This window comes from Rhipicephalus microplus, chromosome 2, assembly GCF_043290135.1.
Source record: "Rhipicephalus microplus isolate Deutch F79 chromosome 2, USDA_Rmic, whole genome shotgun sequence".
In the NCBI taxonomy this organism is placed as follows: Eukaryota; Metazoa; Arthropoda; class Arachnida; order Ixodida; family Ixodidae; genus Rhipicephalus; species Rhipicephalus microplus.
Genome location: NC_134701.1, coordinates 214,837,080 through 214,981,258, shown reverse-complemented (window position 1 = coordinate 214,981,258; position 144,179 = coordinate 214,837,080).

Genomic DNA, 144,179 nt, shown 5'->3' with positions numbered 1-144,179 from the left:
AAAGAAGGATGCTAGGTTAAAATACAGGGATGTGCTTTGTGGACTGGACCAAACCTCAGTAATAGCCTATTGGGTTATCGTTTCTGCGCTCATGTAAATTTTTCATCATTAATTCTGTTTGATTTTTCTGGGAACAGCTGCTTTCGTTTGACTGAGCTGATCAGTCCTAGCACCCGTCTATTAGATAAAAAAAAGAGTCAAATCGAGTTTGACGGATAATTTGGCAGACCTGCTTCATTTGTGTTCGCTGGTTTGAAAATGGAGAGAGCAACCAGTGACGGTGTCGTTCCGGATCGCGAGCTCAGGCAAATGATTTCCCGTGTGGCATCTGCACTGACACAGCTTACACAGAGTAGATCACGAGAGGTGACGCCATCCCACGTAAAAAATCAGCTAACCGTTGTATTTCATTGTTTCCGGACACGCAGTGTGGCCTTCGACTATTGCTAACCGATACGTTTAAAGTTCAGAATTGCATCGAAACGAGAATATCAGCGGCATTTTTTCTACTTCCATGGTGTTCTATCTAGTCTCGTCGGTTTAGCTTTCCTCTTAGTATTGAACTGTGTTTCACAACACTCTTTTATTATGGTGGTGAAATCAAATGATATATAGTAATAGAGTTTGAGGTTTTACGTGTAAAACTAAAGCATGATTATGACGAGGCACGCCGTTGTGTAGGGCTCGGGGAATTCGAATTATCGGGTGTTCATCGGCAAGGACTGAATTTGCACGGTCTTCTAGCATTACTACTGCTGCCTTGAAAGGCGACCACCATGGCTAGGATCAAAGTCACGATTTTGAAGTAAACAGCCGAGAACAGTAAGCACTGTACTACCGAAGTGGTTGAATGTCATGTTATTGAATAGATTATGATTGATATAGTTTTTTTCATTCAGCCTTTCAGAAAATGATTTCTAATGTCAAAATATTTCATTACGACTGAATACTCGATGAGAAATTTTCTAAATGAAGACAATTCTGACAAAAAACATTTATTCAATGCGAACTGGAATCACTACATATTGAGTGCAACAACATAGTATTGAGACAGAGATGCTGTGCTTCGTACTCATACAAAAAGTCAATTTGCTAAGATAGAGTGTCTTCTTAAAACGGTCAAAAAAGCGTGCTTTGAGCAAGTGAGACAATTTAAATAAGTTAAAAAGTAGTTTTAAATACATGCATCTGAAAAAAAACTTTAAGAATCAGAACCTTATTTGAATATATTTGATGTTAATGTCTATTTCAACGTCAATGTGAACCGTTCTCTTATAAAAACTATGTCTTTCAATCAACAATAGCACACTAGATTAGTCTACCACCACCTGCAGTGAACTGTGAAACAATAAAATCTGTCGCTCAAGAAATGAGCAATATTGTTTGTTCTAGGTAGTCCATTACATATTTGTATTATGCTTGCATGTGATATAAGCACTGTATCTATGAAACTGTTAACGACCATTCAAAATTGAACTGTTTTATTGTTTTTTATTGTTTTTGTCACTTTCGACGGAATAAATAAATAAATAAATATATATATATATATATATATATATATATATATATATATATATATATATATATATATATATATATATATATATATATATATATATATACCACTCCTGCTTGGACCGAGATCTGCAGTATATTGAAATAAGATAAAAAAATAAATGTGACGATGTTTTATCGTAGTAACTCTTGATCAAATACGAAGGGTTCTTCATGACATAGTTGTGTTCTGCGTGTTGGTTGTTTGTTCTACACCACATTAAATCTAAATTGTTATTTCTTAATTTCATCCATGTTTGTCTTTCTTTATCATCGTTTAAATGCGCACCCCGTTATCCCAACCCTCACACATTTGTAAGCTGTCGATTAAACTATCATTTGAGCGCAGCTTCTAGCGCATGTAAGAATACAAGAAATATTTGATTGATTGATTTGTTGGGTTTAACGTCCCGAAACCACCATATGATTATGAGAGACGCCGTAGTGGAGGGCTCCGGAAATTTCGACCACCTGGGGTTTAACGTGCGCCCAAATGTGAGCACACGGGCCTACACTATTTCCGCCTCCATCGGAAATGCAGCCGCCGCAGCCGGAATTCGATCCCGTGACCTGCGTCTCAGCAGCCGAGCACCTTTTCCACTAGACCACCGCTGCGGGGCAACAAGAATAGTTTGCATGATGGGCTTTCCTGCAGTTCCAGTGGAAATGTTAGGATAGTTTGAAACGGTGAATGTGGCGCGTAGAGGTTTTTTTTATTGATATGATATATAAGAAGATGTTGGCGCACAAGTATGGCGCCGGCTACTTCTTTGCCCTTGAGTGAAAGTTTAACACGAATCCTAAAGGAAAACATACGAAGCAGTGCATGAAAAATAGAACACTCGAGCACAATTATGCAAGAACACATACGCACATATCACAGCACATTGATAAGGAAATGTTCAAAAGTCAACGAATGAAGTCTCTGATGATGTCCCTCGCTAGTATTCGATCCAATCAGCACAAAACAGCAGAGTACACTCCTGCAGAGCACATGTATGGTCCTTATGAATATGTATTCGCTCGTATGTACAAAGCAGTCGACACGTCATTCACTTTAGTGCACACATATGATGGATGTCATATGATACTGCACAGAATAGGTACATGTGGTACACAAATGAAAGTTCCTTTTTTCTGAGTACTTGTCAGCAATTCCGCTGTCTTGTAAGAAACGTGTTAACGGTTTTAAAGCGTGCGTCTATAAAATTTCTGTTTGCCGCGGGCCCACAAGTTTCTTCATGCTAAACGGTCTGTGGTCTAATGCCCACAGTTTCAATTCGAGACGGTGTCTCGGCGTGTCATGGTGTGGACAGTCTATGAGTAGGTGACATACGTCTTCATCTATAAATCCACATTCGCATTCGGAAGTTTCAGCTCTGCCAAATCTGTGAAAAAATTTTGTTTATGCGGTACCTTGCCTCTACCGGTGAATGCGAGTTTCCATACTTTATCTAAAGCTAGCGTAATTTGAAGAAAAATGAATGAATCAATGTGATATAAAGCACAGGTCTTTTTACTTTGGTCAAATCAAGCAGTTTTTCTCATTCTGAAAGGTGTTGCCTTCATAATACTACGCAATTTATTTTTCGAGATTGGTAAACAAACAGTAACATGGGCCGCTTCATCAGCAGCTGTGTTTTCAGGAATGCTGGGATGACCAGCTATCCAAGGGAATTTAATCTCATGTTGCGCCTTGCTTGCTTTGGTGAGCTCTTTCAGCGTTTCGTATATCATGCTATCACTAATTACAGTCGCATTTTTACTGGAGAGTGATCTTAATGCAGCCTGTGAATCGCTGGAAAGTACTCATTTTCTCGCGTCGGCTGCCAAGTTTATGAACTTTAGAGCATACAGAATAGCCAAAAGCTCAGCTGTAGTACATGACGTTGTGCGGCATACTATAAATGATTCCTAAATATTCAGCTGTGGTTTAATAAATGATAGGATACTGGGCTGGCACCCAGAGGACGCGTACGGTAAATCGTTTTCTTGCAGAATTGTTAGATACACATCGAGTACTGATACCAGGCTAGCAATTCAGAAGGTGATGAACAAGAAGTCCAATAACTGTATTGCGTTCTACTTTTTGAGATCTTCTTTCGAACGCAAAGCTCAAGCTTCCTACACGTTTTCGTTTTCAAGGTAACGAGCCAGACTGAAATGCAGGTGTGAAATAATTTTGAGTGGATGAAAGTTGACAACATCGCGCTCTTATTCATTTGTGATTTCACTGTCCACATCTCCAGACCAGTCAAGAAGTGGTTTACGCATTTTGCCTTGGAGCAATTTGGTTCCATGTGATACAAATCACACAAGCCCATGACTCACCACCAGTCATGGGTATGTTTGACTACTTCTAAGAACGTGTCCAAAGGTGTACCCGAGTGGATAGATGTTCATTATAGAAGCCCCCATACCACCAATAAAGCAAGAAAAATGACTTGTGACGAACACAACAAAAAATTTTAACTGACAAGACGTGCAAACACAGACACAAGAAGAAAGTCAAGACATTACGAACGCCTGCTAAGCAGTGTAGGTGCGCACAGCATCGGAAAACAAAGAAAACACGAAAGCCGACCATACCCACGCAATATATGAGCCGATCATTCTGGTATACATGGTGGTTTAAGCGAAAGGTTACTGTTTTGAATTTAATTTTTAGGCAAGTATAGATGGTTGGCTCATGCATCCGCAAATACTATTATCTTCTCTCGGCACATTAAGATGATTTGAAGGGCTGCTTTGCCAATTGATACCTTTTGAAACTTGCAACACGCTTCGGGCGAAGCCGTTGCGACTGTTACCGACGAAGAACTTGAACTTATTGTTAATGCGATGCCCAGTTCCTCCGTAGTGGTTGCATCATCGGCGTATGTGGAAGCGACAGCGAGCTCTGTACCTTTTTCGTCCACCACGCAGGCTATATAATTGTTTGTTCCTCGGTATTTAGCGGCATCTGTGTATCGTATGCTATATCATTGTTGCTATAGCTTGCTAGCCTCTGCTGTAACAACTCTGCTCATGCATGTCTTATTCCTCCTTAAGTGTGACTTCAAAGACGCAGGTATCCTCTGGACACCGGGGCACGAATCCCTAGCGGAAAACCGAGCGGCACATGCCGCAGCCCGAGAGCATACACACCGGCTTCTCTGCGGCGACACTAGGTTTCCGAAAATGCAGAGGAGCCCATACCGAAAAAATACTCCGACATGCTTGCGCAGTGCCGGCAGCAACGACGCCACTATGTACCTGCTAACAAAAGATTGAATAGAGAGCAAGCGGTGATTTGGAGAAGGCTACAGGCAGGCACCTGTCCACACGGTACACCACTTCACGCCATATATCCCGGCAACTACAGTAGGAATTGTCACTATCCTGCAAACACCTTGTACCACATGTTATGGGGCTGTCGAAACAACCCGAGTGTCCCGCCCATGGACGAACACAGTGCATGACTAAATCCAGAAGACCAGTGGGAGGTGTTGCTGACGTCGGTAAATCCTGAGAACCAGCTCCGGCTAGTGAGAAGGGCTCGGGCGTCAGTGGCTAGCCATGGCTACAAGGAATGAGGAAGTCACCCACCTCTGGGCGAAGATAGCGCGTGCCTGGTCGCAAATAAAGTTTATTTCTCTATCCCCCTGTATGCAATAATACACAACTAGCTGAGCTCTCAGTTCTTTTAAGCAGCAGAGAAGCTCATACCTTTGTGCGAAATAACCTCCCTGTCCTTACTGCGTCCTTCATCCTCCTGTGTTTGTGTATTCCGTAGAATTCCGTGATATTATCGCATATTGAATGAAAATGGGCAGTTTTCGCGTTTTATGGCCTCAGTGACTGCCTGACTCACTGTACTTCTTTCAGTGCTTTCCTTTTATGTTTGTCTTTTTCTCTTTTTAGTTACGATTTTCTTATGCCCAGTGTAGAGTGGCAAACCGAACGCCGGTCTCGTTAATTTCCCTGCTTTTCTTCTTCTTGCTTTCTTAATCTCTGGTCACCTCCGTTGTCCACCGGTCACATGGCCTAGTAGACTAACTCATAATTACTCAATTTTTTTCTGCCATTCATTCGCTCTTCCCAAATATAAAACATGTGGTTCAAATTGTGGCTCTTCACAGACAAGGGTGTGTCGTGTTCTGTAAGGCGCTAACTTGGTAATTTCGTCTCAGATTCTTCTTTTTTGTTCTTTGACAGCTCCTTGCCGCGCGTCAGGTACAGCGTCGCATGCCGGAGACTTCTCGTTAAGTTTACTGTCTTTCCTTCATCTATATTGCTTTTTTTTTCTTTATGTAAATAACTAGGCTGCCTGATATATATTTTGTTGTTTTTCTGCCTGTTTTCTTTAGGCTCTGTATGCGGACATTGCTGTTGCGTTTATGATGCAGGTTTATACACAAAAGTTTTCCTGAGTAGCCCGAGAGGCAGCATGCTAAAGCAATCGTGCATAATAATATTTTACTACAATGTTTTCAGTTTTTTCAGACATGACCATTTTAAATATAATACAATATGTTTTCGGGTATCGACGTTTATATTAACGCAAATAAAGTACCAAAGTAAAACACAATATATTTTTCATTCCACGCACTTAGGTCTTCCGTTGCCGAGAAGTTCAAACAAAATTACGTACAAGAGTTTAGCCAGAGTGGTCTGCTCTTGCTATCCAGAATTTAATGTATACAGTACCGTAGTCTGACAGCTGCAAAGCAATCGTCTTGGGTGGTAGACGGCACTGATCAAAACGAGTTGCAGGCAGTGAACTAACGTATCTATGGTCGGAGCTCCCCTTCATTGGTAATATCATTTAAGCGTCAACTCACAGTTGTAGAGGACCACTTGACTTAACGTGCCCGGTGGCAAAGCAAGTAGCAGTGCGAGAGAAAAGAGAAAAAAAAATGAAAAGACTGGCGGTAGTTCCCGCGTGCCTGCAACTTGTGTAGTGAGAAGTTCGAAACAGGACACGGTCATGAAACCCATGAGGCAATCTGTAGGCTGATGGCTACCATGAAGCCGCTGCTCGTTTCACAATATCTGGTAATGAGTTTTAAAATTGTGGAGCTGTCAGTGAGAAAAAAAAATACAAGCCTGTATGCAGGATTCAATATAATAAGGGCGTAAAAACAACGTTCTATGTGAAGAAGGCCTACTGGACAAATGTCGGAGGTGAAATTAAGATATATATCAGGCAAAGTTTCAATGCTTTTGGGTTTAGGTAATTGTTTTTAGGCAATTGTTCAGGTAATCGCTTATGTTTTAGGAAAGAAGCATCGCAGGCATGCCCACGCTAAGCTTCGCTTAGCACCATCCCCCCGCCTGGGGAAGGCTCTTAAATTCGTTCTTCGAGATTGATAACGCAAGAGGCTTGTGGGGTACCACGCTGACTTGGCACGTGGTTGTCGGGATGGTGCCCGTTCCGATGACATTTCCCACAGGCCAATGACGCCTTAGGTTGCATATATATGTCAACGATAAGCCAAACTGTACTGACATTTCTCTCCCATTTTCCTGCAAATCACCCCTCCAACATGTTCCGAGTGTTATATCTTTTGTAATACCATTTCACCGACACTACGAGCACGCTGTGGCCTGATAAATAAACGACCATGTGCCTCCAGGTAATTATCATGAACCCCCCGACCCCCCCCCCCCTCTTCCAACGATCGACATTTACAACGATTTTCAGCTCTGCAAGGAAGGAGAATGTGTCATTCAGCACCTTTAGGACTGTTTGAATATTGAAGGTCATGCGTCTGGAAATTGAAGTGGTGTACATGCTATAAAGAAATTGTGCTTGCAGATGAGTTTCGAACGCAGGACTATTCAGAAATATAAGCGATTCTTGAAAAAAATTTGCGTGCCACGGTCCTCACCGCTCAATTTCTCTTCAGTATTATAAAGAGAAAATAGCTTTAACACCAGGAAGAAACTTCCCGAAAATGAGAACGAATGCAAAAGCAACGGAGCCATAAAAGAGCACTGTACACCGTTTCTTTTTTACAATTGCACGATGTACATCATGGAAAAGGTACTTAAAACTTTTTTTCCCATCTAAAAAAAACATAAGGTCTTGGAGTATCCTTCCAATACAAGGGTCACCCCGTAAAACAGCGCCGTCAAGAAAAACCTTCGTTGCAAAACAGGTGACCATTAGGAGCAGCGAAGGAATCGTAAAACCGCGCTCTGGCGATATCTGTGTTGAACCTACAATCCACCAGAACGAGGAAAATAGTTTTAGGACTAGGAAACACAAACATGGAAAAAGCAATCTTCTTGTGACGGTTGCTCTGTATAGTAACGTAAATCAACCTGCTCTTGTGTGTCACTCAAAACTACTGTTTTTTGTGTAGTTTTTTGTTGTTGGGTTTACTTTGTGTATTTAGTTGCTCACACGTGCCTTATTCTCTCAATGACTGGTACATACTCGTGGTAAGAACTGACCCCGCCTTATTTAGTAAATATTATACGTGTCCTGTCTGTTCATGGCTTTGCCTTTTGGTTGGTTCATGCGGTCAAACCTCATAAAGTGATCCTCTGCAGGCTATGAGAGACAATGTAGTGAAAAGAGCCAGATAATTTCGATAACCTGTTTTTTTAATGCCTTCCAGTATGGCACAGAACACGCACTTCTAGCATTCTGTGTCAATATAGATGATATAACCTCGTCCGGGATAAAACCCGTGTTCATCAGATCTATTGTCTTGCACAGTGAACACAAAGCAGCTTCGGAGGCCACACGCCTTCCTGCGACTAGCTTTTTGTCTATACCACCTAAATTACATCTGCAAAGAAAGCTGTAAAAATACTTATAAAATCTTTGTCAAGATTTTATCTGACAAAGATTTTGAGTGGTACGCATAAAAAGTAAAATTTCGTTCAGTGCGTTGTATGCGCTTTCCTTCTGTCGGTTAATTCTGCCGCAGGCTATACCTTGCGCAATGTGAAACTGCATGCACGCGCCTACAAGGACCTGTGCTGCTCGATACGAGCAATCGGGCTTTGTGGCACGATCCATTCTTTGTTTCGAGCTTTCTCATTTCTGGAGTGCCCGGATATTTCCGGCTCGCTGGTAACGTCTTCTCGCTATACCTGGCGCGTGTATCCCCGCGGCGGGTAAAGTGCCCCGTGTCGACATCTTTTTGCTTTTTTGCATTCTCGTATTTGTATTCTCTGTCATATCAAGGCCTTCCAAGAAAAAGGCGGGGCGTGGAAACCGTTCCTAACCCTAAGGGGGCACATCATATGAACAATTTCTCGAGCTTGACTTAGTTTTAGAGGCGAAGCTCCTTAAGGCGTGGGTCTGTACATTCTCCGATGTTGTAGATAGCCACCGGTGGCACATACCAGCTCTAGAGCGGTTATGAGCGGGTATGTGCCACAGGGTTTGCGAGATTGGAGATGATGGTTCTTGGAGTTTTCACTAGATGGACGCATGGACAGACGTATGGACGGACGGAAAGACAGACTAGCAGAAAGACGGGTGGATAGATGGACGCGCGGAGTGGGTATGTACCACAGAAGATGCGAGATGCGAGATGGTGGTACTTCGAGTGTTTACTAAATGGACGCACGGACGGACGGGCAGACAGAAAGACTAGTAGGACCAAGTACGGCCAATGCCACTTATAGGCGGCGTTGGTAGGCTCCGTAGCAACAGCGTCTGTTCGAATGATGTCATTGAGGCACCCAAGGACTGGAACTGCGAAACTCGAATCTGGCAACATAGCCACATTAGCCCATGCCTTGTGCACAAAGGAAAGTTTATGCATTGACATTTACTTGTAAAGAGTAAAGAGTAAGAAAAAAACTAATATTCACCATTGTCAACTATTTGTTGCATTTTACGCCACTCTACCCTACATGACGAAAGGAAAGGCGCGGACAGCTTTTATAAAGAGAGGAATGCATGACACGTGCGGTTAATTAAACTGACGTTAAAAACTACTGTTAGACTGCTTCCTCGATGGAAGTTTAATGCTGAATTTTGTTTTTTCACAGACGAATCGTAATAGAGGGCGCCATCCTATACAGTCATGCCTACCGAAATTGGCGAAAAACAGTGCGAGAGAATTAGAACGCGTGGTGCAGCACGAGGGAAGAGTTCGCACGGCACAAATTACTTGTGTACTCGCACTTCACTCGTTCCCTCAGGACGCTTTGCGAATGCTCTCAGAAAAGGCCGACCCCTAATTGTGTGGCGCCCACAAAACCTCCAGGGCAATGCATAAAACGAGCGTGGCTGTGCGAGTCGGTAAATCTCAAACGTCGTTTGACTAAAATCGTACCCTTGAGTATGCGGTTTAGCGAACTTCATTCACTGGGTAATTTTTCGCCGTCATGGTCGTCTCGAAATCGTCAGCTTTACTGATCAGCGTTTGCACTATTGTCAATTTGTATAATGAATGGAAATGCCCAATTTAAGCATATTTTGTCAATAGATTCGTTGTAGTTGTTCCTTACGTCATTGCTCTGCATTCCAGTTTGATTCACTTCATTCCTTAGTGAATCATTCCGACCTATTGAATTGTGCAGTGCAAAATCCGAATGTGCTTCAAAGGTTCTACGTCCGCAATCCACAACCACAATTTTGGAGCTGTTGGGCCATACTCAACAGTAACTCACTGTAACATAGGTTTTCTATAAATTTTGTTTGATTTGTTCCTTATGACCTTGGTGTTCTTCACCACTGCACACATTTTTCGCTCGCAGCAAACAAGCAAAAAAATTCTGCAGGTCCCACGTACTTCGGAATCTACGTTAATGCGAAGCGTGCAGAGGGAAGGTGACCGTGTCGCAACTTGTTTATTGAGTGACACGTTTCGAGATGACGCTAAATATATGTACAAATGGTTGCACGCACAGACATATGTTGAAGAGTTGAAGATATTTATATAATCAGTTGTTTGCACCTACGCAACGATGCCAACTGGAACATGCGTATTAGAAATACCAGAAGCTGATATGTAGCGCTGATGCATGCAAGGATGCTGGCCCTGCACACTGATACATAAACCAACATCAGCGCATAACAACTAACCACAATTGACGTTAGCCAGACAAGACGGCTGGATCAATTGAGTACATATGTATTGTTTATAAAAATGGGTAGGCAGCACTGCAACCGCTATTGATGCTTCACGAACATTAGCGTCTATTTGAAAAGTAGTTCCTATTTACCACAAAGCCACCTGGCGTGGCTTTGTGGTAAAATGCTTCATTGCGACGCAGAATGCTTGGGTTCGATTCCAGCTGGGACCCTGACATTTATTCTTTGCATTCGTCGGGTCGACGCTACCGATGGCGGGTATGAACGCTCGCGTGTTAAAATTGCCCATGTGTTTTCTCGTCGTTCCTGGGTAGACAATAAGTGTCACCTGCGGCACACGCCCGCATACCAGCAGCACGTACCCGCATACCAGCGGCATATACCGGCCCATGGGTATGTGCCACTGTCTGGCAGGAAGTGTTTGACGACGTACGCGACGGAATTGTGACAATATTCATGTCTTGAGCAGCACGTCATATGCGTGCTGCTCAAGATAGATAGATAGATAGATAGATAGATAGATAGATAGATAGATAGATAGATAGATAGATAGATAGATAGATAGATAGATAGATAGATAGATAGATAGATAGATAGATACGCTAAAGTTCGGGGAAGTTCCCTAAAAAATGCTTGGCATTTAAAAAAAACACGACACGTTCTTTTCAAAGCTGTTTAAACTGGTGGTAGACTATACGACTAGTAATGCCATAATGCTGGCTCTTGGTGTGAAATAGAAGATCCTCCAAGCCAGGTCGCATTCCCAAAATACCTTCACTGGACGTAAGGTCTTGAAATGTGTTGTTAATTGAAGCATACGTTCGATGATTGGTATGCAGCCCACATACAATTTCAAAGCATTGGTAGCGATAGCATATTGAAAACAATTTCTTAATCATGATCAAAAGAGCCGCAATAATGAGGACACATCCTTCATTAGGCAAAATTGAAGGTGTTTTTGAGAAGCAGTTTAAAGAAATAAGAAAGTGATTTGACGTGACAAAGAAAATAAAGCGAATATTATGGGATATAAACTATATATTTTCCTTGTTGCTATTGTTGTTCTTAAAGTATGATGATAAAAAATATGATGATTATTAGGAATATAATATTGTGGTACCGGCAATAAATAAACATGTATATTGAAAAAAAGTGTTCAGAAGCGAGCCCCGGTTCCACTTGAGATGGGAGGTTTACTCATCCCATGAACCCTCTGGCCTTCGCTGCCAGGTTTTATTTGTATTTGAGCCATCATTGCGGCTTCAGGTTTTCGGAGAAGAGCTTAGTCTTTCACATGTTGATGATATAGGTAGTGGCAACACTGATTGATGTATGGATTTCCAACGCTATGTTCTATGCTCCGAGGACTTTCCTTTATGACTGCGCGATTCGTATTTAATTCACAACTGCATAGCATTATCAGCCCTTTTGAGGTTCTAGCTGTATCAGTATTAATTGAACAACTAGAATTGTCAGTGGTGACGTGTTCTCTGCAGCTATTTTGATAGTCAAAACTGGCTCTGCATGATAAATAACCAGCAGTAACTGTAATATATATATATATATATATATATATATATATATATATACATATATATATATATATATATATATATATATATATATATATATATATATATATATATATATATATATATATATTCCTGCTCACAGTTAGTAATTTTTTCATCCACTTTTCTTTCTTCTTTCTTCTTTCTTCTTATTTACATTCCATTGGTTCTAATAACTTCCCCTGTACATTCCTTGGCATTACTGTCTGTTACATCTCATTATTCTTGTGTTAAAACACGGAAAAACGAGCCCTTAGGTATACACTTCTTTCCCTTATTTTATATATATATATATATATATATATATATATATATATATATATATATATATATATATATATATGGTCGCACGCATCATGCTTTACGTCTCTATCATTCTCTCATCACTTCTCTATGGCTGTTCTAAAAAAGAGAGATACAAAAACAGAGATAGCGTTGATGTACCATGTTCTGAACCTGGGGTGCCGCAAAGGGTAGCGGGATCAAACGAGAGCGGCCACCATGCCCCATGCCCCCCTCCCCCCCCCAAATTCCGACCAGCATTCTTTTCATCCCCCCGCTTTTACTTTCTCAAACTAAAACAGTCGAAGCAACAAAAGTTTTTCAAATTTTCCCGCCCTTCCCCATCGCTATATAGAGACTTGACTGCAAAGGGTACGTGCCCCTTTCTCACCTATCCAGAACAAATATCTTCGCGCTGGCCTTGCGTTTAGCAAGCTGTTCGCTAAGCTGGTATCGCTCTCGTGTCAAATATTCAGGATCGCACCAGCGGTTCTCGACCTGCGAGTCGCCTTTCCACGAAGTCCAATACGTACTCGTCACTTCTCACAGGAGCGTTTAAGCAGCCCGCAAGAAGAGGACGGGCGCATCCTCGACAGGCAGTGTGTTAGCGACCACCTTACACAGCTACTTGTTAAAGAATAACAGCAGTACAGCACGAGGTTGATGTTTCTGGGGCCGTTACTGCAAAGCGCATGTGTACAGTGACGCTAGTTTAGCGAGACAGGCGCGAGCTTTTGTACTGCGCGCTTGGTTTCACGATGTGACATCTTTCATGGTTACGATTTTGCTACAGTGCCATTGCAATCGTTGCAGCTGTCATATCACATAAAAAAAGACTGCATGTCGCGCACCGAAAGGAATGAAGACAAACAGGGCGCTGCAGGCCAGGCGTACCCCGTATGCCTCACTCTAGCCACGTTAAGCGTGCGAATATAAAGAAAAATAGCGTCGTGATGAAGAGCATGGTGCACCTGTTTGCTCTCAGCTAAAGATAAATACTAAGTTTACTAAAGCAGTAAAGCTCTTGTTTGGGCTAGTCAGTGATTTTTGTACACATGTAGCAGATATGCATGAGAAATCAGCATCCGTATTTTTTTTCTTGCAGCCCTGCTGTATGCGTTCAAGACTTGCGAAACTTCGAAGGGTACTACAATTCCACATGCTATCGGTCCTTGGTCTACATGAAACTTAAGTTAATATAACTTTTTGACGTCAGTTCACCTCCTGGTGGAAAAAGCAGTGTAGTCCAGAGATGAGAATTCAATTTTTTTTATTTGTGTGCGTACTGTTAAGCTAGTTCTTTCAACAGCTTTATTTTCTCTTTTTTAATTGATTCGAAATCAGGAGGTGTGGCCACACTTTTATCTTGAAGTAAGGGAACATAAAACACGCTTTCATAACTGAATACATACACACATACATACATACATACATACATACATACATACATACATACATACATACATACATACATACATACATACATACATACATACATACATACATACATACATACATACATACATACATACATACATACATGATGTGATGGGTGCACCGGGCAAAATATTGAAAGCGTGGCAATGGGCGAAGGACACAGATGAGGCAGAGGGCTGTAACTGGTTTTTGCGATTTCTACTTATAAAAGAAGACTACTCTAAAGAAACTTGGCCCGAAAAATGTATAAACTTAAGCCTTTCACTTTGGGAGAAGTGAGGGTTGAAAGAAAACAGAAATTTTTGGAAAATTCTGCTCGCACATGTTTTTTTATCACCTATCCGGAATCAATGAAAATGGTAGAAGTCGATGTGTAGTTTTCAGTGCAGGGAAAGTTGGGCGTTAAAGCAAACGCGCAATAGTTTGCACGATTGCATCCGCGGCCTCACTTTTGCTCTTAGAACATTTTGCAACACTCAGCGCTATTTTCGCAAGTGAATATCAGCATGCACTCACGACTGCAGCTGGTGGAGTGGCCGCGATCTATCCATCCTTACGCCCACGTCAGGGGCTGCTTTCGTGGTCGTCACCTCAGCTTGGAATGTACCGAGAATATTATAGGATGTGAGATCATATGACGTTTGCAACCAAAAACTTATGATCAGGCCACATGTCTGACCTCTATAATGACATAATGAGATATGTATAAAGTTTTTGGTTTGTAACGAGCACAATAGTTTTCGTTGCAAACAAAATTGGCTAAGTTTTTGTAAAAGTTATAAAGAATTCTGATAACTTTAAGTGTGTGCAGGGCTCCTTTCAAAGGGGGCGCAGTTTTTTTTTTGGTGCACCTCGCTCTCTATTAGGTCAATGTAAAGCGGTGTCATGGTTAAATAGACGCTTGTTTTCCTTTTTCCCTCCAGTCAGGACCTTCTCACCGTCTTTTCTCTTCCCATTTCCTTCATTCCCCACACCCTATGAGTGTAATTATTGAGGTGTGCTATCAGAGCCTTCTCTTCTCTTCCTCCTGCAGCTATACTAAAAATTACTTAGCCCCTGCCCCTCCCCCCCCCCCTTATACGCACTGTTATGCTTGCCAAAGCCTCTTGAAGTGCTACAGTGGTAACGAGGAAGAAGGCCCGAAAATGCCCTGTAAAACCAGCACGAGACGTTTGATTAAGAGACCTTGGCACAATAATTAGCATTCCAGCATTTGTACCAATGCCCGACACGACAGATACAGCGGCATAAGACCAAGCGCCTCCTTAAGTTCTCGCTTTTGCTGTTTCTGTCATGAGCAACGTACTTAGCCTCCAGGTATGCAAGAGCAAAACCAAGACTACCATTGTGATGAGTTTCTAGCAACTGTGTTTAGAAAATCAGGAGTGCTGTGCAGAAGAAATGAAAATAGTCAGGCTGAAAACGTTCTTGCAAGTGACTGGAATACAATGTACCGTAGCTGCTTTTAGAGGAGAAACGATGAGATGGTAAATGTTTGTGGAATTTTCTTTGTTAGTGCTGTGTTCACTAAGGTACGCTGTTAAGCTGTGAAGTGGCGATAGCAACCAATGCCACTCAAGAATTGCTTTATAAACTTCGTATAACTAGACCCACCTCAGACGGTTCTTGGATTCCCACCCATTGACCTCTCTCTGTTCGGCTTGAGCAGCCTCGATGAAGAAGTTTAAACAAAGAAGGATGTCTGAGCTGCGCTGATGGCTGATATCTCATGCTGCTAGAGCCTTTCTTGAGCCCTAAAACGGAATATAATGCTTTCAAGATAAACATAGGTTCTTTTTTATCGATCAAAGGTATAATAATACGTTCGTTTTGACTCAATGATTTTTCGACTGTTATTAAAGAAATTGTTGTGTCTACTTGACGAACGAAGATGTAGTCTTCGCATTCCGAAAATGCAAGAAGCATGAACGTCATTTGCATAGTATATTGTACAGAGACGAGTCAAGAGTTATATATATATATATATATATATATATATATATATATATATATATATATATATAGAGAGAGAGAGAGAGAGAGAGAGAGAGAGAGAGAATAATGAAAAGAACAGAAGAAAAAAGTTCACGAAGTCATCAGCATTTCATTCGAACAATACATTGAAGTTGCATATTCGATAAGTTATTCTTCTTCACATTTAGTGTTTATTTTTGAAAACCAAGTAAGGTTGGAAAACAAATGTCACTTTTTAACATATAGGAGAAATTTTCTGACATTCACAAACATTTTCTCCTCGTCCATGTTGATCTCTGCGTGAGGAAACACTGCAGACATGATAACGCTCGGGAAGACAACTTGGTTTGGTTTCGTAAACGAGGCAAGACAACGCTAGACAACGAATACACCAGAGAACTGAAGACATGGCATGCGCAGTACTCCTAGCTGAAGTTTTTCGTTGAACACAATTTTTACATAGAGGCTGTATCAGTTATGTGTTAGAGGCTGTATGTATGTTTTCTTTAAAAAAAACTTCAATTCAGAGTTTGCAGCCCATATACTGTCTGCTTCTCGTTACTTGTGCATTCATTAAGTACTTATTTTATATGTATTGTTTACTCTAGCCGCAAATATTTATTGCCACATTTCTTTTTTCCTTTCTTCCAGAGGCTCAGAGTTGCACAGAGCGACTGTAATAAAAAAATTGTCCCGAAGGGAGTAAACAACGTTGAACACGCTGTATACGCGAAGCACAATGATGAGAACATGAACACTCATGAAACATGAGTGTTCATGTTCCACGTAGCTAACGTTCCTTCCCAAGATTATGAAGTATAGGCTACATGCAGTCGCGGGTCCGGAAGCGTATAGCTGTTACCGGGCAACGGCTATACAGTGTGAGCAAGGGTACAGGTGCAGCAACGACTCGGAGTGCCTGCCTGTCTTATGAGCACTTTGGTCTAAGACGGCAGTTCCGTACATATTCTTTCTTTGCAGGAACATTCGTCAAGAATTATCAACGTGCCTCACAGGAAAGATCAGGGTGGGCCAATAAAGTGTAGGCCGGACGTGGTAAACATAGTCGATTGAACTTGGGAAAATGATGGCGCAGTCAATTCTGCGTCTGCCAAGGAATTCGGTGCTACAAATGTAAAAACAAAACCCTGAAAAAAAAAACGTATCATAACGCAGCTTGCTACCCTCAAGCTGGAGTCAGACTGCTCTTCGCATATAGGCATAGTTTATCAAATATATAAACCTAAAAAAATCAAGCATTGAACATTGCCAGAAATTTTTCAGTGAACGGTGTGGAATAAAGACGCTCATATGCACAGTTTTTAACAAGTGTGTGCACGAACATATACACACAAGCATGCACATGTGTGCACAAGCACACGCACACACACGTAGACATATACTGATGTGCACACATTTCACACACATCTATGCGTAATTACACAGACAAAACGCACACACATGTTATCGAAAATTAACGCGCAGGCACTACACATGTGCGATGAATGGAATGCGATTCAATATATTAACCTAGTGCTTGAACATTTGGGGTGATCTTTGGACCACTTTGTTGTCCTTGCCGTGTGCTCCTTTACAGCGAAAGCTGTTATGAGATCCCAACTTGGGTCTCGCGCATGCAGTGTCGCATACGTAGTTGTCAACCACCGCCGCCATCGGTGCTCGTATCCACATCGCGCGAAATTAGAAAAAAAATTAGTACCAATGACACAGTGGAGCTCGAGCTTGGGTCCGCTGGGTGCGAGCCCAATATTCTACTACTGAGCCACGCCGGGGCTTGAGACTCGTTGGCAAACTTGCCTTAGGCAGACTTGATTTTGAGATAGCAATCGCTTTATTGCGATTTAGAAAGCGTTTTGAAGAATCGAAAAAACAAGCTGTCGTCGCAATATATAGTTAGCGTAACGAGTTGGTCGTCCAATGCTCAAACCCAATGCAAAAGGTGGTCTTTGTACAGTTATTAAATGTGGGGCATACCCACTTCAAACATAATTCCTGATCGCTGTCAGCCACTGCATGAACAATTGGCACAAAATTCTTCGCAATAGTTTAGCGGATAGCACGTTTTTGAGAAAAATGATGAAAAATAGCGTAGCGAATGTCAGCGTGCTACCCTAAAATCTTTATCAATAATGTCATAGTGGGCATCATGCAAGTGTGCTTGCAGAAAAAATACTCAGTGAGTGTTCGGAAAAGGCTCTGAGAGGCCACTCGTCTATAGTTTTCGCTGTGACTGTGCTGCGCCTTCCGCGCAAGCCTGCGGTGTTTTTTTTTTTTTTTTTGCGAACGCCTTCGTACTCGCTTCAGACTGTATTGCGTAATACATTTCCTGGGATGACAGAAAAAGAAGTACGGTACCATCATGCAGGAACTCGCTCCGCAAGCAGAGAGTTCTCGACGTTGATGGATCGCGGCACGTTCTTCCAGTTACGCCCCCGCTTGCACCTGTCGCACCCTTTTGTCATCTGTCGAACCAACACAACGACCACCTGCTTCCTGTTGGCGAGCGTGAAAAGGCAGGAAGGTTCCCACCCACCACTGGTACGCCTGCACGACCGTGTACCACCGAAGCTCTCCAGAAAAAGAAACGACTTGCTTCCACAATAATGGCTGCAGTGCCCCTTGTCCAGCAGCACGCCTGTCTTTTTTTTTTTTCGCACTATTTGCTCTGTCGCTGCTTTGACAAGGTTCTCCTCAGAGGAAGTTTTTTCTTTCTCTTTATTTCGCAGTTCTTTTTGTCAGCTGCAGCCACTTTTGCTAATTTTCGCTAGCTACACTTTTTTCCGGCGAACTGTTTCCTGGTTCCGTGTTTATGTGTGTTTCTTCTTTACTGTTTATTGCCGTGTTCTCAGAAATACAGAAAGTAACATCGTGCATGCTCGCATACAAAACTGCCAAGTGTGCATTAAAATGTTGCGAACATTGTTGGGCTTAAGGAGTGCGCTCCGAATTCAACATGGCGGCAAGTCTAATACTTGACTTGGGTGCGTGGTAGGAGCCCTCGCTCAACGGCGTTCGTCTACAGGTATATATTCTTTCGTGTTTAGAACGCACCAGAAGCGGATCTCAGAGTCCTCGTAGAAAAATGGGCGTGGTTGAAATAAACTCCACCACGTGCCGCAAGTACATCTCAGCTTCTCAAAAAAAGCGAGTGCTCTTGCAACAAATTTTTTCAATAATTGTCATTTATTTTTTTGAGTCTAATTGGTCCTTATGTTAGGTAAATTCACACATCGATTTTAAATATATCCAATTTAACTTTTACCTTGAACAGAACTATCAATTTCGTACCAAATAATCATTTAAATCAAGTTTTCTCCGCAATTGAATAACCACAAGTCAGAAGTAGCAACATATTGCTACGTTTTTCTCTGAATAAAAGACAAGTTTACCGCTCATGTCGTCGTACCTCCTTTGGCCGTTATCTTTGTTTGTGCGGTCAAGGTGTCAAACAGTAAGCACCAACTAGGCCAAGCTCAAGGTCGCCTAAACCACAAGTACGTCCTCGACTAAAAGTGGTGGAAAAAGTAACAAGCGACTCACGCAGCTTGTGCAAATAAAAAAAAACCACGGAATCCCCTTGCAGCCATTGATGTGCCACTAGAAAAGTCGCACACAATGTTTTTAGGGACTTGTATAAGCATTAGAGTTTATTGTATATGCCAGCGTTTGCCTATCTTATTTTTAGAGAACGCTGCTTTCAGGTGAAATCAACGTGGCGTATTTCATCATTTCAAAGTTTAGCAGCATCTATAGAACGCCCTCACAAAAGGCGCAGCCATGACCACCAAAACTTGCGTTTAGCAATAAAATATTGCTAAGTGAAAATTTTGTTGATGTGCACTATTACTCAATCCAGCTTTTAATCTTGTCCTAGACAGGACTTTTATTCCACATGGGGTTCAGTGAAGTCTTCAGATAGAGGGTGTTCTCCTTTTAAATATTTCTGACGCGGGTACAACGCTGGTATAACTTGTTCATATGAAATTAGCAAATTATATATTGACCTTTTCCAAGCGTGGTTGGGTAGCCTAGTGCTCACTACCCACTTTCGAATTGTGTTGGCCTGGGGTAAAACACAGAAGCTGTATAAGAATATAACTTTGCTGCAATGATTTGTTTTTTCATTACAGAAGGAAGGACGGATGGACACATGGTTGGTTCTCTCATTGAGTCGCCTTTATTATTCTTACAAATTGAAAGATAGGATAAAACTCTGCGTGGCTCTAACAACTACTTCGCAAGAACCCAAAGAAGTGTTCAAAGATGGTGCTGTTGCCCATGTCATGTTTACGCGACTAAAACATTGGCGCACAAAAACAGCTCCATTATTATCTACAACTAATGAAAATCAAGTTATAAGTTTCAGTTCGAATTGTTTAGTCTTCAATAAATGGATGATAAAGTGGAGTAAATGCTGGTAGGCGACATATCTTTACTGCTCTGCGGGGTCTGAATTGACAACAAAAATGCGCTGTGCCTAAGGTGCCAGTCCTTTGTGATTAGCGAAGCTTATCTGTCAATAATAAAGAAATTTTACCAAGGAAAACATTTATGAACTCCGCCCATGTCATACGTTTCCTTCAGACAGTTCAACGCTTCGTTATTCACGCATATTTAACATGTATGCACGACTGCCGTGAGGTTCCTCATTTTATTTTATGTGAATGCAATTTATTTCAGAGTTGTAGTTGGACAAAGATGCGTTGTGTCAATGCTTAAGTTTGCAGACGACGCTACATAATAATGAAATAAGGCAAAAACATAAGTTTCGAGAAGAAATCAGCGATTTTCCTTTCCTAACTATTGTAAAGAACTCCACAAGGTTTTTCGAGGGTGTAGTGATAATTACAACGGAGCCGGAGCACAAAGAAAGGCAGTGCGCTCGAGTGAAATGTAAGTGCATTGCTACTGTCTGTGAAGTCAGCTTGCAGCTCGCGGTGGGAACTTTCGCAACCCCTGGGAGCGGTTGCTGTCAGAACACATTAGTTCTTTCCCGCTTGAAAGATTCTGCAGCCTGTAAAAAAAAGAACTTTTGTCCTTCATCCATCACGCGGGTTGACACCATTCCTTTTTTTTTATTAAGCTGATTCGTCATAAACGATGTCTTTGCAGAGGTTACAGCCAAAATTAGAGCACTGAAGGGGAAAACGACAAACTCCTGATCAGTGATTTGGCCAGCCGTCTTCGCCTGTCACACAAACGAGATTAGTTTCCCGATGTCTACATAGAGCGAAACAAGAGAAGAATTTCGTCGTATACATCAAGTGTAGTTGATTACCTACATGCACTTCACATAATTTGATCCACGGATTAGACGGCTTTCATAGCGAACACATCAAGTTCATTGTCACGTAAATGGTTTGGCTTAACTTCGACCGAGACTGAGCAAGCAAGACGGCACAAGCGCTAACTCTGGCTTATTCCGTCCTTGTTCAAATGTCTGCTAATACACCTGAATTAGGTGCGAGCAAGCCAAAGCTCTTCTCTTTCACCTTTTAGCATTACGTCACAATATCAGCCTACTTTATTGCCCTTTCATCGCGACTCTAACTTTTAGACGAAGTCCTTGTAAAATAAATGTCTAATTTTTCTCAAGAAAAAAAGATCAGTCGTAGAGCTGTCTGCAAAGCTCGGGAGGTCAAAGTTTTTTCTCCACACAGCTTGACAGCAGCCGCCAAACTCACTTCTCACGATGCGATAAATAAGGAACTTCTATTGCACTGGCTTCAGTAACACAAATCGTCTGATGTACATGGTCAAGAAGCTGTGACTCATTCGCATAGTTGTCTTGGGCAGCGGCACAGTGATCGTGTCACATTTATTTTTGATGGAGAGCTGTTCAGTAACCCTCCTCTCGAAAACTGCTCTTTTGTATAGATTCTACATTTCGCGCTAAATATAAACAATTGCTAATTAACTAATTGCAAATTTCCGTGATTCTTTGAAAGCGTGAATTCTTTAGTCTGACTGTGCCCTTTGAAAATAGTAAACTGTAGAAAGGGCAACTCATTTTTCCGCCTCTGCAGTGATCATACAATTTTTTTAGCTGCCACTCACTTAGAGATTTATTTTAAATATAGCTGGTAATTTCTACAGTTGATATCACAAAAAAATTAAACTGGCGTAACGTAGACATTTTTTGCGGTTGATTGATCAAGCATTAACAAATGAAAGGATCTAATGAAGATATTTTTCATGAAATAATGTTCTTATCCGTGCGATCTACTTCCGCTTTCTACGAAAGAAAGATTGTACTTTCTAACGACCTAAAAACTGAGCTTTGACAAATGAACTTTGACACAGGTTTGATGGATAAATACCCACGTTCTGCGTAGAATACTTTGTCATTGAGACAGGTGAAGTAATTTCCATTCAGATTCCTGCATTAAACATACAAGTGACTAACAGAGGCTTACCTTCGTTGTTGGTGGTGTAATAAAGGCTTTCGGGAATATTTCGGGAACATAATGCAGAGTACGTTTTTTATTGTCTTGCGTCTTGACAACGCCAACTTTCTGGAACACAATTTTCTATCGCAACTTCGTTAGCCTTCTCAAGTAAATTCCCAGAAACATAGACTTGATTGGGAGATCCAATCTGCTTCCCTCGATGATTTTCCGCAGTGAGTTACTGCAAGCATGTTGGACATGCCTCATAATAAAATCGTAGGTATGAACAGACTGAAAAAGGAATGGCATCGGCAACGTACGTTTTTAGCTCCGCAAAAACGGCCATGCCAATACCTTGTTCATTAAGTTTCCCTTTGAGCTCTATACTTTGCCACCAGCGTTTATCTCTCGACGTTTACGGCGAGCTCAAAGAAACTTATCCAAGCACCGCTGAAAAAAAAACAGCCTTACGTATTGAGTCGTGTATTTGTAGTTCTACAGTGCGAGAGGACTGTAGAATGAAAAAATCGAGGCATGCCCCGGCATCTGTATTGACGCAAGCTGTGCCAGATATATATATATATATATATATATATATATATATATATATATATATATATATATATATATATATATATATATATATGCATTTTGTTACGCCCAACTTGTACACCACAAAAGAAGCTGTGAAAATTTACTTTGGCATGACCAACACTTGTCTTCTTAAGAAATGTGATTAGCAAATGGAGCTTCGTGGTACCTCTAGAAGAGTACGCGCAGCTTGTCCAATTTTAAGGATAATTAATCCTCTGCAAAAGAGTGAACTAGCATCTCGATGGCTATAGGCACACTTACAACCAAGTTTACTACAACCAGGTTTACTATGCAGTATGAGCTGCCCCCTCAGCAGAAAATGAATGATTAAGTAAACAGCCGTCATAAGAAAAAAGTGAGTACTACCAATGGTAATAAATTCGGCCACAATACATGTACTGTACCCTTCAATCTCTCCGCAGTAAGCTGCTTTTAGGAGAAAAGCACCAAGAAAAGTCAATTAACGTAGTCATAACAGGAACCAAAACTTCTACTTACAATATGCACAAACAAACAATCAGTACTATAGCTCGTTGTTGCCATTTACCTACGCTTATGTATACACAGAGCACCACTATAGCTCGGGAAAGTATAGCCAAAGAGAACTTGAGATGAAAGAATAAGGACATTGCATCAGGTAGTAATTCTAGATTCTTAACCCACGTGGCCTGAATAAAAGAGACAGACAAAAAACGTTATTAATGAAAGTAAAAGTTTTTTTTGGTCAGAGATTTTCTGTGCAACCTTGCCTGGACACTGCTCGCGTTTAGTGACCTGGGATTCCTCACGTTGCAAGGCATCGTTTGACACCAGACTCATCGCAGTGAGTGTACTTTTTTACTAGATATTGAACTCTAAACATATTGTGCCTGCTCGCTGGGACGCGCCAAGGAATTCAGAGGACGCGCTGCACGCGAACGCCGCTGTGGCGACGGGCCTGCGAAACGAGCTGGACGCCAGCGTCTCGTAGGTGCACGAGCACGCTGCTCGCGCAACACAGAGACGCAGCGTCTGAGGTAAAGAGCTCTCATGGAAACGCAGACGTCTAACCCACGTCAAGAAAACCCGAGTACGATGCAACTGGACAACACGGAGGGTAACTGAAGAACGGCATCACAATGGACGTTTGATGAAAATAGTAGCAAAACGACAGGCAAAGCCCACATTGAGTGGCTTCAAGCTGGCCGTAAAGGCAGGTCAGCCAAAGAAGAAAAGTCAGCCGAAGAACGAGCTACGCAACCTGTGAAGCCGGACGCCGAATCTCAACCGCAGCGTCAACGCAGCCCTAGGATGCGGCCATTCCCTACTGATGACTTTAAAATTGTATTCCGCCCGCAACAAGGACTAGATCTTTCAAAACGAACACTCCTCGAGGTTACACACGCCATCGGAAGATCCAGTGGCTTGGCCCAGCAGGACTTCTATGACCATGTGCGAGTGCAGGTGCAAAAAGTAGAGAATGTGATCATCGCAAGCACAGCAAGTACTGAACGAGCTTCCAAACTGTAAAGTATAAATGCTATACAGCTCGGTGGAGTAATATATCAAGTGAATCTGCACATTCGACACCCCGATGATGTGTGCCGCGGAGTGATCTACGGCCTCGAACCAGGAACAAGCCCCACAGAGATATTTGCAGGACTTCGCGTAGACCCAAGATACCACGTCCTTGGCGCGCGCATGCTGGGATCTTCCACAGCTGCAGTTATCACTTTCGACGGGCAGCACGTTCCTTTTTACGTGATGTACCTCAGTGGAGACTACCGATGCAAGCCATACCGGAAGTCTATCCAATATGGCCGAACCTGTGGCGCCCTAGGTCACCGACAAGACATCTGCCCTCAGCCGAAAGCGAACTTCTGCTACAAATTCGGCCACGACAAGGACACAGAACCACATGACTGCCAACCGATGTGCAAGATCTGCGGAGAAGACCATGAGACTGCTGGAAAGGAATGCAAGAAGAAACTCCGCAGCAATCCCCCTCCTTATCAAGTAAGAAGCCACCAGCTCGATAACGCCCGCGCCCGTGAGAATCACTGGAGTGCTTGCACCAATGATTTACCCGGGTCAGTTATCACACCAGAAATTTCACGAGCCCCCTATTTTCCTCCGAAATTTGACCGAAGTCGCTCTCGCTCTAAGAAAAAAGGTCGCTCTGGATCCCGCACGCCATCACGGTCTCGCTCCGTTAGGGGAATCAGTTACGCCGCCGCGGTAACCGGTAGTGACGGGCCCAGTTCTCTAAATACTACAAGTGCCTCGACCATCTCGCCTGCTCAGACAGCGACCATCCGGGCTCTAGAAAATAAAGTCCAAGATCTACAACGGAGGATACAACAACGCCCACCAGCCGAGTGTAGCACACTAGAACTTGACGACAGCATACTAAAACAGACGGAAGCCAGAATAATGAAGCGGGTAGACGAAAGGCTGCAAGCACATGAAGCGAAGATGCTCGACCTCGTCGAACGATGCCTTGAAGCTTTCGAGAAAGCCCTCACTGCGAAACTCCTCGCATCCATAGACACAACCATAGAGAAAGTGGTTACTAAAATTATGGAAAAGGTAGACCCACTGACCCGTACTGTAAGCACGCTCGACGCCAAGCTTGACGGCTTCATGGCACAACAGCATAACTTCATAACATATGCATACAAAAATTTCGTTATCCATGAGCAGCTGGTAGAGCAATCAGGGACCAAGCGGAAAGAGCGAAAAACTTTAGGTGATGAAACTGCATCGGAAATTCGATCTACAGCACCAAACGACCGGCACCAGGCGGGAATCAACTGCCAGAATGGCCGCTCCCACACATAGACAGTCTGAGCCACTCCCCACTCTTCGAATTTGGCACTGGAATTGCACATCCTACAGACCTCGTTCTGCAAACTTGCAAGAATATGTTAAAACAAATAATACAGATATGATCGCGTTGCAGGAAACCCACACAGAAAAAATCAAGCTCCCTGGCTACAGCACTCTCACATGCACACCCCGCACCGCAATTCTAGTCAAGAAGACTCTAACCGCACAAGCTCATGAAATTGAAGACATTGGCATCGAACACACCATCGTGGAGATAATCCTCACTCGGACGACTCAACAAAGCTTATACCTGGCCAACATTTACAGTCCTCCGCAGGAGCAGTTACACCAATACGACCACTTCGTCCACGAGCTCCGTCAAATGGTTAACGGCAACCGACTCATCATGGTTGGGGACTTCAATGCTCCACACGTGGCCTGCGGCTATCACAGCACCACCAAGAAGGGGGCGCGTGTTCACGACGCGGCGCAGCAACACGGTCTGACGCTGTGGAATGACTTGCTCCATTCAACCCGAGTTGGCAACAGCGTCTCGAGGGATACTAATCCTGATCTCACGTTCACTATAGACGTGCACAACGCAACGTGGACAAGGCTACCAGACACTCTAGGGAGTGACCATCACATAATTCAAATAGAGGTCGAACAGGCTCACCGCTCGCTCAAGACAGGAAAAGCTCGGCTCACGAACTGGACCGCCTGCAGGAATGAGCTTGATGATGATTCGACTATCGAAGACATTGAAGCCTAGTTAAACAGTATTGTAAGTGTTGCTGACGGACATACCAAAACGATACCCTTGAACGAGGACAATACGGCAGTCGATAATCATCTCCTTCACCTATGGGAAGCTCGAAGATCGCTTATTAAACGATGGCAACGGCAAAAGCTCAACCGCAAGCTGAAGCGCCGCATCGCCGTACTCACTAGACAGGCACAGGAGTACGCCCAAAACCTTGCGAGCCAGAACTGGCGGTCCTTCTGCGACAAACTTCAAGGGACATTGAGCACAAAGAAGACTTGGCGCATTCTTCGAGCCCTGATTGACGACACCCACACCAAAACTAACCAAAGAAATACAATTAAGCGGCTCATACACTACTATGAGGGCGCAGAGCACCAGTTACTCCAAGAACTTCAAGCAAAACTTTGTGGCTCGGTTAACCAGCAAGCTACCTCCATCAACAACTCGACGCCCAGGGAGTACCGAGGAGCACCGAACGAAGCACTAGACCAGCCTTTCACGCTGGCAGAGCTACACGCGGCCCTTGCTAAGCTTACGCGCAACACAAGCCCGGGAAAAGACGGAGTGACTAATAAGCACCTACGACAGCTACCGCCCCGGGCGTTGACGGCGCTCCTTCGGCACTATAACGACTGCTGGAGGAAGGGCGAGCTACCACAAGCCTGGAAGCACTCAGAGGTGACCATGGTACCCAAGCCAAACAAGCCAATCTCGATTGCGAATCTTCGTCCCATTTTCCTTACATCTTGCGCTGGGAAACTCTTTGAGCACATGGTAAACGAGCGGCTCACCACACATCTCGAAGACAATGGTCACTATCCGAACACCATGTTCGGCTTCCGCCAAATGCTCAGCACACAAGACGTCCTCTTGCAGATAAAGTAAGATATTCTTCTCCGCTTGAGCAAGCACAGTAAGTCATCTGTTCTAGCTTTGGACGTAAAGGGCGCATTTGACAATGTGAGCCACGAAGCCATTCTGCGTAGCCTGGAAGATGTAGGCTGCGGTGCCAAGACATACGCCTATATGCTGGCTTTCCTCACCAACCGCACTGCCACTGTAGGGATTGCCAATATCAGGAGCGAGCTTTTTCAACTCCCTAACAAAGGCATGCCGCAGGGCTCAGTGATATCACCAGTGCTTTTCAACTTGGCCCTCCTTAAGCTCCCACGTCTCTTGGACGCTGTCCCTGGGATACATCACGCGTTATACGCCGATGATATCACTATGTGGACAAGAGGTTCAAGCACGGGTGAACAGGACGACCGACTTCAAGAGGCGATTAACATCACTGAAGGATATCTCAAGACCTGCGGCCTCCAATGTGCTCCGGAAAAGTCGGAACTGTTAGTACTTGCGGCACGCACCCGGGGTAGACCACCAAGCTACGACACTCCTGACCCACAAGTCTTTCTACAGGGTGTCCAAATACCGCAAGTTGACACGCTTCGAGTCCTTGGACTACACATACATAAAGATGGGTCTGGCTCCGCTGCCCTACCCCGGCTGCAGAACACTGTGACACAGCTCACCCACCTAATCCGAAGGGTGGCTAATCGCCGCAGTGGCTTCAAAGAGCACGACACCCTAAAAATGGTACAAGCTCTCCTTTACAGCCGCATATCATACGGAACTCCCTACCTCAACCTGGAGGCAGCGGAGAAACAAAAACTTAATCTGCTGATACGAAAGGCTACAAAGCTTGCCCTAGGACTGCCGCCAGCCGCCTCCACTGACCGACTGCTTCGCGTGGGAGTTCATAATACGTGGGAAGAACTCACCGAAGCACACCTCATCAACCAGGTCGAGAGACTCAAGCTGTCACTCACAGGGCAAGCCGTGCTTCGACGCACAGGATACCAGACCACTCTAGAACCCAACGAAGAACGCAAAGGCAAAATACCGCCACAGCTGCGAGAAAGCCTTGAAATTCAGCAGATCCCTCGGAATATGCATCCTCAACATCACCGAGAAAGGCTGCTCGCCAGGGTTAACATGATCCGGAAAAACAATGGCAAGCACCCGCAGGCGCGATACGTGGACGCAGCCAAATATCCGAGACGTAATGCCTTCGCGATTACCGTCGTAGATTGCAAGGGCGCAGTACTGGCATCGGCGACTATTCTCGCCAAACGTGCGGAAACAGCTGAAGAGGCTGCTATAGCACTCGCCACCCAGACGAGTGAGGATCCTATCGTGGTCTTTACCGACTCACAAACAGCGGCACAGAACTACCTGAAAGGCAGGGTCTCCACGGTGGCGATTAGGCTACTAAAGCGCATGGACAATCCTCCTCCCTACACATGCATCGTGTGGATTCCGGGTCATGAAGGTCTCGAGGGAAATGAAGCGGCACACACCGCAGCCCGCGAATGCGTCAACCGGGCATTCCCATACAAGATCCGAGGCACCTCCCACTCAACAACAGAATCAGAGACAAGAGAAGCCATACCACTAACGTACCATGCATTATTGCAACATTATCGGCTAGAACGCAGGTTATACCCCCCGCCACATCCAAAACTCACAAGAGACGAAGGGACTGACTATAGGCGTCTTCTAAGCAACACGTTCACACACGGCGTACTATTGCACCATATGAGGCCAACGTTGCACAGCTACATCTGCCCTCACTGCAATGCGGCAGACACTCTGGCGCACCTCCTACTGCACTGCAAAGTAAGCGTCCCAAGACTACGAGCAGCAGCACCAGATGCGGACCAAGACCTCCTCAGTGAAGCGTGGGAGGCTGCGATCTCCCAGCCGGACTTGGTCGAGCAGCGTCAACTCGTCGCTCGAGCTCGGCGGGCTGTCCAAACCAGAGGGTTCCTGGAATAAGGGACCCTCCCACCTTCACTCACAAGCTTCTTTCAATAAATGTTTTCTCTCTCTCTCTCTCTCTTGGTCAGATGAGCAACACGCACAAAACTACGTAAAAAAAATTGGCCTCGTATCTGCATGTTATTCTGCAACTCTCGTCGAAAGACGATAGTCTTGCGTCTGGAGAGAGTAAACAAAATGTTTATTTGATGTTCCGCGCAAGAACATTGGTGAATGGTATTCTGGAGGCGCTGCGTCATAGTACCTCGAGCGTGCAGCGGAGGCGAACGAGCGCATCAAGTCATGTCACATGTGAGGCTTCAGTGCTATCTCGCAGGTATCTTGGAAAACAAAGCGCGCGTGGCGTGCGCACCTGTCTCGGAGGGGATAAGGTGTAGAACGCAAGGAGACGGGTAGGTCCCTTCTAAGCAAAGCGTTGGAAACACTCGCCTTTTCGTGCAAGCGTTTCATTGTCAGTACAGCGTGATAAGCGCTATGGTCCTTAAAATTACTTATGTATGCCTTTTCTAGTAAAAAGGCACACATAGAGACTATTGACGTGTGGTTATAGTGCCTCAGATATGCGCAATAATTGTTTTTTTTTGACAATCGTACAACTATGAACGCTGAACCTTGAGCAATATTGGTGGGCGCTGCGTATAGGGTCGGCGGTTTGGGCTATTGTTAGGTGCCGTTTACACTTTAGAGTATCGTTAAAGGTGGACAAACAGACAAACGAACAGACAGACCAATATTTTCTTGTTGAAGGTCCCCAACAAAGGCAACTGTCTTTCAAATAGGCAAAAACTTGAGTAAGCCACGCCTTTTCCGTACACCGCCGACCTTGGCGCAATCGTGCTCAGCCACTGATATACATGGCTGCCTGGGAGCAACGCCGACGGCCAGAGTGCCGAGTGCTCTCTCGTTGAGTGATTGACACACCCCAGCTTGGCTTCCCACTTGGTTTACATTAACCTGCGTATCTGTAATTTCTAGCCTTTAGCACTCTCTTCGGGGACGCACCACCTTCATGCATGCCACTGGCTCGCATCAGATAAAGGCAAATTTTTAGAAAGAAACAAGGATAGCGTCAGACTGCCACAAGACCCGTTTCTTTTTTTCTAACCACAGCCAATGGGAAATCTCGGACTGAAGTAGTAGAATAACGATGACAGCCTCAAGACACGTGAGCCAATAAACACCCTCGTAAGAAGCGCTAAACAGAGCCTCGCGAAAGACGTATACAGACATGCTCGGCTGGCTTGCGTGATTTTTCCGCTTATCAATATACTTAATTTGTTTCAGTTCATTATTTCTTTGTTATGAGCTTGTACGTTTTTGTACTTTGTGACAAACTTCTTTCTTTTTCCCTACCTGTTTCACCTGACGTCCATAAGAGCCTTACTCTCCTGTTATGCCTAACTATTCGATTTTTGCTACTTTGAATGTATGCTTGCAGATTTCTTTTTCTAGTATATATTTATTGCTTCCCTCTGTGTGTTTGTCACTACTATGTTTAGGAGGTGTTTTCAGCTTTCTGACAGCGCGAATTGGGAACAATTTTATTTGCTTCAGCATAAAATACGCGCCTTTAGCAACACGAATTCTCAGTTGCTCTAAAATTTAGGTGTACCTTCTTCAGTCTTGAATTTCGCTACTTAAGCTGTCGCCATCCGCTTTATAGTTGGCGTCTTTTATAGGTGACGGAGTTTACTTGATATTTTCCTTTGTTTATTTGCTGAATTAGAGTCTGTTTTCAAATAAAATAAACAAGAAAATTATTGTGAGACCTTATCAGAACATTTTCTACGATATTCAAGTCACGCATGGATAAAGCATTGTTCAAAGAGATCTAAAAGGTCACCTGACAAAAGACTACTGTCTAGTTACTTTTCAGGATGCTTGATGCTTGAAAATGGAATTGATTAAAAATGTGCGGCCTAGTAAACCGATCTTTGGGGAAGTGTACATGCCTTATATAGAGCATACACTCGTTTCAGTAAGACCATGTCCAGATTAGGTTGTAGTCATCAGTGAAATTCGCGAATATGATGACCAGTGAGAAGAAATCATTGACACCAATGCGTAGTGAGTAATGGGGCACAGATGGTGCATTGTTGAACATGGGATGGCTGAATATGGAATGAGCCAAACTTTCGACAATGAGATTGCTTTCGTCGATGTAGCAACTGAGTTTCTGATAGAGGCGTGTGGCTATTTCGAGAAGCCCTTATAATAAATATACGAGTCATGAAGCAATCGTTTCGGAATGTGAAATATTGCTTAGCAAGCCGAGCTAACCAAAGTGCGTGGAAACTGCATGAAAAGAAGCCACAATTTGAGGGGTTTCACAAAAAAGTCCCAGAATGAAAGATGATTTACAGAAGAGAAGAGGCGAAGGATGACCTATGAAACGATTAGAGAGAAACTCCTAATAATAAGAGAGAAATGGCCATTCAAAATGTGTCTTGCATTTTGGCAAGCGCTATATAGTTTCTGTCTTCAAATGTTTTCATTTACTTTTCTTGGAGGGCGTCTTAGAGAGGCCTCGTCTTGACGGTAAATGAAATGAGAAGCAGGACTCCCGAAATATGAACCTAGCTGCTGGCCAGAAACTTCGTCAAACGTAAATAAAGTTAAAAGATGCAATCGACGAGAATATTTGTCTTCGTATTTCCCTTCGTTTTTTTATGAATAAATGATTGTTACGATTAGTTCTTGCCATGACTGATCTCGGCGTCAGCACCCTCACTGCGACTATATTTATAAAGTAAATGTGAGCGTCATCGCGTTTGTAGACATTTTTTTTTCAAGAATAGCTCTCACCCACACGACAATGTAATGTTGTTCGTGTCCGTTCTAGGAGGATGCTAGAATTAACGCGACTACGATACCGATATCCACATGAGAAAGTATAAGCTACGGGAATATAGTAGCAAAAATAAATACGCATTAATCACCATTGTGAGGAAGTTTCCCTGTTTATAGTCTATAAGAAACGCGCTAGGAGCCAATCCTGGTCATACAGGGTATTCTATATCGATACAATTTATAAATTACAAGTGGCTTATCTTCCAGCCAGATTTGGGGTACCCTAACTTCGGGTTCATTTCGAAGCACAGAATTGCGGTATTTTAATGATTATAAGTAAAAATTTTACCAAGTTTTTATTGATTCGCTAATTGATCACTAATTGGCAAAATCAGGCAGCTTTGTCAAAAACAAGTGCGGAAGGAAAATATTTCGTCAATATCTGCCTAAACTTCAACCTCACGCCGTTGGTATTAGAGCCAACCCGCGTGACAAATAGTTCAGCGAACATATTGGACTTGATATTAACAACACATCCTGAAACGCTATCTTCGCTTACATACCTGCGCGAAATCAGCGACCATAATGTTATACACTCAGTCTTCAATTTCAGTCACTTGCCAAGCCAGATTCAATCGAAGACTACCAGTCTGTATAATAAAGGGAATTACGAGGCAATCAACAACGAACTTCAAGGCTTTTTACCAGACTTTGAAGATCGTCTTTGAAGCAGAACAGTCGAAGACAACTGGACAATTTTCAAAAACAAAATAGGGAAGTTAGCAAGAAAGTTCATACCTACAACTACATTTCGCACGTCTTTCCAGAAACCATGGTTCTCGAAAACGTTGAAAAGACTAGAAAATAAGAAAAAAACGGTTATTCCGGGCTGCCAAGCTAAAACACAGTGCTCACAATTAGGAAAAATACTATGTGGCTGAAAAAGCACACTGGCTTGCCTTACGCAGCACCAAGCACTAGTTTTTTCACACAGATTTACCCAAGATACTTACTAATAACCCCAGATAATATTGGAAAATAATTAATCCGTAGGAAACGTGCAGCATTACACTGAAAAGTGAAGTGGGCAACGATATTGGTAATTTTGAGCGCTGAGCTATTCAATACTGCTTTTAGGGGCGAAGCTCCTTAGGGCGTGGGCTGTGCGTCCCCTGTAGCCTGTATGTAGCCACCTCTCGTTTAGTTCTTGCAGTGTCCACTAGATGGCGGTACCGTCTCCTGTATGTCGCCTCTTCTCGTTTAGTTCTTGCAGTGTTCACTAGATGGCGGCTCCGTCTCCTGCATGTAGCCACCTCTCGTTTAGTTCTTTCAGTGCTCACTAGATGGCGGGACTTGTAGCTGATGATGAAAAGATGCAAGATGTTATAAACTAGACGGCGGTACTTGTAGTTGATGATGAAAGATGCGAGATGTTATAAAATAGGAATGATGTCACATACGGCACGTGTCATTGGTGGAAGGCAATCGTTCAATTTAGTGCGGCGACGTACGCTAGGGGGAGCATTGTAATAAAATCGAGTAGGCAAAATGTACGGAAGATTCATGGTTTACCAGGTTTTCCTCCAGAGCTTCGCCCACTCATCATCATTCACTTCGTGGATATGGCGGCACTTTTTCATCTGTGTTTACCCACGAAACCCCTATACCATTCCCTGTGTTACCGATTTGTGTACCGTCTTCTATGTCGCGTATAACATTTATACCAGAGGGTTTGATGCCTGTCATTTAAGAATTTAAACTGTCTTCTTCAGCAGGTGTGGACGGAATTCATTCCAAAATTCTTAAAAACACTAAATGTATTTTTCAGTGATTCTGTCGCTGATATTGTCACAGTCACTTCACACCGGCCACTTACGAGCCGACTGGAGGATGGGGAAGGTCACTCCGGTCTTCAAATCAGGTAACAAAGACAGCTTTCCGAACTATCGCCCCATTTCCTTAACAAGCGTACCCTGTAAAATCATGGAACACGTCATCTTTCCCCAATTCATTCATTTTCTTGACGGCAATAACTTCTTCCACCCCGCACAGCATGGTTTTCGCAAAGGTTACTCTTGCGAAACGAAATTAGCCCTCTTTTTTCAGGATTCGCATGACAATCTTGAGATTAATCTGCAGACGGACGCAATATTTTTAGATTTCTCGAAAGCGTTCGACACGGTGCCCCATAAGCGGCTCCTAATGAAGCTTAGATCTTTAAATAGGCATCAAGACATAGTAAATTGGATTGAGGAATTTCTAACCAACCGCTCGCAGTTTGTCTCCATCGATGAAGTACACTCTAGTCCCATTCTAGTAGCGTCAGGTGTCCGCCAGGGCTCCGTTCTCGGGCCTCTTCACTTCCTGATTTACATAAACAGCCTAGTTTCATGTGTCTCCTCTTGTATCTGTGTGTTCGCCGACGACTGCGTAATATACCACCTAATTACCAACCCCACTGATCAAGCCGCTGTCCAAGATGACCTAAATCACGTGCGAAAATGGTGTGACCTGTGGCTCATGAAACTTAACTCCAACAAATGCAAGGTTGTTTTATTTCACCGCCGCCACAACCCCTTTCTGTTCCTTCATGTAATTGCTAGCGTTACCGTCGAACACGTGCAGTCATACAAGTATCTCGGTGTCACCATATGTAATGATCAAAACTGGTGCGCTCATATTACTAACTTTATATCATCAGCAAACAAATCTCTGGGTTTCCTGAAACGCCACCTCCAGCACGCACCCAAACATGTCAAGCTACAGGCATACAAGTCCCTTATACGGTCCAAATTAGAATACGCATCTGCAATCTGGAGCCCACACCAAGCATATCTGATCGACTCACTCGAGCCAGTTCAAAACCGTGCCATCAGGTTCATTCATTCTTCGTACTCATACAAGTGTAACATCGCTCAAAAAAGAATCGGATATTTTAAGCCTTGACATTCGCCGCCACATCTCTAGTCCCAGCCTTTTTCATAAGTTTTTTCACAGCACCCTTCGTAATCCCTACATCCACCCACCGGCCCGCATATCTCACCGCCCGTGTCATTCGCTTCAAGTTGCCCGGCCGAGGATTAAGACGACTACTTTTTCTATGTCCTTCTTTGTTCGGACAGCAAAAGACTGGAATGACCTTCCCCATGATGTCGTCACCACTGAATGCTCATCATAATTTTTTGATCGATGTGTCCATTTTTCGTGATAAAAACTTGTGGCAATAACAATTATATGTTAACCCACCCCTTATGTAGTACCCCCTCGAGGGGTCTTTAAGGAAAATAAAGTTATGTTATTATGAGGTCGTGACCGACTAACTATATAGTTTGATGTATTCCGTGGAATCAGCTGTAGTACAAGGTGTATATAGAAGCCGTGGTTAAAGCACAATTTTTCTCTGGAGCCTAAGACGGTCATCTTAGCAGGCTACTAAAGCCCAATGGCTAATGCATCGATATGTATACTTCTCTAGGTACAAACTCAGAAAACACCCCTACACATAAATTTAACCAACAAGCTCAGCCAAGGTGAACGCCAGCAAAAAACCTACTGTAAATTCACACGAATCGTATGCCCGTTTCTTTCAAAACTTCAAATATTTGAGAGATCCCCGATTAAAATCAGTAAAGCTAAACAGAAAAAAAAGTTTATTATGACAAAAAAGCTAGAACATTGACGTCAATCAATTTTCAGACCTCCTACTAAGCGTTAAAGAAATGGACATGGTTGTAAACAGCTGACGTTTTGTGAAATCTTTAAACTTTTATGATTCATTGAAATAATGAATGAATGAATGAATCATAGCCAGATGTGACTAAGAGAACTGAATAGTTTTTCTTGTACCGTTCGCGATCACACAATTTTTTTTTCGCTCTCAGGGTTTGTAACGCGGCAGGTGTAGTGACCTGATTGTGAAACGCGTGTATGCTCAGTTACTCTGTGCATTACACTTGTTTTCACAAATAAGTGGAACCAGACATAATTATCCTCAGGTGCGAACCGTGACAATAGCCCGACAACTTCTTGAGTTCGCGCTGCGCGCAGAATGTATCTGCTTTTTCTGGTGCAATAATTAATGACTTTTCAGTAGCGCACCACTGTTTTTGTACGCGTATAGAGAAAAATGTGTCACAATATTGAGTAGTTGGTACTCTCCTAAGGGAGACCAAAGTCGTCCAAGTAAAAAAGGTGACCCTGCATGCCCTTGTAATTATAGGCCAATTTTAATGACATCATCGTGTTGCAAACTTCTTGAGCATATCATAGCTAACTACATTCACAAATTTTTACATGACCGTAATTGGCTTTCTTCTGTTCAACATGGTTTTAGAAAAGGTTTCTCTACAGTAACGCAATTAACATCGGTTGTTCGCAGTTTTGCCACCATTTTTGACAAGTCGGGCCAAATAGATGCTATATTTCTAGATTTCTTCAAAGCTTTTGATGTTGTTTCCCATGTTCACCTTATCAATAAATTACAATCAACTGGTATTACTGCATTTATAGTTGACTGGATATCTTCGTATCTGAGTAACCGCAAGCAATTCGTTCGCTTTGATAATGACTGCTCACAATCCCGCTCCGTGTCATCTGGTGTCCCGCAAGGAAGTGTCTTAGGTCCTTTGTTATTTCTCATATATGTTAACGATATTGTGGATGTAATTACTGGCCCTGTTCAAATAAGGCTTTTTGCAGATGATTGTGTATTATTTAATGAAATAACAGGCCGCGAAGACCAATCAGTATTGAATTCCAATCTTTGTAATATATATGACTGGTGTACTAAGTGGAATATGAACCTAAATGCCGACAAATCAGTTTTTATGAAAATAACCAATAAGAAAAATTCTCTATCCTTCCCTTACAACCTTTCAGGACAACCTTTGAACGAAGTTACAGAATATAAGTACCTGGGTCTTACCATAACTAACACTTTAGGTTGGAACAAGCATATTTCAGATATTTGTGCGTCATCCTTTCGTAAACTGAGTCTTTCAAGACATAAGCTCAGACATGCTCCTGCAAGTGTTAGAATGCTAGCCTATACATCTATTGTAAGACCTAAATTAGAGTATGCATGTATAATATGGGACCCTTACACAAAAACTAACATTCATGCACTTGAGATGATTCAGCGTAAAGCGGTTCGGTTCGTTTACTCTAAATACCGTTCAAGCGATTCCCCAACCCAACTCGTGAGAGACCATTCATACCAACCTTAGAACTAAGACGTAAAATCCAAAGATTAAAATTTCTTTATCTTCTCAAGAATAACAAATTGTCAATAAGACCATAACAAGACATCCAACCACTCACCGCTCGCAGAACACGACACCAGCATGCCGACTCTCTAACGCCCTTCAATGCTAGAACTAACATTTTTAAATTCTCCTTTTTCCCGCGCACTGTAACCGAATGGAATCAATTACCAGCATTATTCATAAATAGCATAGACTCAATTGAACATATTGTATCTTGACCTGTATTGTTAAAGTGTTAAATGTTTTTTCTTATTCATTGTTTGAGTTATGTCCTTATTCTTCGCGCTTTTCATGTTCTTGATCTTCTGTTGTCCTTATTACGAGCTTTGTAAATACGTCCTTCCTGCTTGGGCCTTTCACTGGGCCTGCAGTAATATGTAAATAAATAAAAACAAAGACACAGAAGGCTTGTTATGAAAGAAATAAGAAATAATTGTCTAAGACGTCAATAACATTTCAACATAACATTTTGTTCTGAGACAGAACATAATCATGAGGACAAAGCAGACTTCGTTTACATCAAAATGGATATGAGATGACGTGTGTTTAGCAAATCGGGTAACGATTGGGAGTACTACGTACTCTACTACGGGACTGGAGAGCTTAACGCCATACAGGTGTCCTTCGGCGTGACATCCAAGAACAGGTCACTTGCTTATTAGTATAGCAGTTTCAGGTATTGGAGGTATATCACTTGGTCGTGCAGATACGTGTTAATTTCGATAGTTTTCGGTCGTAAACAGTTTACCTCTTGGCAAATTTTATCGAATATATTGACTTATTCACTCAGCTAAGCGTGACACTATAACAATATCATAATATGCGTAGTATTTGCATTATCAGCGAAAAGAAGCTTGTGGTTTAGACGAAAACCATCAATCATTGCTCTGTTGCGCAGGTGGATGATAGGTGCGCTTTTGTACTGGGGCTTGTGTGCGTATTTATTCTTAGCTTGTAACCGGGTGTAGTAAACGCTTCCTGCGTCAACGTTGCAAGGCGAAAGAGGAGGAGTATAGGAGAGGAAGGGGAAGGGGCGTGCAAATGGGGGAACGAACGCCGCGGGGAGGCATGCTTAATGTAATGGGAGGGGGAAGCGAGCGTGGACTATCTGACGACGCCTGCATAGGTGTTGCGAAGCAAGAGAAAAGAACACGTGAGAGAGGATGGGGCGCACACGCGCAATGGTGGTGTAAATGCCACGGGGAGGGACGCCTAGAAGAGAGAAAGCGTGGAGCGAGCGTAGACTAGCAGGCACTGTCTTCGTCAGCGTTGTGGGGTGAGAGAGGAGGGAGCATAGGAGAGGAGAGAGAGGGAGAATGGACACACTTGGCAAGTAAGGGTGGTCACGCCACACACCTGATTTAGATCGACCCATAAGGTGCTTCGCATGTAAAACCTGGGAGGCTTGGTTGCTTATTTTATATACGAAGCAGCGAATGGCCGAGTTCAATACAGTGTTGGTGATCACCATTACTGCGAATGCACATCAGCTGGCCCAACCACTGCCAGATCACGCTCACGTGGTAGCACGTTTGGGCCTATGTAGGGGGTCGGGTAAGACGCGCCATGAACGCACGTGCTCTCACGCAACAGTCCCAAAAACTACAGTAAAATTCTAGGTGTGCTTCACTTGCAACGACGCGTTAACATCGGGCAAGGTGTCTGTGATAAACAGGACATTAGGTCTACCCTTGCGCCGCAACTGTGCACACAATAAGTTTCAATACATTAGACAATTCCTCTCTGACCGAGTCATATATCCGACTACAAAATGAAGAACATGGTCCCTACCAATTAGGCATGAGCAGTATCCCACAGGGCACATTCCTCTTACCCCGATTGTTTATACTGGCTACGAGGAAACTATCGGCTCATCTGGAGAATGATGAAAGCAGTGGCTCAGCTGCAGAATGATGAAACTACCGGCTCAAGAGAACAGTGGGCTTCTGCGAAGAGGCGCGCACTTAGTGTTTGCGAGGGGTGGCTCGCACCAGGCCACCTCCCACCTACTGCCTGTATGTACGTAAAATAAAGCTTTTTAAAGGCGAAGCTTCTTATAGCGGCACCCGTTCGTCCCTTGTAGTCGTAGTCGTAGTCGTAGTCGTAGTGTGTAACCAGTCTTACGCTTTGACCTCCAAGGTGGTGCCGGTGGGAGATTTCTCCTGTGCGTTGTTGAACAATAAAAAATTCGTAGCGTGCGCGTTAACTAAAAGCCGAATTCTCCTGTCTCTCAATTCCCATTACCAGCCATTGGCATGTACATTGAGCACTATCTGACAAGAAAAGTTTGCTACGTTATATTCGCTGGGCGTATCCTCCTTGGTTTTAGAAAAGTTTAGCGAGCCTTGAGCCGCAGTGCCATGAATACAGTGAAGTAGTATATGCCATGAACTCAAGGTGGTTAAAGGTGGAAAGTAGGTACGAAGCGCAAGCCTTAAGAAAGTAAAAGCCTAATTCTCCTGTCCCTCATTCCCCATTAGCAGACATTGGCATGTACAATGAGAAACATCTGGCAAGAAGGGGTGTTACGTTATACTCGCCAGCCGTAACCTCCTTGGTTTTAGAAAAGTTTAGCGAGCGTTGAGCTGCAGTGCCATGAATACTGTGAAGTAGTATATGCCATGAACTCAAGGTGGTTAAAGGTGGGAAGTAGGTACGAAGCGCAAGCCGTAAGAATGTAAAAGCCTAATTCTCCTGTCCCTCATTCTCCATTAGCAGACATTGGCATGTATAATGAGAAACATCTGGCAAGAAAGGGTTGCTACGTTATACTCGCCAGCCGTAACCTCCTTCGTTTTATTAAGGTTTAGCGAGCGTTAGCCGCAGTGCCATGAATACAGTGAACTAGTATATACCATGAAGTCAAGGTGGTTGAAAGTGGGAAGTAGACACGAAACGCAAGCCGTAAGAAAGTGTGCGTGTGCCACCTCTCATTTAGTCCTTGGAATGTCCGCTGGATGGCAGTGCATATGCGGAATATATGCATGAGGGTATATTAACATGCAGGGTGGTAGGAACAGGCTGAAGTGGGAAGAGATAGAAGAACAGCTAAGGGAAGAGAAGCCGATGGTATACTGTTTTGTAGAAACACATCTCAGGGACATGGAACAACCTCCGAACAATCCGGACTACGCGTGGGAATATTGTAATAGAACAGAAGGCAGCAGAAAGGGGGGTGGTATTGGGGCATTCATTCATAAAAGTACAGACTGGCGAAGGGTCAAGCAGGAGTGCAAGGAACATTTATGGCTAAAACGTGAAGTGGCAGGTCAAATGACACTCCTTGGTTTCGTGTACTTGTGGACGGGAGCAAAGGCCAGAGAGGAAAACCAGGCAATGGTAGAGTCTATATCAAAGGACATTCAGGAGTTAGGAAGAGAGTGCGAGATAATTATACTAGGAGACATGAATGCGCACATAGAAGATATAGATGGGTATACCGACCCGACAGGCAAAATGATCATGGATAAGTGTGAAAGGCTTGATTTGATCATTTGCAACAGTACCGATAAGTGTGAAGGGCAAATAACATGGGAGGTAGGAAGGCTGCAGTCGACGACAGATTATGCACTGATGTCACACAGGATGTATGATAAGCTCTGGGGAATGCACATAGATGAAGGTGGCTCCAGAAGTCTGGGTAGTGATCACAAACCTATCAAGCTAAGTTTTGGAAGAGCAGTGAAAGTGGGAAGGAGACAAAATGAGCAACTACAGGAAAATTTTTATTCAGAAAGGCAAATTGAAATAGCCACTAAACAAATTGAGAAAGTAATCACGGAGGATAATAAGACAGTGTGGACATACACGAATCTAATTAGACTCTTTGAGCTAGAGCTTGCTAAGACACGTAACAAGTCACCCAGGAAAAGAAGACACAAACCCAAAAGTTGGTGGGATGAGGAATTTAAGAGAGCCATAGCAAAACGTCAGGAAGCCTCTAGGGAACACAGACATGCTAAGCAGCGGGGTGAACCGACAGATGATTTTGAAAGAAAATGGGAAACCTTTCTGAGCTGTAGAAGGGCCGCATAGCTTCTGATCAATGAAAAGATTAGAAGAGAGGGAGCTCAGTGGCTGGCAGAAGTACATAAAAAAGATAGAAAGGCAGCTGCGAAATTTTGGAACCATCTAAACTCCCTAAGAATTGAGACGAGCCAAGAGCAGAGTTTTATAACTACAGCCCAAGGTGCCAGGCTAGAAGGGGACGAAGCTATTGAATATGCAAGAACAAGGGTGACTGAAAAATTTCAACAAAGAAGTATTTTATGCACCACAATAGACAAGGACGAATCAAGTGGTGCAATGGCTCCATTTTCACAACGAGAGTGGGAAAGGGCTGACAAAAGGGTTCATAGTAGTACATCAACAGGCCCAGATGGCATTCCGATTAGGCTGATAAAGACATCAGGTCCGAAGTTTAAGCAGGCTTTGAGAGAGGCTGTGAGCGAAATAATAATCGATGATGAAGTTCCCGATGGATGGAAACTTAGCAGGATGAGCATGATCTATAAAGGAAACGGGGACAAAGCTGACATAAACAACTACCGTCCTATAACAGTGACTTCAGTGGTCTACAGGCTCGTGATGCAGATTATAAAGGAAAGACTGCAGGCATGGATAGAAGATAAGGGGGTGCTGGGGGAACTGCAGAATGGGTTTCGGATACACAGGAGATTGGAAGACAATCTGTTCTCACTGACGCAGTGCATCGAAATAGCAGAAAAAGAACACAGGCCCCTGTGGCTAGCATTTTTGGATATCAAGGGAGCGTACGATAGCATGGTTCAAGAGGAATTGTGGGGAATACTGGACACACTAGGCGTGGAACATGTAGTCACTAATCTTTTAAAGGGTATCTATAAAGGTAACAAGGTAGTTATAAAGTGGGAAAAACAGGTATCCAAGCCTGCAGAGGTAAAACGGGGGCTTAGGCAGGGGTGCCCCCTGTCACCCTTATTATTCATGATGTACCTACAAGGATTAAAGGCAAAATTAGAAGGAAGTGGACTGGGCTTCAACCTCTCTTTAGTCAAACAAGGAAGACTTATTGATCAGGCACTACCAGGATTAATGTACGCAGATGATATAGTACTAATGGCCAACAACAAGGAAGATTTCCAGAGATTGATGGACATCTGCGGTAATGAGGGAGATAGGTTAGATTTTAGATTCATTAAGGAAAAATCCGCAGTCATGATTTTCAATGACAACGAAGGTAGTGGGCTTAGGATACAGGAGGTCACGCTAGAGATAACATATAAATACAAATATCTGGGCGTATGTATAAGCAATGGGACCGAGTACCTGAGGGAACACGAAATATACTTGACGACTAAAGGTAACAGGAATGCAGCAGTGAGGGAAAATAGGGCACTGTGGAATTACAATAGGTACGATGTTGTGAGAGGAATATGGAAAGGGGTCATGGTTCCTGGGCTGACGTTCGGCAATGCGGTCTTGTGCATGAGATCAGAAGTTCAAGCAAGATTAGAAATTAAGCAACGTGGAAAAGGTAGGCTTGCTTTAGGAGCTCACGGGAATACACCAAATCAGGGAGTACAAGGTGATATGGGATGGACATCATTTGAGGGCAGGGAAACTAGCAGCATAATAAAATTTGAGAAGCGATTGAAAGAAATGAAGGAGGCGTTGGGCTAGGAAGGTTTTCAGCTACTTGTACATGAAGAATGTCGATACAAAGTGGAGGAAGCGAACCAGGAAGTTGACTGGTAAATACTTAGAAAACAGCAGGTGGCCAAACCAAAAAGAACTATCGGTTGAGAAGAAAGTGAAGGAAACGGAGACTGACATGTGGAAAATGGGCATGATTAAAAAATCCGCACTAGAGATCTATCGAACATTTAAGCAGGAAATTGCCAAGGAAAGGATCTATGATAATACTCGGGGTAGTTCTCTACTGTTTGAGGCAAGGACAGGAGTACGGCGAACCAAGGCATATTGGGCCAAATACGAAGGGGTAGAAACAGTATGCAGTGCGTGTGGAGAGGAAGAAGAAACTTCCGAACACTTGATAATGTTCTGCAATGGGCTTTACTCTATAGTTAAGGATGATGGCGCAGAGTTTTTCAAAGCACTGGGGTTTAGGGACCGGGAGGGCAAAGTAGACTTTAAGCAAGTAGACTTAACTAGAAGGAGGTTACCTGATCGGTGGCTAAAGTCAAGGCACGAGTGAAAATTAAACTTTTCACTGCAAAGTATGAATCCTAAAACTCACTTTTTAAGGAAGAAAAAATAAATATAGTTTTGGGTTCATTAAGTATTACGGCTTGGTGGCGCTAGCCACCGCCCGATCTAAAGGGTACAGCCATATCCATCCACCCATCCATCCATCCATTCATATGATGAAAAGATGCGAGATGATGTTCCTTGGAGTGTTGAATAGATGGACGAACGGACACACAGAAAGATGCATGGACGGACTCACGGATGGCTGCACCGACAGATGGATGCATGAACGGATGCAGGGGCGGATGCCTTGGTGAACGCAGGGACGGATGCACAGATGAACGTGCGGACGCACGAACAGACGCACACACGGCCAGGCGAATGGACGCACGGACGTTCACACAGACGGACGCATTGACGGACGGATGCTTCGCCCCAATCTCCATCATCCACTCCATGAATATGCTGCCATTTTTTTCGTTCTCTCGTTGCGCGCTACTCATGGTTCTCTTTACTAGGAGATGGTGTGATGTTTTCTTATGTCTTATTCACCGTTTATTGTTCCTACCACAGACCTATCTTACGGTCACATTGACATTGTTCATAAACATGCACACACGCACTCGTATTGAAGCAAAGAAGATATGAATAGAAGAACAGGAAAGCCATACACAAGAAAATTACTCACTCATTGGAAGAAAATTACATTTACTAAAGTACCTTGGGAAGGGGCATCGCAAGATGCGTTCAGTCAACATACATAGAAGACTATGTAAATACATGCGTTGATTAGGACTTAGTCACGCTCGCAACGGATATTATTTGAAAGTTTTGTATTGTCCGAACGCAAGGCAGTGAAAAACATTCCCCGTTGCAATCTTGTCTTCCGTGTGTGCATTAAAACCTATGTATGTCAATTTGTTTTTTTTACTTCGTTTATGGCACACATAACCTTCCATTTCTGGCTTTACCAAAGCAATAAATTTACGTAAACATTCACTTACTTCTTCCTGTGGGTAAACTGAAAGAAACACGAAACAGAAACCTGTCGGGGGAAAACCAATACAGATGCTTCCGGTGGGGCGTGCTGTCGTTATTGGTTTTTCGTGGTAAAGTGAATGCGTCTGCTTTTTTTTTTCCTGTCTTCACAACATTAGCTGGTTCGCGCCTGAGCGTTTCATTTTACGGCTGTACAGTCCGGAACGAATCGCGCCGATTTTGTCTCTGCAGACTTCCGGTGAACATTTACCAAATCGAATGCCAGCGTGCGCGCTCACCCGAAGCTACCGTCTTTCGCTATCTAAATACTTCTTCATGTTTGTTTTATTTATAAGGCTGCTAATGATTAGAGTTGAAATTTTCCAGTGGCGTTGAAATTGCGGGCCAAAAATTGCGAAATTTGCAATAATAAGGAGCGGCTCAAACATCAAATACTTTCACACCTATGTTACTATTAACATTATTATTATTATTATTATTATTATTATTATTATTATTATTATTATTATTATTATTATTATTATTATTATTATTATTATTATTATTATTATTATTATTAGCAGCAGAACCAGCAGCAGCGCGGGGAACTAACACATGTAACGTTCATTCGCAGCGTTCCCAGCTCGCCGTTGTCGCCGGACAGCAGCCTGCCGAGCGCACATGTCGGGATCTTCGACTCGTCGTTGGTGTTTCACAGTGGCTTCCCGAGCACGGAGTTCCGCATCGGCGACTCGCTTCAAGCGCGTACGTTTGGCATTACGTGCTCTTCACTCCGCAGCAGTGTCTTCTTCTCCAACCAATGATGACGTTGAAGCAACTGCAGTGATGCCAGCACCAGGGAGAGGCGTAATGCTCGAGTTGCATTGTGTCGCACTTCGTCCTAGTCGTATGTTTGCCGCGAGAGATTCGATTTCACCGATTTCCATCACTATCAAGACACCAAAGCGCACGCTGTGTGCATGGTATATATAGGTCCGAGCACCGAGAGGAGGAGCGGCCGAGCTCTATCCCCGCCGAGCGATCTCCGCGATGCGATTGCCCTCAGCGAGTACGCTTCTCCTTTTCCTTAGCCTCTGCAGCTTCACGATGCGACCGCCATCACACGCCCCCACGCTCCTCCTCTTCCTTACCTTCCACCGCTCACCACCGGCTCTGGTTGCTAGGCGCGGCACAGCTGTTGCTAAGGGGCGAGGAGGAGCGCGCGCTGAGAGATCTGTGCGCACGCCGACCAGGGATGCACGACAACCCCCGACTTAGAAATGCATTCACATAAAAAACACACACAGCTCAGTGTTCCTTTTTTTTTATTTCTATCTCATAGAAGTCATCGCAATAACAGGTACTTAAGCGAGTTGGTAGGCTGTTATCTTCAGTTTTCAGCTGCGCACATGGGGAAAGCAGCTACCAAGATAAACAAATGAGGCCTTTGATATTCGAAGAAAAAGCGACGAGTGTGTAAACGCCCCGTCTATCAATGAGTGACGTGGAAATTTCGTACCTAGCCGGCACGTGCCAAATGTACTAAGCGAGTTTATCTGCATCGCTTTGCCTAGGAGTCTTTTTCTGTGTTATGGATCGTGTATATATGCAGTTGCTCTTTCTCAATAAAGCTCAGTTGCGAGTCAGCGTCTCTTTTGTGCTCCTCTTTCTTCGTCCTTTACTCGTGCGTACTGCTTGAACCGAAGTGGAAGTCATCGTCATGCATAGGTGCTGCCCCATCAACTAGAGTAAGCTTTAACTTCAAACCATAAAAAAACTTATTTTCAGGTTAATTCAAATCTTGTGAAAAAACAAATAAATATACGGCTAATGCTTTTATTGAATTTTCTATATAAACTGCTTTTAGCTGTGCTAAACAGACTGTATATTTCTAATTGACGTTCAAACACTCACACATATCCCAGCACAAAGAGAGAGAACAATTTGGCCCCGCATCTACATGTTAATCTACAAATGTCGTCGAAAGACGATAGTCTTGCGTTTAGCGAGAGTCAACAAAACATTTATTGGATGTTCTACGCAAAACAATTGGTGGATGGTATTCTTGAGGAACTGCTTTAGAGTGCCTCGACCGTGCAGCCGAGGCGAACGAGCGCATCAAGTCCCGTCACACGTGAGACATGACCGCCATCTGGCAGTTTTCTTGGAAAGCAAAATGCGTGGCTCGGAGACGGTTGTGCGCGCCCGTCTCAGAGGTGATAAGGAGTAGAACGCAAGGTGACAGGTAGGGGTCACCACCATCTCATCTTAGCAAAACGTTGTAAACACTCACATTTTCGTGCAAGTGATGCATGGTCAGCGCAGCGTGATAAACGCTACAGTCCTTAAAATTACTTATGTATGACTTTTCTAGTAAAAGACGCACATGTAGAATATATACGTGTTGTTATAGTGCCCCAGACATGCGCCGTAATTGCCTTTTAATTGACAATTGCACAAGTATAAACGCGAAACTATGAGCAATATTGGTGGGCGCTGCGGATGGGGTAAGCTGTTTCAAGTAGCCGGTGGCGTTCAAAGTGCACAAACAGACAAAGGCACAGACGGACAGCCCAAAGTTTTTGCGTCGAAGGTCCCCAAGAAAGATTATCGTCTTTAAAAAAGGAAGGCCGGGAGGTTAACCAGATGCTGGCATCCGGTTGGCCGGGAAGTTAACCAGATGCTGGCATCCAGTTTGTTATCCAGTACTGGAGGTGGGGAGATAGGGCCAAGAAAAAGGGCGTAGAGAGAGTAAAAAAATAACTTGTCTTTCACTGCTCGTACACTTTTGCCTGACAGAAGATATTTGCGTTCTTGATTGCTGATCCCAAGTGTTTGTTGGATTGTGGATTTTTTTATTGTTTGCCAAATATTGCTGCTGAAGTTAATAAAAGAAATACCAGCTGTCAAAGGTCCCGTTAATTCGGGAGGCGATCGCCGGGCTAATTCCAAGGGCCGAGGTATCGGCCCCCCGAACCACACCACGAAAGCGTGGACAATTTAGAAGTTGTCCTTTTTGGTGCGCCAGTCGCCGGCTGTGGCCTAAAGAACAAGTCAGAGCCGAGAGTTGATAAACAAAACAAAGTTATATTCTCAATAATGGCAGATCAAAACAATACACAAGTATGCACACTCCACAATAGTTGAATACAATATGTCACCAGTCAAACAACGTACCACACAGTACAATCGGCCACACTCGAAACAACGGACACAGACAACAATACGCACTAAAATGCAGTCGCATGCATTGAACAACCAAGGCACTTAAAGACTAAAGAGATAGAAAACCTAATCAGTCCAAAGTTCTTGGAACAAAAGTCTGGATGATACTCTTCCAAGAATCACTCACTCAAAGTCCAACGTTGTTGTCGTTTTGCTGCCCACGAAGTTTCTCTTCCAGGAAACCTCGCGTCTTCACTTGGCCGCTCTCCCAACTTCAAACTTCTTCGCCGGAAACACGTCGGCTTCACACACGCAGCTGTTGCCACGCGTCTTCGCTCGATAGAGGTAGACACACACTCTTGCCTGTAGCGCGAGCCTTCACCCCTCAGGTGGAAATTCTCTTCTTCTCCTCCTTTGTCATGGAAGACAAAAGGCTTCGCCCTCAAGGCAGAACTCCCTACACATTCTGGCGCATACTTTCTTCTTCTCCTGCTTTGTCAATACGGACAAAACCTTCACCGACTACACGGCGGAATACCCTACGCGCTCTGGCGCTAACTTCCTTCTTCTGCTGATCTCTCATCTCGGCTGCTCGAATAAATACCAGAAAGTTCTCATCATTTCGTCGGCGCGATGCGCAGCGAAGGCTGGGGGAAAGGGCGAGACGATACGGGGGCCGTCCGCGACGGATGACTCAACCCGGCATCACCACGCCCCTTTCCATTGAGAAACTTCGAGGGCTTGCTCGGCCGTCGATGTGGGGTGAGGAGGTTCGTCGGCAAACCTACGCTTCCGAGGGGAGAGGGACGCGTGCGCGGGGAGTCTTTGGATGCTTGTTTTCTTTTTTTTATTGTTGACCTCATGGCGCTTCGACGCGAGAACTTGGCGGCGCGCCCTTTTTTGAGCGCTCGTTTTGTGACACCAGCGCACTTTACATGGTCAGCAAAGGTAGGAGTGATGCACCGTGTTCAAACCGATATGAGGCATTTGGTCAAAGAGCAGCAGCAGCATAACAAACGGAAAGTTCGAAGCAAGTTACAAAGATGTAAGTGCAAAAAAAATATTTAACAAATCGCCACAAGGCTGAAGAAATTAATGCTACAGTGAGAGATTGGAATTTATAAAAAGTAACTAATCTAATTCTGTTAGGATCAAACATGAATAACTACGAAACGCGAGTGTAAGGGAATACGGCCGCTTCAGGAAGAGAAGGGGTTTTCATGTTGTCCCTAGCTTCAACGCCAAGTAGTGAGACCACAGTGCGTACAGAATTAGGGTACATCTACTAACCTCAGTCGAGATAGCAACCGTAACCTTTTTGATCCAGGCTCCCACATGCTGCGCAACTGACAGCCTTCCACCACCATGCCCGGCATCCCTTTCTGCTGCTTCATCTGTAGAAGCCTACCGGCGGGTTTCATATCTTCGTGAGCCTTCCACCACCATGCCCGGCATGCCTTTCTGCTGCTTCATCTGTAGAAACCTACCGGCAGGTTTCATGTCTTCGTGAGCCTTCCACCACCATGCCCGGCATCCATTTTTGCTGCTTCATCTGTAGAAGCCTACCGGCGGGTTTCATATCTTCGTGAGCCTTCCACCGCCATCCCCGGCATCCCTTTTTGCTGCTTCATCTGTAGAAGCCTACCGGCACGTTTCATGATTTCGTGAGTAGTACTCGTGTGAAGCTTTCGCAAGCTTTCGCTCGCACATGGGATGTACGACGGACGGTGCGATGCTTTTGCATTGAATTTGATACGAATTATGAAGGTGACGACGACGACAACAAAAAGGCGTCTCGAGTGTGCATATTACTGCCACCACAAAAAATAAATAGAAACATGTTTATTAAAAAAACAAGCTGTCGGTGGTTGGAGGCGGGTGGCCAAATAGCGACGTGGGCCTGTGTTTACGACGTTACCATTTTTGAGAAACCACGGATTGAGAAAAGAAACCTTTTATTTTTCCACGTATGCATTAGAGTTCAGTCCCAGACGTGTGGTACATTACCAGCACCGAGCTTTTACTCTCAGTAGTGTTGCCCTTTCTTTTTTCTACCTCTTTTTATTTCACTCTCTCTCCATCGGGTAAAGAAACAGCCATATTATATGAACCAAATGTAACAGGCTCTAATTGCTGAGAAAAGAAAGCAACATGTGAGCGTTGACTAACTTATTCCACTGTTCAGTTCACGTTGTACGAGCATTTTGTGGTCATGTTGAACGTTCTATATAAATAAAAAGAACCTTTAGTAACCGTTACCGCAGCCATAGATTCGGCCATCTGCCAAATCAAGTGCGCTGACTCGTTTATAAGGCGTCGGTAGTACACGCTTCCGGCGGCACTGAACTTCCGGTACAATTGAATGAAAGGAACTTGTCATGTAATATTCTACCATGTGTGCCCCACGAGAAACTTAGTGCTTACCGAAAACTATGGAGCAATTTCTTCCAGCTCCTTACACCTATTATTTATTCTTTTTTTATACTACGATTTTTCTGGACGTCATTCAACAATATGCGTTGTAAAAAGAAAAATGAGCAGAAAAAAAGGTTCAGAGAATGCGATATTCTGCCTAAGAAAATAATGAGGCCGATGTTCCCGATGATTTGTGGCAGAAATGATTGCGGGCTCTCGAGCCGGCACAGCGAGAGAGCAGTCACTGGAAGATGCGCGTAAAATGAAGTGCATGTGAGTTTGACGGCGAATTCACACACGAGAAAAAAGGCATGGGAAAAAATCCTCGCAACGAGTGATGTAGGAACAAGTAATCGGTTAGACATACCGCAATAAGCAACAGCGGATAAAACCTTGCACCTTTAATGAGCGTTGTTTAAGTATCTTGGCACACCATACTGTAAGAACTAGTCGGCGTTGAACGGCTTTTTTTGTCCAGAGGCTAGCTTTTTGCTCTCGTTACGTAATCTCTCACCCTAAATTGAGCCAATCCTAATAGTGCAACGAGGCCTGACAAAAGCATTTATGAGACCACTATCACCACAAGTGGACAAGTTTTCAATCCGAACGTGTTCAAGATTCCTAAATGGCTGTAGTTCAGAAGGAATATGAGCGCAGTAAAAAACCTGAAAAAAAAGTAGCGGGAACTTGGCACCACTAGTTTACGCGTACGCATTTGTAATCTCATATAAAGATGGCTACAAAATCTTGACTAATACCTCTATAAAGCCGACGGCACCCGGCTGTAACCTTATAAAATTATCAGTGGAGTGATATGGCGCCCGCACTGTCGCAGACAACGTCAGCGTTGATGCATTATAGAGCAGCCGTTGATATAGCAACAGCTATGTAGCTTCTGTTGGGATGAGATACGGAAAACAGAATATTTATAACCTTTCATTACGCGCAGGACACTCACTCTTACACGTCATGAGTTTTTCGACAACTTCAAAGCACGCACTTTCTCAAAACTTTCCTTTTAAAAAGTCCAGTGAGCAAGTGGGTAATGACTGAGCTATTCGTCATGTGCACGGGGACAAATCAGAAGCGCACACACGGTGGCTACGCAAAGCAAACGTACACGCATCAAGAAAGGCGCCAAAACGGGAGTTAAGAGGCGTTGCGGAATGAGGGCATCGAACTCTGTTGACTGCAGAACTCAGCAGTCGCGTCGCACTATTGCGCAACCAACTGCGAGACGTGTCAAGTTGAAACGAAAACCTCCCTCTATACTTCCACTCACCTCCACTCAAAGTCAACTGCTTTACAAGTTCAAGGTTTTCAATCATGGGGTTGGGGAGGAAGGGGTAACAAAGTTTTTATCCAATATCCTTTCCTCTTCACAGCTTTTCTTGACCCTGCCGCTAAGGTACTTATGATCAGAATGCAGTTGCTAAGATGACGTACCAGGATGATAAGGGGAGCGCTAATTCCTGAGCGTACGCGCAATTTACACGGCCTTTCCCGGGCAATGCCTAGCCCTGAAATGTCAGCCATCAACTTTACTACTGAAAAGGAAGTTGAAAAACATTTGTCGGCAGTTTCTGAACAGGGGCTTTGCAAACAAGGCTGCGACTTGAAAAAGACAAGTGCATTTGCCCAAACTTCGGCTCCAGCATCCATCCTCGGTTCTTCAATTTTTCATTGTAAGCTTTCATTTTCTCCGTCCTATTCTTGTTTTTGCTTGTTCGTTTGCCGTCCGTGTGCGAGTTAAAGAAAACAAGTTTTATAATGCAGAAATATTTATAACGAAAGAGCGTAAGGTACGCAGGTAACACACATTGCCGAATTTCGATAGGAGTTTACATAGGAATTTTGATACGATTTACGACCCCTTGTGCCTCCCCGAAAACCGACACCAAAATGTTGCTTAGCACGTAGCTTCTGTAAAAATTATACGTGACCAGCTGTTATCACCGTGACAGTGTGAACAGGCCGCTGCTGCTAACCGTGTTGACTCTCTTTGACTGCAGACCGTTCTTGGAACATGCCATTTTTGAAGGCCAACACAAAGATTTGTCGCCAAACATGTCCATCAATGCTTTACTGAAGTTTTTGAGTGCCGTTGACCCTATAGACAGGCTGTAACTGCCATGTTCTTCAGCTAATTTTTACTTCGCCCTCCAGCCTTTTGTCTCACCTATTCTTTCCAGCATTCTCTTCCTCTTTAAATCTCTGCCAGCCTAGGGGAGTAGGGGGCATATAATAGTTGTTTTTTATATGGTCGAACACTCAACAGTGTCAAAAGCTAGGCTAGTTGGCACTTTGTCAGATGGTAAAGTAGTAGACCTATCAGCAAAAGAAAAGGGAGAAGAAATACCAACACCTCTTTTAAGGGAATTGTCAGCAAATGCAAATGCATTGCGTAGCATTGCTAACAGTGCTTCGCACGTGAGAACCAAGTGTTAGAAGAATAATGTTCTCTTTACTTTTCTTACAGTGCGCAGCCATTAGGACCGTTTGCCGTACGTGGCGCTTTTCTGGCGCGAAAAATGCCGTACGCCTTTCCAGCTCTAGCAGCTCGCGTACACGGTTAAAAAATACTATAAAGTGAACAAAACAAACAACGTTCTTGGCTCAGCGTTGGCGTTTAACAGCAGCGTCTCGATCACACATTTCCGCATGTTCTTGAGAGGCGCCCAGTAGTAGTAGCGCCCTGCCAGCGGGCGGTCGAGAGTGAGGCGTGACCGGACGAGAAAGTGGGGCGCAGGGAGGAGAGAGAAAGAACGGCGAGAGAAGGAGTAGTGAAGCACCGCACCTACCCTCTCCAACACCCTCTCGCATCAGATGATCCAGTTGCTAGGGGCGAAAACAAGCGCGCACACCCGCAGCTGTCGCAATAGGAGAGGGTGGTGGATCGATCCCGACGGACGCCTGACATAGCCCAACAAAGAAATGCATTCGCATTTAAAAGACGCGACGCTCATTATTGTCGCAATTCGACTCTTACCGCTAGTCTATGCTCGACTTTTTTCACATGTATCTCCCTAATCTATGTTCAGGCGAAAGCTTTAGCACACAAAACTGAAAGCGACCATCAGTGTCGACAGCAGAACTAGTGATGCAAAAAACGTTAATTTCATGGCATGGCGCTCCTATTTGACGTCATCGTGGTGCCACAATTCACCAAAGGTTAGTGACGATATGAATACATATGGGGTAAAGCCATTTGGTAAAGTCAGCACATTACATAGGTCACACCTTGTCAAAGGCGGGCCATCTCAGGGGGACTTCAGAGCTTTGCGATGTGCAGTTCATAGTGACTACGATCCCGGAGGTAATAAAAAATCGCGTTAGGCACATAATGCTTGCCAGGAGGAATCAAAAGAATTGACCTAGAAGAAAAACAAAAGCAAGGAGACTAATTTTGCTTTTCAGTCATGGTTTTGCAAATGCACAAAAGACTAGGTGGCTTTGTGGCTTTATTGTAATGTTTATTGCGCTATCAATTTAACGCAGTTTGGAAGCGAAGTGTAATGCCACTGTTAGCAAACTAGTACTGACCTGCAACAACTGATTATTCACCTTTAATTAGAACAGAGAGTTAGGGCGCTCTCCAGAAACACTTGACTGCTCTTAAAAAACGATGAAGCGAACACGCACAGTCAACGCTCCACTTAGTCAACTCGGATGGGGTATACTGAGTGAAGTCTGTGTATTCCTCTTCGCATAAGTTCCATCCTACTTTTTCCAGGACGAACGTGATTCAGATCACGTCCCAAGCACTCCGCAAACATGGTTAACCACCGAATATGAGACGGGCTGTCCCTATGTTCGTTCATGTAATCTTGATTTTTCAATGAGTTTCTCTCAATAATCTGTTCCGTAGGTCCACAAATCCTAACTGGCGTTATACCGTGAGGTGTTTCTTCCTTCATTTTTGTGGCCCCATTTACTAGCAGAATTTAACCAAATTCTTTGGCACATTCAATCTTGCTCACAGACAAATTCTTTTTGTCTAGTCAGCCACCGGTAAGTAAGAAAGCTTGCCCATGTTGTGACTCATACCCGCTAAAAGAGTACGCCTATATAGAACGGGTGAGTTTTCATTTCTCCTACTTGTATACTGCTGTACTGTAAGAGAACATTTCGCCCACATCATGTTTACTTTCACTGTAGCAGCTCTGATAATATCCTGCACTTCTCTATATGAATGCATTGAAGGTTGCGCGCACTGGATATACATCAGGGTCCCAGCTCATTGAAGTTTTTGCAGTGCGCACTTTGTCGTCAGCGCTAAAGAAGCAGCGATTGTAAAACCAACACACGCCCTTAATGAGTGGCGCACAGCCACACCAAGATTTGCTAGCTGCGTTAAAAGTGCAAAACATATACTGGTTTTCTAAATACACAAAGGACCAATTTTATCAGACAAGCGTAAAGAAGAAGAACGTAAAAAATTGGCCCCGTATCTGCATGTCCGTCTGCAAATGTCGTCGAAAGACGATGGTCTTGGGGGTGGAGAGAGTGAACAAAACATTTATTTGATGTTTTAGGCAAGAAAATCGGTGAATTGTATTCTGGAGGCGCTGCAGAGTGCCTCGAGCGTGTAGTGAAGGCGAACGAGCGCATCAAGTCACGTTACACATGAGACATGAGCTCTATCTGGCAGTTTTCTTGGAAAACGAGACGCGCGGCTCTGAGACGGGCTCAGAGGTGATAAGGTGTAGAAGGCAAGGCGACGGGTGGGTGCCACCACTGATTCGTCTTAGCAAAGCGTTGGAAACACTCGTCTTTTCGTGCAAGCGTTGTATGGTCAGCGCAGCGTGTTAAACACTACGGTCCTTAGAATTACTTGTGTATGCCTTTTCTAGTAAAAGACACACATACAAAATATATACGTGTTGTCATAGTGCCTCAGATATGCGCAAATATTGCTTTTTAATTGAGAACCGCACAACTATAAACGCTTAACCTTGAGCAACATTGGTGGACGCTGCGGATGGGGTTGGCCGTTTGGCGTATTGACTGGTGCCGTTCAAAGTACCCGGTACCGTTAAGGGTCGACAAACAGACAAACGTACAAACAGACCAAAGTTTTAGCGGTGAAGGTTTCCAAAAAAGACTATCGTCGTTAAAACTGATGGTTCACTATGCACGCAGACTGGGTAAAACAAACCGAAACATTAAGCCGTTAACAAAGGTAGGGCGTGAATGGGAGGGAACAAGAAACACGACCTGATCTCCTACCGGCATCTTGCCAGCGCTCGACAAGTGCGCTCGACAATAGGCAAAACTTTTTTCGGGGTAGGGGTCGGGAAAGGTTCAATAATATTGCCGCGCGTATGTGCCAATGGTTGAGACAACGAAGTAGCGCGAGTGTCTTTGGCCGAGGGCAAAAGACGAAGAAGTCGTTGCAGTTTTTTTCTTGCTGTCGATAAAGCGTATCTCTTTGTTGAGGCGCTTTATGTGCTCGTCGACGCCGCGTCGTCCCACTGGTGGAAGTGCTGGGTAGTCTTCATGCTTGGCACCCCTTCGCGGATCCGACAATCGAGCCCGGAATCGCTACCACCCGTCGATACACCAGTCCACCGTTTCAGTCGCCGTCTGCGAGGCTTGGCTCCCGAGCTCAATCCCTCTCCAGAAACTGCCAGCAATCGCTTGCCTCCTTCAACCACCATGGCCACTGCAGCTACATCGCACATGACACTTCAGAATCTGATGATTCCTGACTGCTTTCATGGTGAGACCTATGAAGATGCACAAGACTGGCTGGACCAGTTCGAACGCTGCGCGAAGTACAACCAGTAGGCCACCCCAGAAGACAAGCTCGCGAATGTGTACTTCTACCTGAAAGACAACGCACAGACGTCGTACATCAACAGGGAAAGAAGCATGGCTACGTGGGATGTCTTCCGCAACCAGTTGATTGACACCTTTACTAGTCTCGATAGAAATGAGAATGCGCAACGTCTATTGGAAGCTCGAATTCAAAAACCAAATGAGAGCGTTGCTATGTTTGCTGAGGACATGACCCATCTTTTCGGCAGGGCAGAACCCTGCCGAAAAGCAGGGCAGATGCCGGAAGACAGGGAGCTGTGATATCTAATGGGAGGTGTGAAGGAGCAACTCTTTGCTGGGCTTGTGCGAATATTTTATGTATGTTCGCACGTGTGTTTTTATGTGTGCGTATATACAAACGCAAGATATCTCCCCTCTTTCTCTGCTACGTCCATGATCACCAGAATCGTTTTTTTGTATAAAGATGAAGCAAATTAGTCAACCTCGGCATAGTCGACCTGGGAATAGTAGCCACTGGTGGTGGCGACTATTCTTTCATGCCACTTACCACCTACCTTGCCATTGTCAGAGTATGAAAGCGTGCGAACTCTTAATAGCTGGAACTAATGTTAAAATACTCCCGCAGGAAGCATTACATAATGAGGCATTCAGAGTACGAGCGGGTGGGGTTTGACTGCTTGTGAGAGAACTACAAACGCGAGCATTCGCTGTACACAGCCCCAAGGTTTATGAACATGTAATCTCTTCAATGACATCCCTCGAGGGCTTACATCATGGCATATAAGTGCCATGCTGTCAGCGTTAGCGTGATAATATTAAACACTGAAAAAAATGGGAGATTTGGATATGTGATTAACCTGTCCCCCCATTTTTGTTATATTTATGTATTTTTCAGTGCGCCGAAGGGGTCTTCAGTTTGTTTTCTGGTCAAAACAGGGGTAGATCTGCTGGCGCTACGTCTAAGAATAAGACACAACAGGATTACCATACAAGTGAACTCTGGGGATAGAATGCGACCACGAATGACTGGGGAAAAAGTGTGGTAGAAACTACCACTCTATAGAAATAACCCGCCGATAGAAGATCTTGCGCACAGATGTAAAATTGAAAGATATGTACAAACCCGTGCAAGAATCGAGTTTCTCGAAGATTTGATAGTTAATTTTTGCCCCACCATGGTGCTGTATAGTGGCTAAGGTACTCAGCTGCTGACCCGCAGGTTGCGGTAGTGAATCGCGGGTGCGGCGGCTACATTTTTGATGGAGGCGAAAATGCTGCATGCCCGAGTGCTCATATTTGTGGGCACGATAAAGAACTCCAGGTGGTCAAGATTTTGGGAGCCATCCACTACGTCGTCTCTCATAATGATATGATGATTTTGGGACGTTAAATCCACATATTAGTTATCTAGGTGATTTCCACCAAACTATGCGAAAATATTTTTTAGGAAAGAGCACACCAGGAAACCAGCGTACCTACTACAATAATTGGTTGATTGATATGTGGGGTTTAACATCCCAAAACCACCTTATGATTATGAGAGACGCCTTAGTGGAGAGATGAGGAAATTTTGACCACCTGGGGCTCTTTAACGTTCACCGAAATCTGAGCACACGGGCCTACAACATTTCCGCCTCCATCGGAAATGCAGCCGCTGCAAGCGGGATTCGATCCCGCGGTTTGCGGGTTAGCAGCCGAGTACCATAGCCACTAGACCACCGCGGTGGGGCTTACTACAGTTATACAATTTTAGGCTCCTAAATGAGTTGTCGAATGAATGTTGTCAACAATCCTAATTCTCGTGTAAAAGACGAAGATAATCGAATAACACAAATACTGAGAAGCCGAAAATCAGCCAATATAGTCCACCAAGAAGACACAGCAGTAAAAATGAAGATGCCACGCAGTGTCCCTCAGGCAGCTCGTAAATTCAAAAATGTCTTTTATTTTTTTTGGGGGGGGGGGTGGAGGGGGATTACTGTTCGCTTTCGCGTCTCTCATCGCATCGGTAACAGGATCCCGCCCTTTCATCGATCAGCCAGCGTTAACAATCAACAGTTTTGCGACACCTTCAAAGCACTTTCAAGATTGTGCTTTTGTCATTTTAGGTGAGATTTTACTACTTGTGGTGAATTTTCCTCTGAAACTTTCTTTATACTTCGAGATGGGTAGCAGTTAAGAATGAGAAAATAAAATCACCTTTCTTTATTATTGGAATAATACGAAGCGATGATATATTATTGGATGATGGTATGCTTTTCTTGTGTGCTAGGTGCTGATTACCTCCACTATGACTCTTAAGAGAAAGGATTTAAGATTCTCTTTTGCCTTGCCACAGTCATTAGTGACCACCTGCTTCCGGGTACCAATTAGCCACTGGTGATGCGTTTTAATTACCACGTCAGCACTGAGTTCAACATAACGGTTTTTTTCTTGATGGATGTGTTCGTTGTTTAAAGCCCGACAATAAACGCTGTTAAACATTTTGGCTCGTTTTTGTCTCGCGTTGAGATGCCTCAACAAAGATATCTCAAAGATGTCATCCGAAAACTAACAGGGAAGTTCAATCAGGGCATTTTCAACAAACGTGGCTGACTTGCGTATTCTGGTAGCGTAAATGCTCTAAGCCAGACCACATCCAGACATAAATTTAATGATAGTCATACTGATAATGTAGACTAGAAAAAACAATCAATTTTTTCAGAGTTCCAGCTGCAACAGAGAGAAATAAAATACATTCGTGTTTCCCAAAAACTTTAAGTCTGAAAAGTTTCAATACAGCCTTTCTTCATAAGCTTTGTTTAAGCTTCAGTAATCAGGCTTGATCGTTTGAGCGCCATGAAAGTGAAACTTGACACATCTCTTTTGTGACTGCTTGCTCTACATGCCACAATCACCTCAATGCTGGCATCAACGCTGGCAGTTATCAGAGTATAATGCCAAGCGTAAGTTGCATTTTTCCACTATGTCAGGCAGTGCTAACAGCCTGCTTCAGGATCTCTTCTAGATTTTCTCTTGAGCACCTAAGTGGAGAATAACCTGTAGAAAAATCACTGTGATACGTGGATATTGGACATACACATCACATCTTCCTGTTCGCCTTATCATACCACATCACTACATTCAATCGTTTCCCCTTTTCTCTGTGCAGTCGCAAGATTGATCATACTTGCTTAGGCCGACCCTTTTACCTTTGCCGACCGTGCATTAACTTGCACAGACACGAAATCAATGGCTCTAATACTTATTTTTCGCGTAGGCTGTAACGCGTGCCCCATCGACAGGTTTTCCTACTGCATGGACATGCGCAAATATGCTTTTGCGCCTTCTTTCCCACCCGCCTCTCTGTGGTTTTTATTGTTATACGGCGTTTGCACAATTTCGACTTGTTTCTTGGCTATGTTTACATGCCCTGTACTTTAAAGTGCACTATTTAGAGACGCTACTACCGATCGGCTACGCTTGCTGACCATGCTGGAAAAGTATTACTGGACCCCTTCATGTAAAAGCTACAGAAACGTTGACTCGAGAGCTGGGGTGCTATGCAGCATGAGGTGAGATTCTCGAGCTGAAGAGTTTCCTCCGAATTTGCTCTACGGCGGCCATGGCATGAAGACAGTGAGAAGTGCGTGATAGCAGTGTTGATAAAAAAAATGGTTACAAGAAGGTGCGTGGCATCGGAAATAAATGTGGGACATTCGCGGCGGTTCTCACAGAAACACCACGCTCGAACACGCCAGCGCCGTCAATCAGTTAACATTTTACCACTGCAGCGCCGTTAGCGCGATTTTCGGGATATCTTTTTTGCTTGGTCAACACGCGCCTCCCACAGGCGTGTCTGTGGGCGTTTGTAGTTTGTCCTTTTTCGAGCAGGTTCTTTCTCGCCACCTGTAGCATGGACACTTTCACTCTTGAAGGCAGCAGGGGTGCACACGCAGCCCTCTCATGCTGCTCATTTCACTTTTGCCAAATATTGTAGATAAATATAAGGAGCCTAAGGACAGGTGGTCAACAGTGGAGCATGCATCATGGCGACAACTCGGCTGTGAGTGAATACGTCGTGAGTGCGGTGAAATCGAATGGAGCCATTGTAACCGCGTGATGATAGCTTTTTCTTCTGCGTGCGTGTGTGTATAGCCTGTGTGATAAAGCTGATAGATTAATTGTGGTGTTCGGTGTGAGCAGTGCTCCTCGGCCAGAGCAAACGTGGTGAGCGTACCTCACTTTTCCCGCGGGCGTCTGTCGATCAAACTGACTGACGCGTGAGCTCGGATACAAACTCGTTTGTTCTGGCAAGGCCGCAGTTAAACTCGCAACTGCGATAGTGCTGATGTGACTGTCAAGCGTTTGATGATGTTAACGCTAAGCGGCAGCTTCTTTGCATATAAAATAATTTGGTCGGCTTGCAATATACTTGTGTAAGGCCTGAGCCATGGAGTACCTCGTGATAACCTAGCTTGTTCCAGCTTGTGAAGCCGGTCATCCACTCATGTGCTTGGTCGGCTTCGAAGTAAAGAACGCATCATCTCCGTTTTAATTTTGATTACACTAGTTGCCTAAGGCATAATGACCATTACACTGAACTGTTTTGACTTATTTGATAATGTTTCAGTTAAAAGGCAATCATCTTGGGGGCAATTAGCAAGGTCATGATCAGTGTAGAGCTATTAAACGTAATTCTGACTAGCATGATCCCAGTTATGACCATAATAGTAAGGGCTAATTATCATAGTTTTACTTAGCTTACTTCTACTAATTCCGCGTTAATTATCACTATTTAGCTAGCTAATCAACTATTATGCTTTAGTTAGCCCGGTACAAGCTCACATGGCTTCATTAAGATAGTCTTCTAAAACTGTGGCGTAGTTCAGTCGGCCTTACCACAACTCAGCGTAATTAGCTTGGTCATAGCGTGTCCTTGCCTAACTAGCCAAGTATACTGCTCAGACAAATAGCTATTAGCCGGCCGTACGTGCTCAGGCGCTGGCAGATGATGAAGACTACGAAGAGGGCATGCACGGGCCGAGCAGCGCGATAAAATGCACAGACCAATCATGATGATTCTCGGGTTTGTCTGTGGTTGCGACATTTCGAGGCACTCGGCTATCGAACTAATCTCAGAGACCATTGTGTTGATTATTTTAAAACAGACTTAGTGCAGCTATTAAAAGCTTGGAGATAAATTGAAGCACCCCGTGCCTCTAAAAATACTACCACAAAAAGTTTCAGACACTTTGATTGCACGGGTGCACTGCTGTATTCAGTGGAACGAAAAACATATAAAAAAGATGCCCGTGGTTAGGAAACGCCTCCCAACTTTGTCAAATATGCTCTACGTGACGCCGGTTTTCATCATAACCAATAAAATGCAGAGCGCTGAGGGGTAGATATAACTTTTTCATAGAGTTTGCTCATTCAAAAAGGGGTGTCACCAGAGCTCTGAATGATCCCGTACTGATCAATTATTTCGCCAAGCTCGGGCCATCCTGCATAGCACCCCTGTCAAAAGCTGATGCATAAACGCAGAGATTTATATAAAGTCCCAGCCATTCGGACGCCAACACACCTCTGCTGCGGTTCAAGGTCAATACTTCTTATTATCGCAACGCTCAATGCCTTTTACTGGCTCCTGCAAAAACGCTGAGTAGAGCGGATGAGCGAACCTTAAGGCGTCTGCAGATAGGTACTGCAACTTTAAAACAATTCGATCCGAACACGAATGGGTGGTGTCCCCAATGTGGGGAGAGCAGTGGCAGCTTCCACATGGTGTGGGAATGTGCGAAAAAGTGCCAACGGCCCTTTTCCTCTACTCTTATGGAGAAGCATTCTACTAGCTGGAGTCTTGATTGATATGTGGGGTTTAACGTCCTAAAACCACTTCATGATTATGAGAGACGCCGTAGTGGAGGGCTTCGGAAATTTCGACCACCTGGGGTTCTTTAACGTGCACCCAAATCTGAGCACACGGGCCTACAACATTTCCGCCTCCATCGAAAATGCAGCCGCCGCAGCCGGGATTCGAACCCGCGCCATACGGGTCAGCAGCCGAGTACCTTAGCCACTAGACCACCGCGGCGGGGCCACTAGCTGGAGTCTTAACAGACTCTGGTGAGCCAGGCTCTGGGGAGACACTTATGTAGCGGAAGGACGCTTTGACACCAAACTCTCTTTTTTCTTTTTAAAATAAATATTTTTGTGTCTTTCTCTCTCACCGGTCATATTGGCCCGTTAATCGAGTGGACTCTTATCATGTGCGTCCCGCGACTACCACCACGCATGCTCAGAATAAAATTTCTGCAAAATGTGAAGAACATACCTCACGCGTATTCAGCTTTTCACACACACACACACACACACACACACACACACACACACACACACACACACACACACACACACACACACATATATATATATATATATATATATATATATATATATATATATATATATATATACATATATATATATATACCCTACTGAAACGTTCCGTAAGATATGGAGACCTCAAGTACGGAATTATTGGAATATGGAAGACGTATGATGCGGACTCCGCATCTTATGGAAAGACGTATCATGCGGAAATTACTGAAATGTGTGCATGTTACGTCTGAATCTAGTGCAAAGCAATATAATGTGTAAATTGAATTGACGTCCACATCTTGAGTACATGCAATACTGTGTACAAATCACAATATTTAATAAATGTGCATGATGAGGGATTGAATCATCGGCATCTTTCTAATTGTCGTGATGCGGAAGCGAAATTAACTTTTAAATAAAATACATTACAAAACTACTAAATTAATATGCTAGCGATCATAAATGGTGGTTACATTGCAACACATTAATGCAGTGTTCTATGCAAGACTTAAAGAACTTATAAAGTTATTAATATCAATAGAGAAGCATTAATATACACATCAGCCCTGCTACAATCAATATATTTTTTTATTTGTCTGTATGCTCCAGCTGTGAATAGTGACATTGCAGTGTTGATCGTACACAAATGAGGTGACTGCACCGTAATTTCACGAGCTCCACCTAAGCCACAGGATGGTGGCACTATGTAACAGCAATTTTAGAACGAAATGTTTAAACATAAATAATTATCATAGGACTGTGAAAGTGTGGCGCTGTGTTTATCTCATGAATGCCTAGTGGAGATCGGCGAAATGCTGCTTGAGGCTACGGCACCACTGTAAATTTCGAAGGTCACTGCCATAGAACTTATGTGTCCTTCATAAGCACCTGGAAATAAAAATAATTGGCACAAATAATGTCAGAGACACATGTTAGCGTAATAGTTTACATGCACAAGAAATATAACACACAGAATGAAACTGAAAATGTAAGGCACACAATCCTTCATGTTATGCATATGTGAATAATAGAAGGAATGAGTGTATAAATTACTTCTGCCACATAAAAACAAACAGCATGCTTATCACAGTTAAAATAACTAGGCTGTCACGATTTTCAATGGTAGAGATAATTGATTATTATGTCCTTATGAAATTATGATTTAAATGCTTCCTGCACAGTAAAACTTTAGGAACTGCAAGTGAAAGCTCTCAGTGTACATTTATTAGTGTGTGCATGTACATCTGCTGCCTTTATACTATACAGTTGGTGCACAAAATTGGCATCTTGAACAATTTTGAGAGTTAAACCTATGCAACTTATGAAGGTTAAAATCACCATGAAAGCAAGCAGGACCAGGCAGGTGCCATTAAAATTCTGTGCAAGCCAGATAACTATAACCGAACTGCACACATATAGGGGAGCAAGAGTAACAGAAATTCGGCTGCTGACCCGCATGTCGCGGTATCAAACGGCTCCATTTCCGATGGAGGCAGAAATGCTGTAGGCACGTGTGCTCAGATTTCGGTGTACGTTAAATAACCCCAAGTGGTCGAAGTTTCCAGTGCCCTCCACTACGGCGTCTTTCATAATCATATAGTGAATTTCGGACATGAAACCCCCCATATTAATCAAGAATAACAGAAATAAACTGCCAACAGAAAAGTTGGGTGCATGTGCCATATGTAAGTGCTTACACCTTACTACATACAGCATGCTCATTCCATTTTAAATACCGATATTGAAAATAACTGCTCTATTAGGAATGTAAAAGGTAAGGTAGAACTGAACGACTCTACAAAAAGTGACCTTATTATGACATCACGTTTTCTTATAACAAAATTGACTAAGACTCTCAAATATCATTATGCAAGAAAAAAATCTTCAAAAAAAACAATCAAGTTTGAAGTCATAATTTTTAATATGGCTACTATGACTATAACAAAGAAATCGACCTCAACATGGCAATGTTAGTTTTTAAGGCCTATGTTCACTAGACAATGAACTGTACCACAAAAAGCACAGCGTTCAGGCAAAGCACCACACAAAAAAAGAAAGCAGTCCTTTTTGTTATTACCTACAATGCCTTTAAAATGGTATTTTTACCTCTACTTTCCGCTTTTTATCTAAGTAGCTGGTGTGAAACAAGTTAGCTGAAAATGCACTGTGCCTCCAAAACCTGTTGGTTGAATCTGAATTTTTAAAAAAATGGTGAAGCTTGCACTAAATTAGGCTCCACAAGCCTTGGAACAGCGAGACTACATGACTCTTAGGACTACTTTGGTTACTTGTGTTTTGTTTCTGGGCCTAAGCATAAAGACATGGGCTTAACTGAATTGCTGCTAACAAACAAATGCTTTCTGAATTGCCCGAGCGTCAAAGGATGCTCAACCATTTGTTGTTTTTCGCACTGGGCTATTCAACACCAAAGATACAAACCATACTGCCTGGCGACCGTCACAGGTGTATAGTTTAAAAAATGATGGCAATTTACTCTTCTGAAAATAGTTATTTGCAGAAATGTTTTGAAGAAAAAAAAAGTAGTGGTCACGTGAGTACCTTCAGAATTTTGCAGAATGTCGTGCGGGTGTTATTTGTGAGAAAAATTTCAAAGTACCGCTTTTTCTTGCCATATCAAATTTGATCTACAGATTAAGTAAAGATGCTTCTTAAAGTATTTGGAGCCAAGTAACATTAGTGCAATTTTTTCGCTACATAGGCTTTGAAGAATTCAGCCAAACTGTTTATCGTTTGCATTTCTTGTATGGCAATACTGCAATTTGTATGAATATTTGAGCCACAAATACTCACTGCACAGAAGTTATATTTCACGAAAAAAAATAATGTTAGGTCCAGATTACAAATATCACTATATAATCGTTTTTGTCCACATTGAGATGCAATTTGAGCAGAGTGTTTGTCTAATTGAAAATTACTTTTATGTGTAAGTTGAAAGCAAATAAACAGTTCTTGTTACATGGCAAGTGTTATCATTACAATTTTTGTTTAAATTAGGAAAATGATTTTTTGAAGTCTCCTATTGAGGGCCATGGGGAACTTCGGAATGAAAGCTGTCGTATACCAAATGCAGAAAACAGCCATCATAAGAAAACTTTAAAAATTCATTTCTACTTTAAGACAAAGTGTAATCATATAACTTGCCATATAAAGAGAACTGCTTCCTTGCTTTTGATGTGGCGAAAAAATTGCACTAATATTACTTAGCTTCATGCACTACGCACAATCACCTTTACTTAATACCTAGACCGAATTTGGTGTAGAAGAGGCAGTATTTTTGAAACACTTTTTACTTTTTACAAACAACACCCAAACGACATCCAGGGAAGTCCAGAAGGCACCAACGTGGCCTAATATTTTGTTCTCTGCGATATACTTTAGCATTTTGCTGTTTTCAGAAAAATACAGTAAACGAGCACAATATTTTTTTTTCAAAACACATTTAGGACGGTTGGCAAAATGGCTGGGATGTTTGATGCGTAATTGCCTCACTGCCAGCATTTATTCTTCCGAAGCTCAAGCTATCACCTCTCTGTTACTGCCTCCCTCACATACAATGCCTGCATAGGAAAGAAAAAGAAAGGCAGGTCCGACAAAGTTCACAAGGCAAGATATTTTCATTTTGGATAAATTCATTACCACAAACAGCAGCAAAATAACATTCATTTTGAGTAGTCCAAGACACAAGCTATATACCAGCATACTAAGAGCCAAGCACAAACTTTTCATTTGAACATGTGTGGTGATAGACAGGAAGCACTTATTGCAAGACTGATCAGTCTGTAATTAACTAAATGAAGTACAATGCACTGTTCAATCCAACACCACATAGGCATCATTGCTATAGCAAAGCCATGTGTCATTGATTTGTGCACTAGATGGGACAATGCAAATGTAACAAAAAAGGTGAAAAAAGAAAACAAGGGAAAAAAATAAGAAAAGGGGGATGCAAAGTAGGAGCAGTGTAGCACTACTTTTACTTTGCATTCCCCTTTTCTTTCTTCTTTTTTCTTCTTTTCTATCATTTATCTTTTTTTTGCTTCCCTTACCCCCAACCTCCGACAGGAGAACACTTTGTATCAGCGCAACCTAACTTGAAAAGAAGCAAGGGCTGCACTCTTCTGCGTTATAGGTTTATTTTTTTTCAGACAAACATTTCCAACAGGCACACACGCCTACACCAAAAGATGTCATTACTGACCCCATTTAAACTAACACGCCAAGGATGACAAGGTGACTTCTAAAAAATAGGTCCTCCTATCGCAACATCGGCCAGCCTGTCTGAAGCACTTCTACTGTTCACTCTGATTACCCCACTGGATGTTTCCATCTGTCGACTCACATCTTCATTTTCGATAACACTAAGAAGAGCTTACATTGATGAATACGCACGAAAGTTTAGTGATGTATCATGTATCAGATTAAGCAACTCTGTTAAAAAATTATTGATAGCTTGCTTCCAGGCTTTTTATACTGTAGCCTGAAACTTCGTAATGTCTTCTATGCACATGAACCAGATTGACAACGTAATGCACAACATGCTTAAGAATACTGCGAGGAACAAGACAACGACAAAACGACCAGCCACCCAAAATTTTCGCTGTACATGTTTATAAAATGTTCATGTACCCCAAACGAGGTGCTTATGATACAAGCCGAAAAAACCTACAAGTAGGGCCTTGGAGTCTTCTGGAAGTAGACCTGTTGCACTTTTTCTGTAGAGGGCTTTACACCCATAAGTGAGGAACAAAACTCCTGTATAATGAAGAATGTTGGCAGCTATCAGTTATAGAAAAACCTAATGCAGCTAATCTTCCCCGACACATCTGTACATTTAGAGAGGTGACGTAGCTTCTGTGATTGTGGCAGTGACTCCAACAGGACCAGTGCGAAAATTGGCACTACTTGGCTAGAAAAATGTCCAAACATGCCTGCCCGACTCTAGCCATCCTGGCTGAATCTGACACATGATTTCTTAACTGCTGGCTGGACAAAAACAAAACCACTGAAGCACTCACAATACACAGCGTGAAGTTCCTCTGGAGTGGTCACCTTCGTCTTCTGCGATGAAACAGCAGCACAGTGTACTGATAAGGCACTCCTTGCAATGGTTTGCAAAGCCACACAGTGGCCTTGCTGTTCCTGTCGAAGGGAGCTTCAGGAGCTTGGAGGGTGCTTGCTCTTTTCTGGGGGCTGCTGCCGCTCCTCGTTTTCTGCTCAAAGTCAACCTGCATAAAGTTGTAGACGAGGCTTTAAGAGTTGTATATAATGATATACAAATTTTCGCTGAACACACATTTCCTCGTGGCACACTGAGGAATTTCTTATAAAACTTAAGGCCTCGCATATGCAAACATTTACAATCGATCCGAAGATGCACTCGACTCTAAAGGAGCAAGTTTGTTATGTAGTGTATATAAACAAAGGTCATTCAGCACAACCACAACCACAGTTGCACACGAAAACGACATTTTACACGATCCTGTTTATTCACATGGTCCATTTTATTTTATTTACACGGTCCATTTTACACGGTCCTGTTTTACACGATCTGGTCTGCATGAACTCTTGAACCGGGCACCATATAGGTTGAAAGACACACACAGAGTTTGAGACAAACCTAGTTTCCCGTGGAGCATCCTCTTGCACTATAAAAACACATCTCAATCTAGCTAGTTGGTCAGAACGAGGTGAAAACAGCTCGCACTTGAAAAACACGGGCAGAAGGAATGACGCCTGCACCCTGTGCTTTCTGTACATTCTCGTTGAGGGTGCAGTTTTGACCTTATCCTTATGCAATTTCACATTTATAACATTGTTTGCTGCATAACCTTTGTGGCGTTAAAGTGTGTGATACCGTCATGTGTATCCCATGTAATTTATAAAAATAGAATACAAGATAGCTTGATTCAAAAATAACAAAGTGCATCCAGCGCCATGTCCTATAGCCATTCTTTAGGCAAGTGGCAGAATGATTTATTCTTCAAAACATATGTTAGTTGTAACTACTACAAGAGCTAACTCGTACACTGGCACATTCTGTTTGCCTCTTCACATTATAAGGCACCTTTTTTACACCAGAAAATCTTCAAGAAGAATAGAAGTGTTGTAATTGTGAAGAAAGAAAAGTAGAAGGAAAAAAAGATTACCTGCCCTGTACAGGGACCGAGCCTGCGAACTTCGAATAACATGTCCGATGCTCTATCAACTGAGCTACCATGGCGGCTATCCCTCTTCCATTTTGTACGGTATATATGTGCATTTATACATGGAAGAGTCAGTCAGCACTGCCTGTTACCATTATGGCGAGTGTGGGACACCTTTTTTTTGCCTACTGCCAATTACATTACGATTGCAATTACGTTACAGTTACTTCCAATATCCCTATACTTCTTTGGCAGCATTATGCATCTGTCAGTTCTCAGAAAATCTGCTAGTCACAGGAGGAGGCAATAGTTTGCCCTCCCACCCAAAATGCATGTACTTGAACACATGCACAACTGATCAAAAAAAAAACAAGTCACACACCGCTAAGATTACTGAGATTTACTGTTTCAGATTCATGAGTAAAGGAAAGAACTATAAATTGAAGGGTTTGTTGTCTTTGTTGAACACATTATAATGAGAACTAGCAGAAAATGATGCCAAAAAAAACTATAGGGGATATTATCAAAAGTAACTTTAACAAAATTGTGAAAATAAAAGTGAACAAAAACATAACTTGGCAACTTTTTTTGACAATTGAATTGACATTACTTTTTATAACATCCCTTTATTTTACTGGGTAATGTTGTCGGGTAATTCTCATTATTAGAGTGGTGAGTAGGCTGGCAAAGAAAGTATATGGCATTGATACTTCTTTTGAACACCTGAAAGTTTGAGAAACTTAAAGGAGCGGAAGCTACTTTGAGTAGACCAGAATATTTAGTTGGAGCGAGAAAAAAAAAACGTACACACATTTTTACCAGGCTTTTTAACCTATTTTGACACATAAAAGTGTATGCTGCCAGTAATGTTAAGTACCATTACTTTTTTCACACTATGCACTGTAGCAGGTGTAGTTAGAGTGCTGATAGTGAAGGATTAATCAAGCACGCCACCAACTGCGTTCACATCAATGGTCGCGTATTTCAAAAATAAACCTGCTGTATAGTAAAAAAAACTATAGAGCATTTATGATTTTATCCAAATCAAGTTAAACCGACTGGGTAAGCAAACCATTTGCATAAAATCAAAAGGCATAAAGTGATTCATGTATTATAACTATGTGAACAATTTCAGCAATGCAGGGCAAAGTGACAACAGTTCTATTGAAAACCCCTCTCATTATAACCTGCATGAAAAGCACCACACCAGAATATTTTATAGTGCGTGTTATATCGAGACTACTAGACTGTCTATTGACCTTTTAGAAGAAGGGTATCTCCTTCACATTCAAGGGGCAACCACTTAGCCTTTTCCTGAGCTTTTCTGTGAATATTTCCTGAATTTCAGATATTATTAGGATTGATTTAGAGTGAACAGATTTTTCTTACGCATTGAAACCTAGTTCTGTATGTAAATGTAATTATGCGTACCAAACCATCTCCAATTAATTTTTAACATTTAACTTATTTTTTAACTGCAGCAGCACAACTAGCTATGAGTGCCCAAAAAGAAGCTAGAAACAATACCTTTACCTCTTTGAGCCTTTTGGAAGTGTTCAGCTTCTCAGTGCTCACCTTACAACATTTTTTTAAATACGTGTTTGTGAGCCCACTGGTCTTGCTCCTTGTACAGTGAGGAGGAGCACATGGCAAGAAGAGACAAGAAAGAAGCATAGCGAAAAAAAGCGAAATAAGCGAGGACCTCTTTTGTATCGTACAATGTGTGTAACATTACTATTGCGACAACATATAGACAAATTATCACGGCTATGCATCCATTGTAGAGTCATACACAGCTGCAACACCACGACTAAATTTCAACCTTGTGTTGGTTTAGGATCCCTTTATAGTGGCAAGCTAATGATATCTGCATTTGTTTGGCACATACTAAGATGCAGTGAATGTGATATGGTAATCTCATTTATTATGCACGTTATGTGGCTTCATTGTATATGTGGCCACAAGTAACTCTGGTTGCAAAGCAATATGGCGGAGCCTAAACAGACGTCACCAACCACTCCAATCTGAACTTGCCTTTGCTACTTGCCCATTATCATCCCAGCAAAAAATGAATAATTGAATCTGCTACAGATAAGTGCTAGCTTATGCTAAGGACCAAGTATGAAGGGTGTTTTGTCATTATTGAGATCAGTTACTTGTCCAAGAACACTTGCTGTCAAACACAAATACATTGCTGTCGAAGCATCAAGACTCAAATATAAAGCAAAAAGAAGTGCCTCTTTAAAAATTACAGGCCACAAGGCAAGATAAATATTTGATATACTTGGGATGTAAGACACGCACAAGAGGTGCTGCCATATTATACTTTTCCTTGTGTTGAAGCCTGCTTGCTTTACTCACCCAACACATCTGTAAAGATGCCGTGAAAACACCAAGGAGCTGATGCAGCAAGGTTGAACACATGTTCAGGGATTCCGCCATTCCTAAGCAGCCCTACAGCCTCCACAGTCCTGCAACCATTTGTAAGATAAATATAGTTCTACCCAAAAATCTTGGTTTACAGACACACATGCAAGACGCCTAACCACTCTATAGGAAGTTTGCATGATAATGTGCTGGCTAGCAAAACGGATGCCAATATCAAGTATCCCAGCCTGTCGCTTCTTTCTTTCCGTTCTTAATTAATCCATGGTTAATAAATGTTCCCCCAATGTGAAGTGTACTGGCAGTCCGGTGAAGAATTGCAATGTATTTCGAACACAGTCCAATTCATGGCAAGTAAGCATGCAATAGCGTTTTGTCAGCTCTTCGAGAAAAGAGCATGAAGTTTAGCTAAAACCCATGTTTTTTATAAACACCATTCAATTTGATATAAAAGTTGTGAGCATTATGTAAAGGAACACGGATTCATGTTTAATCAATGATTTCTTATAATGTACTGATATGAATGCAACTAACTGAATATGAAACGATAATTTTTGCTCAAGAATTTAGAGTTATGAACACTATCGCACTAGCCAGCTGCATCTTGTCCAAAACAGCGGCAAGATAGGCTAGTTTCTGTAGGTGAGTAGTAATGAGCAGTGCAAAGTAACAACAAGAAACACCAGTAACAACAGTATGGGGCAAGCACAGACTGCCAACTGTATAATTTATTACACAAAAGTTCGCCTGAATATCAGCCAGACAACTTGTGCAAATGAAGGTCCAGTTGGGCATGAACAAGTTACGAAATCAACAATGCCTGTTTTCACTAACAGGACCCTCATTCACATAAAGTATGCAGCGATAGGCCCCTACCGAGGTACGTCACAGCATGATGTCACTGGCACATGTAAAAGGTGTGGCTGGAAAAACACTCTCGCTGGTGGCTCAGCCCGGCACAGTCGTGCGGTGTTTGGGGCAAGTTTTAATTTTTCAAAGCTTACACTTCACGTTACAATGTCGACATTTGCCGTAGTATGTGTCAGCAAACATCCAGCTGTGTGGTAAACTGTGTGGTAAAATATTTGCCACGCTGTCTGTTTATCTTGAAGAAGTGAACACACGTGGTGGCCTGTGCGAGCAACAGCGGCATATTCTTCAAAAATGTGCACTGTTGATTGCGGCATGTAGTGTTCATTGAAAGGTATTGAGAATATCGGTTCAACTGAGAATACTGTGTGTGGTGTGTGCAGTGTCAATAACAATGTGTCTTGTTTGCGAAGATGTTAGCACTCATGGCAGGGACCGGTCGATGAAAAAACTTGATTCGACATTTTAGTCAAAGTAAATATGCACTTGACGCGACCATCTGCGAGTGGGTACATCTCGGTGTTTACGCTGTGTGCAGAAAAAAATTGCAAGGTCACCGGGCTGGAAGATACCATTTGCTGAAGCTGCATGTATGAATCGCCCCAACGAGTACGCAAGCTCAATAAAGGTATAACTCGTTTTATCGAAGGCCTCATATTTCTTCATGTAATAAGCAGAAATTCTTGTTTCACTTATACTCAGTACCTTTACCGCTCGATATTCATGAAGTGACAATGCAAACAACAAGTTTGTGTGTTAGGTCCTAAGGGAGTAATGTAAATATTCAAATAAGTTGTAGGTGCCAGATGCAGCGATGTAACTGCACAAAAGATTACGTATATATTAGGCTACAGGTTTAGAATCGCATACATCTCAGTGGTCTATCAGGAACGTCACAAACAACTTCCTTGCCAACCAGCCCTTGCACAGAGGGAAGGAATGGCTGGCACGGTGCTCGAAGTGACGTCACACTATTTGCAAACATAGAGAGGTTTCTTACTTAGGCAACATTTTGCACAATATATTTTTTAGATGCAAGACTGTACTCATCCACATTGATCATACTGACGTCTTTTGTTGTTACTTTGTGCTGTGAATCACTAGGCACTTAGTCACCATGATCTTTAAAAGCTAATTTCAGTGTTCTCTCTCATATGGCTGACAACTGTGTTGTTGCATAAATTGGGCAAAAAAGCAACACAGAAAGGCTGTCACAATAAATACACCAACATGAGTATTCTTCTGCAAACAAAAGTCGGCACTGGTCCTGTCATTACCCGTCTTCCTTCTCTCTTTGCCTTGTTTGTGCTGAAACAGCCAAACACCTGATGAGTTAGATGAGAAATATTAACGCATCAAAACTATAAGTGCTTGCATCAGCAACTACACAACAGCGTGATAACCGCACCCCTGCCACACAGCAGCGAAACATATTTTGAACATGCTGGCAGTGTATTATTTTATAAAAAGCAACTCTGGCAGATAACAAAATCTCACATTGTGCACGCAAGTTTTCTTCAAAGTCAGGCGTACAATGTAGGTGCTGGCCGGCACATTATTAGTTACAAGCAAAGGCGTCTTGCAGGTACACATGCAGATTGCACGAACACCTCTCTCTCTCTACACTAGGCACACACATTATATCTTTCAACAAGCACACGCCACTGTTTAGGGGCATAATAACACTCTACCGTGAACGTATGCTAATCAACCCACTTGGCGGTTGGCTAGGTGAATCGAGCCAAGTTACAAATTGTATCGCCTGCGAACGTAAACAAAATGCTGCTTTGCATCAAATGGCACTGCAGGCTTCGTTTAATCAACAACGTAGCAAGCGCCATGTGCGTCTTCCTCACTACATTGCACATATGAAAAAATCGATCACCATACACATGCATGTTGCCGCAGTTGTCTCGAATTAGCTCCAGTAAGGCCGCGCCGATGCGCTATGGCTCTGCTGGCGTTAGCGTTGTCAAAGCGAATCGGCAACCGCACTCGCAAAGGCGCGTAAGGTTGCCGTTTCACGACGCCTCGTTCGAGTGCAGCAACACGCTTGCACTGAGTGGCATACTTGGTCTACATAAAAAAGTGTCCCCCTTACCTTTAGTTTCTTTCACACTGTCCTGAGTGAAGCGACCAAAGGGCGTCAGCCGTCACTTCGGAGTCCTTCGAGCGCCCGCCCAACCCGCCGATTCCTTGGACGACTCGCACTTGATCCGCACTCGGACAACCGCGGAAATAGGGCGCAATCTTAACACATCACACGAACGAGGAACGGCGCTTCCTTGCGTAAATTTAACATTTCGTGCTCTCGTGTGTAGCAGCGCGAACACATGAGGAGGCACCCAAACGGCATGCCCACAGAAACAAAGAATACAAACAACATGTGGCCTTAGCTGTGAATGGATTTGACTTGGATATCTGTGTGAGGAAAATAAAAAAAAAACATCTGTCGCTGCTATAAGCGGTTTCACGTTCGGTGCGTGTCGCCGACGCAAAGCTCTACAGTAGTGATATCAGAGTTATCAATTCTCAATATATCATAGGATGGCTACAAAGCAGTAACATTTTGACATAGTGCAGTACGCAATCTTTCAAGGTATGACATTTCTTTGCTCTGAAGCAAATCGAAGCAAGCCGGCCGGCGCAATCAGCTGATGTCGCCACTACGCGAGGCATGGTCGTGCGCAATAGCGTCGCGCCCCGCGCTCGATTTGTCATCAAGCGATAGAGCTACTAAGTGGAATACAGCTAGATGCAGGGATTAATGGCGTATCACTCTAATTCCCTGTGGTGGCCGACTCAATCGCAAGAGAGCCCCGGGAAACAACCTTCAACTGCTCAAGCTTGTGTGTGGGTGTAAAAATATTTGTTTTCATCCGCGGCGGGGCAGCAATCTATAGCTGAAAGACATGCGAAAAGCATGTGACGTATATACAATCCCAAAACATATGCACACAACAATAGATACGATCGCATATCGTACAAAAATATGTCAACACATAGCGTGTAAGAAGCAAATTTATATTCATAACTTAAACTCACGTGCTACCTTCAGCGCGAATAGTTTAGCAAGTTAACGCACTCAGTTCACGTACGCGAGCACAACTGAGTGGCGCAGGTTCGAGTCCCGCCAAGTTTAGTTTTTTTTTGTTTTTTTTTCAACGTTTTTATTGTACTGCTATCTTTTCTAATGCCTTAGGTTCTAAAACAAAATAAAAGCAATATTGCGTTCAAGTACGTATGTGGGACTGTGTTTTTTGCGCAACAGTTACTAGTATCTTTATTTTCATTATTAATTTTTTTTATTATTTCATATTATAACAAAATTAAGGACTAAGGTGAACATTGGGTCTGCTTGATTGTGAAGGGACTCGAGAAGTGAGAAAACTCAAACCAAAAAATTTATTTGAGAAAAAACTGAGCATTTCACAGCCGGACCAGTTTCTTAAAGGGTAGGACCTAGGTATGCGCGAGACTTGCTATATGACTCATCTCAAGCTGTGGCAGTTGAGGGAAGGCAATATCACCGAGAAGCAGTTCTAAAATATATTTTGGTTGATGTTTTTTGCTTCCTCCAAAATAAGGGCTGCACAATTGTGATCGAGCCAAACCAAGAATTGCAGGCACGAAGTCATGAGACAGAAAATGAATAATGTTGATTGTTTGAAAAATTGCCCTTAATAAAAGGAAGAGTTATGGAGTGCTACGTAGCTTAACTCGCAGTAGGAATTTTATATATACATATAGATAGTTTAAAATGGACAATGTTGCACACACAGACATCGGTTAAATATCTTTGCAGCACAGTTGAAGCATCTATGTAGAACTAAAGCATCAAAAGAAGCTCATGCATCCTCACTTTATTGCGCTTTACATAGCTTGTATGCGTCCATGCAGCCATGATATGATATATTTTAAAGCATTTGTTTAACCTATAATCTTCTTATTCATTAAAGCTGGCCCATAAGTTGTGTCTTATGTAGCACTACAATTGAAGCGTAATCTGCAAGGTGGTCTGAAACAATTCTTTTGAAAATCTCAAAACGACCCAGCTCTATACACGACCATCCGTGCATAAATGATAAGCACCATTATGTGTTTGTACATATCAGTTGTTCTCTCATACTTAATTATTTTTCTGACCACTTCCTCTGCCCCTACATCGTTTCTGTCGTGAAGCTGTGGCAAGTTGTGTATAGCTGTATTTATATTGTAAGAGCACATACTATAAATAAAAAATTATTTTTAGGCTACATGCAATTAGTTTTCATAGATTTTTATTTCTTTTATCGGTGCTCAGGAGAGCTAAGCTCATGGTCGATATTTCAAAATGACATTTCTCTTTGCCAATGTTAATGAGAACAATTTCATTAATTTCATTATTATTGTTTCTACCAAAAAACGAGCCCTTGAAGTTATGCTTTTTTGCTGTATTTGTTTTCGTGTGACAGCATGCAAGTAAAAGGACAGTTATTGTCATTCCTTGTGAATGACACATTTTCCGTGTGACAGACTTTAGCACCTGGTCATCTGCAGAAGTTGTATTCATTCTGGAAAAGGGCGAACAGCGGTGACTGACAACACAGACTAGTCTGCGTTATTCTTTTGTACTATATATGTCACTGTGCATTCATTTATAACTTTATAGAGCTCGGATTTCCTGCTGAAAATGTGACAACAACTGTAGAGTTTCCACATTTTTGCAACAATCCACATGCCTTTCATACACTATTGCACATTTTCGTAAGCACCTTACAAAATCTGTATATTTCCGTAAGACCTTACATTCTGAATTTTCCTTATGAAAGCTTCTGTACACTTCATACACTTTCCTTATCCTTCCATATCTTCCATCATGAACTCTCCGTATGCTTCATAAGTTTCCCTTTCTTTCCTTATCCTTCCATATACTCCATAAAAAGCTTTCCATATATGCCATACATTTTCCTTATCTTTCCGTATACTCCATAAAAAGCTTTCCGTATACGCCATACAATTTCCTTATCCTTCCTTATACTCCATAAGAAGCTTTCCGTAAATGCCATACAACTTCCGTATATTTCCATATGAAACGTTTCAGTAGGGTATATATATATATATATATATATATATATATATATATATATATATATATATATATATATATATATATATATATATATATATATATATATATATATATATATATATATATGACGTATGAAGCAATGATTGGTAGAAGCCGAGAAGGAAGAAGGCAGAACAGAATAAACATGGAGTATGAGCCAAGCCACGTCTCTCAGTCATCATAGCGTCACACAAGTCGACAGGATGAAGACCTGGCCACCACTCATCAACCTCACATCATTCGCGAAGCCACCTGCAATACGCCTCAACTGAATATCGACCTTATAAGAGGTGATCTCAGGCGCATTCAGTTACCGGCACCATGACAGCACCATCAGACGACCTTGACATCCCCAAGTACACCGGATCAGCGGACGACGGACCCGTACAGGACTGCTTCAACCTATTCGAGGTCCACGCCGCCGCTGCATCATGGTCGGAACGGGAGATGATCATCAACTTTACTGACTGCATCTCAGGTGAGGCATTCAAATTTTACCTCACCCACATCTTCGAGAAAGATGAGTCCTGGAAAAAGATCAAAGAAGAAATGATCATTCGTTTCAAAGAATGCGATGAAGACCTGTTCATACCTCATCAGCGGAAGGCTTTTCAGCTGACCCATCACAGTTACGCGAAGTCTTCCCGCAGTAAGCCTAGTTTCCAAACGAGCCCTCAGAGAAAATATACCACCATTGTACCATCATATGACTCTTCCGAAAAAACCTCACGCATTCGAACACCGACTGGTAACTTGCACGTCGCAACAGACAAGGTAAAGCCTCCATATACCGAAAGGAATTTAGACCATTTCGGCAAAAGACTAAACCTAAAGCCGGCTTTTCCAAGAACAATGAAATCGGCATTTTCAACGTGTTCACTGCACCACAACACTTCACATTTTACTGAACCACCCGAATTCCTTGATGCTTCGTGTCACACACAAGGCCCAGACGGTTTCGAGCGTGCGACGGAATCGACGCGTGACGAGCTGGTGAATCCTCACAATACCAGCCCCTACCCTGACGTTCCGGACCAGGGTGGTTCGACAAACATTGTCAGCCTATCTACGCTGCGAAAAGAAAAAAACATACGCCATCAGAACCACCTGAAGCCATGTCTGTTGTGCTCTCATCATCAAGTGATAACACACATGTGAGTCAAAGCACTGCAGGAATTTCGAATCCACCAACGCCGGCGCATTGTCAACTGACAGAAGCATTTACAATGAAGGATGACTCACAACCATCTTGGGAGCTTTCTCATCAGCCTGTCACGCTGCTTTCATCGCAAGACAAGCCTAGCAGTACAGTGTCGACTACCGACAATCTACTGATCCCATCACCATCTAAAGAAAAGCAGACTCATGTTTCTGAAAGAGGCCCATCTGACGAACTTTCACAAAGAGACGAGCAATGTCAACAAAGTCAACTCCACAAACTCCAAGAACTGCAACGGCTACTCGAACAAGAACAACGATCAACTGAAACCTCCTCACGAGTACACTTGTGGCTGAAAGATCATCAGAGACGACATCAATTAAAGAAGCAAAGACAAAGTCGATGCCTAAGCCATCTTCGCAGAAAGCAACGTCGACAAAGTTTTCTGCACCAGTTCTCAACGCCGTGTCTACGATTCAACAAACTGAGAAAAGACCACAGAAAGCTACGAAAGAGACATGCAGCTACCACGTGTACAATGAAGGAACAAAGGCATCATACCATCAGCTTCGGTTCTCGCACATGCAGGCTGCAAGCACTCATTCTGTCTCAGCCACGACACAGAAAGCAGCGTCTACGACGGAGAACTTCGTGCCTACGACATCCGACTCTCAAATGCTACAAGTACTTCGACCCTTGTTCATTCATGACGAGAATCGCTGTGTCATCAGTAATTTCTACGTTCAAGGCGTGCTTCAGTTGGCCAGAACGCAACAGTCAACCTCGCCCACCAGAGTTGTCATAAAATTCATTGGACTGCTCAATCGGCCTTGAAGATTTCGCGAGATTGTGGAACTCCGTCTGGACGTGAAACTGTGAATTTGGGCATTGTTTTGTTCATTCACTTGTTTAATTTGTTATAGTTTGTAACCAGTGCCATCTTTCGGGGGGAGGGGGAATCGTGTGACGTGTGAAGCAATGATTGGTAGAAGCCAAGAAGGAAGAAGGCAGAACAGAATAAACATGGAATATGAGCCAAGCCACGTCTCTCAGTCATCATAGCGTCACATATATATAAAGTGCTGTTTTTCACAATATCCTTTTGTAATATCTTCTAATATTGCACCGAAATTTTAGACGACGAATAAGCTTCCCATTTAAAGGGGAAACACGAAGGCATTTTGAGGCCCGTTTGCATGACCTTCACATTTGCTTGCCATGCTTCGTTGTCGTTGTACACCTCTAAGCTTTTTTAAAAAAAGAAACGTGTGTGTGCGTGGCATTTAACTTGTAAAGCCACCAAGGTCGCCTACTGAAAATACATTTGTGAAGAACACCGTGCCCGAATTCATCATTTTACTGAATGGGGAATTGACCACTCGCCTTTAATGGTAAACTAAATGCGACTATTAAGTCGAGGTTGATTGTTGAAATAGCGGTTTACAAACCTCGTAGTGTTACTTTTGTGCTAAAAAGGGCCTTTTTTGGTATAAAATCACGTTTTAGGGGTCTGCATCGGGTTAGCGCACTTCAAAATACCCGCCCAAAGAAGTGGACCGGCCGGACCGACACACCTCACTGTTGCCATGCACAACGTTGCCCGGATCTACTGCTCTAGTTGCAGCAGACCGAAAGCAGTGGGAGCTACAGAAGCAACAAAGGCCATTAATCAATTTCCCGCCATTGGCTTCGAGATTGCAGACGCTTTTGGTTCAACTGCGCCCCGCTAAATTGCACCACCTGTCTCGTGTAACCACGCGAAAATAGAATTTTTGAACCACTCGTGCCATTCCCTATAGTAACGTCCGGTGGTTCTTTTTTCCATGAATCAAACAGAAACGAACAAGCAGAATTTTATTATATCTAATAATGCCAGGAAGTTTCTTCATCTAGTGCAGTTAGATCGATTACTAGTACTTGATTGTAGGCGGTCCGTCTGATGTCATCGGGATAATTTTGAAAATGCCCTCCTGCGGCGCTTGTGTTCTTGTGCATTCATCTTAATTTCTCAGTAAGTGGGGCACCGTTGTTGATAATATTGTCGTTTTAGATGTTGTCACACATTGAGCTTTCACTCTGACATAAAATATTATTTGACTTTAGTGTCCCTTTAAGGCAGTACATGCACCTCGGCTGCTGTTAAATTCATTGCCGATGCTGTTGATGGTGCTGATGAATTGTGAGCCACTTCTGATGGGGGGGGGGGGGGTAGTCCATCAGCACTGGCTCAGAGAATTTCCAAAGATTTACACGTTACACTATTGACATGCTCAGACACTTGTGCAATTTTACTCTTCCGCTACGGAATATTCTGTGACGACAGCTTGGAACCCGTCCTAAATTACTTATGTTACAGCGTGTTCTTTTTTTTCATAATTGCAAAGCAGTTTCAAGCAATTCTGAGTTTTATTCTTTGCCCAGATCACAAATTTTATAACAATGCAGTACACCACCGACACCAACGCCGAGTCAACAAAGCATATTTAACGACATGGGCTTTTTATTGCTGCATTGTGTTAAAACACACAACTCAAGTATGTGGCAACTGAGGTAAGGAAGAAAAGGAGTAGGGAGAAGGCAGAAAGGTAGTAACGAGGTCATTATGCATCCATGAATCACAAACACTCCAAGTTGTATACGAATGTACAAAGATGGGGGCTGGATAAACCAGGCGCAATACTTGTGTCACTGAAATGCGATGAAGTGATCGAAAGGGGAAAACGAAGAAAAAGTGCTAGGTCCTATTTGCCTGCCTTACATGTGGGGTGGGGAAAAAGAATGAAGAGCTAGAGAAGATAGAGTAGAAGAAACTAGTTTATGGACTGTTTTCGTTCCAGATAAAATAGATAGGCACCTGCAGATATTTGACTTCGACCGTGCTTCCACCGTGCTTCTTGTATACGAAATCATGGATCCCAGTGCCTGCGAGAGTTTTGCGGTTCATTGTTAATTCCGATCCCGAAGTATTATTTACAGCCGAATGCGACGTCCGTTATCTGAATAACATTAACAGTCATGTTGTTATTCGTTATCCTATTGGTTATCCCAGTGCACACGCAAAGTGGGCATTCTGCTCTGCTGGTGTTTCCTATGTAAATTTGGTAACCACGTCTTTCTCGGAGCCCCTAGGTTGATATATTACTACTTCTTGTTAAATGTAGCATGCAATTACACTGTGCTTTGAATCAAAGAAATTGGAACATACTTTAGTTGTAGGCAACCTTGTACAGATTATGAAACATCAGAAGCTCAAAAAATGGCGTAATTACGTTTTACCGCTGTCATTCATTGTGCATAAATTAAACTTGTACTTCGTGCACACACTAAGAGAAACGTCTTTTCATCCCAGCAGCCACCGGACTGATAGCGTTCTTTTTTAGAGTTGCTTACAAAAAAATACTGATCAATTTAAAAACCATGTTCACTAGTCGCAGTCTTGTCGGAATTTAGTTGTGTTTGCAGACAACATACACAACAGTACTGAGGACCGTAGGAGCTGGCGGTAGACGTTAGCAAGATAGCATGGTAACTCACACGTTCGACACACTCTCTCTACCTCCTTTATGCACCTTAGCACCACACACCCACTCTAAACTAAAACAAAAGTAATGAGACTTCGCAATTCTTTCTATTTTATTTTGCGTTGCTTTGACGTAGTTGTCCAAGGTTAGATAGCTTACACTTCGACTTTAGGGCCATGAATATATAGGGTGCTTTGCAAACTGCTGTGGCGCTAGCGAAAGTAATTTTAGACTCTGCAAAAAATGCAGTTTGGTTTAAGAGCTCTAAGCGGTGAGACAATGAAAAGTTGTTGCATGGTTACGAGAAACGGCGCACTATCGGTCACTTCGGGAAAAATGGCCGGAGATCTGAAGCGATCAACCTGTAGCTGTTTTGCTTCCAAAATAGGAAGGACAAATTACGCTGACAGCACGAGACATGGCAACAGTGGCTGAGATAACGTGGTAAAAGAAAAAGAAATAGTATGAAGAGAAAAGAAAAAAACTCGTAGACGTGACAACAAATCGACGTGTGCGTGAACGTAGCAAGGTCAGCGCAGCGAGAATTCCGGGAACTTCTGGAGATTTTGGTAGAACAGCGGAGGTTGCCATGCACAATAGCATCGTAAGGATTTGAATTGGGAGTATCGGGATATAAGGGAGGAGCTCGCGTGAATATATCAATATAATTGCTTCGATGTTAAGAAAAGAGGACAGCTATTACCGCAAATGCTATGTGGCTGGTGCGAAAACATTTGTTATTGGCAGTTACTGCTCGTACGAGACAAGACTGGTATCAACAAAAGAATGACATTTTTTTCATCACTAGAGTTAATTTTAGTGGTTAGTTTTTCGTTTCGTGAGACGTCTAAAGCTTAAAAGGGGCCTTAGAAATACTGCATAAGCGTCCGACTTTAAATTGTTGCACACTCTGCATGGAAACTGATTTGCTTGGATGTGCATATAGTACGTGCTTTTGCGGTCATCTAGAAAGCAACGGCACGAAGCGACGAGCTGCCATTCAGCGCTCAAAAAATAAAAGAAGAATGCTCGTAGAGAAATTAGGCTACGGTAAAGCCGCCAACAGTGTAAAAGTGTTAGCGGTATACCAAACCACTGACAAAACACTTTTTGTATTGACCGCTACCTTCATCGGATCCTCTACTAATCAAGGGATGAATTAACTCGGTGCGCCCCACCTAACCTCACGAGACAGCAAGATTGACGCGAGAGCGTGAAGCTTAGCTTGATGAGATTAGTGTCCCGAGCAATGTGCTCCCCAGGGTGAAAGAATTAATCTCTGTGTAAACGAACGTAGCATCGTGGTACACAATATTAAGTAGACCTGGCCAAAGACTGCAGGGGAACATGCAGCTACGCGATTCCGCTCACCTTTCAACCCAAATAAAGAAAAGTGCACGTAATGTCGATGGTAAGCGAGAGTGCATGATATTGTCTACATCTTATGTCTTTAGGTTCGAGTGTAGGTTGATGCGTGGAAGGAAGTTTGGAGTGTCAGTTCGTGAAATATAGATTTCTCACTGAAAAAATAAACCACATAAATAGTTATCTGCTTTGCACATCTTTATCACTATATATCACGGTCTTAAATACAGCGAACCTATGTGAAGATTCAAACTCTTGTATTTTTGTTGACTCATTTACGTCGATCATAGTGACCGTCTAATCGCGCTTAAGGTAACTTTATTGCCTCGTGAGCTTGCTTGTTGCCTGTTTAGATAAATTTTAAAACAAGACAAAGTCATGCAGTTGTTAATGCACAGGTACTAGAAAAGAGCTGACGAACTCGGGTATCCAACAAATAGAGAGTATTACAGCTGCTGACACATTGCTCAAATTGCTAATGGCTGCGCATGTTTTGGTGTGTCTTTGTGGTTTTTGTTCATACCTGCACAAGGCTGTTCTTCCACCTAATCTTATTTTTTCACCTTTAATACGACTAAAAATCTTTTGGCAAAATAAATTCTAAATTATAACCTACTGTGTGGTGTTTGCTTATTTATATAGTGAGTAACATTGAACTTATCACAATAATAGGCTTGCAACTTGACCTACTCTATTAATTTACCGCGAGAACTTGGCATCTGAGGTATCGCACGGCTAAGCTTGAAAGTGCGGGTTATATTGCCAGCTATGCAGACCGGAGGCGCAGACAGAAGGTATTTTTGGGAGGGGGGCAGGGTGCGTCGCCTTAAAACGACCCTTTCTCGCTTTGTATGATATGGCAAACAAGGATGGGGATTGGGGGCATGGGCTCTGGGTGCTAAACCTTTGCTACGTCACTGATGGAGACCACGCATGCACCTAAATTTAGGGATGGTGCAATGCTTAAACTTGTGTGTACGTTACTGAACCCCACATGGTGAAAATTAATCTAAAGTTTCCCATTCCGACGTGTCTCGTAATCTTATCGAGCGAGGTCTCGGCACGTCAAACATAAAAAAAAATGCTAAGTTACTTAACTTTACATTGTTCTCAGTTCCGCTTTTATGTCTATAGATCGGTAGTGAACATGAAAGACGCGATGAAGAGAGTGTAATAGATAATTCAGGCCATCTGGAAATAGTTATTGTGGTAGTAGATATCTGATATTAAATATATAGTAACAGATATTCAGGCTAAAAAGCGTTTGCCTGCGTTCGGCTGACATCAATTATGAATTAAGCGAGCGTGCTTTAAATAGTTTTTACCGTTTATGGTCATTTTTGCGGCAAGATGGTTTCATGCCAAATGAAAGATGCGTGTCTAAGAATTAAATTGCTTCGCTTTTCTTTTCCACAGGCGCTTAGTATGTGTTGCGTAGATTTGGGTTATAGCCACAATGACGCGGGGTAGCAGTAAGAAGTTTCACAACGTTTGTTCTCCGCTGAAGTTTCGTATAGTGTAGAAATGATGATATATGAATGGTGCTCTGATGCTCAAGTTATACTGCACCTGAGCAGTGCTGTTACCATTTTATCGCTGTTTCCAGTGTGCGAGAACAAGCTAAGCCTCGACAGGTTAATCTCATGAAGCGTTAAACCTGTGTATCTGTGGAATGGTGGTAACCCATAGTCGCCGTTTCTAATAACGTGCGCCACAGGAGTCAACTTGCATGCATTTCATTAACCCTGTCTCGTCTCCACTGCTAACATAATATATTTCCAGTTTGCACAGCGTACCGCAGCATGATACAGACTTCTGCCCTTCAGGGACAGCCTAGCCTGCGAAAAAGTAATCAGAAAATAAGATGTACACGTAATACTATAGTGCCGGTGACGTCTTTCTGTTTGCTTTTTGGGTTGCGGCTAAATATTCTCTACCAGATCACGTTTGTAGTAGAGAAGTTGATGATGGTTGGGTGACTTTAGTGGGTTCCGAAGGTTACGCAAGGATGGATGAAATAATGTCAACATCCTGTGGTGATGCCCTGGCTTAGCAGAAAGTTACAGTGCTATGAATTTCTAGATACATTGGCTTGTGAAAAGTGTGAGTGGTGTTTTCTCAGAACATAAAACAACACGCGATGTATTCTCTTGCTAGGTAACCAGAAATTAGTACTGTAGCTGGCCCCACAGAAATACAAGGGCCACAGAGTAAGTGGATAAAGCCTGCATTGTCGGTTACCAGGATATGCGTCGAGGAAAATGCCGCAAAAGCTCAGGGAAATAACACACTAGGTTGATTGGACAAACATGGTCACTTTGTAGGTTGTCGGAAGGAAACGAGCGGATGCGACACCTTGGGGCAAGATGACAAAGAAACGTTACTTCACAGAGCTAGAGACACAGACCACCCTGAATTGGTCTCTGGTGTGAGTAAGTATGCAGCCCAAACAGGCGGACGCTGGTAATAAAGATATAAAAAAAACTCTATAAAATAAAGCCTGCACTGTTGCCAGCTAGGTTTTGCATCTATAGCAATACGACAACAATTAATCTTGATGCACTTATTGAGAAGGAAGCAACAAAGTTTGCATCTGGAGAGAAGAGAGACATCAGCGAAAAAAAAAAGCCGAAAGAAACGTTTTAACGTTAAAAGAGGCAAGGGCGAAAGTTAGAACAAAAGATCAGAGGACTTCACTCGCAGGAAATGCCAGGTTAGTCAATTAACAACGCGTAGCTAGCGTGACTACCCTGGTTCTGCTACGTGTTTGTAGTAGTTGATAAGTAAAATAAATAAATGTTTAATATCGCCCTTGCTTGTATCAGTGAGAGAAACCACAGTCATCGCACCAAAAAAAATTGTATTCTATTGAAACGTCAACACAGTGAAAAAATAAAACAAAAAAGTATGTATCGTGTAGAACAAAAATAACAAAAAACATGCTTCTCTTACTAAAATGTGGGAAAAACTTTCTGCGAATACAGCAGGAACCCCGAACACGACGAAGTGACGTGCCCAGTCAGCTCATTCATCTTGAAATTTTGACTTAGCCAGATTGCCTGTGCCCCCGAATTTATTTTTTAAGGGAAAATATTTTTAAGCAGAGGAACGGTGTAGAAATGTTCTGTTTTACCTTCTCCGAAAACCTCCACGCAATAAATAAACTTGACCCACATACTTGTATTTTCATGCAGTCAATCTTTATTATGGGCCCGACCATTAAAGTCTGGTGCGGATAACCACCATTCACTGTTCTGTATTTTTATAATTGTTCACATAACTGTGTTACTTATGTTGATAAAAATACGTGAAACGTTGCTTTGTTAAAGTCTCGAATATTTGTTTCAACAATATAGTAAGAATATCTGTGATTTCACGTTTCAAAAGCGTGCTCGATATATTGCCAACGGAATGCCCTAGTGGACGGCTCCGCTAACTTTGACCATCTGGAGTTTTTTCACGTACAAGGACATCGCACAGTACGCAAGCTTTTAGTATTTCGCCTCCACCGAAATGGGACATGCGCGGCTGGAATCGAAACCATGAGTTTCGTATCAGCATGCGAGCTCCATAACCCTTGATCCAGCAGAGTGGACAATGTTTTTTTTTATTGAAATGCTGTGGACGTAGTGTGTTCTATAGAAAATGATTGCCTTGCTATTTGAGAACAACACAAATAGTACTAATGTCATATTTGTATTAGCTTCAATTTCAATGCAATAAGATTTGTATTTGACTGAGACGGGAGATTCAGTATTCACACAGCCGCACAACAAGACCGCATTTTAACTAGCCACCACCTTCTATACTGGCATAACAGCACATGTTCTAATGCATACTTTTTTATTTTTAAACATGTGCGGAAATAAAAACAATCTAACACTCAAAAGGAACTCTTACCCATTCACTACCGGCAACAAACAGATATCCAGCCAAATAAACAACTGGAGATAGTTTTATAGCAGCTCGCGTCTTAGACTAGCTTGTTACCCAAGAATTTTAGCTCACTGGCCAGCTCTCTCAAAGCAAGCTGAAGACTAAATATAATGAGAACAGGTGCGTTAGCCTCTCATATAAAAGTAACATTGTCTTTTCTTGCAGCTTGCCGTCTTCCAACTTAATAGATTGTTCGCCAACCACTGTGGTACACAACAGTTGCGCAGCATTTTGTCTAACGCATAAAATATCAAACGCACGCCAGCTATCTTGGTGACCCTTAGAGCTTGTGATACATGTGTAGAAAAAAACAGCTACCGACTCGACTAGATAGATAGATAGATAGATAGATAGATAGATAGATAGATAGATAGATAGATAGATAGATAGATAGATAGATAGATAGATAGATAGATAGATAGATAGATAGATAGATAGATAGATAGATAGATAGATAGATAGATAGATAGATAGATAGATAGATAGATAGATAGATAGATAGATAGATAGATAGATAGATAGATAGATAGATAGATAGACACTAAGAGTGTCAGCCGTACGCAAAGAACATCAACGCATATTAGGACAGGGATGGAAGGGGCACACATTCGTTACTATGCCAGAAAACCAGCGCGTCAAAAAGCGTGCTTATACACGCCTATTCACATGACATGTCATCATCAGAGCCATGTCATTCATATCTGCATTTCCATTGATGCGTTCATTGCGACTCTTGATTGGATGCATCCATTGGGACTGTTTTGCCCCCGACCATTCGACCCTGCGCACGATTATGTGCGCGTACTTTTCCTTCGTGTCTATTTTGTCATCGCACTGGTTCTTGGGCTACCGGCTACCTCCGTTTGGTGTGCGCGTTCACCACGCTGTTCCATGAGCGAGCGCCGAAGTTCTTTTGAAGTAAACAAACAGGAAAGTTGCCGCATCTAATTTTTGTCTCATCATAACATTTCTGATTGCCGTCGTCATTACGCTACAAGCTCGAGCATCAGTGAGCACATTACATTTAAATGCGTTGCTATTTCTTTCGACGGAAAGTACAAATTGAGGGTCGTTCGTGGGCCCGCTAATGCCCTTCTTTGTCATAGCATCCCATTTGCAGTTGCTAACGCAAAGCCTCCCTCACAAGCTTAGCGGATAATGCATCCGGGGTGATGCGGCGGGAAGTGTTCCCTGGCCAGACATGCTATACATAATCGCGGGCCCATTTGGTTGTTAGGCGGTGTGTTTAAGTTTCATCTGGCTATCTGCACCGCTTGAATGCGAGGAAGCAACCACCTTCGGGGTTTGTTTAGGACCTTGGGAAACAAAGCACAAAACGAATAAGCAGCCGAGTTTCTCCCAAAGTACGAAGCAATGCGCAAGAAGTGACGAAGAAATCGGGGGTTAGGTGAGGGCGAGAAAGCAAGGCTGAATATATATAGTGCCCAAAATATCTTGCGGTGTGATTTAAAAAACAAAAATAAAACAAGAACATCGTTATGCGAAGCACATTTAGCGCCTTTTGTTCCAAGTCTACTGAAGTTGTTATTGCTAACTTTTCCACTGATGATGTAGGGTTATTTCGTTCTGATTACATTTCTAACTCAACAAGCACTCACCTAATCATAAAAAAAGGACAATGAGACATATGTAGGAGTGCTTAAAAGACATCTAACTGGGCTTTTTTGAGCAACGTACTAGTTAAATGTCATTTTTGACTGAGTAGTTAATTACGTGAAAATAACAACGCACGTTACTACGCTCTCACCCGCAACAGGTGGTAGCGTAGCCTTAATTGTCTTGTGACTTCATAGTGACTTTGTTTGGCGGAGCTGCGTCCTGATGCACACTGCTGTCCAGTTCCATGCCATTTTTCATACTTCCTGTGGGCTTTTTCATTAGCAAGAAAAAAAGCTACATCGATTTGAACGTTGTGGAAAATAACGCCGCTGCAAGTCATTTGAAAACGCGTACTATTGCCTTATTGATGGTTTCATAAATATAAAAGTGTTAGTCAATTTATACAATTAGGAACAATTCACGAAATGTCAATAATGACAAATTTAGTAAATACTGTAACTGCACCTTTAAGGGTTCTTTGAATATCTGCAACTGACACCCCACAATAAGGGCGTTTTGACAAACCAAAACAACCATCTCTTGGGTGTCTTGGTGTTTCAAAACACCCATCATGTGGGTGCTTTGGTTTGTGAAAACACCTTTATTGCAAAATGTTTTATAGGGTGTAAGGTGCTATACATGCGAAACACCCGTAAGGATGAAAACTCGTTTACAGTGGCTAACAGTGCATATTGTTCCTAGTGTTCTGTAGTAAGCACTAGAGTGGTTACTACAGAACTACTATTATGTCCCATATTTGCTACCAGGCGCTGGTGTAATGAATAGAGAGGAGAAAGAAGTGATTGAAAAGAAGAGATGGAAGAAAATACATAGCAAATATTCATTTATTTATTCATTAAATTTGCATACACGGACACACAAGGACACAGAGGAAAGAGGGAGCCAGCAAGCTAACTGCCACCTGGAGGGGCAAATTGCTTGCTTACTCTTTCGAGAAAGGGAAATAGAAATATGAAAGGAAGATGAAAGCAGAGAAGGGGGAAAGAAGAGAAGCAAAAAAATTAAAAATGACAAAGACTTAGATTGACATTAACACACTAAGTCTTTTAAAAAATGTGTATAAAATGGTGAACGGTTGCATGTTGTCCATGAAAGTCAGCAGCCCATGAAAGGCGCTCTCGGTATGTGCAATTTCCTGTTCTACTGTCAGTGTCTGTGTGGACGCCCTTATTTAGTTGAAAGATGAACCAATACCAAATAGCCCAATTATCCGTGCTACTGAAAAGTCAGCAGAGCTTGACGGCCCTAGACGCGTCTAGAAACACCACCTCTCTGAAGGGGGTAATCATCCTGGGTCCCACACTTAAGTCCCAGGAAATTGTATTCCTTAATCAGTAAGATGTACATAGAACCACGCATTTATGCAGTTCCAGGGGTCGCATCGCAACACAATATGGTATTGTAATGAAAATATTCTTTTTCAGGCTAATGGTTCGTCAACGCTTGTTTTGCGTGTCGTGCGAGGAGAAATGGACTTTGAGACGACGCGGCAACAACATACACGACGTTTATGACAGAGCACGAAAGATAAAAATAGAACATAGAACCAGACAAACCACGAAGGCGAATATGTAACAAAACTGTCTGATCGAATGAGAAAACTATAGAATGCTAGTTCTAGGCGGAAAGTTCCAAAACCTCACGATGAGATAGGAGGCCCGACGAACGCCGAGGTGCAGGGCAGGAGGCGGTGACAGGCGATAGGGGGGCGGGATGCGTCTCGATGTGTGATGCTAAGGTGACGGTGACGCTTGGCAGAGTGGGGGCGTGAGTACGACTACGAAGCAGTCAACCCGCATCGGAGACTCGATGCTCCATGCGTGTAAATGGCCAGCCCGTCCAGCGAACAGCTTGCGTCGAGACGCGATGCTCGGCGCAACCGTGACCATTAGCCAGACCACGTACGTCGCTGTGCCAAACGTCTGGCCACGGAAACGCCTCACCGAGATCCGCGATGCCCTCGGCAAGGAAGAGAACAGCAGGCCAGGCCGCGCCCCGAGATACAGTACTCGTGCCGGCAATGCCACCCCAGCTGATGGTTGGACGGCAGCAGCGTGGACGGCCGCGTTCCGTGGCCGGAACCTGGATGGCCTGCGTCCGACGCTTCGGCCCGCTGTCTTCCGTCTGCCGCTGCTTCGGCTCGTCCCCAGCCACAAAGCTTACCGCCACGTAATGGTCATACGTGGCCCAATCGTGGCACACCACCTCTATGGGCCACCACTGGTCATCAGCTGGTTGGCTGACCTCACGCGCACAGTTGGCTCGAAATCACGCACACCTTGCCCCGCACTTCCGTCGTTGTCGTCGTTATTCTCAAATCCTCACAGGTATATGCAAAGGCTGGACGAAAAGAAATAAAGGTCTCTGAGAGCTTGTCCGACGTTTTGATAGATATCCATATTTCTCACAGGCACCTTGTCATATACCTGCCGACTTAGTTTTAGATGGTAAAATAGTTGTTGGGCACGCTACTGCAGGGTAAGTAAGGATAGCCCACTTTGCGTAAAAGCCTCGTTTTGCCATCTGTCGATGCCGAGGTAGCGAAAAACGTCCAGTCATGAGCCCGTCAATTAGCCTCGTTGCATGCACTGCCTGCATAATGTACACTGCTTCTCTTTGGAGGTCTGTACAAAAAAAAAACGGTTCTGTAATTGCTTTGGTCACCTGCCATGGGACTGCGAAAAAATGGAGCAGACCACCTACCCCGTTACTGTTAAAAAAAAGTGGGAGCATGAGGCGCGTTCTCCGTGAAACATCGCCTTAGGCGAAGGCCCAACGTGAAGAAAAATTGCGCCACGTCAGCTATCCTACATTTCCGAGCCCACAGTCGATGCTTCAGCGTGTAACGAACACGATAATCTGTAAAGACGAGGTCTGAACATGAGCTAACGCGTCCCTTAGCTAAATGCTATTCCAGCACCAGATTAGAGATGCTGATGCCGTTCGCCATTATGACGAACTAATAACCCCTTTTGCTTCCTCTGTTGGTGCGTCCTTCTTTCATGCGGATACATTAAGCCCGAAATAAAGAAAAGGTTACTTGCAATACTTTTTAAAGTAGACACAAAACAAACATTGAGCATCATAATGGTCTTGCCGAACAAGATAGCTACTGTACGATGCGTACGAATAGATAAGTTTCTGTCCTATAAAATATTTTTATTGCAACGAAATAAGCACACATAATTACTCGCCTTCACTAAGTAAAACGTAATCTCTTCACAAAGGATCTGGTTTGAGAGATGAGGGAACACTGTCTTAAATGAATCCGGATAGCTCCAATTTTTTTAAGCAGCGACACTCAGGGGTTAAAACCAATTAACTCACAATATAATGAGTGTTATTGCTAGGTTAAAAAATAACCCGTAACTTCACATAGTGGGTGTGAAAGAACCATCGAGGCCTTTTCATCTCTCGTCGAGCATATAACAGCGGCTAAATGAATTACGTAAAAATTTTGTGCGTACGCTGTAAATGCTATTTTCTTGCATAGATAATCATTGCGCGAGGAAAGGAAAGGTTAACAGAACACGGTGGAACCAGCCTCTCATTAAACCAGCCTGTGTCCTAACAGCCTAAACAACAACAAAAAAACTTCCTGGATATTAGTGTTAAGATGAACAGGGCTGACGAACCAACGTTTTTCGTTACCATAAAACAAACAAAAAACGGATGAAAGTTTCAATTCTCAAAACTTACTTTTTTGTCACGTTGTGCTATGTGAAGTAATATCACTGATTAAAATGCTCAAGTGAAGTCTTCTCGTTCTGTTATTTCTCATTTACGTCAGGTAAGTGATTTGATTTTGGTAGCTTTTTGTGATATTTTTCCTTTTTTTAACAACCTCGAAGAAGATTGAATGAAAGTGAAGAAGAAAGGGTAGAGAAGGAAAAGCAGGGACGTAAACCAGTCCAGGAAAGCCGGTTTGCTACGCTACATGTGGGGAAGGGAAAGGGGAGATCGAACGAGAGAGAAAAAAAAGGAAAGAGAGAGCACATAACAGCACACCCACAACTATGCCAACAGTTACATGTCCATCACGCTCGCGTGGTACGAGAAATTACTGTCAGGGGCTCTCGTCTAAGCGAGTTTTTCTCAGAAACATCAGGATTTCGTTGGTGGCCTAAAGCGGCGAAGTCCTCAGTGGATGACATTCAACAATAGATTCCACAGACATTTGTCTATTGTCACCGTGCTCTAGAACAGACGCCAGTGACTTTCTCTGAACGTCCTATACCGGCCAGTCACAAGGAATGTTGCGTAACAACTGATTGTAACGACAGCCATCGCAAAAAGTGATGTCGGCCATTCCAGTGCAAAATGAATAAAATTTCATGAATGCCACACCTGACCATGAACAATAAGGCAGTGTGGCATCGCTTCGGCGCAGATCTACTTGGAATATAGACATTATTCAAATAACTCGTGTGGTGTTAACGATTTGTCTGGTTGGTCAGCCTGCTTGCTGGGCACCATATAGAGATCGTTATCTCCTGTGAAAGCCTTGAAAGACTGCTAGCAATTGAAAGTGCTATGGTATTTTCTTGTGTTCCTTCAGGGGCTGCCCGAGCCACATTATCGCGGTGCTGGTTTCCTATGACATTGAACTGAAATGGAAGCTGCTGAAACGTCACAACCTTCAACAAGTGAATAACGGAGAAAATAAAGCAAAAGTGCAGAATTTATTCATGATGACGAAGTTTTGCTTGCCCATTTAGTCATAATTGAACGTCTGGCTGAGCAAGTCTGCATTTAGTTTGATAGAACATAGAGCACAAACTTACATGTACCTGATCCTGACCTACACAACAGTCTCAATAAGCTCAACTGTGTTCTTTCAAACAAGATAGTGAGGCTTGCGAGATGGGAGCCCTCACATCTACTTCGGCTCCGTCCCGACTCGCCCTTCGCGACGACGGCTCAATATTCGCAAGATCACGAAGAACGACAGCCCGACAACTTACGGATATTCGTTGTGCGAACCGTTACAAGATCCTGGCGCTGAAAGCGATTCGTCAGGGTTTTGATTGCAAGTTCGTAATTTTGCTCCGCTAGACGAATGCCTTCGAAAGCTCGCTTAGCGCTCCCGGTCAAGTGGGTGAGGAGGTACTTAAATTTTTCGTTGTGCAGTAGCTCGGTATTCTTGTAGATGGTAGCGTCGAAATGGTCCTAAAATGACTGCCATCTACAAAGAGTACCATTAAAAGTTGGTATCTGGAGCTTGGGCAATTGAACCGCAAGCGGAGAGTGCGCTCTCACCTGCCATGCTGCTTCGCCGGAGCTCGGAAATTCTAGGTTGCTTGGCCCGGGTCCAGTGGCTCGCGACTGCATTGTGGCTTCCTTCTCACGTTCCTGTAGCCAGAACTTGGCTCTTGACACAGCGTAAAGAATCTTTGCGTTGTACTCGTCTGCTGTTTCCACTTCATGATCCAGGTTTTCTGCATCCGTTGACGCCAGAATGACCTCATCGAGCCTCGAAAGTGCTGCTTCTTTATCCTTTAGGAAGTCCATGTGGCTGGTAATCTGGGAGGCGTCTGGATCCGGTTGCTGCAGCAGGTCTGATAACATTGTTATGGCTCGGGTTAAACCAGCTCTGATCAAGCCGCGCTTCTTCCGAAGATGGTCAGCGGTCGCCATGGTCGTGACGTTCAGGGAAGTACCCGAAGGGGCGGATTCCCGGGTTTCGTGCACCAAAATGTTAGGGAAAGAACGAGCCGCCGTGCCCCATGGCGAAGCCCACCCGATTGACCTCTTCTTTATTCTGAATGCTGCTCTAATCCACGATGATGATATTGACTATCTTTGTTGTTTACACAATATTTAACACCCGCTATGCCCGCACGCCCGCAGCGTCTGCAAACGTTATTCCGAATCTCCCTAATAAATAAATGTCCGTGCGAAACTTCAGCTGTCGTCCTAGAGCCCAGCGCGTCACAACATACCAGAGCTTCCTTGAAGAATCTCGCCTACTTATAAAAACATCAATCCACCTTCCTGTCAGGGTTCTCGAATATACTTTAAAGACGCTAAAAAAAGCTTTCGCCTGATTTTTCTTCCGGCTTTTTCAGGAGACCTAAAAACCAGAGAAAAAGGCTGAAAAATCAATGCCGGGAGTTTGTATGCTAAAAAGAAGCAGATTATATAAAGAGAATTGCTTCACGACTCATATTGATGACAATAAAACAAACAAATAAATAAGCTTTACTATAAAAAGACTTTCTGCGCAACATCAATTGAGGATGACTCTGCCAATTATCGAAAAAAGTTTCGATAGGTGTAACTTTAGGAGACAAGAGGTTAGCAGAGTAGGTCTAAGAAGAAATGGGGTTAACTATATAGGAGTGAAAGTGAGAAAAATAAATGCTGATGGTCGGGCACGTAGCATGTCGGCAAGATAACCACTGGTAATTAAGGGTAACTGGCTGGATATTAAGAGAAAGTACACACGTAAGAGGGAGACAAAAAGTTGGGTAGGCAGATGAGATTAAGAAAACTGCAGGTATAGCGTGGCAGCAGAAAACACGGGACCGGTTTGATTGACGGAACAAGAGAGAGGCCTTTGCCCTGCGTGGACGTAGTCAGGCTGATGATGATAATGATGATGATGTGGTCTCTACGCTGGTAGGCAGAGAGGTATAGAGGAATATTAGATTGTGAAGAGACGCAGTTACACCCTCAAGTGCTTTTTTCATACTTCCATGCGACTTTACAAGGCAAATACACCTGGTCTCTTCACCAGCTTTATACAGTGGTGCGTGTGCAAAAATTCACTTCCTGAGGATACTTGCCACCAGTGTCTTGTAACAGGATGAGCTTATGCCAAAGCAGAAAAGCCAGACAACACAAACAAGAGCTAAATTATAATTGGTAGCTCGAAGCATACGGATATGTGTAAGACAATTTTTTTTCTTTGCTATCCTTTAAGCATGGCGAAGGTAACAATAACTAGCCATTCACATGATAATAGATCAGGGACGACGTGCTCTCATTATATCAATTAAAAAAATCTTCACTCGTTCCCTAAGCTTCATAATCTTGTAAATGAACAACTTCAAGCAGTTTAACAAGCGAAAGATGTACTAATTCTGAAATAACGATGACTTTTGTCTAGGCAAATGCGCGACCTGTTTTTGTAAATGTTGTTTTTACTCGGTATGCTTCAAGCTAACAAAAAAGTCGCGTAGAGGAGGAGGATATTTGAGCTCCACCAACACAAACATAGGAATGGTCAAATCATGTAGTGTTCGCCAGTGCTTCGCCCAATCAAATCAGTGATAATGGGCAATGAGATATAGAAGAAGGGCTTCACCGATTTATTTCACCACATTGTTTGAGGACTGTTTATTTGATGGGGTATCAGTAGCGCCAATCTTGAAATGGAGAATGTAGGGAAGGGTGTCTCAGCTCTACTAACTATGTCGGAAGACTGAGTAGGAATGCAGTTTATTCTAAGTTGCTTTTTCTTTTACATGCCCGGTGTCGGTTCCCTACAGCATTCAAGACAGGGCATTTAGGCTCCACTTACTTCGTGGGCTATTTGTTGGCAAGCTGCTGCCTTCTTCATTTTCAGTAGACCAATCGAGAACAAAGCGCAATTTCTCTGCGGAGATGCGTGTTTGAAAAAAGTACTCAACGATTTAGAGTAAATGGTACTCTATTATGGGAGAGCATAAAGCCATGCCAGTGAACGGAGCCTCGCACATTGAAAGATCAGCTGTGTGCTTAGGAAAAGATGTTAACAATTTAGAGCACTTGGTTCTCTACTACGAGAGCGCTGAAAGCCGTCCCTTAGGCTTCACTTGATGAGGCCATGTCGACAAATATTATGCCGCGAACGAGTTCACGGAGTTACTCGAACACCAACGAACAAACAACCGACCAGTGTTGACGAGTCAGAGTACTCGGTACTTTACTATGGGAGAGCTGAAAACCGTCCCTTGGGCCTCACACTTGAAGAAGACCCATCGACAAAAATTACGCCCGGGCCGAGTGGGAGGCAACTTTTTGCGACCGGCCGATTAAAGGGAACTACATACGTGGCAAGTTGTTTTGCTTAGAACAGATTACTGAACGATTGAGACGAAGGTTTGTGTCTCTGATTTTAGATAAAAGATTTGAGTATTTTCGTGCAATGTATTGAGCACTATGACGCCACTGTTAATTCAAACATAATGTTTGGAGTAGCCAGATCGAACCTTTCATTCTGAATTATTTACTCTTCACTGCTTCACCACCAATATGCTTACCCATCATCACGGTGCAGATATGTTTCAAAAATTGGTGTTTCAAACACATGACTTCATCGTAGAGATGCACGTTTGTGTCTCTAGTTTGAGATAAAAACCTTGCGCTCCAGGGAAATTTGAAGATTCTAAAGGAGATTCTCACACCACTGCCAAGACAAACATAATGTTTTCTTTTACCTCGTAATGTGCGTAGTGGGGCACACTCGTCGGTCCCAATTTTCGCCCAGCGTTCAGCCAATTTTCGTGGCACGTACTCTTTTCATAGAGGACCGCAACGTCGATATGCCACACCAACGTGCTGACGACATGACATGCCGAGAAGTCGAGATGCAAAGAAAATAGTCGTTATGCAAATGTTACTAACCCAACCTTTTGCAAAACTTGCCCTCTTCGCAGCTTCATTTCCGCTAAGTTGCCCCAGCGAAAACAAACTCAGAGCTACGTCCTGTCTTTCTTTCGCACAATGACCTAGCTTACTTCGTACTTGAAAATACTCAAAATTGCCTCGGGCCGACGGTGTCGACATATTTTCTGTGTGCGCAGGAGAGGCTGAGATAAAAAAAGGGTATAACGTAGACATCCTGTCGTTTACTAAATACAGAAGACAAAAAAAAAGCTGAATAAGCGCACATGTAACGCTGAACTGTTTGTGTCACAAAGTGTTTGCCTATTGTTTTTAACGCTATTTTGTTCTTTATGCAGCGTATCAGATTTTTTTCTACACTGAGTTGAACGTGCCCTTCTAGAAACTTGGATGGTTAGCCAAAGGCGAAAAGAGTCATCACTAGGAAAACAAAAAGTACAACTTCTGTCAGGCCTCTTAAATTCTTGTTTTAAAAATGATCAGCATATGTAGAGCGATGTGAAAGCCTCTCGGCTAACATATTATTGCAGTGCTTGACCTTTCCGCCATTTATTACACTACTCAGAAAACTGATAATGGGGCGGATTGAGGTAAAATTGTTCAACAATGCAAATAATAAAACCCGGTTTTTTGGGTAGCCATACAGATATAATGCAACGTGCCAAATCACCACTTAACCATGAATACTGTTCTGTTTTGTTCTGTTCGAACTGTTTTGCTGTGGAGAAAGAGAGGTGCATATTGCGTCGGCTACTCCATATCACGAACTTCTGCTACGAAAAAGAGAATAGTACAGAATGGTACCCAAAAATGACCAATAAAAAATATAATAGCACACTGAAACAAGTTTAAATATCATGCCAATACACAGTTTGCTTACAGCAGTTCACCGTGTCATAAACTGTTTACACGCACACCTCCATTTTCTACTGTCAGTATATGCAGTAACACAATTCATATATATCTATCCCTGGCTGTCTATCACAGGCTCTTATCCAGTCTGGTCTCCACAAAAAGTCTGTCAGGAAGATGTTCGCCTTTCTCTGAAGGTGCATCTCAGGCCATGGTCCAAGTAATTTCTCAAATGTGAGGGCCCTCTGTCCAAACTTCCTAATTTGTTCTTTAATATTTCTCTTTCATTCGCGTATTTAACGCAGTGCACAAGAATACGGCGAACATTTTCTTCTACATGGCCACAATGGCATTCCGGTGAGTTGGATTGATGTATCTTGTGCAGGAAGCTGTTTGTGTATGCTACTTACAATCGAAGTCTGTGTATTAATGTCTATAGGTTTCGTGGGAAGTCTGTCGCTATGAAAAATTTTCTGTGTGAATAAACTTCATAAAGTACTGTTTTCTTTGAGTTAGGGCTATCAAACCACTTTTCCATTGAACAAACAATGGTTAGCTCGCTGCGTTATAAAATGTGGAATACCCGCCCCATACATAATGATTGTGCAATTCCGTCCTCCGTTCAATGCTTTCTTTGGGAGGCTGTCAGCATCTTCATTTCCATTTATTCCAATGTGACTGGGTATCCATTAGAATACGATGTTGTGACTCTGCGATTAGGCACATTCCACAGTTTCTGCAATACATTGTGCTATTTCACCTTTTCGTAAAGTGATCTCGCATTTCTAATTAACTGAAGAGCACGTTTGCTATCCCGGCCTATCACCTACTTTCGTGGCTCAGAATTCTCGCAGATAGGCTTAACTGCCTATGATATAGACAGCAATTCTGCTGTGTTCGATGAAGATATGTGGGATAATTTGTACGTTCTCTTTTTTCGAATTTCGGGTATAAAGAGCGCACAGGCTGACTCTTCTTCAGTGCATGATTCATCTGTATATATCTTCGTTTTCAGGGGCGAAACAGGGAAGTTTATTGCAAACTCGTAACAACATTTCAGGTGAGTACAACTGTCTGGTGTAACAAAATCACTTCAGTAGCGTGTACAAACAAGAGAACAGTGACAAGATGTAACACACAGCACTTCCAATATTTTCATGGATCACGAATCAGTCAAGAAAACAAAGAGAAAAGAAAAGCAAAAAAGCAGTAAAATGGAACAGATTCACACATTGCCTGCAACGAGAAGCAAATTTTTTTCTTAGAGTTAAACATCAGTAAAGGAAGTTCAATATTCCCGTTCCGAACTCCAAAAAAAAACGTGTATGCCAACTACTGATAAATGCTTCTTTACCCTGAGTTTCAATCTGTTCGGTAAGGTACCGAACCATGATCAGTCTAATCTTCTGTAACGCTGGGTATGCAGCTCATTGGGGTCGTCGCAGTGCTTCGGCCATACAGCGGTGACGCCACAAGACGAACATTGTGACGTACAGTACGAGTTGTTTAAATAAGCCCCTTCTGCGCTGTTGGCTCGAAGAAATTGACACTCCGAATAAGCTCCTTATAGCGGCACCCATTCGTTCCTCGTAGTCGTAGTAGTAGTCGTAGTGTGTAACCAGTCTCACATTTTGACCTCCAAGGTGGTGCCGGTGAGAGTTCTTCTATGCGTCGTTGAACAATAAAAAATTCGCAGCGTGCGTGTTAACTAAAAGTCGAATTCTCCTGTCTCTCATTCCCCCTTAGCAGCCATTGGCATGTACATTGAGCACTATCTGACAAGAAAGGGTTGCTACGTTATACTCGCTGGGCATAACCTCCTTGGTTTTAGAAAGGTTTAGCGACCGTTGGGCCGCAGTGCCACGAATAGAGTGAACTATTCTATACCATGAACTCGTGGTGGTTAAAGGTGGGAAGTTGACACGAAGCGCAAGCCGTAAGAAAGTGTGCGTGAGCCTTCTCTCGTTCAGTCCTTGGAATGTCCGCTGAATGGTGATGCTTCTATATGAGGAATATATGATGAAAAGATGCGAGATGGTGGTATTTGGATTGTTGAATACGTGGGCGAACGGACACACAGACAGATGCATGGACGGACGCACGAATGGCTGCACGGACGCATGGACGGACGCAGGAGCGGATGCATGGACGAACGCAGAGACGGACGCACAGATGGACGTACGGACGCACGAACAGACGCACGCACGGACGGGCAGACGGAGGCACGGGTGGCCACAAATACGCACGCATAGATGGACGGAAGCAAGAACGAATGAATGGACGAATGCTTCACCCCACTCTTCATCATTCTTTCCGTGGATATGCTGCCATTTTTTTCATTATGAATTATATGAAACTGATGAAATACCATCTGTGCCGCTACTATAGAGGTGCCATGTCTGTTTTCTTCTCTATGCCGTCTGTTTAACGAATAACGTTGAGAAGCGGCAGCGTCCAAGGTGGGTTTGAAGGTTTCCATCATTGAAATTCTGGTACTACTGCTCTAAATAATAATACAATATCCTGTAGTCTCGTTTCCGTCCTTTGTGTTAGTGCACCAGCTAAATAATGACTTTCATGTTGCGTGAAAATTCTAAATGAATCTCGAGATGTTTCTTTAGCTCGGAGTACTGCCAAAGGTGGTTGTCGAGCCTCCGCATACACTAAAGCACTGGAAGTTAACCGCGGTGACCCCAGACATATTCTCAAGCTCCTGGCCAATAACAAGGGAAGTCTCCTTTCGGTGGAGGCTGGAAATCTGTGCAGCAGAGGCAGTGAGTAACTTACGATGGGGCGTAGCCAGGCAACATGTAGGGCTAATAAGGACTCTCTAAAACCTCCCCTTTTCGCCCCGCAGAGATGCCGGAAGATTCGAATGGCCTGATTCACTTTTTGTTCAAGAGACCGGACATGAGGCGACCATGTTAGTCTGCGGTCTAAAATTACTGCCAAGAATGTATGAGTTTTTACCAATTTACTAGACTGGTTTTGCAGAATATTGTGGAAATCTCCAGGTCTTTTTTAATGTACATGGTAGTATGGCTGTTTTCGCCAGACTCAGTGCCATATCTCTTTTTCTTAGAAAACGGTCTACATGATCTAATCCGTCTTGTAAACTTTGTTCGACATCCAAAAACGATAGATTAGACGTCAATATACATATATCATCAGCATACACTGAACATCTGATGTTAGGTGGAAGATTATACGGGAGCTGCGCCGCGACTGTATTGAAGAGAGTAGAGCTTAGCACGCTGCCTTGTGGCACTCCTTGGTTGACTACATGATCTAACGTTGGGCCCTCCTGCGTAACAACAAAAATTTGTCGGTGCTTCATGAAGTCAGCGATACAACGCGGTGTCTTGCCCGTGAATCCCTGTAACTTCAGGCCTTTCAGAACGTGAACGTGACTCCCTGTGTCGTATGCTCGTTGGACATCAAGAAATACAGCGACAGTGATGTCTCCTTGCGTACGTTGGTTTTCCCCATCTGTGACAAATACAGAATGCATTCGTTGTGCATGTACCTCTTCTAAAGCCGGCTATGCTTTTTTGTCAGTAGTTTTTTCATGTCTTGCTACCATAAAATTCGTTCATTGATCGTTTTCTCAATCAGTTTCGAAATACAACTTGTCAAATTAACTGGCCTAGACAAATTTGACTGCATAGGGCTCTTCCCTGGCTTCAGCAACGGTAATACTTTTGATATCTTCCAACTTTCTGGAACTTTTCTTCTTGCCAACTTTAATTGTAGCTGTCCAACAGGTGTAATTTTCCTTTCTCGCACAAATTAGCATGTACCTTCGTCTGTTCCTGCTCACCTTGTTCGTTTTACTGAAGACAGCTCATATTGAAGCTCCTCTGGTGTGAAGCTGTCATCCAGATCTGATGAACCGATCGCAGAGAACTTCGTTACAACCGCCGAAGCTGATTCTGCTGGGTATTTATATTCGCTAGTTTGGACGGCCTTTCCATTTCTCAGTATAAGATCGCAAAATTCTTCGGCAATCACACGTTTGCTAACTCCTCGAGACAGCGCTAGAGCCTGTAGTGATCTCGAGTGGACTACTGGCTGTCGGAGGGCGCATACAATGTTCCACAGTTGAGGCGCCGAGGTAAATGGAGAAAGTGAGGCACACAAATCTTGACACCTTTTCAGTTGAAAGCTTCTGCAGTTGGTTCTGCATTGCAGAATGTACTTTCTGTGCAACGTTGAAATCTTCTAAATTTCCCGAACTGCGATATCTTCTTGCAGATCGGCGTCGTATTGCCCGAAGCCGCTCATACTCAGCGTCAACATTCGAATACCCATCTGGAATGGGTACTCGAACGAGTAGCTTTTGTGAGAAAATGTTTTGTCTTCTATGCATACGTTTCTGCGTCATAAGAAGGTTCAAGATTTTGTCTCTGTAGTTCTCTAAAGATTGCCCAGTTTTTAATTCTTGTTATGCGGCTACTTCTCATTTTCTTCAACTTTGTTTGATATATGAATACTGGCAAGTGGTCACTTCCTCTTGTATCAGCGTCTCTAGTTCAGTCTGCTCCAGTCGCTTATTCAGAGGAGCACACAGTGATGTCTAGTAGGCTGCAGTACATATGCCCCCGTAAAAGCGTCGGAGAACCATCATTTAGTATAGCGTAACCATGGTCTTCGCATATCTTTACTATAGCAGGTCTCCTTACATCACAACGCTCACTACCCCACAATTCATGGTGAGCGTTAAAATCACCACATATATTCATGGGATCATGATCAGATATACACACTGCAGCCAGCTCTGGGTATAAAACTTTTGCTTGGGGTTGCACATACACACTAACTACAGTTACAGTAACGTTACCAAACTTCAGCTTGCATCTAAGAAATTCCGGTGCATCTGTTTTTGAAGTAGCCCCAAGTGTCAATGATATATTGCGTCTCACAGAGAACATCACTCTGCCTCTTCTTTTTGCAGCAGTACGTTCTACTTGGTACACCGCATAATTGGACAAGCGAGAGTTAGTGGATACGATTGTTTCAGAAATACACAAAATCGGAAACCTGCGCTAAGCGACGAATTTCCGAAAATCTCCACTCTTATTCTGCAAAGCGTCGCAGTTACACTGAAATATTGCACTTCTTTGGTACCAGTTAGATAGTCCGGCAGCCATGATTACTATAATATAGGATGCTCAACATCTAGCAGCAATTTCACTTCTGGTAAAGAGCCTGCTTGTGGAAGGAATCGTAGAATTGCTTTAAGAGCCGCAAAGAGTATTGGCAAAATGATTTGCTCGTGTCCAGCTGTCTCTGCCGAGATCACATTTTTTGAAGAATTTTTTCCTCAGCAGGTTGCTGTGACCCTTCCCTTTGGTAGTCAGTGGGTCCTTGGCTGGGTCTGGCCCGGCAGAAGGTGCCCCTTCAACATGTTCTTGGGCCCGGATCTGTTTGCTAACGCGATTTTTTGGTGCTGAGCGCTTCAATGCTTCCGAGTAAGAGTCGTGACGCCACTGTTTTGCATTTCTTTGTGCCGCAGGAACATCTTTCACTACATCTGCATTGGGCGCTGGACCTCTTTGTATCTCATGGTACCCTTTTAAAATTATCTCTCTTTGTGCAGCAGATGCCAAACGCTTTCGAGATCAGCCTGAAAACGATGCCGGATGTGGTCCAGCACAGTTGGCACACTTAGGTTGACGCTTCAAGGTGCATTCTTTGTAATCATGTGCGCCCACACATACCTTGCATCTCTTGGTTCCCCTGCAAGTCTTAGGCATATGCCTATATTTCTGGCAGTTGCAACAGCTTACAACTGGCTCAATGTATGTATTCCTCGACAGTTTGAACCGTAAAGCCGAGAGCAACTCTTTTTGGCAATGACATTTCATGCCTAAACTGGAGTGGAGTGTTACATTACGTATGAGCTGCATTGTGACATTTCCATCTTCATTTCTTGCCCATTTCTTTTGTCGTGTGACTGAGATTACTCTGACATCTTTAAAATGTTTCAGTAGGTCATAATCACTGTATTCAAATGGAACGTCTCTTAACTTTGCTAAGGTCTTCATGTAAGACTGAGTTATCTTCACATGTACAGACAAGCCAGCCAGACTTTTGAACAGCAGCAACTTGTTTGCCGAGTACAAAGACCCTACTCCAACACAAAAACTTCTGTCTATGTTGATTCTTGATGATGTCACATTCTCATGAATAGCAGAGATTATCTCAGATGCCATGTGATTTGGATTCAAAATCGAGAAGGAGCCCTCGGCAGCGATTGGTCTGAACAGTACTGGTATCTTCGTAGCTCGGTTCTTGTGAGGGGTGACTACCATGTAAGCTCCCTCGACGTCCTTGGGTGCTTCTGTATTCGTCTGTGTCATGTCATTAAGAGAGTACGTCGATAGACGTCATCGTTGTCAACCTCTTCTTACTCCTCTGTACGCCTCTTCTTACACTGCGAGGCCTCGCTGTTCTCTGCATGAGACGTCGCTATTGTTGCTGAGCCTGCAGCAACTTGAAGTCGAGTGGGATGGATAAGTGGTGCTCGGCTTGGCACTAGTGGCATCTAGTTGTCCCCCATACCAGGGCTTTGCCAGGTATGTGGTACGGGCCCGCTAAGGGGAAATTCTGATCTCGATACGTAGTGAAACTCTGACTCACTATTGTTTAGCTGTCACTCTGCAGATAGTCCACCTACCGCACACCCCGTAAAAATACCCTGAACTCAATATAATAACTGAATTAGGAGAGCGAAATGAAGCTACGGGCTTCTTTCATTCACTTCTACGCATGTCGTACAAAATGTACGGCATGTGCAACTCCATAGCTACTCGCTATCGCAGGAATGGTTACATCAATTCAGGGATCAATTCGGAAGTGTGCCGTGCCCACCACCGCAATAAAGCAATTAACTTCAGTTCATCTTTCCTCAAACTACGCTGATCGTATCCATGTTTACATGGACGTGTCTTGTCTAAGACAATAGTCTACGTCAGCTTTTTATATACGTGAATGCAGGTTGAAAAAAAAAAGCTTTTCGGCTCTGTCACTTTACGTTTCTTGTGGGCTATAAGCTTGAATCGAGCTTTTAAAGAGTGTGATCTACGTGCGTGTGGCTTTGTGTGTTATGAGTTTATCTTTGTTTATATCATAATCATCACACAGCAGTTTTAATAGCATGTCAGGTGAACAACCAGGCAGATATCTCCAGCTTTGCATAAAAGTATTTTCTCTATTTCTCTACAACGATAGACCTACTTGCTATACTTTCTTTTTTAAGCTGCATATACCGTATAGACTCACAGCAGCTCCCGGCTGGATAATAATAAGTACCTCTAAAGAAGTCTCGTTAGTGTGTATAAAAGACATGAACTTAGGAAAACCCTATAAAATAACATAATAAATTTAGAAGACATGCGCCATAGCGGAAAATTCACATCACAATATAGTTTTCGGTGAATTCAAAGCCACTTTGCTATCATTGGAAATGTCACAGCGAATTGTATGGCACACTTAGCTCACAAAAAAAAACATGTATATCTACCGTCTTTCTTGACGAGTGGTGCACGATATTTGTGTAAGAAACTATGTGGTGCTTTTTCTGAAGGGACTTATGTCTTTAACAGTAAAAAAACTCAGTTATTTGTGATTGATTCTAGAATAGAATTTTTTATTCTGATCAAAATTACCCTGTTTGTGAAAACAATAATGCATAAACTTCGTCTGGGAACCACCTACACTGAGAGATACTTATGCAGTATGAGAACATGAACTGTGCTCTGGGCATATGTAAAGAGCGAAAGAAAGCCATATCCCACTTTCTTCTACATTGTAAATCTTATGTGGTTCTACGTGAAATATTTTTTAGAAAAAATAAGTTAGCTGGCTTGACGGCTGCAATCACCAGCAGCCATTTTGGGTTCATTAATAACCGACACTCTTCGAAGCATCTCTGCACGTGCTTCATGAGGTTTTACAACAGCCACGGATATCAGAAAGATAGTGATTTATATTACGAGTTATTGTTCACACTGAGGTACTTCTGAACACATGTTCCGCCTAGTTTTTCGTGTTCCATGACAGTTGTGTTTGAAGTGCGGGAAAGTGTCCAGTAACTATTGTATGACCGCCTTTATATAATGAACTGTAAAATGAACTTGCTTCCAATGTGCAAACGTTTCGTGTGTTTTTGTTTGCTTGCAAAGCATTCTTAACGCGTTTACATCGTTTATGACGTGTGACCATAGCCTTCGTAAATGAAAATTTTTCGTGCGTGATGTTTCAGTACTTTATTGTTGTTGATAACTTCATGACGAAAAGAACTATGTAAGAGAAAAGAAGTTGCCGGATCCATCTTTTTAAAGAGACACAAAAGACTAATAACAGTATACATCAGAGTGAAAACTCAATGCATGACGACGTCTAAAACGAAACTATTGTCAACAGCAGTGCCATACTTACCGAAAAACTAAGGTGAATGCTAAAGAATACATGCACCGCAGTAGGACATTCCCAAAATGATCCCGATGATGTCAGACAAAGCACCTATAATTAATCACTAGAACTCCAACTATCTGCCCTTAATAAAGAACCTTCCGTGCAGCAAGAGACGTTATAAAACTTTGCTTGTTAGTTTCTCTCTGATTCATGGTAAAAAAGGAACAAAGGGAAATGGTGCAAGTGGTTCAGCAGTTAAATTTTCACAAGGTTAAACTGCATAGGTCGTTCTATCTACCGGGGCCCCAGTGAACCAATAACGTCGGCCATCTTTGAGTGGATGGTAGGAAACTGTTGAATGACCGTCGTTGCTGTTGTGGCTGCTTTCATTTTTCTGCTACTAGTGCCGGCGGCCGCGCAGCAAAGCTGGTCAACGTTGCGCACGGCAATGGCGACGTGAGCCGTTATGTTTGGGCGGCTAATTTGAGGTGCGCTAACACAATTCGGACCTTTAAAACGGAATTTTATTTCAAAATAAGCACTTCCTTGGTACGAAAGCAACACTGCGAGGTTTCAAGACTGCCAATTTAGCAATCAAAGTCAATTTAATAGTTGCCTTTAGGTCTTCTTCGATAACCACCCTTTCAAAAACCTAATAATAAAACAAAAACGAGCTTGTGTAGACCAGAAACGCTGCCTTCCGTTTCTAACAAGTGAACTACGTCAATTGTGGCGTGAATATACAAAGGAGGTATATGCTTGCCATCTTTTTTGATGGAGCTTTGTATAGGTGGAAACAATAATGCGTAACACCAATCGTGATTTATTTCAATTATTGAGGGGCTCACTAATCACAACGTTTGTTCAGTTGTTGCACAACATACTTACGACGTTATCAAGAACCTATCGACATCATGCAGTCAATTGCGTTGAAGTCAACTGCAGCCGTGTTTACGACGATTGTCATAACCTATCGACGTCAGTGAGCTGAAGCCCCGCTATATCGAAGAAGCAGTGGGCCCACCACCTTCACGAGTTCTCGCGAGACTCATCCTTCTTACGCCGTCGCCTTGCCGTGATCTGGCGCTGACAAGCTGGTCGATGCTCTCAATCATCGACTCTGTAGCAAAGTAACACCGGTTGCTGTGGGAAATAACACTCATTGCAAAAGGCAATTGCGTCAGCTGGAGGCAATAAGGTATAGGCCTCTCGGTGTCATTGATTCAGGCGCGTGATGTCTTCGATATTAAAAAAAATTTGGCAGATACCACTTACCTGCGAATCGACGTTATGCGAAGCATGCGGAGGCAAGGGGACCATTTTGCGATTTTTTATTGACTAACATGTCATAAAGTGTCGCTAAATATATGTCGCTAAAATATATACAAATGTAGCCACCCCTCTCCGCCAAATGTGTTACGTTAAGCTAGGTGATATACGTCCTGAATGGTCATGCCAGCGAGCGAAGATTAGCGTCAACATTTCTAAACAGAGCGCATTCCACGTTTAAATGTTTCAGACACTCGGCGCAACCGCAGTAGTAGGTGGCTATCTCCCGGCAAGACAATATCATTATGTTTAATTTAACGAGACATTTAAGACTGAAGTATTACAGGGAGGAGGGCGCGGGAATTGATAAATTAATCATCAAAAGGTCGCCATATCAGATAATACAGCAATTATAATTGGTATTTGTATTCGAGAGCGATAATCTCTGATACGAGCGCGGGAAACTTCTAACAATAGAAAAAAATAAGTGTAAAAATTAGACTGCATAAATTTTACGACAATGCCACTCGCTACAAGAAACTTCCATTAGCGCGATACTACTTTTCTTCTAATGGCTTTGTCACAAGATGGCTTTTTCTAACACTCACGTCAATCTAAGTTAAACGTATTGTTCCTTTTCGTGTATTACGTGTAGGATTACTGACAGGTACTAAACTATTGCGAGGACGAAAAAAAAGGCAAAAAATACAAGGTGGATGCTCGAGCTTCACCATCCAAAGTAGAAGACGATAGCGTAATCCGGTTTTGTGCGCATGGCTTTCTCAGTTGCTTGACTCGCTTCAATTCTTGATGCATGCCTGCACCATGGCGTAAGGAAATAAATGACTTTGCGTGTACCTAGAACGACTACTGATAATAGAGTTGTGAGGAACCTAGTAAGGCATGATCTATTCATTTTGAGAATCAGCAATGAGCCAACTGAGTGTGCGTAAGGCAACTTGTTAGCGTACCCAGCTGTTTACTCTGCCGATGCTTTAACTGTTGGGGATAATTAAATACGTCTGAGCTTTTTGCATTGGGTGAACCTTCAAAGTACCCACTCGTTGATCATTCACATGTGTGATGCCTGGCATGATGCTTAAGCCACGTAACAATAAATATGTTTAGCAGACTTATTTCACTACATGAAATCTATATAGTGTTTATTTAGGTAGCAGTTTCAAAAAATGACGCAGCTGTGTGCAAGTGCAGCTCTGCGCTTGCACTGGCGTTGACGCTGGCGCTCATCGTGGCGTTGCACAGAAAAGAAACGGGAGGAGGTGAAAAGCACGCCATAATGGACTGCTGTTTTCTACTGCAGCATGCAAATCGCTGCTAATAGGCAGTGAGAGACTGAAGACCCTGATCAGACACAGATATCCACAGTCCACTTTTAGTTAGCACATGCATGCTGCGATTTTTTATTGTTGAACAACGCACAGGACAAATCTCCAATCTCCAACCGGTGCTATATATATATATATATATATATATATATATATATATATATATATATATATATATATATATATATATATATATATATATATATATATATATATATATATGAGGTGGATATAGTGAACGCTTGTGCAGCGCGAGGCGAGCACCCCTCAGTTTCAATCAAGGAACTTGGTAGTGAGACGTCCTGCACCGGTGTTGCGAGAGGGGGAGGAGACGCGCATGCGAAGTAACTTGAGTCAGGATACACACCGAATAGAACTCGCACATAAGATACTTCGCATATATAAAATTAAACTACACAGTCCCCTTACCTCCACATGCTCCGCATAAAATCGATTAATTCCCGTGAAACGTGGGTTCTGTCATATGTTATGACTCAGAACCAATGACGTTGTCATTGACGCCGACACGAACACCAACGCTACCTCCAGAGTTTCAGCGAAATTAGCTTTTAACGCTATCGGGTTATTAAAAGAAATGTTTCGAATTACACTTTGGCCTATGTAGGAGTAATCGTATAAATCGGCGTTATATGCACTGGTTTTATATAGTACTTAAACAAGTAGAAGACAAATAAAAAAATTCAAGCAATAATGAGCGGTGAAATTAAAGCGTTCATTTAAAGGAATTCGTGACCGATTCTGCGAGTGGAAATGAACATGCGCTGGTGGCAATTTAATACAAATATTATGCTTACCATTGCACTCAGAAACTTAAGAAAATTATTCTTTTTATGAAAACCAGGCCGAGCAGCTGCTGTAGAAGACTAAGCAAGCAAAAACTGTTTGATGATTCTACTCCAATAAAGCAATTTTTTTACTTCGTAGCAGTGAAATGAGCCAACACGATAATTTTCTCACAACATGAAATCATTTGCTGTATCGTTAGTAACCGAAGTGCATTGTATAAAACTAGCGTATACACTTGAAATATTGATTTGACCCTGTTGACACCGTACACCAAAAATCTCCCGCCTTTATCTCTTTATCCTTTGTCCCATAATTGAGTTTGGCCTTTAGCCTTTATCCGATATATCAGTTCTCCAGAAACTGAACGTCCAGAAAGTGAAACTGTCTTTGTCAGAACAACAGGAAATTAGTTATAGGCCACAGGTAAGTGAAACTCACAGCGTACTATTGGCATGACCACCATAACGAGGGGATTCTCTTCTGCTTGCGACCTTAAAAAAATATTGGAGAAAGTATGTGGATTTTTAATGGAAGAAGTTGAAAAGAAAGAGAAGAAGGCAGTAAAAACTGTATTGTCGAGAAATTTGCATTATTTGTAAATATAGATACTTTCAAACCTTCACTCTTCGCTACAGTGGATGTTTGAATTTGAGAAGTCACACGAGAGCATAATGGGGGAAAAATAGAAAAAAACATGCCTAGCGTACGCATGACCACCTCTTCTTCTCTGAGGTCGCTTGATCGTCACGTCCATGTCACAATTGCCATAATTGAGGCTGTTTTATTTTTTTGGTGGGCCCATGAACAAAAACAAAATTTTAGCGCGTGCACCCAGCACCTTCTCGAATGTTGCTCCCCCCCCTCAATCTCCACACGCAGATCACAATTCTCAGATTTCTCTTTTCTCAGTTTTTTATGGCTTGGATTTAACATTTTCACTTGGTCCTGCTTCCTTTTTTGCGTTTTCGCGAAAATATATTTTGGCTCTAAACAACTAGAGACCTAGAGAGAACAAATAAAAATTCGGGATAGGGTATATAAACAAAGGTATCAAATAAACTTCTAACGACAGAAAAGGAGGAGTGATTATCTCTATACAAAAAAAAAAGGTAGGAAAGGCAGGGAAGTTAGTCAGTATTTGTGCTTATGTGTTCATTGTATGTACAATTAACATATTTGTGCGCGCGTGTGCTACCGAATGTGCTGTGTTTATCATTTTTCACTCTCTGCTCTCTACCTTTCGTCTCATCCATCCCCCTCTCATGCGCAGGGTAGCAAACCGACTGCCTATAAGCTGGTTAACCTCCCTGTCGTTTTTTTCCTCCTATTTTCCTTCCTTCCTTCTGTGTATGTGTTCACTGTACATACCATAGTCGAAACCCGACGCATGAGCTAGCAAGCCAGGCGATGAACGAGGTAAACACCACCAGGGTAATCATCAAACATTTTATTCGCCTATCCTGTTTTCTTATGCGGTATCTTTTATCATGCCTTTTGCACCATTGATAGCAAACTACGTGTCAACAAACTAACCAGTTCAGGTTAGGTTGGCACCCGAAAAAAAACAGCAATGGTTACGAGTATTGTTGGGGCTTGGAATTTGTTTCCGAATTAACAACAAACAGTTTAAAGGTGTTATACTTAATTAAATTGGAACAAATATTGATTTCGCCTCACAACACATCCAACAGGTGGAATAATAGCAATAGTTGCGACCAACCTGCCCACCGGTATAGTTGGCGGTGCGCTCGTCGATGCCACGCACCCGCCATTTTCTCAATGCTGAAGAATTTTGATCGAGCAAAATAATGGTGAGCATTAAATTGAACGGAATACCCGATTCTTTCAGCCTTTATTTTTTTTCTCGTAGCCCATTCATATGGGAGCGTTTTTAATAAACAAATATTCTGCCTCTAAAGCGTGCTTCACCTTTACAGTTACACACTTGTAACGGGGCCAACTTTTTCAAATCGAAGTCACAGTAAACATAGGCGCAACACCCGCATATTAAAGCGAGCGTGGTATTTCTTTGTATGTGCATTTGTTTACTGAGAATAGTATGTTTACTGAGAATGAGAGAGATAAGAAGAAAAAAAAAACAAGAAAGGAAGGCCAGCCAAGTGCGCGTCATTTTACTACCCTATTTGAAGAGAAAAGGATTAACGGACAAAAAAAATTGCAGCATATTCACGGGGTGTATGATGGAGAGTAGGCGAAGAATCCGTCCGTCCATTCGTTCTTGCTTCCGTCCGTTCATACGTCCGTCTGTGTGACCGTCCATGCGTCCATCAGCCCGTCCGTTCGTGTGTCTGTTCTTGCGTCCGCACGTCCATCCGAGCGTTCATCCCTGGGTTCATACATGCATCCTGCCCGACGTCCGTCCATGTGTCAATCCATCTGTCCATGCACTTGTCTGGGTGTCCATTGGTTGATCTAGTAAACACTCCAAGTACCACCATCTCGCATCTTTTCATCATATGTTCCGCATATAGAAGCACCGCCATCCAGTGGACTTTCCAACGACTAAGCGAGAGGTGGCACACGCACACTTTCTTACGGCTTGCGCTTCGTTTCTACTTCCCACCTTTAACCATCTCGAGTTGATGATATATACTAGTTCACCTTATTTATGGCACTGTGGCCCAATGCTCCCTAAACCTATCTAAAACTAAAGGTGTTACGCCCAGCGTGTTTAACATAGCAACCCTTTCTTGTCAGATATTGCTCAATGTACATGCCAATGGCTCCTAATGGGAAATGAGAGACAGGAGAATTCGGCTTTTGCTTCGTGTCTACTTTCCACCTTTAACCACCTCGAGTTCATGGTATATACTTGTTCATTGTATTCATGGCGCTGCAGCCCAACGCTCGCGACAACTTTCTAAAACCAAGAAGGTTATGCCCAGCGAGTATAACGTAGCATCCCTTTCTTGTCAGATGGTGCTACCTTCAACCGCTAAGTGCATACTTGTTTATATGTTTTGATACATACACACACAGGCACATAAACACGCACACAAGATATTGGACCAGCACGTGCTATTATCGCCGAATTGCTCGTTTTCGTCGTGACACTTGTCGAAACAAAATGCATTTAAGAGGCCCTGAAACATTTTTTCAAGTAACCACGGAATGAATTAGCTAGAAGAGCTTCTTGCCTCACGAATTCAACGCCAGAAAATTTTAAGAATCCATCCAGTGCGGAAGGAGGTTCTAAGGTTTGTCGCATGCTGCAATTACATTATCTCTTCTCTCGTCACAAACAAAACCACTGGAAGGTAAGCAGGGAGGGGTGGCAGGGCAATGAAACTACCACGCCTCGTGACCTTGCGCACTTTTTTTTTCTTCCATTGTGCGACATTTCTGTTTGCGTGCGCACGCGTGGACAAGTAGCGGCCTCCCGCGGCTATCTCGGTAACTTGATTTTTCGGTCACAGACACGCAGACGATTTTTCGCTCACAACCAACGGGGCCGACGCTGGCGGCGGGTTTTTGCGACAAGAGCTCTTTAACGCTATCGCGTTAAAATAGATATTTCTCGCAATAAAAGGGAAATATCGCTATGCATAAGCCGTATGTCGTGTAAACAGCAAACGCTTACCTGCACGAGCTTTGATAAAGTGCTGGTCAGTGAATCAGTGCATTGACGCCGGCACTTTGCACATGGTAAAGCAAATAAGAACAACTGCCTTACATTTTCAGCACATTAATAAACTTTGTACCTCTCTCTCCTCTCTGCCTCAAAGTCTATAATGAATAGTGTAGTCTCCGGGACACATAGTGAAGTGAAGCGGAGTGGTGCCTCATTTCAAAAATGGCTACTACTTGTCATTTTTCTGTCTTTATGAGCACCGATGTTTCCATGTAGTCACTAATCGTCATCCTGCACGTTTTTTGGCAAAATCAGTCGCAGTCGCAGGGATGGGTGCACGGAATTCGGGTGTCGTCTGAAGTTTTTAACTTCTCCTTCAGCTTCACCAGATAACACCTGAATTTCGTGCACTCAGCCATACAATTCACGACCGAGTGTGAGAGCAACCACTGCCTGCCCTTTCTTGACGTCCGGGTGGCAAGAAAGCGCAACGACCTGGAGTTCTCCATTCATAGGAAGCCACACACACACACACACACACACGGTACACCACATAAAAATATCACAGGTTGAATCTGGACGACGTTATTGTCGCTCTGACAGGACGAGATTCTGCTAGCGAATGTCTTGTTTCAAGTGCCTAATGGGTGACCTGTGCTAAATAGTCTAGCTGTGGTTTCAATAGGTCAAATGGGACTTCTGTCTTGTTCTGTTAATCTTTAGGATGTGAAATATATTTTCCGGACCTCATTTCACCATGAGCTTTTGGCGGGAAGATTTCAGCCACCTACAAAATGAGATACAATCCCGAAGCTGCAATTGCCATAGAGTCAATTTTTCCACGTTGATGATTCAGAGCAATTTTCAGTGAAAGACGCTTCACGCAAATCTTCTGACGTTAACCAAGATTGAAAGGTCGAGTCGATTTCAATCGCGGGCAACCACTGAACCTGTGAATGCAGCCACGTGAAGCTCCAAAGTGGCCGCCACGTGTTTGTGCCCTCACTTCAAGCTGCACTACAGTCGGCAGAGCTGGCGTTCATTTCATGTGAGCGAGGCTTGCTAAACCAGTTTCAAATATGTGCTTTATATATAAATGAGGGAGGGTGCGTGTGCCGCTCTCAATTAGTCTAATACAGGAGTGTAGCACGGACCTAAAACACCAAGTGACAGCACGTGCTTCCTTTTTGGGCTATTCTAGGAAGGGAAATTGCAAGATGTTTTTCGCAAGCACTCAGTTAATTTCGTCAACCACTAGGCTTGATGTTGTTGACATTGGACACTCTGTATCTTAGATACAATATTTTCAAGTCTGTCGTAAGCTTGATTGTGTGTGAATATTACAAGTTCGTTGACAGACTTGATCTGATAATAGCAATAAAACAATATTTGAAGTTGTTGTCCAAGAATGCAGAGCATAAATGCAAAGTTTGAACGAAATTTTACTGTATTGTTTCTGCAAGAATGCATTTGCATTATTTACATTTTCATTTAATATAACACTCAAATGAGAACGATAAAACAACTTAATGCCTGTTTGTGACAATTTGCTCGTTATGTCTCGCAGGTAGTCTCGACATTGCAAACCCTAATTGATTACTAAGTGTGCAACAAGCTTCCACCTTGCATAATTAGAGAGGGTGCAAAGTGCTGCCTAACTTTTTTTCACGATGTTTCTTGAAGCGAATCTACGTGTGCATTTCATGAAGAAACCTTGCAAATATTGTATCTGTCTTTGAACCTTAGAGGCTTCTCTCAAAATTTCTTAGGGCACTGTGTGGAATGCTGGGTTGGTTGATCACTGCATGTGTTGACACTGTGAAAAAAATAATTAACAGCTGTTGCAATTTATTATACCACTTTCAGTCTGCCTAAACTAACTAGCACTTCGATACCCGCAGAGAAGAGCTCAAAAAAGGCGGGCTCTAAGGTTAAGTATAAGCAATACTCGGCAGCAAAGATCCGAATGATTACACCGATAGAGTGGCACAGGAATTATCAGCTTGGGCGCAGGAAATTCCCGCTTTCGCACCAAGAGTTGAATAGCCCTCAATCTTTGACCCTGAGAGTTTTACAAGTGGGATCTTTCGCGTCGAGAGGAAGGTTTAGTCGCTGTGCTATGGACATCCATCCACACTGCCCTGTGTGCCGTGAAGAGTATTGCTCGTTAGTTAGCTCACATGCTCTGGCAACGTTCGGCGTTACGAAATGCCTCTTTTAATAAATAATAACTCTCTCAGCACTTCCTAGCCATATGCAAAGAAGTGGCCATTCTGGTATTCAAGCACACTGAAAGCAGAAGCATCGCAATTCAAAATATATAATTATATTATTTAAAAATTATATATTATTATTTATTTACGTATTGCCGGCCACATATGGAGGCCTTAGGCAGGAGTGTGGCATGAATACACAACACAGAACAAGCTCGAACTATTGAATAGAACTGCACAAACAAAAAAGAAATACATGACTTAGTATTCTGCAAATCAACGGCATTGGCAAAATATCCAAAAGCAACAAAGGGAACCAATTGCACGGCAGTTAGTACTCGCATTTAGTACATAGCAGAAAGCATTACAGGTACTGAGATTGTACTTACATAGCACAAAATGTCAAGAGGAAAAAAGAAATAAGAAAAAGAAAGTTTCACCATTTACTCGAACACAGCAAAGTGAAAGCGAATGCAAGTGAGTACATGACTTTACATGACGCTTCGAGCATAGTGGCATTTAAAGAAGTTCATTTCTGATCGCCTGCAGAAAAGAGTCAATGTTGGAACGTTCTACCGCATGAGCAGATAAGGCGTTCCAGTCGACGATTGTCCGAGGAAAGAAAGAGTACGTAAAAGTGTTTGTTCTGCACTTCAGCTCGGCAACCTTTTTTGCGTGTAGAGACCGAGTAAAGTGGCTAATGGCAGGTTTTATGAATGCGGATGAATCTACTCGTAGCATTTTGTGATAGAACAAATACAATAACTTTAACCTGTCATGACAGCGCCTTGTTTCCAGTTTCTCTAGTCCTGCTTTCAGTAGAAGATGGGACGGGGATGTTTTCCAACTATAACTATATAAATGAACCTAACAAATTTTATCTGGATACTTTCCAGCTTTAGTTTATTAGAGGCTGTCCAGGGATCCCAAGCCGCCACTGCATACTCCAATATGGGCCTAATAAACGTCCTGTAGGCTAATTGTTTTAATTCCGTTGTTGAGTGACCCAGCGTGCGCCGAAAATATCCCAGTTGTCTGTAGGCTTTTTTAGCAATAAACGTTACATGTTCATTCCAGCGCAAATCGGAGGTTATCATTACTCCTAAGTACTTATAGCTTTGCACTAAGCTCAAAGGTTGATAATTGATGATGTAGGTAAATTCACTTGCTTTTATACAAACAAAAGTGTAAATATAGCTACATCACCTCAGTAAAAATACATCAAAATTTTATTAGAAGGTCATCAGCATGTTATCCACTAAATTTTTTTTATTTATTTAGTGTCCAGTTCTTGGGTGAAATTTCCCGTTATACAGATTCGTCGTGTTTTTTTTAAACTTAATTTTTTAAAATAAAATACAGGTATCGCTTTGAAAATACAGGACTTCGTGGAATGAAAGATAATATCGCGAATGAATAATATACTGCTCTCTAAACTTAGAATATAATAAAAAAAAACAGCGTCTAAGCGGCGGTGTAAAAAAGAATAGAGTTTCTGAACTATGCCTTGTGAGCATAAATGTGAAGCAGTTTCCTCATATTACTTGCCTTTTTTTGGGGTTTGAAAATGATCTAGCACTACAATGTTTTCTTTCAATGATCGCGGATAATCTTACATTAGTATTACCGCCATGTCAGCGTCCCCTCTATACGAGGATTTGGGTTTTCAAAACTTCTAAAAAAAGGAACTCTTTATTATTATCTAGCGTTACTTTGTCGCCGACGAAAGCCTGAACATTATTGCATGCATCCATTATACTCACATGCTCCCATTTGTGCTGCGTTCATAGAGGCATTAAATTACAAAAAAGGTAAAATGGCGGCTATTGCAAAAATCTCCTTTTTTACCAAAGGAAAAGTAAGCATTTTCAAAGTTTTTTTTATTATAAAAATTGTTGAGACAGTTCTGATGGAGCAGCTTGTTAACCAAAACGTATATTTTATGTCACTTGCCCCCTCATTGCGTTCTCCTTATCGTGTTATCCATTACTATACTTTATCTGACCACCAACTATTTGTTCCGCGCACAAACAGGTCTAGCCATTATACGAATGCTAGCTCCTGAGTACTTCGCTTGCCCCATGTGTCAGCAAGTTTCATCTTTTTCAGTGAAAGCGACCTTAATCTAACTTACACGAAGTATTTTCTTTTTGGAGAAAAAAATCAGGGTTGTGAAAAACATTCTCTTTCCTTTTCTTTTCAGAAACTCCTTGTTGGAATTTCAGAAACCAGAAGATTGGTGGCTCCAAAATTTTATTGTTTCATTTTTTATGTCTTACATAAAAATATGTGACGCTAAGTGTGAAAGAGGTGGCCCGGCCCATTCGTCATGTTTATTCCATTATGACTTCATCTTTCTGAGCTTCTATCAACAATCGCTACCTTCTTACGTCAATATATATATATAAAACAGATCTATGAACTCATCCCCCGATAAAGGGAGGAACCCTCGCGAAACTGTTGGGAAATAAATATCTTTATCCTTGTTTACAACGCTCCCGTTGTGCCATATCCCATACCTTCACGAAGACTAACTGGCCCATTGAATTATTTCTCCCACCAATCCTCCAATACCAATCGGGATGCATCAATTACGTACAATGAAATTACAAAGCACTTTTACCTGGAATGCCGCATTTTTCCACCCCCACATCCGAAACTTAACCGACCGCACGCATTAACCCTACGCCTATTACAGACACACACGTACCCAAACCTTGCCACGCTTCACGTTTATTATCCCGATGCATACCCCAGCGACACATGCCCACCATGTGGACACACAGCGACACTCGCACACATGCTCTGGGAGTGTAGAACAACTCCTCCCGACTCTACCTCAAGCAAGTGGGAGAGGTCCCTCAGGAGCACACTTCTCGCCGACCAGCAATGGGCCGTCCAGCAGGCCCACGAAGCGGCCGCTAGGTACTCCCGCCCGCTACGCGCTAAGCGTGCCCTGCAGGACTGAAAGTTTTTTCATTCCATTTCTTTCCCACCATATATATATATATATATATATATATATATATATATATATATATATATATTGTGAGACGACGTCAGGTACGATGAAACGACCATTGTATCTCCAGCACAGGCGCGAGAGCCACAAGCAGCGAAGCCCTCGCGTCTGACGATGATTATGATTGCAATGGTTTTTGGGTGTACAGATGAATATGATGAAGCAAATAGTCAGCGCTAACACTACTTTCCCCCCTTTCGTGAAGGAGGGCAGCAAGTTAGAGAGGATGGGATGCCGATTATGTTGTTTACGTCGAAATACATGAGCGATCTCGATCCTGCGGGGACGACAGTCAGGAGCCGTGCTGACAGGAGCGACGCGATCGTTTACATTACATTTTTGTTTCAGCATGATGTATGGACCGAGATACCTGCGGAAGAATTTTTCACAAAGCCCAGGTACACGAAAAGGTGTCCATATGTATATATATATATATATATATATATATATATATATATATATATATATATATATATATATATATATATATATATATATATATATATATATATATATATATATATATATATATATATATATATATATATATACTTATATATATATGTATATATATATATATATATATATATATATATATATATATATATATATATATATATGGCAAGCTGGAACATGCCTAACGCCTTTCTCGCTGTCTCTGTTGCTTCTTCAGCGTGATGTTGTTTTGTAACATAAATATATATACATATATCTTGGGAATGAAGATCGATGGGTCTGGTGCGATAGATGATTCAAGAGAAGGATGTACGCACGAAATGTGTATATATTAAAGTTATATTAAACTGTTAAAGTTATATATATATAAAGTAAAGTTATATTAAACTATTAAAAATGTGTATATATTAAAGCCTTCGTCAGAAGCATTCTGACGACGGCGGGTCGAAGCTGGAGAGATAGAGACAACGCCCGTTCGCTGTGCCAGTTGTTGTTCAAGTACATTCTCCTCGTAATCCTGCTCACTTCGCTCGCCCCAGTGCAGCAGTGCCGGTCTTGCTTCCATACACTCGGCCACGCTGCGACAATACCCGGCTAGCAGCTCTGGAGGGCGGCATTGGCTATTGTGTGTCAGTCGGTCACGGCTGTTGGGTGGCGGATGGTCTTCTTCCCAACGCTGAAACTTGACTAGATATTCTTGCAGGGATGTCTGTGAAAGGCGGCATTGACTGTGCAGTGGTGGTCACACATGTGCATGCCACGACTTGTCTAGGCGAGTTGGCGAAGTTTCAGGGGGACGACCCTGGTTGTACCGGCGTGGTCTCAACGCCGGCTCACACCTGTCCTGTCGATGGACAATAATTTCCTGATGAGTGGTTGGTGACACAGATGGTCTGCGAAAAATACAAAGCTCTCTTCTGAACGATTTAGTGCGTTCATCTTCGAGCCATGGTAGTTGGAGAGGGCCTTTAGGTTCAAACGTTTGAAGTTTTTCTAGCGTTTGGGGTCTTCTCTGGAGCCTAAGAGGTGGACGTCCGCACACTCTGCCAAAGAATGTGGAGCGCATGATATCGGAGATGTGGCTCCCACGTGGGAAGGCCGATCTTGTTGGCTTTGTCTGCAGGTTCTAGTTTGTGTTGAAGTGGAGTTACCTGTACGGCAGCAGTCGGTGCGTTCGTGTGGTCAAGTGATGGTTAGCGTGATAGCAGCCTCTCCGACTGATGTTCGTTTCAAACGCTCTCAGTTTCTGTCGGCATGGCGGTGACAACACATGCTGATGCACCCTCAAATAGTTGTAATGGTGCACAGCTTCCGGGGTGAGTTTCATTCTCAGGGAAATCGATGATGCTTTCCGCCGAGAAGTCATACAGCACAGCCGCAGCGTCAGTATGGTGCCCTTCACGATCGCGGTTTTCTAGAGGGGGCAAAGTGGTGGAAGCCCGAGCTGTGCGATCGAAGTTGTATGCTTCGCACCTTTCATACGGGATAGCGATTTGGTCAGTTTCAAGGACGTCGTTTTAGCAACGCCCTTCACAAGATCTGTCTTCCGTAGTGATTTAAGGCCGTGATGAACTTCGATCCGGTACCAACGAAGAGTCTGGAAGCTCAAGTGGGAACTGGAGCGCACATCCGGAGCGTCGAGATGGAACCCTTCTTGAGCTCTATCATTGGTACCAGTCAGGTTGCTTTCAATGCTGGCAGATATGTGAGAGGGAGTCCAGCCGAAATCAACAATCAGGTTGCAGCTCCAATTCACTCACGATTGCTGCCACACGCCCTCGTACCCATGCCACGCTGTGGCAGGATTTTCAAGGCGGTTTATGGCTAGCACCACTTCTGCTGTTTGGTCCATCCTTTTCGAGCTCCGAGAAAGATCATGGTAGTCACACAAGCATCGGCATCGTCCTGAAAGCCACGAAATGGCGGTAGGTGACAGGCAGCTAGCGATGGTGATACGGCTGCCGAAACTCTAGAGCATATCGACGCCAAGCAGCCGAGTTCATATGAAAGCTCTATAAGGGTAAACCGGAGCTTACTGCGACTCTAGAGTGGGCTCTTTTTATGGTCTTGAGAGGCCACTGTTGCCGACGCCTCATAGATGACGTGAAGTCGGGGCAAGGCCGCGGTGAACAGCTGAGATGTCGGCTCTGTTGAGGCACTGACTGCGACGTGGACTAGCGCGGTTGTGCAGAAAAGCTCGGCGGGTCTTTCGGGCGAACTGCATGTGGAGCCAGTGCTGAGATTCGAATTGTAGTCCTCGATCATCGTACTCACTCCGGTGTTGCCACTGGCTGAGGGAGCTTGGACAGCTGACCTGAGCGGCTGAGGTGGTGTGGGAGTACGGAGTGAGGTGCTGTCGCTGGAAAAGCTTGAACGGCATTCGTGGGCAATGGTAGGCAATGCACTGTCTTAATAAGACTGCGATGAGCCTGCCCATGAGCCATAGAGAAGGCTTGGACGCCATCCTCGAATGGTGGCGTAGTAGCGGCCGGCCGTAGGGAGGTCGTCGGCTTCAACCCCGTGGTGTGAGTGGGGTTCTCTAGAAGGCAAGCCCATAGAAGCGATGACCCACGAGGACGCATTTACGGTTTGTGGGTCGTAGATTGTGTCGTTGTAGGGACTGAGACAGAGAGACAACGCCCGTTCGCAGTGCCGGTTGTTGATGATGATAATGAATCCCCAGCCATGGCTCATACCGACCTACTCAGGGCGATCGGTGAAGATTTGATTACCTAATTCAGTGAGACTTTTTTATATTCAATATTATTAACCCCCGCCCCCCCCCCCCAAAAAAAAAAGAAAATGCACCCTAGGTATAGAGAAAGGAGTGCAATAATTGTTAGCAACTCCTTCAGATCAGACAATGCATTCGTTATCTAGGACCGGAATGCGCGTTGGTAAACAAAACGCCTGTTGTTTATGTTGAATTATTCCTGCAGGAAAAAAGCTCATGCAATTAAAAACTATTCTTGTACTTTCAATAGGATAATTAAAAACTGCATGAAAAACGTTCTTGTGGCCGAAGCCGAGATATGAAGCACCGAAGCAAAGTATATTCCTTATTGTGAAATTCAGCCCCAGGCTAGCGAATGGGATGACTAAAACTACTTTTCTTAGCAATCTGTATCGGCGACATAACAAAAAATAGTTCTCTATTCCGATTCTGAACAAAAGTTGGATTGCAGTGCTATCACCAGTCCAGCCCTATGTGATTAGAAATTTAACGGGGGAACATGACATCTAAATCTGGTTATAATGACTTCCAACTGACTTCTAAGACAACAACGGATTTTCCACGAAAATGCCCCGCCGTGGTGGTCTAGTGGCTAAGCTACTCGGCTGCTGACCCGCAGGGCGCGAGATCGAATCCCGGCTGTGGCGGCTGCATTTCCGATGGAGGCGAAAATGTTGTAGGCCCGTGTGCTCAGATTTGGGTGCACGTTAAAGAACCCCAGGTGGTCTAAATTTCCGGAGCCCTCCACTACGGCGTCTCTCATAATCATATGGTGGTTTTTGGGACGTTAAACCCCTGATATCAATCAATTCCACGAAAATGTTAAGTCAGTAGATTCTGCCGATTACGTTATTGTTTCCATAGTGTCTATACGAAGCGAACGTTTTCTGTATCTTGCCGCAGTTATTGTGGCCACTTCGGGAAGGACCGATAGTACTGGACCATTTAGCGCCACTCGTGCTAGAAAGTTGGTGATTTCATTTACTTTTATACTTCAATGGCCAGGTACCTATAATAATTTCAGTAGCTGCAGCTGAGGAGGGACTTGCATAAGGGGCATCTTCAAGTCCTTAGATTTTGTTGACGCTGTAATCGACGTACACACTGACAGAAAATCCGTAACTATGATAGCGTTATGGGCGTTCAAAGGTAGCTTCCGCAGTGCTAGAACTATTGCCAACAGTTTGGCTTAAGAAACGGAGGTGAAATCTGGTAATCCTGATGAAAAAGACCAGTCAAGCGAGCGAGAGTATATACCTACAGCTGTCTTTTCATTCATTATTGAAGCATGTGTGGCTATAATATTATTCGTTTCTGCGTGTGCGAGATAATTCTGCAGCCATCTATTAGGACTTCATAATCATCATCATTATCATCAGCCTGACTCCGTCCACTGCAGGACAAAGGCCTCTCCCATGTTCCGCCAGTTAACCCGGTCCTGTGCTTGCTGCTGCCAATTTATACCCGCAAACTTCTTAATCTCATCTGTCCACCTAATCTTCTGTCTCCCCCTAACCCGCTTTCCTTCTCTGGGAATCCAGTCAGTTACCCTTAATGACCAGTGGTTATCCTGTCTACGCGCTACATGCCCTGCCCATGTCCATTTCTTCTTCTTGATTTCACCATTTCTTCTTCTTGATTTCTTGATTTCTTCTTCTTGATTGCAGTCATATGAGGTCCTTGATTAGGACCTTATATTACAGCAATTGGGGATTAGAGGGGAAAATCTCAATGAATTCTATCTTAAAACTCTGACTTGAAACCTGCACTGCAAGCGCATCTAGTGTTTTTACATTTATCCTATCTAGTTTTTTCTGGACAAAAGTAATCTGAGGTGTTAGAAAATGGGGCTGATGAATAAAAATAAAAAATGTGTCTGGATCATTTCTAAAAGCATATCCAGATCGCCTTAGCGCATAGGTATAAAATTTAAAAAGTGCCTGGACCGTTAGGATACGGAAACGACAAGGCAATGTAGGCAATCGTGCTTCCTGATACAAAACATTGTTACAAACCTAGGAAGCCCTAAACATAATCTCAAGGCTTCTCGTTAAAGCATTAACATATAATTTTTATAAGCAAGGCTAACTGAGAAGAATACGCACCCAAACTCTAGTATTCGTCGCATATACATTAATATATCTTAAACATTGTGTTTCTGCGTAGACCATATGCTTAGTCTGCGAAAAATTCCTAAGGCACGATGGGCTCTAGATGCCATTGTTTCGATGTGGTGAGTCCAGTTTAGGTTGCCGTTACACATTACTCCCAAATATGCAAGAGATTCCACCTGCGGAATTGACTCTTGTTTATAACATATTTAGATTGAGACAGAATCGGATAACGGGAATATCAATACTGCACTTTTATTTACATTTAAGGTAATACAGACTTTCTCTAGCCATATCTCCAGCATAATTTCATATCTGTGTAGATTTCAATATAAAGATTATGTGTCACTATATGCCGTGGGAAATGCTATATCATTGACATATAGAAACACCTTAAGGTCCTGGCAATGCGGGATTGAGCTCATTAATATCTTGAATTGAACTGTTGATAATACAGAGCCCTGAGGGGTACCACAAGTTTGTTTGCACTCAAACTATGCGCAATCATCATTAAGACAATAAAACTCTCTTTCCCTCCAAATTCCTTCACACACGCACTAATATATTTTGGGAAATTACGGCTCTCTAATATGTCTTATAAAGCTGAATGTTCCACACTAACATATGCTTTGGCTATATCTAATGTCACTAGTGCAGCATGTCGTCTTCTTTTGCGAGAAGTTGAATGCGGCTTCATAAATCTGCGTGTGAACACCAGATTGAACCATCCACTGTGAAGTCAATTGGATTTGAGTTTATTAATAAATTTTCCGCCATCCAAATTATAACTCTTTAATGAAGCACCCTCTCAATGAGCTTCATTATATTAGATGTATAAGAAATGGGTCGAATGTTTTGAATGGCTTATCCAAATCCATGTCTTTTTTTTGTACCGGCACTATTTTAGCTAATTTTCACTCATACAGAATCTAGACTTATCTTAGCAAAAACTTTACAGTGTTTTGCAGCTCACATGGTGATTTAAGTAATATTTTTATCATAGCAGCTGTGATGTTATCCAAAACAGGAGCTGATGAGGACAAATCTTGAATCATTTGCGCTAACTATGCCTCCTTAACTATAATAAATTCTATCGTTAACGCTGGCTTTTAGAACGTAAGGCTTAGTTGATGGAAATCTACACTTCAGGACTTTAGCTCTAATTTATAAAGATTTTTTTCCTTCCTTCCGAAAACATAATCTCAAATTCTATATCTTTCAGAGATGGCAACATTTTACGTGATCTCATGAAAGTTGCATAGAAAGAAAATAAAAGTACGTCCTTCAGCTATAAAATGCCTATGACTTTTATCATACAGAAATCTCTGGACGAAATAAAATTGACGTAAGTCTAGTCCAGATTTGATTATCAGTCAACGTTCTTGGAATAAAACATAAAAAAATATAAATAACTACGGTGACCGATTAACTTTTTGTTTGGTTGGTGAGTATCTCTTTCTTCCTATGTTAAAGCTGTACATGGTGAGCGACTGCAGTTTTATTTTGCTGAACTTAACCGTTTTCCTTGATCGACCATATGTTGAGTGGATATTGATAAAAAAACAACTGTTAACACAATGGCTAAATGAATCATCCACCACATTTCAATGAAAATTTGAGAGCCTAGATTAGATCACTATTAGATTTAATAAGGAATCTTGTTTACCATCAAGCAGTGTAGGAGCAGTGTGGCCAGTGAAGCAGTGTATGAAGCAGTGATGAAGCAGAGAAAGACAGCTAAAACTAAGAACTGACAAGTAAAAAAGGATAAATTGCACTGAAGACCAATATGAGTGTCTCAGGCAATATGCATAATGAGATTCCGAAACAGAATCTGCAGATGCGCTTCATTATCTATTCCTAATTGAGGGTTGTTCAATAAAAGATCACACTTATTTGCTTAATTAGCAATTTTGTGTGTTCTAGAAATATATCTTATATATATTTCGACTTCCTTGTAGTTGAAAAAGAAATTTCAAATATCCTCCCCACAATGAACATGTTTACACTTGCAGGTTTGATATGGAAGCAACTGCAACCTCTAAGTCTAGTCTTGCAACCTCAACACTCTAGACGTACGTGGTCCTTTCATTAAACAACTTTTATCTTCACCTTACATGACGGAGTTGACTGGGAAATATGGGAGAGGCCTTTGTCGTGAAGTGGGAGTCGCCAGGCTGATGATGATGATGATCTTCATCCTCCCTTCTTGATTACTTTTGCGTTTCTTGCACCACGGTTTCTTTCAATATTGAGACAGTATTTTTATTGCTTTTCTTTTTTTTTTGTTTCTCCACAGCACATTCACATCCTTGTTCTTTCCTTCGTAATGATGACAAGCCGTTTTCTTGGGACCGTACTGCCGGTCGCGGTGTTTAAGTGTGGTTCCTTTGTGTTTTATTTGTTATGTTTTATAGGAAGCGTCAGTCTAGTCTACTTCCGACAAGCTTACAAAAAAACAGATGCCTGTAGTGAAGTCATGGACTTTATGTGCTAACAGTTTCAGTGTATTTGCTATTTATATCCCAAGCATTGCCTGCGTTGATGTCATTGGCTGTATGGCCAAGTTTCTCAGGGCTTCCCACTTTACCTGTACAGATGACAATGACAGAGGTTTTCCAATCAAATTAGTGCGTTACTTCCTTGAGGTATCTCTGAATCGATCGGTGGTTCATTGATGTAGCTCCCGGTAAATAACTTAGCTGTCTTCACTAAGGATGAAGCATTTCTCGAGGCCTAGCTGAAGGGCTAAGTTCTTGTTCGCTAGCCTGCCCATTCAGGAAATGCGTTTTGTTTTGTTGTTACTTTCTGGTAAAACGCAGCTTATATGTTTGCATAATGAAACTCTGTCGATGGGTAACGTACTTTGTTTGCTCAGTACAAAAACACACATACACAGAAAAGAATAACAAACAAGTCAGATATGCAGTGGGGAAATAGAAAACACTAGTTCACCGCTTGAATGCGTAAGGAACGTAGAAACCTGCAGCTTAGCATTCTATAGTTGAACATTGTTTGGTGTAGCCAGACGGTATCTATTGGTACGTACAGTGTGAGTGTGTGAGTTCATTTGTGCACTGTAAGGCTAAGAGACCTAAGTTTGAGCTTCTCAGTTAAATAACTGCGATGGCCTTCTAAGGCCCATTCCACATAACTTCTTCTTTGTTAGTGCGTTTCTAGATTTCGTCAACTGGCTTCTTTAATGATATGTACTTATCATGCAAGACCGAATTGTTTTCCTGCGAACATATTTAGCGTCGGATATTATTTCATGAATACGGGACCAATGCTTCAGGTTGTGCCTAAAGATATACACTATAAGTTTACAAGTACACAACATTGAGAGAAAGTGCAAGGAGCGAAAGATGGCTGAACAAAAGAAATGGAAGAGAAACAAACTAAGAGATTATTTTCGAAGGGTTATTTTGAGGTCCTCGAATCATGTAATGAAGTCCATGTTATTATTATATTATCTATATTATGACATGACAAACATTCTCAAACACAGCAGGACACAGAAGCAATAGGGAGAGTGCCAGTAGTTTACTACAACCAGGAGGGGCACGACACTTTCTTAATTTATCGCCAGTCGCGGGAAGATAGAGGAACGGAAAAAAGACGGAAAGAAGAAGAAATGAAAATAGGAAACCAGATGGTTGAAAAAACCACTAACTCAAAAAGAAATCCATAAACACCCGATTTTTCATTTATAAAACGTTAGAGAACAGAGACTTCGCCTGGCTCATACGTCATTTGTTCATTTCATATCAGGTGCACTTCTTGATCGTCGGTTTTTACCAACTATCGCTACCTTCTTACGTAATACACATAAAATATAGTATTTATATAATGCAATTTGACCTAACTGAAATGCGGAGTCACCCTCCCAATAGTAAAGAAATCTGGTTATAAAAATAGGCAATTGTTTGTGTTGCCAAGTGTTTGTGCTTTGTTACCATGTTACAGATCACACTTGTATGTGTGTAATAAGTTACTGACCCTTGAATAACGTTATTGTTTGGTGAAACTTGTCGTACACGAAAAAGATGGGCAAATAAAGTAAGACATAACAATACGCTTACTTACAACAGAGTGTTTATAAGCACAGAAGGAGTATACGTTGACCAGTGCTCGCAGGCTCTTAGCGTTCGAGTTGGGCCGACATAGGGAAACCAAATTCAAAGATGACTAGTGGGCGAGAGTCGGCTAATTAACGCAATAGAAATTCTGTACATTGAAGTGAGAAGTACCTCAGAATTTCATTTGGTTTAAGAATACAAACTTTTTTTGGTTAGATAAATAGATGCTTTGCTGATATGAGAAGCTCCTGCTTTCGTTATTTTCACTTCCTCGGTAATCTCACAGCTTGCCTTATTGTTGTTAGTTCTGATGACGATGTAAGTATTCCAAGTGCCTAATTTCACTGTGTCGGTCAAGCCAAGCATCTCGGCACCTGCCTGCGCTGACAGAAGTGAATGTCCCGCCTCTGTGTAAGCTAATAAACATTCTGTTGGAAGTGAGCGCATCGTGCGTTGATCACTTTCTGTGAGCCCCGCTGCGGTGCTTTAGTGGCTAAGGTACTCGGCTGCTGACCCGCAGGTCGCGCGATAAAATGCTGGGCGCGGAGGCTGCATTTTCGATGGAGGCGAAAATGTTGTAGGCCCGTGTGTCCATATTTGGGCCTAGGTTAAAAGACACCAGGTGGTCGAAATTTCTGGAGCCCTTCACTACGGCGTCTCTCATAATCATATGGTGGTTTTGGGACGTTCAACCTCACAAATGAATCAATCTATCACTTTGTGTAATTTTTGCGCACCAAAAAATTCACCATCTGTTACTTGGAATAAGGCAATTTTTACGTGTTTACACGTTCGTATCATTGTTCACTTAAGAGTTGACTTAATAGAGGAGTGATAAACGGAAGGAGCTAAAGTGACATACTTATCCTCATTTACGCTACTGCTGAAGCCCGTTTGCAATACCTTTTCATTAGATTTGTGCAGCAGTGTTGAAACTCGACCTTGCGTCTGTGAGTTGAAAAGCCGAGTTTTCCAGTCAATTAGGCTTTACAAGCCGATAGAATAGGATGACAAAAAAAAAACCACGACTGGTGCTTCTTTTCTCCGCCTGGACTTCAAAAGTCTAACGACTCCCAGCATTCTCATTTCCCGGTGCGCAAGCTAAAAGCAAGATTTGCCGAGCACAGCCTGCATTGACAATTTCGCACTGTAATTAGCTGACACCAGCCTACAATTTCCTAAAGTGCTGCATATTTTGGCGGGAGCGTTCTGGAGCGCCACTCTTTGCTTTTACCGGCAGAAACTGAATATTCACGTCGGAGGCAAGGTTACCTAACTAGCCTTTTTTTTTCTTCTTTCGCGTGCAATTGCACGCGGCTGCCGAATAGCCCCGTGAACCATCGGCATTGAAAGACGTGGGCCCTCGGATGAGGGCTTTTTCCACGTGTCATCTCCACTCCGACAACCATTGACTGCTTCCTTGCCTTTCAGAAGCTCCAGAGGATTAGGCAAAAAATACCAGCCGTTTGTCTTATCTATATTGCATATCCATGATTTCTTTTTTTTACTCACGTGTTTACCAGTTGTGGAACTTTCAACAAATTAAAAACGCACTGTGTTTTCCAGCTAGTTTCATAGTTGGATAGAGAGATAGAAAATAAGGAAAAAGGTAGGGAGTTCTTAAACAGGGCTGAGCCCCGGTATGCCAACCTACACTGGGGAAGGGGAGAGAGAGAAGGATGGTTATAGAGGAGGAGAAAAAAGTCACTGACTGGGCCGATTCGTAGTTAGAGAAAGATTGTTTTAGATATGGGCTTAGAGGAGAACTCTCGCGAATTTTCGACCACACTGAGATAATTCTCTTTTCAATTAGTATTAGCAGTCTTGGAACTGCAAGGGTTGTTCATTTTGTCTAGAAACTCGTGAATAGTTTTCAATAAAAAATGAACGAGGAGTAAAAAAAAACGAAACAGGGAGTGGCTCCGTTATTTATAGTGGCTATTGAATAACGCCGCAAAATGCATGTTTGATGGCGTCATTAAAACCGCTACACACCGCCATGGCTGGACAGGAGCAAACATAGCTCACGGGCCTCTTCCGACGCGCGAAAATAAAGTTGGTGATGTAAATCGACGTTATTACCAAGCTGTGCCAGCTTGTCTGAACTAACTGGTGACAAGTTCAGCGATGATTGTAGCTACTATCTGAGCGCGGAACCATCGTCTTTTGATACTGACCCCTTGGTGCGTGAAGGATCTGACTCGCCCCCAATCGATCTCCTCGTTGCTCAATATTGTACATGCTTAGCTCGTATTCAAAAATGCCCCTAACTTTACTTGCGAACGCCTTGAATGACACTCAAACTCGTTTCAAGCGCGCTGCATTGAAGGCCGTGGCTAGTCAAGTTCAAGTCAATGAACGTTTATGAATACGGGGGTTAGCGTATGACCTGACATCAACGCGGACAAATACCCTGTATGCAGCTCACAAAACCTTACTGTGCTCGCGCCATCGTCACCTTCTAGAAGAAAGCGCGCGCTGTCTCCGTCTGCTCAACAAAGCGAGGTTTCGAAAAAGAGTAGGCACTCACGTCACATGCAAAGGGTGGCCCACGTTTGCAAGTGTAACTCCAGAAGGGGTCACCTTTTTCAAAGCTTGGTTTTTAACAAAAAAAAAACTGAATTAGTTACGGTTGTATAAACTGGCACATATGACTACGGAACCGAAAAGAACAAATGTTCGAAGTTTTATTGAAATCGATGAATATCGAAAAGTCAACGAAGCTCCCTTTCGACGCCATTGTTCCGAGTTAGAATGATTTTGTAAGGGATACATTACAGGCAAAGTATGCCTGTGTTGCCAAGACGAGTTTAGATAAGACGAAAGTGCTACGTGCAGAACAAAATTATAAAATAAAGAAACGGGAGGCTGTTGTGCACTCACAAGTAGTGCTATGAACACACACACACACACACGCACACACACACACACGCACACACACACACACACACACACACGCACACACACACACACACACACACACACACACACACACATACATACATCACACACACGCCCGCACGCACGCACGCACGTCCGTTAATTCACCCACTGATGCATCTCTGCATAACCAACTAAACTTACCCGAAGACCAGGAACCCTATTACTCACTCCATGACTAAGCAGTGAATATTCAGCATCCCCGAAAAGGCAGCAGAAACCAGACTGCTGGGGCTAGGAAACGATATGCACATGCTATTTTGCTATAATATTTGGCAGACTAAACCATTCCTGAAAGACACTAACTAACCTACAGACTGCTGCTAAGTGAGCCGCCTGGAATACATGACGTCAGCACCAGTGGTGTGAGCCAGGTAAATGAAATATAAACTAGTCGACGCCTGCGGCGAATGTTATTAGAAACGGCACTGGTGCGTTGCAGTAGGCGCGTGGTCCCAAGAGTGGGGAATTAAGCTTCGCGCTGCATAAAGAATGTTTCGTCCCGCCACAGTTTTCCCTGGCTAGCTGGAGTCCGTAAAGGCGGTAAATGCATGACGCAAGTCTTGCATAACATATGCTCTCTAACACGATGCGTATATCATCATTTGTGTAGCTCTACCAAACTTGCGCGGAAACCGGTAGGCAGCTTTGTTTTTCAGCTGTGTTACACACAGCTGAAAGAAATATTACGGCAGTTGAACAAATCTTCTATTAGGAACGAAATTGCTTCATCTATTAGGAATTAAAAAAAAGGTAAGATAACCGAAGCACGAACACGACAACTGCAGGCCGAATTGAATGTAGGACGCAAAAAAAAAAAGCTAGGAAGGAGGTTTGTTCTCTAAATATGATCTTCGCAGAAGTACTGGGTCGTCTAGATCATCTGATATTTTGTGAATATCAAATCTTCGATCGCCAAAAGTTCCGTGGGTAAAAATGAGAAGTCATTCGATGCGAACAAACAATGAAGTTAAGGAAGACTTTTTTGTCAATGCTATTTTAAGTTCAAGTAAATTGAAAGTACTGTGAAAATCCCTAAGTAGTTATTCTGAGAGGAATAATTTTCAGACGCTAAATAAAAAAAAAACTATATGCCTGGGCTTCATCTGAAGTTTTGAAAAAAAAATAATAGCAGTTCGTAAAACGACAAATGAATATAAATATACAGGATGGTGAATCTTGTGTATTTATACAATCTTGATCATATGAACGAATATAATTATACAATAAACAAAAAACTCCCAAGCATTTCCCCGAGGGTGAACATGGTTAAGTGCGAATACACGGGGTGATGCTATGAGGGGTATTTATTAATTCGCGCTATTATATTTAATAATCAGACTATGGTGCCTTTATGGTGTAATGGTTCCTGGGAATCGCAATTTGATCACACGGGGGAGTTTACGTTGACTCACTGGCGAATGCCAACGGATTTTTACTTTACTCCCCCTCACGACCCGCTCTCGACGGGAGACTGAGAGAGAAGGCGGGCGCGCAGCTGCAGCGAGTGAGGAGAGCGGAGGAGCGAGCGAAGGGGGAGGGGGTATAAGGCGCGTTACTGACACCGATATCAGCGTCGCGTCCGTGGCTTATTCGGTAGAGCGTCGCCTTGCGACCCGCCAAGTCCTCTTTCCTTTAAAGATAGAGAGAAGACGATGGACGCCGCCGACGGCAGTGGATGATTTGGGGTCGCTTATAAAGTGTATTCACACTTAATATTGGAGGCTTTCGAGAGAGCAAGCAATAAGTATTAGTTTGAAACGTTGGTCCATGTTTCATCTCATGCACCGTAACGTCGCAATGATTCACGCAGTTGATTTACATCAGCCTTACAGTTCATGTTGATCCTCAGCATTAGACAGAGTGGAGATGATCGAAGATGATCTGAATCATCTCTGCAAACAGACATCGACTGGTGTAAATGTTGCCCTATAAAATAAACAAGGGGTTGTTACGTATGTTTAGCAAGACGTTCACGATTTCACCTAATTGAGAGGAAGGTAGCACGTTGTTTGAGACAGTAATCCCATAGAGCCGAGCTCCACGCTTCTGCTGTAATGACGGTGTTTCGTGAAATTAGGCGATGCGCTCTTTATTAGTCCTTCCCAGGATGACCAAAAGAAGCTATCAGAGCAACGGACACTCCGGTAAGCTAACCAAACAGTGAGAGGATAACAATGAAAGAAAGACAGGGTGGATAACAAGGTTCGAGTCTGGTAGGCCACCTTGCATTGCGTAAAGGGGAGAGGGAAGGAAAGTTATGGAGGAGGAGGGAAGGGAAATTATTAGAAAAAACATCCACATGCGCACACATTCAGGGAGTTCCATTCAAAGTCGTTTGTACAGGCCGGTTGAACGCAAGAAGCGCAGGAGTGCCTTCACAGCCTTCTTCTGCGACATGAAGTCCTGTCGGTAGCGTAGGATTCTTTCTTCCGGAAGAGTCTGGTTGTCCAGTTCATCTAGCACATTGCAGAGTGACTGTCTCTGCGAGCAGTATTGTGGGCATTCACACCAATTGAGCCAAGTTGTATCGTCACTGCCGCAATGGTCGCATGCAGCAGTGTCAGCCATTCCTATGCGGAACGCGTACGCATTGGTAAATTTGACGCCCAACCACAATCTGCACAACACAGTAGCGTTTCGTCGGCGTAACTCCGGAGGAATTCAAGGACTGAGAGTTGGGTCTAGGGCAAAAAGAAAACATGTAGGGGCTATGGCCTGATACAGTACTAACAGCTATCCACAAAAAGTGCCTTTACCAGCACGGAATTTTATTATCGTGCAAGTGGTCATGTTTGCTGTCCAACACAACAGAAGTACCATTCACGGCCATATTACTAAAATTTTTGAATATATTACCTGTTAATCGGGTATTTTGTAGAGCCGTTCTTACAACTGCGGTAGTAGATGTGCCTTCTCAATGTTATGCGATACAACACTTCACTCACTTCTAGGTATATAGCAATGACAATTAAAAATAAACATGGCAATTGCACTGCTAACCTTAACCTAATGCTTCCTTAAGACTGTGCGCTGATGAATTAATACAAGAAAAAGTAATTATGACCCATCTGCAAAAATATTTTCATCTTTTGCCGTAACTAAAATAAATATCCGGACAATGACCCCCATGATATTTCATATGATTTCTAGTGAACTGGCTCTCTGATTACATATTTACGTACTTCATAGTTCTTGTGAAATTTGTATTTGTGTACCATATTCATTTATTTAGGAGCATGGAAATTACTACTGTCATATGTAGATTTTCCTGTGCTGTTCATTGAGCCGTTTTGACACTTATGTCACAGCTATTCCAAGTCGATGCTCCACCTTTTGTATATTCACCTACGTATGTTATTAAGTGATAAACATGCAACATAGAAATATATTTAGTAGTTTTCTGGGCTAGGCAGGATAGTGAACTTTGATGCATCTTGAGCACTCAAGAGAAGGAAAAAAAAATACGCTGTATCGGAAGACACTTACTGTTTCTTTGATTACTGTCCATTTTCTTTCCGCGTCCGCATTGTGTTTTCTATTTTGCTGAAGCTCTTTAAATGGGTAAATATATAAAAATTCATTTTCTCTATATGAACCAGAAACGCTACGATTTTACCTTGAGTATCTAAATGTTAACTTTATATAAGTAGGCAAGAATTTCTGTTAATTGTTTGCTCAAACACTGATATGCCGAAGACTTTCTGAAATTTATTGATAGTGAACTGAAAGCGATGATTTCAGCTTCAAGGGCATAAATGCTGTTCATAGCTGAAAACACTTCTCTCCAGAATGCACAACGACACATTGGACAATTCTTACTATACATACGAAAGGCACGCATAACCGTAAGTATATCATTTGCGTTCACGGTCTTCTGGTGCAACGAAAAAATTATATTTTGCTGCAATAAGCAACCATTTGCTTTACTTATAGATTGACTTTGCTCTCATTGTTCTCCAGTCCTCACCAAACTTTTACTTCTGACTGTCTCCGTGGCGCAATTGGCTAGCGCGTTCGTCCGACCGAACTTTTACTCGAATTCTTCACCGAGTGCATGCATGGCACTACCGCGTCACGAAGAGATTTCGAGAAGTTCCTGAAATTCTTTTCACCGCGTGACATACCTACATCCCGCTTTTCGCTGAGGCTTTGATGCGATCTCGTGTTTCAGTCACTCAGTTTAACTTACTAGTTCACGTTTTTTCTTGGCTTTGTGCAATCTTGACCCTTCTTTCTTCACCTTAGTGCCACTTTCTACGTGTTTAGTTGTTGGTTTCGGACGGAAAATTGCTCGTACTTCAGCCACTTTTTATCTCAGTCCCTTTTTTTTTTTCACCCACTGTCGAGTGTCGGATAGTGGACAGCGTCTCGTAGCCAAGCGGTAACTTTTTATAGTCTCTCCTTCTCTAACGCTTGGACTTCTAAGATGCATTTCTGGCGGAGTCCAAAATTGCTTCCGCGTCAGATGCCATCGGCGCCATGGAATGGAGGACGCGGTGTAGAGGTATTTTACTGCAAAACGTGGTAAAACGACAAAGAAAAAATGTTTCCGGAGATGTATGACACCTGCCTGGGGGAAGGCGTGGTGCTAAGTGAAGAAGAAAGCATCAAGTGGCGCACCAACGTTTTACGCAGTTGTGCCCAAGTGGTTGGGTTTGTGAATCCTTAATATTTTTTGTTCTTCTTTTGAGTTTACGATATGTTATTTCGTCCAAGCGCAGGCCATATCAAGTTTCTATGGTTTGAAGACGGTAGTGTGTTCATCACAGTACGTAGCTTTGGACACCACATTTAACACTACGTTCTTGGGTTTGGTTTAGCTTTTACACTGTGGTCGTGGGATGTCACCGTAGATATATCAAACACAGGGTGTATACTATAGAAAACTCCTTAGTGAGCACACCATGATGCAGTAAATATTTATAAATTATCTGAAACTTGGGAATCAGTTGAACCGCCCACTAATTCATTTTAAACGTGAATGAGAAGAACAGAGAATGGCAGCCACGATACACACGCCAGAGTTTTGGTTTTCAAACTTGTCTGACCTCGTTACATCTTACAGCTTGTATACAATCGCACCTACATGTCCCAATAGGTGACTTATTTCGAAATTCACCAAAAAATAAACCACAAAACATGAAATGAAATAGGAATGGCTACGCGACAACTGCCTTGGAAGAAACACCGAGATTACATTAAAACATACATGCAAGTCAGTAAATGATCTGCACGTACTTTCTTGTTTCTTTTTTGTTTTTCATACTTACTTCCTTAGTTTCTTTACCTATTGTTTTTCTGCCATTCTTGTTTGCTTGCTTTGTTGCTTCTTTATTCACATTGGCATAGTGGCTACATGTCTACACTATGTAAACTTGAGGAAAACATGATAACATTATGTGAACCCACCAAAAAGTATCCTTTTTGTTAAATATAAAACATAATTTTGACACTTAAACATCATCTGGAGAATAATGTTACAAGTACGCGCACACTCAAAAGCACGAACTAAGCGCGATCATACTGGTGATAGAGTTATAACAGAAAATATTTGTTTTATTCGTTTGACTGCGTGCTGTAATCGCACGTTCAATCTATGGTGCTGTGAGGGACGATGGCGGTTTTGTCGTCATCAAAGTTTGCGGCATGTGTTAATGAGTTGAAAAGAAAACACCGCCAGTGAGAAAAAAAAAAAAGAATCGAGGAGAATCTCCTGCGTAAACACATCTCGAAGTTGAATCGTAACATTCAATTGAATGGATCGAAAGATAAGCATGCATGCATCAGCCGATTTGTTCCGAGTAAAATCATATCGAAGCAATAACTGCAAAGCGCGTCCACTAAGAAGCAATACCAATTTGCATACTAACTGGGAGAACGCCAGTTTCGGACTTAATTAAGGCATGGTTGCATATGGTGACCTCAGTATGAGAGTTGCATTCAAACGCATTTCGCCTTTCAAGCTGGGCCCCAACGATAAATGAGGCTTTTATAACGCTATTTGTTTGTAATTTCGTACAACTGAAGCGTATAACTTCCGTATTACAATCACAGTCTTCACGTCCTACACACGGCGAGCTTTCGCAGGAATTTATATGAAGCCGCGTATACTATTTGTCTATTGTCTCGCTTCAACCCACAAATCCTTGCTTGGAAAGTATTAGGAAAATTGTCTTAGGCTGGCTTCAGTCATATAGTTGGTCTTTATGCCGTCGTGTTATCTGTCACTTTCCATGAGGTCATTCGGCGTCAATAAAACAGGACTTTGTAAACTTCAGTGGTGTTAAGTGAATGGATATTACGTGCAGCGTGATTTTGTGATATACGATGTTGTCGATTGTATTTTATGTGAACTATACCTTTCTGTGATTGCACTGTTGTTCTTGCTCTTTGTGTTTGTATAGGAATGTATTTACATGGATTCTCTTTAGTTCTTTCTTTACGTAAACCTTTTTCTTTGTTTTGTTGCTGTGAGTTTTACTCATCTGAATAACTGGAAAAAGAAGCAGCCGACGCTATGAAAACGTTAGCATTTCTTTCACAAAAGCATGTATATTTAAAAAAAGACAGCGGCACAGTTAGTAGGAAACAAATACATTTATTTATTTATATATTTATTTACGTATTTATTCATATACCCTAAGGGCCTATGTAGGTAATAAGTAGGGGGGGGGGTAGGTACAACACGACTGGGTTTTGTTCACCAAAGAAATATTCACACAACATGAAAAATAAAAAAAGGTAAACGCAGAAAGCAGAAGTGTGCATCAAAGAAAACAAATTTATACAATGCCGTACTCGGGCAGGCATAAAACAAGGTAAGAAATACATGATGAAGTATTAGCACTAGACCCAACAATATAAATTCAAAAACTTTAGAGTTCTGCAATCTACATCTCTTAATTTGCTAAAAGCGTGTCGGGATCACGCACAGTTATAACATCGCTTGGCAGTTTATTCCAATAATAAATCGCAAGAAATAATGGTGAGTCACAAAGAAAGTTAGTACGGGCAAACATGGGTTGTGTTTAGTAAGCATGAACCACACGTGGAAAAATTCGATGGGCTGGTTTAATCTGTGAATCTAAGAATAAGGAATCACTGAAATAAAACTTGTGGAAATGAGACACTAGTGCGATAAGCGTACGCTTTTCTAGAGAAGGTAATTTCATTGACGTTTTGTTTGCAGTTATGCTATATACCCGGGACTATATTCTTGTGATGAAGCGGGATGCTTTGTTTTGAATGGCCTCAAGTTTATGAATATGGTATTGCTGGTTAGGATTCCGAATAAGTGTGGCGTACTCCATTTTTGAGCGAACTCAAGCTATGTATGGGGGAATTTTGGTGGACTGGTTAGCAGAGCGCAAATAACGTTTAATAAATCCTAGAGCTCTTAAAGCCTTACTGGTTATTGCTTCAACATGAGCATTCCAAGACAGGCTGTGTGCAAAATGAACGCCCAAGTATTTGATTGTGGTGACATTTTGACTAGCTTATTGTTAATCATGTAAATATGCATCTCCGGTTTCGTAGTTCTTGTAAATTGAATGTACTTCATTTTTGAGACATTATTTTCATTCGCCAATGATAGCACCAGTGGGTGATTTAGTTAATGTCAGACCGCAGCGCACCCACATCGATATAGTAAATTTTCCATAAAATTAAATGCTCCGTCCATCACAGAAAGGCACTGCGAGAAAGACAATACGGGCAACTAAAACAAAATACTTTGAAGAGAACATTGAAGATTTTTTTCTTTTGGTTGTGACGTTTAGAAGATTTCTTTTAGAGAAATAATACTCCTGGTGTTCATGTTGTGTATGATGAATGAATTGGTATTATAGCATTTTTAGAAGGCGAACAAAACAGTGAATAGCACGACGTTTATTGACAACTGACAACTGATGTAATTATTATATAATACTTTGAATTCTAGTCTTCTTTGTTTCCTATTATTTTGTTGTCGAAGACATACTCCCACGCTTTCTCAATTTTATCATATGCATGCCACCAACGCAAGTACCAAAAACACCAGGTGTCAGCCTTCTCCTGTTTACAGCCTGCAAACTTACATGCTAAACTCGCATATGTATATTTAACACGAACAGGCTGCTTCCAACTCTGAATATTGAGCTTCTGTTTCCATCAGCGAAAATACTTCCAGAAAAGAAGCATTCTGGAAAGAGGCAGGAAGATCCCGTGGACGGGAAATGCACATTATTCGTACTTTCCTGTAGCGTTTTCTGTCAGATAAATTGATTCAGGCCTTAGTGGCACGCAGGCTGCCAGAAGTGATGTCTTTTACGCCAACGAGATTGCAATCAGTCTTCACAAGTCAAGCAGTGTCCTATTCCTAGTTGCTTTTATTTCCTAAACGTCTTTTGCTGCGTTTTCAGAAGAAAAAGCTCCTTTATTTATAGTGTCCGTCAATTTTTTTTTTGCTTCACATTGTAGCTTTACGTCAAGCTTTCCAGGAAGGAATGGAATATTAAGACACCAAGGACGAAACAAAGAATGTCGAAGGAAGCTACACACAAAATTATCGCTGGCGACACCTCATAAAGCTAATGCTTTCGATGAACTGTCAGTCCCAAGAACTTAAGGACACTCAAGACAAGTAAATGCGCAATATTAGTTTTAAATGAAAATTTTCGATTTGTAATAAAACACTCTGATAACACATAGTGCACCCCGTTAAACTGAATGCTGTGATCACGTATTGCGGGAACTTTATATATATATATATATATATTGTTACGTCTACGAGGGGTTTATTCGAAGCAGACGTAACGGTCGACTCGAAGGTATACCGCAGTGAACGAGCAGCAGCGAGCTCTTGCCACCAACCGAACGTTTTCTTTTTCTGCTACCACCATGTTCCCCGCTACACAGGTGCACATACCTAATTACACATGTGGTAACAATATATATATATATATATATATATATATATATATATATATATATATATATATATACATATATATATATATATATCGTGTGAAGAAGTATATCGGGGCAAGCAGAGCAGCATCGCGTGTGCAGCAGAGGCAGGAGCTAGCGGACTGCGCTATAAACTGTGTGCGATCAGCCAACAGTTCCAGTACATTAAATCACCTTTACACTCAATGGAGCCTGTCTAGGTACCGTTTCTCTGCGCCATGCTGAAACTCCGTTCTCGGAAACTACCATCCGCCATGCTGGACGTGGACCAACAGACACTTCCTTCGTCACCAGTCACCTGCGCTGGAAGTGTTCTCATGTGAGAGCCTCCAATCTTCAGTGGATCCGAGAAAAACGACGTTAAAGCCTATCTGTCGACTTACGAACGGGTGAGCGCTCTGAAGAAGTGGGACGACGCGGAGAAGTTAACGCGTGTGTCATTCTATCTCTCGGATGTGGCCAGTCTGTTGTCCAGAGACCATGAGGGTGACTTCCGAACTTGGTCACTCTTCAAGACTGCAGTCGCAGCAGTATTTGATCGACCCGCCGCCAGAAAACTCTGTGCCGAACAGCGTTTGCGCTCGCGTGCACCGGACACGGGTGAGACGTTCACCAGTTACATTGAATAGGTTGTCGATCTGTGCAGACGCGTCAACAATGACATGACGGAAACCGACAAAATAAAGCACGTCATGAAACGGATCGGTGACGATGCTTTTCAGATGTTGCTGGCGAAAAACCTGACCTTAATCGCTGGCGTTATTACCTTGTGCCAGAGCTTCGACAAATTGCGCAAGCAGCGAGCTCTGAGAAAGTGAGTTCCACCACCAAATACGGCGCCATTCTCGACGCCTGCCAACAGACCCGAACGTGTGCCGCTTTTGACGGAAATTAAAGCCTTCACCCATGAAGAAGTTGCAAGGCAGTTCTCACTGGTGCCCATCACTCAAGAGCAGGCCTCAACTCTGCCGTCCTTCATTCGTGACGTCATCCAAGGAGAGGTCGCTAATGTGCTGCCCGCTACCAGCGAGCAACATCTTGTGGCTGATCCACTTACAAATGCGGCGGTAGCTTCCATGCCCGCCCGAAGAGAGCCAGTGCCACCTATCCAGCGTTCTGTGGGCCGTACTCTTCCTCCTCTTCCTATTTCTTGGTCCAACACTCCTTCCGTAAACCCTTGGCGAACGCTCAACTATCTCCCCATATGCTTTGCCTGTAGGTACCCCGGACGCGTCGCCAGGCACTGCCACCGGGTTCAGACCTTTCATGACAGCCAACGAGTGTCTTACTTCTCATGTGAATCCGACGCCTCTTACGCTCCCTCCGCCGCACCGGAAACTTGCTACCACGCTGATCGTCGCCCTCGATTCGAACATCCCCGCTTGCCGTCCCCTGGTCACCGATCGCCGTCGCCGATGCGTCCACGACCGCCTACCGACGAGGGAAACTAGACGACGCAGTTCCCGAGGCAAGAACTGCGCAAGTTTTGGTTTGCCCAAGTCCTCGCTTTTGTCCTAGTAATTTCATTGACGTCTTAGTCGAAAATGTCACCACAATCGCTCTTGTCGATACCGGTGCCGGTGTACCTGTAATCGATGCCGAATTTTGTCGCTCACTTCGTAAAGTCACGATGCTTATTTTTGGATTATCGCTTCGAACAGCAAGTGCTCAGCCCCTTGAAGCGATCGCGGAGTGTACCGCGCGCATGACCATTCAAGACATTGTGTACACAATTGAACTTCTTGTGCTTTCGTCATGCTCCCACGACATCATCTTACGGTGGGACTTCCTTTCGTGCCACAACCCCATAATTCACTGTGCTCGAGCGGAAGTGGAATTCTCCTCCCTAGCCAACTTTACCTTCATCGACCATCAATCTGCCGCCAAGCTTATCATGGAGAAAGACACCCACAATCCACTGTGGTCTTCGGCATTCGTACAGGTGTCATAGAGTGCCATACATGACCAAATGGTCTTCTTCATGCCATCTCAAATCTTTTTTACACGAACAGCCCCTCCGTTGCCTTTTGCTGCTCTTGATTTGGGCGAAAATTTAGGCGCATTGCCCATTCACAACCTTCTTTCAACACCGCTGTCATTGCTTGGTTGCGAGTTTCTTAGTAAAGTCGAGGGGAACGACTCCGCACGAATTGTCTCCGTCTCCGTTGAGGTATCTTCAACAGCCGCGTGAACGGGGTGTACTCTCCATGCCTGATGTAGCGTCTACGGATGTATTAAGCCCATTCATCGCCGTAGATTTGACGCCTTTGCAGCGGTCGCAGCTCCTTACCGTGCTTCAGCACTTTCGCCCTACATTCGACGTTGCACATGCGTCACTAGGCCTTGCATGTACAGTTGAACATCACATCGATACTGGCTCTACCCCACCGCTGCGGACGGCCCTATCACGTGACTTCTACAGAACGTCGGGTTACTTCATAGCACGTCAATGACATGCTCTGCCGAGGCGTCATCAGACCTTCGCAGAGCCCATGAGCTTCTCAAGTGCCACTCGTCGCAAAGAAAATTTGGTTTATCTGGTTCTGCTTAGATTTGCGTAGCTTTCCGGAGATTGAACAAGATCACGCTGAAGGATGTTTACGCCGCACTCTCACCAAGTAAAAGTTGATTTATTGTACTGGAACTGTTGGCTGATCGCTCACAGTTCCGAGCCCAGTCCACAGGGTTCGTGCCTCTTCTGCACACACGATGCTGCTGTCCTTGCACCGATACACTTCTTTTTCATTGCAAATACTATTACAATATAACTTAGAGAAAGAAGTTTATCTTAAGGGCTCGTTTTTCCGTGTTTGACACAATAATAATGAGATCTAACAGGTAATAGTGCCAAGGAAAGTATAGGGGAAGTTATTACGCAGAATTGTATTGTTAACGTGAAGAAAGAAAAGTGGGTGAAAGATAACTTGCCGTGGGCAGGGACCAAACCTGCGACCTTCGAATAACGCGTTCGACGCTCTACCAACTTAGATACCTCTGCCGCTATCCCCCTAGTCACTTTATTGAGTAAATATGTAAATTATTCAGTATGCGAATTAAAAAAATTGACCCGAATCTACATGTTACACTGTAAATGTCGTCGAGAGACAATAGTCTTGCGTCTGGAGATGTCACCAAAACGTTTATATGATGTTCTGCGCAAGAAAATCGGTGAATGATATTTTGCAGGCACTGCGTTAAAGTGCCTCGAGCTTGTGGCGGAGACAAACGAGCGCATCTAGGCACGTTAGACACAAGTGCCATCTGGCAGCTATCTTCGAAAATGAAGGCGTGCAGCCCGCGCAGAAAGACACGAGCCAGTCTCGGAGCTGATAAGGTGTAGAACGCAAAGCGACGGGCAGGTGCCACCACTGTGACGTCGTAGCAAAGTGTTGGAAACATCTCTTTGAGCATCGCGTTGCACTGTCAGTGCAGCGCGATGAAACGCTACATTCCTTAGAGTTACTGGTGTGGGCCTCTTCTAGTATAAATGCAGACATAGAAAACATCGAAGCGTTGTTGTGGCACCTAAGATATGCGCAATAGTTACTTTTTAATTGACAATCGCACAAATATGAATGCTAAACCTTGAGCAATATTGGTGGGCGCTGCGGATGGGGTTGCCCGTTACGTACCATTTGAGGTATCGTTAGGGAAGACAAACAGACAAACGTACAGACAGACAGACAGACAGACAGACAGACAGACAGACAGACAGACCAAAATTTTTCCGTCGAAGCTCTCCAAGAAAGACTATTGTTTTAAAAAATTACGAGTTGACACCTGATAGAGGTAGTATTGGTCAGCTGCCAACTGGTAATAGGTTCACGTGCTACGTGACGCCAAAGAGGCTCATAAAGAATGTGCCACACTCGCCGCCATGGCCACTAGTGACTGTGACGGACACTCCCACGTTTGATTGTGTGTGTGTGTGTGTGTTCGATAGAAAGTTTAGGGGTGTTTTACGATTATGAAGCCCGGAAGCCACCATATGCTGGTTCCCCACTTTTTTTCTGCGCTCATTACGGTGCCGATTTGCTGAGAAAGATGCGTGTGAGTATTCAAGCATCCGACTTTATTGGTCGATTTTTTGCACTCACGTGCCTCGTCTTAACGAGCGCTTTATTCGCAAAAGCAACATGGACACAAAAAAGTGCAAACAACAACTTTAGGTGAAGCACCTCTACGACATATATCGACATATGTATGCTTGTACATAAGTATAGCTACACTGCGCCTGTATGACTAATTTCGTGCGCAATCCATCCCCTGTGCTGCCTCGGGCACTTACAGGTACGCCTAGAAATTCAGGGTATCAGATAGAAAATTAAGAACTCCCGAGTAGCATTGAAGCCAGGGGCACAATTATTATTACATGAGACGTACAGGGATTGAACGGAGTTAT